The sequence below is a fragment of the Ictidomys tridecemlineatus genome, chromosome 6 (assembly GCF_052094955.1).
Source record: "Ictidomys tridecemlineatus isolate mIctTri1 chromosome 6, mIctTri1.hap1, whole genome shotgun sequence".
Classification (NCBI taxonomy): Eukaryota; Metazoa; Chordata; class Mammalia; order Rodentia; family Sciuridae; genus Ictidomys; species Ictidomys tridecemlineatus.
The window spans coordinates 67452937-67597115 of NC_135482.1; the positions used below are offsets into that span (position 1 = coordinate 67452937).

The window sequence follows — 144179 nt, forward strand, 5'->3', positions numbered from 1 at the left end:
CTCCTTTTGATTTTTACCAAACTTTCTCAAAACCTGATTTATCATGTAATAAGGGTAGGCCAAAAATGGAAGAATTTGTTCACCTCCTCTTGTTGGGGATGCAAATCAAGTCCAGATGGCGCCTGGCAGTTTGCCAGGAGGAGTGGTTTGTGAAGCAACGCCAGCGAGCCATTAAGATGATGAGGATTCCTTATTGGCTGACTCCTGTATCTAGATGATGTTAATTGAGTCAAGCTGTGTGTAATTAGTTAGGTATATATACCTCTGTTGTCCCGCAGAGAGGCGGTTCTGCTACCCTAGGAGCCTGCTACTTTGAGTTCTCACTCAGTTCCCGCTGAGTTCACTTGCAATAAAGTAGTTTCCGTTTCAACCTTCAAGTTGCTTGTCACCTCCTGGTTACTTTGCCCAGCCAGACTGTGGGCACCCTCTGACATAATCATGTATACATAACGAAAGGATCTTTAGATGAGATCATTCTGGACTGGGTGGGCCCTAAGTTCAAAGACTAGTGTCAATATACACAATAGAAAATGGGAAGACACAGAGACCAAAAAAAAGAAAAGACTATGTGAAGATGGAAGCAGGGATTGGAGAGATCCACACACCACAAGCCAAGGAATGTCAAGGATGGTCAGCAGCCTCCAGAAGCTGGGAGAGAGGCGTAGACTTTTTGGAGGATTCCTTGCCTCCAAAAAGAACCAACCACCAGGCACCTTGATTTCAGGCTTTTGGCTTTCAACTATGAAAGAAAATGTGTCATGTTTTAGTAAATCATACAGTTTTTAAGTACCTTGTTATAGCAGATTTGGAAAACCAATCCACAGAGATTCTTGAGGAGTGACTGAAATCATTGAGTTTGGGACTGTAAAGAGCAGGAGACTAGCCAGTGGCCCAGACCAGTGTCCAGTAGCCAATGGCCTAGAGGAACATGCAACTTGAAGGCTCAGTCGTCCAGTAGACCACTGCTATAGTGTGGATCTCAAATGTCTACCAAGTCCTACACGTTGAGGCTTGGTGCCCAGAGTGGTGCTCTCAGAAGAGAGTGTGGCCGTGAAGAGTTGGGTCTTAATGGGAGGGTCTTAGGTCACTAGGGATATGCTCTTGAAAGGAACTGTGGGACCACATGAGCTAAAATAAACTCTTTCTCTTTGTGAGTTAATTATCTAGGGTTATTTTATTTATTTATTTATTTTACAATAACAGAAAGCTGACTACCACTTAAGCAGCCACAGGTCAAAGAGGAAAGCGTTCCCCTTTCCCAAAAACGTTAGAAAGAGGGGATTCAAAGAAAGAGGAAAAAGCCAGTGCCTGCCTGTGTTCTATTAGACTCTCCCTTCAGATTGCTGCATGATGCTCCTCATATTCTCCTCCCTTCCTCTTTTCTTCTAATGACCTTCAGACCTCTATGCTTGGTGGATGCATATGTCTCACTTATACCTACATTCATCTTGCTCTGAAGATTATAAATAATTTGGGGTAAACAAGCTTAAATTTCTACTAAAGTCACACAGAATTTCTTGGGAATTGTCAGAGACCACAGTATCCAGAAAAGTACTATTTTTTTTTTTACTTAAAAAGAAAAATACAACTTTATTGAGATCAAATCATATACCATATAATTCACAATGTATATAATTTAAAGTATACAATTCTATGGTTTTTAGCATGTTCACAGAGCTGTGCAATGATGACCACACCAATTTAAGGACGTTTTCCTCACTTCATAAAGAACTGTTGTATTCATTAGCAATCATTCACTACTCCTCCAACCCCCATCAACAGCCTAAGGCAACCACCCATTTATTTTATGTCTATGTAGTTATTTATTTTATGTCTATGTAGTTATTTATTTTATATCTCTATGTAGTTACCTCTTGTGAACATTTCCAGTAAATAGAATCATACAGTGTGGTGGGGGGGGGCACTAACTTATTTTACTAAGCATAATGTTTTCAGTGTACATCCATGTCATAGCTCACATCAATATTTCATGCCTTTTATTGAAAAATATATTCCATTATAAGGACATATCAATTTATCCATTCATAAGATGATGAACACTTGTGTCTACTTAATAGTTATTATGAATAATGCTGCTATGAACATATCGTGGACATATATTTTCATAGGAATGGAATTTCTAGGTCATGTAGTAATTCTGCTTAACTTTTTGAAGAACTGCCAGGCTGTTTTCCAAAGGAGCTGCCCCAATTTTATGTCCCCTCCAAGAATCTACAAGGATTCCAATTTCTCCATGTCCTTTCCAACACTTGTTGATTAAACTTACCCTGTGTGGGAAGTCATACCTTATTCTGGTTTTCGTTTTAATTTCTCTAATGACCAATACTATTGAATATCCATTTATGTACTTATTGGACATTTGTATATCTTATTTTTGGAGAAATGTCTGATCAGATCCTTTGCAAAATTTTAAGTTGGGTTATTTATCTTTTTATTATTGAATTGGAAGAGTTCTTTCTGTATTTTGATGCCTAATAAGATAAGTCATTTACCAGAATTTTCTCCCATTTTATAAGCTATCTTTTCACTTTCTTAGCTGTGTCATTTAAAGCACAAAAGCTTTTATTTTTCATGAAATTCAATTTATCAGTGTTTTTCCTTTGATGGTTGTAATTTTGGTATCATCTATAAGAAAACAATATCTAATCTAAAGTCATGAAGATTTCCTTCTCTGTTTTTGTCTTAAAGGTTTTATAATTTTAGATCTAACATTTAAGTATTTGATCCATTTTGAATCAGCTTTTGTATATGGTATGTTGTAGGGATCCAGCCTCATCTTTTAACAGGTGAATATTCAGTTGCACCAGTATCACTTGTTGAGAAGGCTCTTCCAACTTAATTGTCTGCTCACTATTATTATTATTAGCATTACGTTGTATTATATTTTGGGGGAACAGCTTCTAAAGAATTCATTGGCACTGATTCCTCTATAAATGTTTGGTCTGGAGCTGGGCTGTCTAGACTTGGGCTTTTCTTTGTGGATGGTTTTATGATTGCTAATCAAATATATCACTTGTTATAAGTCTTATAAGATTTTCTATTTCTTCTTGAATCAATTTTAATAGTTTGTGTCATTCTAGGAACATACTCTTTTCATCTGGTTTAGCCAGCTTTTTTGCTGCTGCAACCAAGAGACCTGACAAAAATATTTTTATTTTAAAATTAAACTTTTAAAGAAGAAAAAGTTTATTTGGGTGCTCACAGTTTCAGAGGTCTCAGTCCATAGACAGCTGGCTCCATAGCTGGGCCTAAGGTGAGACAAAACATCATGGCAAAAGAGCTTGGTGGAGAAAAACAGCTCAGGACATTGCACCCAGAGAGAGAGAGAGAGAGAGAGAGAGAGAGAGAGAGAGAGAGAGAGAGAGAGAGAGAGAGAGAGACACAGAGAGAGAGAGAGAGAGAGAGAGAGAGAGAGAGAGAGACCCCTCACCATGGACAAAATATAAACCCAAAGGCACACCTCCAAGGACCCATTTCCTCCAGCCACACCCTACCTGCCTATAGTTACCACCTAGTTAATCCCTATTTAGGGTTTAATGCACTGATTGGGTTAAGGCTCTCTTAACCCAGTCATTTTAGCTCTAAACTTTCTTGCATTGTCTCACACATGAAGTTTTGAGGAACACCTCATATCTAAACCATAACATCATCTAAATTATCTAATCCATTGGCATTCAGTTTCCGTGTAGTATTTACTTATTTTAATAGTTTGTGTCATTCTTTGTGTTTTTCATTTCTTTAAGGCCTGTGGTAATATCCCCTTTTTTGTTCTTAATTTTAGTGTTATGAAATTTATGAATCAAAAAAAATTTGGATCTTCCTTTCTCTGCTCCTTCCTTTGGTCAGGCTAGATAAAACCCTGACAATTTTGTTGTCTTTTTTTTCCCAAAGAACCAACTTTTGTTCTTCATTTATTACTTTCCACACTAATCTTTATTATTCCCTTTCTTGTCTTTTTTTTTTTGTCCTTCATTTTCAGTGTCTTAAGCAAAAATTAGATTGAGTTGAGATATTCCTTTTTCTTTTAATATAAGCATTTACAGTCATAAATTTCTCCTTAACAACTAGCTTACACACTTCTCATAAGTTTTAGTATGTTGTACCTTCACTTTCACTCACTTAAAAATATCTTCCAAACACCCTTATATTTTTTTAAAGTGTATTATTTAATTTTCATATATTTGTAAATTTCTTAAAATTTTTTCATAAATGAAACTGAAAAACATATTTGATATGATTCCAATCCCTTTAAATTTATTGAAATGCTTTTTATGGCCTAACATATATTCAATTTGGAGATTTTTCCACATATACTTACAAGAATATGCTTTTGGCTCTTGCTAGGCACAGTGCTCTGCTAATATCTGTTAGGAGCACTGAAGTCTTCAACTATTATTGTTGCATCATCAATTTCTCCCTTTATTCAGCCAGTTAGTTTCCTGTATTTGGGGGCTCTATTGCCAGGTGCATATATATTAATGATTGGTATGTATTCCTGATGGATTGATCCTTTTACCATTGTAAAATGCCCCTCAAGCTCCAGAAACATTTCAAGCATTTCTGATATTGGTATAAGCCACTCCAGGTTTGATATGCTTACAGCTTGTATAATAGAACTATTTCCCCATTTGTATCTTTGAATCTAAAGTGTGTCTTCTATAGACCACATACAATTTAATCTGTATTTTAAATCCAATAGGATCTTTGCCATTTTATTGGCTTGCTTAATCCATTCACATTTTGCAATTTTTTTTAGATTATATATAATTTTTAAAAATTTAAATTATACATATGTATATATAATTTTAGCTGTTGATGGACATTTATTTTATTTATTTATTTATATGTGGTGCTAGAAATTGAACCCAGCACCTCACACATGCCAGGCAAGAGCTCTACCACTGAACCACAACTCCAGCCCTACCCTTTGCAATTTTGATAATAGTTGGAGATACATCTTCCCTTTAACTTTTTTCCTATATTTCTCATGTCTTCTGCTATTCTTTTTCTCCTTTTCTGCTTTCTTTTGCATTGAAAGAAAATTTTCTCACGTAAGATTTTAATTCCTTAAGGAGTGCTGCCCCCGACCTGTGCGGGCAGCTGAACATTGCTGGTGTGAATTTCCAGGGACACCAGATAAAACACAGATATACACTCTACCTTTACACAAGCTTCAGGAGGGCTTCTCTGCTCTTGGCCTCAGGCTCCCCAAATGGGAGAGCAAGAGAACATCACGAGAGGCTGGCAAGAGAGAGGGAGCACGTTTGGAAGTGGGCTTTTATTGGGGGGACGCTTGTTCTTAGAAAGTTCCATCCAAAAAAGGCCAGAAGGGTCAGGGTTACAAGGACAGGTGAGTGTGATTCAACCCAAGGGGTTTCACCTACATCTGAAGACACACCCTCAACTTTCTGAACCAGGACAACGCCTAAGTCACTACAAAATGTAATAATCCGTCAAAGCCTCTCGATGGAAGGCGGGAGTCATTCAGAGTGGCTCCCCACAAAGGAGTCGTAGGACTCTAGGACTCACCACACACATCCTAATTTATGAGACTTCAATTCAGTTTTATACTAGCTTAAGTAAGATACAAAAATAATCCTCTAAAGCTCTGTTCTTTCTTCTGGGCTTATTGTTATGTATATTGCATTCATATGTTTGAAAAATCCCAAAATATATTGTTATAATTGTTACTTATATTAATTTGTCCTTTTTAGAGAAAAAAGTGAAATCAAGAGTATTTTTATAGAGTATGTTCTACTAACCCTCTTATTTTCCATTTGTGGTTCTCTTCCTTCCTTCCTGTGAATTTGAGTTACCATGTGAAGTAATTTCCTTAGCTCACTACAGCTGTGCTCCTAACCACCACTTTACAGCTGATTTTGTTAAATATATTACATTTCTGTATGAGATAAGAATATAATAAATATTGTTTTATGCAGTTACGTCTAAATTCAGTTAAGATAAGAAAAAAGACTGAATATGTATTTATTTTGTCTTTCATAATTACATAATTACCCACAGTACTCTTTGATTTTCAATTATTCTTTTGAATCCAAAGAACTTAACATATTATTTATTGTAAATTGAGTTTTCCAGCAATAATCATTCAGTTTTTAATTTCCTGGGACTTTCTTTATTTCACCTTCATTTTTAAAAGATAGTTTTGCTGAATGTAACATCCCTGGTTGACATTTTTTTATCCTTTGAGAACTCTGAAAATGTCATCCCACTGTCTCCAGGGCATCCATTGTTTCAGGTAGGAAATAGGCTGTTTATCTTATAATTCCTCTCCTATCTATAAATCAGTTTTCTCTAGTGGCTTTCAAAAGTTTGTCTGTGTTTTTAGAATTTTCACTGTGATGTGTCTTGGCATGTCTCTCTTTGCATTTATTTTACTTAGAGTTTTTTGAGCTTGTTGGATATATTATTTAATATCTTTCCCTTAAATTACTGAAGTTTTCAGCCATGATTCCATCAAGTATTTTTATGGGCTCCTTTTTCTCTCTGTCTACCACTCCCAATACTTCTATGTCATATGTTTAGTAGTATTTCACCTTTCTCTAAGACTCTGTGTATTTTCTTTAATATTTTCCTCTGTTCTTCAAATTGCATAATTTTGATTAAATCATTTTCAACTTTGCTAATTTCTTATTTTACCAATTTAGAATCAACCGTTGGGTCCCTCCATTCAATTTTTCATTTCAGTTCTCTTACCTTTTGTCTTGAGAATTTCCATGTGGTTCTTGTGAATAATTTATGTTTCTCTATGGACAATCTCAATTTCGTGAGGCATTGCTATCACACCTTCATTTCTTTAAACATAGCCTCCTTTTGTCCTTTGAATGTGCCTATAACAGTTGTTTTGAGGTCTTTGTAAAATTCAATATCTGGGCTTGTCAGAGGCAGTTTCTATTATCTGCTTATTTCTACTGGATATGGCTTATGGTTTCCTTTATCTTTGCATATTTCATAACTATTTTATTAAGAACTGCATATTTTAAGTAGTAATTTTGGGTACTGTTCTCTCCTTTCCCTAGATTTTGTTTCTCTTGTATTCACTTGTTCATTTGTTGGGTGACTTTGATGGGATGTTTGTAATGGAGTCTTCTTCCCCTGCAATGTAAAAGCTCTGATGTTGTTCCTAAGAGCACAGTCTTGGGCATGAATACATTCACCCTGGGATTACAGTGATTTGGGCAGAGCTCTCTTTGTCTCTTTTCCTGATCTCTCTGTTAAGTTGTCTGCCTCTTCTGGTATCACACCCAGATGGTAGACTTCACTCATGTCTGGATGTCTGCTCTATTGTTTTGATAATGTCCTAGAGCATACACTACTCCACAGTATTATCCAATTAAATTGAAGCTCCTTTGCAAGGGCAATCTTTGAAGCCAAACTTTAAGGCTTGTTCTAATCCCTGGAAGCCTCTTTTCAATTGTCTTTTTCTCTGGTTTTCCTGGCAAACTTTCTGGCCCACAGTTTAACTTAATGCTTTTATGAAACTATCAACCTCCTCTTAATTGCTTAAACCTAAACTATTATTTTTCAGAATGTTTGCACTTAAATTTCCCCACTGCCTGTTTAAAATAAAATAAATTTCTCTTGGGAGAGCTTTGGAGCTGTTCTTGTGGACTCTCTCCCTAGGCAAAATCTCTTGTGTCTGCCCTAGAGCTGGATACAGAGATAGTTGTCCACTTCTCTGTGACACTTCTCTCTTTTATAATCAGAGTGCTAAGTGAGGGTGGCCCTGGTCTTCTCTGCTGGTGAACTTCTTCTCCAGAGTGAACTATCATGAAGGTATTCAGGCCCTGGTATTCTTCACTGTGGCACCTTCTGTATGCATCTGTCTTCTGTAAAGAGGCTGGATGGAGGAAGGGTCTCCAGACATCCTTATTGCACTCACCAGAAGTTTAGCCTTTGAAATCTGGTGCTTGAGGTCATAAGAAGTGCTGGCCGTTCACCCTTCTTGTGAGAAATCATATCCCTTGACTGGGATCCAATGGAAGAGAAAGCCCCATATTCTTAGTCTCATCCCCACCATGCAGCTCCCATCACAGTGAGCTTAGAGCTGGGGAGCAGGTCAAGCATGGTTCAAGCATCGCAGACTCTTTATTATGGTTTGCATATGAGGTGTCCCCCAAAAGTTCCTGTTAATGAATGAATATTCAGAGGTAAAATGATTGGATTATGAGAGATATAACCTGATTCATTCAAACTACTCCATTCAAACTAGGATGAGGCAGGTGAGACATGGCTGAAGGAGGTGGGTCCCTGGGAGCTGCCCTGGAGGGGTTGTTCTTCCCTGTGGCCTCTTCCCCTTCCCTCTCTGCTTCTTGACCCCACCATGAGCTGAATGCCTTTCTTCCACTGGTCTTTTCCCCCATGATGTTCTCCTTCAACTTGGGCCCAGAGCAATGGAGTCAGCTGTCTATGGGTTGAGATCTCTGAAACCAAAGGCACCAAATAGCGTCTCCTCATATAAATTACTCTTGTTGGATACATTGGTGATTGAAACAAACAAAAAAGCTGACTAGAACATTCTTATTACTCTTAATGAGATTTAGTAGATTTTCCTGAGTAAATGTTTCTTTATTCGTTGTATATGCTTTAAAGACGATTTTCAGAGTCTTAAAATTATCATTTTTATTTTTAATACCTTTAATAGGTACTGTTACTTCTCTGAAGAATAGATCTGCAGAGTTCCTCAAGCTTCCATTCCTAAAAATAAGTCCTTATCCATATTTTTTAAAACTTTTGTTAGGAAGGAATCTTCCATGTCATAAATTTAGCCATATTAAGAATTTTTTTATTATTGTTAAATCATCCTCATTGTGATAGATTCAATTTGTTTTCAAAGTTTTGACACTTTTATCATTAAGAGGTAGGGGCCAAGTTCATGCTCTGTGACTTCATGACCAGTAGAGTACGATGGAGGTGACCCAGTGTTTTATTTCAGGTCCTGATATAAGAGATCAGTGATTTCTAATTCCTGCCTCTTGCAAACAAGTTACCCTGTTGTGAGAAAGCTCAAGCCATTCCCTGGAGAAGCCCATGAGGAGGAAAATTGAAGACCTCAGACAATCACTCTGATAGTCAGCATTTTGTTAACTGTTAAAACTTTTCTTTTTTTTAATGAGACAATCAATTTAAAAAGAGGAAAGATTTATTTTGGTTCAAAGGTCTGGAGGTTTCAGTCCATGACTAGTTGTCTCATTGCTTTTGGGCTTGTGGCAAGGTAATATATCTTGGTAGGACATCTGGTGGAGGAAGCTGCTAACATGGTGGCTGGAAAGCAAAGAGAAAGTGTGTGAACACACATGGAAGAGACAGAGCCCACAATCCCCTCCAAGGGCACACCCCCAATGACCTTCAGGGGCACACCCCCAATAACCTAAGACCTCCCTTGGAAGCCCCACCTCTTAAAGTTCCCACTGTCTCCAGGAGTGCCGTGCGGATAACCAAGCTTTTAACACGTAGGCCTTTGGAGGACATTCCAGACCCAAACTCTAGAGATAGCCATAAACCGTCAACACCAATCTACCACCATGTGGGTGACCTCTTTCAGAAGGAAATTCTTACTATTAACACCAGGTAGAGCAGAGACAAGTTGTTCTCAATAATCAAATTTATATGTAAAACAAGTGACCATTTTTATTTTGAACCATGCTATGCAGCAATAGATAACTAGAGCATTCAAGAAAATCGTTAAATATTACGACATAGTTTTCCATCACACACGCTTCCTTAACTCTTGTCCTCTGGCTCTCCTTGGTATATCTGAATAGCAGTTGCAAAACAGAGGCTCAAAAGAGGTTAGTAAATAAAGAAAATTATTGGCACTGTAATAGTTTCCAACATATCCATTCTGTCACTTTATCATTGATAGCAGCAAAGTGGTTTGGTTGTGATTGACTTTACTCCAATATGCAGAGGAGAGGTGCTGAATGGCAATCAATAAGATATTCTGAATTCCTTTGGCTATATTGATTAAGTAATAGCAAAAAAAAAGAAGAAGAAGAAGAAAGAATTGGAGTTTGATTTCTTGTTTGGCAACTATTTTCAATTGCCTGACTAAGGGCTAAGCACTTTTATTCATATATTCTGGCCTCCTAAGTGTCCCCTTAGGTTAGACTTACCATTTTGTTTATTATTGTTGTTGTTGTTAGCCGTGCTGGGGATTGAATTCAGGACCTAGCACATGGTAGGTAAGTGCTCTATGACGGAGCTATATCCCCAACCCCAGTCTTACCTTTTTAGGCTTCAATTTATTCATCTGTAAAGGATAGGATAATGAGATTCGACTAAATTATTTCAGAGATCTCTTCCTGCTCTCATGTTTAGACTTTATTTTTAATATAAATACTGTCATCCCTCCAGCTTTGGTAATTCAATTACCCACTCATTAACTGAAATCAATTGGGTATTTACTAGTTATGTGCCGAAATTAAAAGGATAAATAGGACATGATCCCTTAACTTAATGAGTTCATAGTCATTAGTAAAAGAGATATGTAATATCACTTATTGCACTATATTAACTAACTCTAATATAGTGCAATAAGTGATATTAAATATGTGCATAACAAATTTAATAACTGTGGAGTATGGACCAGGAAAGCTTTCTAAGAAGAAATATAAAGAAATATACTTGCTCTGGGCCATGCAGAGGAATATAAAGTTTAGATAATAAATACATAGAAAGTTTAGAAGAAAGAGAACCTATTTTGGATATAGACAACATTAATTGCAAATGGGAGAAAGCACTCATAATTAATGATAACAATAAGATAACATCAATAACTAACGTTTTCTGAGTGTTATGATCTGAATATGTCCCCAAATTTCACACATTGGAACCTGGTCCCTAATGCAGCTGCATCAAGAGGCAGGATCTTGCTGGGTGCAGTGGTGTATAATTGTAGTCCTGGCGGTTCTGGAGGCTGAAACAGGAGGATCTTGAGTTCAAAGCCAGTCTCAGCAACGTCAAGGCACTAGACAACTCAGTGAGACCCTTTCTCTAAATAAAATACAAAATAGGCTGGGGATGCGTGGCTCAGTGGCAAAGTACTCCTAAATTCAAGCCCTGGTACTTCCCCCTCCCCCAAAAAAGAGGCAGGATCTTTGGAAAAGATTGGTGGATCCCTCATGAATGGACTAATCCATTTATGGATTAATAAGTCATTTCAGGAGTGACCCTGTCAGGCACACTTGCTCTAGCTCACCATGTGATACCCTTTGCTGTCATGACCCACATAGGAAACCTTCACTAGAGACTGAACAGATGTTCTTGGCTTGGAGACAACAGTGTGGTTTTAGATTTTCCAGCCTCCAGAATTAAATAAATCTTTTTTCTTTATAAAATACGCAGTTTGTGGTATTCAGCTATAGCAACAGAAAATGAATTAAGACACTATTTATCACATGCAAGTTACCATTCTATTCTAGTTTAGGTGTTTCCTTATTCTGTACTTAACAACCTTATGAGGGACACCATCATTATCCCAAGTTTACTAATGAAAGCCCCGAGACAGCTTGGTTATACAGCAAGCAATCAGTTTAGGCTACAGCTTAGGCAGATTGCTCCTGAGCCATTACACTACACAGCTTGTGTGAGGAAACTCCAGCAAGATACTATATTGGAGGACTCTTTTAAACTAGAAAGTAGAATATATTTGATCAAAAAAGAGTCAACAAAGGGAGCATAGGTGTTTGAAATATTAAAAATAATTAGGATGTGATAAATAAAATTAAAGAAATAATATCAAAGGCATTGCCTTTGGCAGAAAGATGAAGGGGTGAGTGCTCCTAGTGCAGCCTTCACTCTTTGTAAGACAGCCCACATTTCGTGTGCTGTGTTTGCAAATGTGAACAGCACATGCAGCGCCAGTCACAGTGCCCAGCACGTAACAGCTAGCTCGTAAGTTCTTGTTTCCAAAGGCTAGGCAGTTATAAAGAGAGAATGTACACAGAGATAAAACCACAGACATAAAGAGAGAATGCACACAGAGAGTAGTTGGGGAAGGACAAAATATTCTTCATACGAGATACCATTACTTTCATTTGTCAAGTGGCACTTATAAACTAGAGAAAAGTTGTTTTCCACAAAAGCATGATTTCAACTTTTCATCATTATAAACAAGCCTCTTTATTTTTGCTGGGATATTTGTTTTCTCACTTTAACAATCAATAATTGTAGTTACAAGGCTTGAGTGAGTATAGTTTTGGACTAAGAAACAAAAACTAGAAATATATATATATTTTAAATCTTACTAAGTATGTCCCCTGGAAACATTCTGCTTGGTGTTCTCTCGAAGAAGTAAGAAAAGAAGTATTACTTTCAATCTCATTCTTTAGAACTCTGGTCTAAAGAAGCACATGCTCTGGATTCTTTTTTTTTTTTTTTTTTTTTGCACCAGGGGTATTTATCCACTGAGCCATATCCCCACTACTTTTTTTTTTTTTTTTTCCTTTTTGAGACAGGGTCTCACTAAGTTGCTTTGGGCTTGCTAAATTGCTGAAGCTGGTTTTGAACTTGTGATCCTCCTCACTGGGCTAACAGGCATGTGCCAGCCACCGTGCCCAGCTGGATTCTTAAGCAAACTTGATCTCTTAGCAGGATTTTCGGGATGATGTGCCTGGCAGCCCTACTGTCATTGAGTCCTTGAGACTCAGATTGATGTTAGCTCTGCGGAAGTCCCTCTTCCCTTCTCACAGGAAGGGGAGTGTCTGTCATGCCTTTGGGTGCACACTTTACTCTTAGATGGCCTGTCAAGCTTACCCCCGGAACACCCACCTGTGTCTGCCAGCTGCACAGGTGATGAGCTCCTTCCTCATGCTTGTGCTGTGTCACCCAGCAGGGAGAAGTCAGATATCCCAGACATGTTCATTGAATGAATGAGACATATCAAATTTAAACTTTGCAAAAAGAGATATAGTAAAAGGATTCTTGTGGCATTCTTCAGACTGTTCCTGTTCCTCCTGTGTATATTAATGCCATCAATAGTATCTCCATGGAAGGGAAGTTTAAACAGCAGCTGGAAATTCCATCTCTACAACGTGGAAGCATCTTTCAGCAGGAGGGCTAGGTACACCATCTATCCTTGCTGGTGACCTAATGCTGGGTTCACAAAATCTGACTATTCCAATTACTCAAGAAAACAACAAAGAAAGCACACAACCACACAGAATTGCCTTTTCAATAATCCAGAGACGTCTCTTTGAACTTAAGGGTCCTTGGAAAGAGAGAGAGCCACCGGAATTCTTTATTCTTATATAGGGAACACACAAGAGGAGGTTCCATGGAATATGATATCCCCAAAAGGGCAAAGGGGGAGGGTTACAAAGAAATCGGTAAGTAGTTCAACCCCCATGGGTGATACTTACACCTGGAGCCATGCCTTGCCATCTGAGCTGGGACAATGCCCAAGTCACCACGAAATGTAGTGATTGGTCAGAGGCTTGTGTTTCAGGACTGGAAGGCGTGGTCATTCAGAGCGGTTCCCCACAGCCAGGCACTTAGGCAAATATGTTGTTGATGGATCAGTTCTCCAAAAGAGATGGGTAGAGAGGTAGAGAGGTAGGAGAAAATGCTACAAATCAGGAAATTATTGTACATTTTCTTTGCCAGGAGACTCTAAGTAGCTCCCTTTTTAAAAACTTATCCAGGCTATCTGTGTGTGTATGTGTGTGTGTGTGTGTGTGTGTGTGTATGTGTGTGTGTGTGTGTGTGTGTGTCTTTGCCAGTAGCCCTGAATCATGTCTTTTATGTTAACTTTAGAACACAAATGAGCTTATTATTTAGGGCAGGAGGATGGCACCTAGGGGAAAAGCAAAGTTGCCTGGAGATAACCCCTAAAGATCTGTCAGTGATCATCACAGAGAACTGAGAACTAGAGTCTCAGGTGTTCCAAGGCCAATGGAACCCCGAAACCAAACAGTGTGAGATCACGGAAACAAAGCAAGCTCCTCCAACTTCTCTCCTCTGTGCTACCCTCCCAGCACTGACAGGACTCCTAAATCTGGTGCCTTTGATGTTCTGGCCCAGACAGAGGAAGGGGAGGGTGACTTTGTATCCAAGAGTGGCTGGGCCTAGGCCCTCTGCTTCCTGAAGTGAAGTGCTTTGCCCTCCAGATTCTCCCAACACTCAGCAGACCCCAGACCCCACAGTGTACTAATCATATTGTAAGAGTTAAATCACTAGCTACTGTACTTATGTGTGAGCTGATAATGTGCAATGGTGGGAAGTCACATTCTTTGGAGGAGGAGGAAGAGAGGAAGAGGAGAAGGATGAAGAGGAGGGGGAGGGGAGAGGAAGGAGGAGGAGGAGGAGAAAGAAAAGATTGTTCTCCACAGTGCTAAATCCTAGCCCAGGCATGGCTTCAACCATTGAGAACTTACACTGGAGGCTTGGGCTTCGATCCTGCCAATGTAGAAACCACCAGGCTCCAGTCCCTTTCTCTTCCCTGCCCCCAGCTAATTTCCTGCCATTACCTTGCAGGAAGGCTTTTATGGCAAGAGGGAATGGGGCAGAGCAACGAGGATGGGTAGAGGAGGATGCAACTGCCCAAGGAACTAAAGAGCCCTTTCTCCCTACCACTGGGTCAGCCTATCCAGGGTGTGGCCCCCTTGGCTGGAAGCTTGGGCATCTCCTGACGACAAGCTCTGGGTGTGGGCAAGGATGTCTTGTTCTGAATTTTTCCAAGTAGCTCCATAGAAGCTATGGTGAAGTAGGTACCAGAGCATAGGGGGAGAATCAAGTTGGTGACTGGCTGATGGGCTGGTCATGTGCATGTGACATATTCCCTTTAGACATGCTCAGAAATAACTAGGGGAACTTTGAAAGAGGGGAAACAGACCTTAGTTACTGTGATGGAAAAATTTTTACATATGTATCTATCTGTACATATGTGTATATGTATGTATGTATGTGTGTGTGTGTGTATATATGTATATACATATATATTAAAAGCATGCTACATTTTACTGTATCAATATGACATCTTATTATCCCTTATTAAATTTAAGCTTACATATAGGTAAGACTTTATACAGGAGAACATATAGGGAAAATATTTATGAATAAAAGAATAGAGTAAAAATAGACCTTTTAGGGCACTGACATCTCATGTACCTGGCATATCAAAAGAGACAATAGATGAGTTGATCCTGTTGCCTCATTTTGCATTTAAAATTGTTATCGATTCCAATTTACATAACAAGTTGCTGATAAAATATCAATTTTTTAAATGTCAATTTTTATAAAGCATGTCCAGCATGAGATTGTTTTCACTAAAGTTCCTGTCTTTCTCTTAGCTATATGATCATGGTGTTATTTTATAATCATTTCCTTTAGGACTGAGGCTCTATGAGAAAATCTTACCATGAATGATGACACCAGAGTTCAAGTACATGACTTTCTTCTCCCAGCTGCTGAGATGCTGGCAGTTCCCCCTCTCTACAGGGACCTTCCCTCCAGACAATGCAAAGCTGCCTTCCTAGGCTTCAACCTCCTTTACTCAGAGCTGCCACGTTACTTTCCACCTGGAGAATCAGTTTTAACTCAGTCCAGAGGAACCTTACACTTGGGAAATCTACGTTGAGTCACTTGAGTACCCAGAGCTCACAGCAGATTTCTACATAGTTTCAACTATAACAGGGGCTCCTTTAAAATCAGAAAATTTAAAAGACCCAGCCATTGCCCTGACAAACTCCATTTTGTTCCTACGATCTTTTCTTTTAAGTTATTTCTCTGACCAAGTTTCCTATAGGCAGACATCTCGTGCTGAGAATGGAAGCTGAACAGAAACTGTTCCCCAAGTCCTGGTATAGGGAAGACACCCACACAACCTGCTGAGCCAGGTGTGCCACGGCTGGACCAGACTGCAGGTACATATGCACATCTCTTGGCTCCCTGCTTTTGCTCTTCCCCTCTGTGATTCTGGAGCTGTCATCAGTATGGAGAAGACAGATTTCTAGGCTAGCTCTTATCCCAGTTTTGGCCCAGCTGAGAATGAATTCATTTCCTGCTTCAACATTGGTTCACTCTTCGTTAATGAAACTCTTGATCTTCAAGTCAAGCCTCTGGTTGGGGTCCCCAGTAACACTTCTACCTAAATCTTGCATTGGACACCAGTGTCTTTGTGATCCTGTCCCCAGTTTCCAGTTCCATGATCAGAGAACTCTGACTGAAGTGTTCCTTTAGTATCTGACAGGGTCTCCTCTTTGTCTACTCTTCCCCCTAGAATGTCCCAACTCTTCCTAGAGGTCAAGGTCTTTAGGCTGCCTCTCCTGCTTGGTCCTCCTACTCCTCCACACTATGGCTAGTTGTCACCAGGTTTCTGTATTTAGTCTACTAGACTGCCCCCCACCCCCAATGCACCACTTAAATCCCTCTCCTCAGTGGGTTAGTCTAGTCTAGATAGCTAAACCTTAATGGGATCAAAAACCATTTAGGGAACCTGTTAAAAACTGGATTCTTGGGGCTCATCCCAGGGATTCTGATTCTATACGTCTAGGGTGAAACTAAGGAAATGTTCACATTCCCATTCAGGGTGTCTGTCACAAAACATTGATGTGGTCCCAGGTTTTATGTTATTTGGACCCATCCTGCTGAAGTTCATGGGCCTGGTCTCAGGAGTAAGCAGCATTCATATAGTAGGAATGGACCCTGAGACACAAAGAACCCAACACTGTTTGGGCCTGAGTTATTCCCTGAAATTGTTAGGGTCCTAGGATAGGATGAGAGCTGACCTTACAAACAGACATCTCCCTCCAAACCCAGAGTGGTTTCAGGCATTTCAAGAGTTTGAAGTGTGGTTTCCAAACCTAGTCACACATTAGAATGACACAAGGTATGTGACTGAAATATAGATTAAAGGGCCACCGCCCCAATTCTCAGTGAATTGACTTCTTCTGAATGGATTCTAGGACTGCCTGATTTACCCCATGCTTTTGATGAATCTGAGGCAATCCTGTGGTTGTTAGGTCTGCAATCAGGTACTCTAGGAACATGCACATTTCCTCCTGTCACCTAGAATTCCACAGTTAGAGGTTTATCACTTTGTCTTAAAGGTTATTCTGTTAAACATACTAACATTCGTGGGAAAGAGGGTCTCTTCAAATGTCAGAGAATATAAATAATTAACATGAAATTATAACCATGATGTTTTGGGGAAGGTATTTAGGTATATTCCCCTTAGAACCATGAGGCTGCTTAGTTCTGCCTTGCTTCACACTTACCCACTGACACTGCTACCTCTGTAGCAAGTGCTTTCGTGTAGAATACTTCTTTTTACATATTTGCACCCCTCCAATAGACTGCACAATCTTAAACAGGAAGCATCTAATTAGTCTCTGTATCTTAGACATTGTTCAACATGTGTGTTCAGTCAATTGTTGCTTAATCAACAGCAGAGAGCACCTTAGTCCACACACCCCAATGCTAGTGGGTTTATCAGTCCTTTTCCTCTGAGTAGATTTTGATATGGAGAAGGACATAAACCTGAGGACGTCAGGATGCCATCTCCTCTGGGATGAGAGAAAGCTGAAGACACATTAGACAGATGCCAAGTGGTCATCTCTTTTGCTGAGGTCAGCTCTCCCATGGCAGGATAGATTTTAGCTGCCATAACACAGCTCTGCAAGGTTTGCTTTATAGACAAGCAGGAGAGGTTCCTAAGGCTTGTTTGCCCCCCAAATATTTAGTTGTTGATATCTGAATAAAAAACATCTGTTAAAATGAGAAAATTTTCATTAACGAGGTGGCCAGCCATTCCACATCTGGAAGCAAAGTAGGGAGTTGATTTTATATTGGGGCAAAAGACTCTTTCTTTCCTGAAAGAAAGAGGAAATAGGACAATGGACAGTCATGCAGGGACCAGTTTAAGTAGGAGGACAATTAAATGAGAAGGCAGGACGGGGTACCAACAGTATATTCCTTCCCATGTACTCTTCTGTCTAACGCCAATCTAAGGAAGAGTGTGCTTTACACAGTAGGATGATTTTGAAGTGAGAGAAGTGGTCACAGAATATAGGTTTATAAACAAAGGAGTCAATCTGAAGAGGATGTTTGGAATTTTTATTCAGAGACCAAATGTCACGACCATCCTGACCTTACCTTTGAATAGGTAAGGTCCTTGCTTAGCATCTGGATGGCCATCTTAAGTGAAAACTGCCATTTTAAGGAAAAAAATTTCTCTTTCCAGCCCAAGGGCATTTCTGAGAAAGGCTCACCACTTCTTCATATCAACCCAACCCCTAACCACCCACATCAGGACCCGCCTGGCTCTGATTCCTGAGCCCTCCCCATAAATGTCCTGGAACCCAAGCCTGTTTTGCCTCTCTCCGCTATAGAGAGATGGCCTTTATTTGCCAACTCTGACAAGTCAACTCTCTGCCTGGTCTCCATCTTTCATTTCTCGCTTACCCATCTCTTGTTCCTCGCTTTCCCTTCAATAGGGATGGTCAAGTTTATCTGGTAAGATTTTCCCTTCATGCTGTGAATTCAACCAGTAACACGAAAATTGCTTGCATTAAAAGACACAAGCAGAACCTAGGCTAGAGGTGTGACTTTGTCCTTTACACATTAAATATTGCAGAATCTTGCAACATGTCTTTCCTAACAAACTACCCACTGCAATATGTCAACATAACTCTAAGAACAAATGTGGGATTGACTGTAAATCTCAGTCAAGTTGCTTTTTTTCTTGCTTGTTTGTTTAAGGCTTAAAGGAACCTCTCTAAATTTTAAGTACCAACAAGCAAAACCTCACTCTCATCCTCTAATTGTTTCCTCAGTGAAATCTGCCCTCAGGCTCAATCTTTCCTTCACTGCAGCTTTGTCATTTTATATTTATTTGTGCCATGACTTGGATTAAAATATTTTCTCCTACCAACTGTAAACTTCATGAGGACAAGGATTGTGTCTGTTCTTCTCTATTCTATCCCCAGTACCTAGCTGTTAGGAGGTACCCAATAAATACCTGTGATATTGGAGGACGAGTAAATGGGATTTTTCGAGGGAGGAAATGGGGTCACCAGATCCAAATAGTGGGAGTGCCCATGGGCAAGCACAGTACAGGAAGCCATGTCTCAAGGGAAGGCAGTGTCCCAGGGGCTCAGCCTCCTCCAAGAGATCTTCATATTCAAGCCTTCCTTTGCACAGTCTTATCAACCAGCATTTTAACCTTTAATTTTCTGGTTGGACAGGAATCAACAAATGGGACTTACTTAATCTGAAAAGTTTTTTCTCAGCAAGAGAAACAATAAGAGAGGTAAATAGGGAGCCTACATCATGGGAACAAATTTTTACTCCTCACACTTCAGATAGAGCCCTAATATCCAGAGTATACAAACAACTCAAAAAATTAGACAATAAGATAACAAATAACCCAATCAACAAATGGGCCAAGGACCTGAACAGACACTTTGCAGAGGAGGACATACAATCAATCAACAAGTACATGAAAAAATGCTCACCATCTCTAGCAGTCAGAGAAATGCAAATCAAAACCACCCTAAGATACCATCTCACTCCAGTAAGATTGGCAGCCATTATGAAGTCAAACAACAACAAGTGCTGGCGAGGATGTGGGGAAAAGGGTACACTTGTACATTGCTGGTGGGACTGCAAATTGGTGCGGCCAATTTGGAAAGCAGTATGGAGATTCCTGGGAAAGCTGGGAATGGAACCACTATTTGACCCAGCTATTGCCCTTCTCGGACTATTCCCTGAAGACCTTAAAAGAGCGCACTACAGGGATACTGCCACATCGATGTTCATAGCAGCACAATTCACAATAGCTAGACTGTGGAACCAACCCCGATGCCCCTCAATAGATGAATGGATAAAAAAAAATGTGGCATTTATACACAATGGAGTACTACACAGCACTAAGAAATGACAAAATCATGGAATTTGCAGGGAAATGGATGGCATTAGAGCAGATTATGCTAAGTGAAGCTAGCCAATCCCTAAAAAACAAATGTCAAATGTCTTCTTTGATATAATGAGAGCAACTAAGAACAGAGCAGGGAGGAAGAGCAGGAGGAAAAGATTAACATTAAACAGAGTCATGAGGTGGGAGGGAAAGGGAGAGAAAAGGGAAATTGCATGGAAATGGAAGGAGACCCTCATTGTTATACAAAATTACATATAAGAGGTTGTGAGGGGAATGGGAAAATAAACAAGGAGAGAAATGAATTACAGTAGATGGGGTAGAGAGAGAAGATGGGAGGGGAGGGGAGGGGGGATAGTACAGGATAGGAAAGGTAGCAGAATACAACAGTTACTATTATGGCATTATGTAAAAATGTGGATGTGTAACTGATGTGATTTTGCAATCTTTGTAATGTTTTGAATAACCAATAAAATTCTATATACAGTGAAAAAAAAATTTCTGGTTGGAATATTCTTCTGAGATGGGCCCCACTCTTCAAAACTTGGCACATGTACATAGTCCTGTGTTTATGGGCTGTTGAAAGCTAACCAGGCAGGATGGCTATTATGGTTCAGTATATGTATAAGGCTTAGTCCCCAATGCAGCCATGTTCAGAGATGGGGCTTTGGGAAAGTTATGAGATCACGAGGACTCCAATTCATCTATTTATCAGTGGGTTAATCCATTGATGGATCCATAATTCAGTGAACCATTGGGAGGTATGGAAACTATAGGAGATGGGATCTACTTGGAAAAAGGAAGTCACTGGGGGAGGGGAATATAACTGTAAAGGGGATTTCTTGTCCTTGACTCTTTTCTCACTCTCTCCACCATACCCTTCCCAGCCATTTTGAAATGAGCAAATTTGATTGGCCATGCCCTTTCACCATGATGTTCTGCTTCACCATAAGCCCAGAAAAAAAATGGAGCCAGCGCTAATGATGAACTGAAACCATGAGCCAAAATAAATCTTTCCTTCTTTGAGTTGCTTTTCTCAGGTATTTTGTTACAATGAAGAAAAGCTAAATAATACAATAACTATGAAAGACAAGAGCCAGGCCTGACCTCCCACTTTCCTGGCAACCTCATCAGAGAAGGGACTAAAAATGGGCATTGGTTTCCGGAGCGAAGTAGGAGACAGAATTTGCCTTGCTCAGTAGAAGTTGCATAGAGGGGCATAGAAGGTGACTCTGTAAGACTTTACTTCTCCAATATCTCATGCAGGTTAGGAAGATGCCCTCTTTCAGTCTGAAATAAGATAAGCACCCACCCCATACACAACATAAAACCACTTAAGCATTAACATGCTAACTAGGTCTTAAAAGATGAGAAAAAGTGAAGTAGAAGGCAGAGTCCCATAGCAAGGGCTTCCAGGAAGAAGGGACAATATGTTGAGAAGTGCTAAGGGACAGAAGACCATGGCATTGGGAAGCTAGAGGACAATGAGAGGTTTATAGTGCTGGCTATACGGAGGGGTAAAATTGGTGCCCTGAGTGTCAAGCTGGAAAAGGAAGTAGAGGCTTGGAGGACTTGACTGGTATATAGTATCACTTCCAGAGCAGTGAGATGAAAGCCAACCTCCTTAGTGCTGGGTGTCGAATCCTGACCACATGGGCACAGATTCCGCTCTCTGAGATTTATCCAGATGTTACATAGTCTCAGCTCCCCCTTGCACCTCCTGGATGGGACCTCACAATCTTCATCCTGAAATCCCAATCTTGGACACCCGAGTTGAACTTGTTAGAGTCCTGATCTAGTCTGGTATTTTTGTTTTTAGATCAGTATCTGTTGGTTTCATCATATGTGAAACTGAGACAGTGAGTGATCTATTCAAGTATTCTCAGCAAGAACTAGTCAGTAGCATATTTAGAAAACATAACACTAAAGAAACTCGACAGAAAGACAGTTCATGGATTTACTTCTTAGCAGAGAGATTAAATTCACATTTATATAAAAGAAAATCATTATATTGTCATTAGAAGATATATAAAGGTTCAGTAATTGTGATAAAATGAGATAATTACCTTTTAAGAGTTATATTTCAAATTATAATTTTATAGTTAAACATGCCATTTGGGATTGGCTTCGTTGTAAACAGAAAAACAATAATGGGTCTTAATAAAGAAAAGGCTCAGAAGAAAGGAGGTGAGCTGTGGGAGGAAATACACTGAATTTGGAGTCAAAAACCTTGTTCATGCTCCAGTTCTGTCATTCTTTGATTCTAAGTCCTTGCATAAGTCACTTAACATCTCTGAGCGTCATTTTCTTTTCTCTTTAAGGGGTGGGGACAATAGCAATACCTACAGGACAGGTTTATTTTAGTACAAAATGTCATAACACATGTGAAGATGCTTTGTAACTTAGAACCATTTTACTAATTGTGATAATCACTGATTGGAAAAATACTTTGTTAAAACTCCACTGCCGAACAAAACACCATTACAGAAACGTCCAATAAATCAGTGCTATCAAACTTGACAACGATAATCCACAAACCAAGGAAATCTATAGCATTGTCATGGTATTTGAATTGTATTTGAATAATAATCATGTTATATTTCTTTCCTAGGGTATTTTTTTGTATTACTCCCTATTAATGGCTGCTCTCTGTATTGTTGGACCTGAGAGATATTCCTCAAGAAGGGCCCATGATCACAGAGAAATACTGCAAGCTTCTTACCAATCCAGAAAGTCACAAAGATTTTCAGCGACTGAAACCTCTGGGAACTCACACAATAACTACAACATGATGTTTGCCAAATTTATGGGAGCATAGAACTCTATTTCCTAGTATTGACTTTAGTTCTAAAGAATATGTACTGTGAATTTTTTGTATAGGCTTTTCTCAAAACAATAGTGGCCACAACAAAACCAATAGCCACTCTGAGGACCAGTGTGCTAATAAAACTTTAGAGTAGAGAGCTGCAACCAATTCAGCTTTATCAAAATGATGAATAAATTCTAATTGCTATGTAAGCTCTTCTATTTGTTGCAAACATTTAATTTTCCTCTATCATTAGGTGAATTTGTAGTACTATTTGTAAATAACTTTTTCCAGAAAAGCTGGCTTTTTTGTTGTTGTTGTTGGTGGTGGTAGCACAGAAGATAAAGAAATATCAGCTGTCTCCTACCACTCAGACATTGCTCTGAGATGGTCTCCAACTCTACTGTTATGGAAAATAACCACAGAAGATGACAAACTTGATCATTGCTCAATACTTCATTGTTTTATAAATGAACATAAGACTCTTTTTACCTCAACCCACAACTTGATTAATATTACCAGCATATAAAGATGAATAACCCATCGTTCTTCATTAAACTAGGCAATGAACCAAGTTTTGATTTCTTTTGAACTAAAATAAATATGCCAAGAACTGATTATATAGTTCATTAAAAAGTTGAGTAGTTGCACAGGAAACTTGTTTCTGTCTTAGAATTGCTTTGATCTGTTCTTCACTTGGTATTTTCTCTGGAATAGCCTTTTGTTTTCTAAACCTGACTTTTGCTTTTACGATATATCAAGTTAGTCAAGGAGGAATACATATCTACCTTCACTTCTTGCTACTCCTCTCCTAATCTTGCCTATTTTTTTTGGACATTTTAGTGCCTTTATAAAATATACTTATATTTTTAAAATAAGAATCAGTGTTGCTGGCTGCAATGGAGCACACCTGTAATCCCAGAGATTTGGGAGGCTGTGACAGGACGATTGCAGGTTCAAGACCAGTCTCAGCATATTAGTGAGGCCCTAAGCAATTTAGCAAGAACCTATCTCAAAATTAAAAAAAAAACAAAAAAGGGGGGGGGTGGCTAAGGATTAACTCAATGGTAAAGTCCCCCTGGGTTCAATCCCCATTACAAAAAAGAAAAAAGAATCCATGTAGGACCATGATAGTTTAAAGACAGTTTGCTTTTAGCAAGCTTAAAAGGACTTTAAAATTATTCTGATATATGTAAACTTCTTGATATGATAAACTGAAAAGGCATATCATATATGGTCAGGGAAGCTAATCAATTTATAAAACTAAACATTTCTCCTATTTTTTTAAGGTTCCAAAATGGTACATGAAAGTAAGTATTGCCTCATCCTGCTATTGAATTTGTACTATTGGATGGTTTTAGTCTAATCTGATGTGTGTATGTGGTGTATATATGTCTATGCGTGTGTGCGTGTTAAGGTAGCGTTTTTGTACTTTTTCTTTTCACATCTTTATTAGTGCATTTTAGTTCTACATAACAGTGGGACTTATTGTTACATATTCATACATGCACACAATATAACAATATAATTTGACCAAAATCACTCCCTACCACTTCACCCTTCCTCCCCTTTCCCCATCTCTTCCTTCCTAATCTTCCCACCTTTCCTCTTCTAATCCCTCTTTGGTTTTCATGATTTCCACCCCAATCCCACCTTTCTTTTCCTTTTTCTTTTTCAGTTTCCACATAGGAAAATACATGGTCTTGACCTTCTGAGTTTGGCTTCTTTCCTTTAACATAAGGGTCTCAATATTCCTGATTACTATACATCATCCAGGTGTATTTCTGTTGTTACTGTGTTTTTTTTAAGTGTTAAAGGGCAGCTGGTGTTACAGGTATTGGAAACTATGAAATGAATGAGAAGGTACTAGGTGTTCATGATATGGATAAATGGTGAGACTCGCCATTCTGAATAAAGTTAAATTGGATGTGTGAGAATTCAGAAAGTAGTGCGTATTTCCTGTTGAGTTTTTGCTCAACTGTGGGTCAGGTCTCCATTGGTGATTTTCTTCCCCCTAAAGAATGACAACTGACTACTAAATAAACAGGTTTCTGAGCATATTTGTTACATAGGCCTTTCTTTGAAACAATAATTTTGCCAAACATCAGAATATGGTTTTACTTAGTTTTCTTTAGGATGATAGGTAGAAACTTTAACAAGCAGAATTGAAGTATTATTCATTATAGCCTAATTTCTTCTTCACACATATTGAGGATTATGCTTGATCTAGAATTCTGGGGGTGTGGAGAAGTTCCCACAAAAGACCCATGGGTGAGTACTAGCCAGTTGTCCCATTTTGCTCATGAATGAAGTGACTTTTACAGTGCATAACAGGTTTTTTTTTTTAATTTTGTATTCCTTCTCCATATTTTTTTTCTTTACGTAAAGTTCAAGTTTGCCCCCCAAACTGTGAAACTTTACTGTTTCACCTACCCTGAACCCTCTGAAGATCAACATGTATTCCTGCACATAGGAACATGCAATAAACGTATCTTTAACCAGTGAAGAAAATTAATTGTTAAAAATAAACTCACACTCAGTTCTTCTCTGTTATTAGGGACCCAGGAAAGAGGTAGCAGGGAGTGAGCTCCAGGGTTCTCTAGGGGGACAGCTGGACAACTCGGCCCCACCTGGGAGGATGCTTTTGTTTACATCTCAGGTTGCCGCCCGACGATTGGTGGCTGATCTGGAAGGGAGGGTCCGCAGGAAACGCGACACTGGGGATGCTGCCCCCTATCACATGATGGAAATTTCCACTCTTTAGAAAGGCGAAAAGAAAAGAAGGAAGGGTCTTTCAATCCACCCTTTTCCGATACTTCCCCTGGATTCCAATCGGAAGAGGGTAGAAAAAGAGGCGGGTGAGTGAAATTTTGCACATTTTCTGTTAAACTTGGAGCTTGTCGGTGTGTAAACTTGTGGTTGGGTACTAGCCTGGATGGGCTGGTGTGTTAGCACCGGGACACGCACACGTGTGCAGCCCTGTCTTTTAGCCGTCTGGGGCTTAAGTTAGGCGGTGTGGCTCTTCGCAAGTTGTGGATAGTTCCCAGTTCTTCTTACTTTCCAAACGACCACACTCTGGTGGGCTATTGCAGGCTAATGACTGGATTGACTTGAAATAAAGTCAACCCCGCACGCGGAAGGAAGGAGATTGCCTGGAAAGGCTCCTGCGGGACGGGACTCGCTTTCCAAAGGGAGGTGATTATGCCAAGGTAGCCTATGGGGCTGGGGTGGGGGTGGGGACGGGGCATCCCGTGCCTGCCTGGGCCGGGGATTCCCTTGGCACTGGGGTTTAGAGTCGGCTGTATGGGGAGCGCCTTCCACTGCTGTGGCCACGCAGCTGAGGGGTCCCACCGCGCTAGGGGAGCGGTTTCGCGTCCCCTCAGGGTATTGCCGGCTAGGTGTTACCCGAGTCGTTGGACCCGTGCCGGTGTCCTCAGGATGGGGACACCCGGTGCACGGTTTAAAATAGACCCGGCGTCCCTAACAGCTGGGGCGCCCCGATGGCCAGTGTGATTCTCCGGGTGGGGGGGGTCCTAGCCTGGGGAACGTCCCAGAGTCTCTCTTGCCATAGAGGAAGGCTAAGCGGTTCTGGGTCCGGGGACTCATTTTGGGATGGTAGGAGGGTTAGCCGCAGAGCAGCACCCCTGGATTTGGGAGCCTGTTGCGCGCTGGAGCCAAGGGGAGGGGCGAGGCAGAAATGCCGAGTCCCAGGCTGCTGGGCTCGAGGGGGCGTCCGGAGGATGAAGAGAAGAGGCGAGAAGTCCAAGGAGGAAGGGGGAGAAGTGGTAAGAGGCCAGATCGGCGGGAACAAGGGCAGAAAGGAAAGCAGAGCCAGGAGTAGCGAATGGAGGAAGGAGGGAAGGAATGGAATGAAGGAAGGGAGCTGGTCTCAGGAAGCCCCAGGAAAGGTGAGCAGGGAGCACCTCCAGCTCGGGGAGAGGCGGGAGGTGAGCGCGGCAAACAGACAGCTGTGCTCTGAGGGCAGCGCGCAAAAAGCGAGCCTTTGTCTACTGTTGGTACAGGTGGACGCTGCACCCTGGCCCCTTGGCCCAGGCGCGAGATGGGGGTTGAGGGAGGAGCGAATCTTCCTGCAACTCGTCCTCATCCATCTGGGAGAGGTGGACCGAAAGCCCCTTCTATATACGCGCCGGGGCCAACTCAGGAGATGCGCTCCTGGCTGTTGGGTTGAGTGGAGGAAGAGGGGTGAACTAAGTTGGAAACTTAGGCGAGGGAAACCTGGTCATGGTTATGTCAGGGTGTCTGCAGCGGACTTGAGAAACTAGACTGAGGCCTGGAGATCCCAAGCCCCAGTCCATGATAGACCCTTTAAGGGAGGACAGTTGGAGCTTGAAATCTAATTCTCAGAGCAAAAGGTCCATCACCCTACGTGTCTGGGGTGAGGTGGGGAGGGGAACTTAAATAGAAAATGAAGGGTAGAAGCCACCCTGGAATAGCCAGGGCCTGGCACTTCTCACAGCCAACCCCCTTCGCTGTGTCCCATCCCCCAAAAGGGCTGGATCAATTCCCCTGGTTATCCATGTGGAAGCTCAGCTTCTGGCCCAAAGAGGAAGTAGGAACCCACCAGGACTTAAATTTGGATCGCTTCCTTCCCCATTTGCCCAATTGCTGGTGTTTGTTTGTTTGTTGTAGAGCCATCCTTATTTGCTTTGGAGGACTGAAACACGATCATTTGAGTAGATTGCCTTATGTTGTAAAAAGAACATCTTACACCTGTGTCACAATTTCTAGGGCCTAGAAGCTATGTGGTTAGGTTTTGCTTCAATTGCCTTTTTGTGGACTTTCATTTTGGGGGGATTGTGGGGTGAGGAAATCAGCCTCTAATTGTTGTTGTTGTTGTTCCCACTTTTAAAAAGTAGTAAAATTGTTAAGACTTTCTCATGCAACACAAGAATTGTGGGGGTGGGAAGGGAGGAGAGAGAAAGAGAGACTCAAATTTTAACAAGTGAATCTACAGAAAATTTATCTTTTTGATAAAAATCTGTAAGGATAGAGACACTGAAGAGAATATGTAATCTTCCCAAACTGAAAGTACCATATGTGTTCAGAGACCGGAAACTTTTACTGGGATAATTTGTCACAAAACAATAAAAAGCTAGGAGACTTGGGTGAAGGGAAAAAGAATTTGCTTCTGAAGGCTGCTGCCATAGGAGAGCTGGAGAGCAGACTTTCCTAGATTAATGATGGTAATGGCTCACACATACATGGTAATTAGGTTTCTTCTTGTTACCACTTCCTTTGTATTACTATTTGACCAGCTTATGAGAGAGGGTCTATGATTGTACTGTTTTGCAGATAAGGAAATGGAGGTATAGAAATGCGAGAAACAAACGTTTCTGGAAATTTTATTTGGGCGTTAATTGTTCTTAAATGTAAAGGAATAAATCTCTTTGACTTTATACTTTATCATGGGCACAATTGGACAAGTAACTTCAGGGATCACCCTAGAAGCTGACTTCTTGGTATGTTACAGACTAATTCAATCCTATGGCAAAGGAGTCACTTCTTGGTATGTTACAGACTAATTCAATCCTATGGCAAAGGAGTCACTTCTTGGTATGTTTCAGACTAATTCAATCCTAGAGGCAAAGATGTGATCTTGGTGTTTAACAATAAATGACATTTGAGAAATGGATAGTATACCCACGTATCTAAACCTTTGTGGTTTTGTGTGAGCTAGTGGAACACTAAGGATAAGCACAATAAGCAGCCACTTGTGAACTTGGGTGTTTTCTTTTTTTTATGGCATTGTCTTTGCTCATTTCAGTAGTGTTTTTCAGGCATTTGTGTATCAATTCTTTTTTCCTCCTCATTCCATTTTTAAAAATGTAATCCCCCTTTATTTTTTGCTTTTTACATATCCAAAGTGATGATTTCTATTTTAAAAAGCACAAAGTTTTGATGTCTAATTGCATATTATTGATGTATATCAAAATATTAATACATTAAGATAATAATACAGCCTCTAAAAAGGTGCTTCCATCTACCCTATAGGAAGGACTGGGGTGGAAGAGGGGTGACACTCAAGAAAGGAGAGGAGGATCTTTCAAGAGCCAGGCTTTGTGCTATTAAACCCTTTGCACATGTGAATCTCATCTAATCTTCACATAGTACTTTCTGCTATAGGTATTTGTTATCTCCATGTTATAGAGCAGATGTTGCAAGCTCAGAGTAGTTAAGGAAGGGATCCAAGAGTCACACAACTAGGAAGTGACATTAGAACCAGTGTCATTAGAATCAAGTCTGCTCAAATCAAAGCTCCTGCTTATTACAGTAAAGGTGGCAGAAAAATATAGATAATTGAGAGGGAGAACAAAAACTTAATAAGAGGGTTAGAAATGTTGTTACACAACATAGGATTTGAGCAATGGGAGAAATGGAAAAAAATCCTTTTCATGTGACCTGCTAATCTTCCTCTGGTCTTCCTCCTGCTATTTATATAATGACCTAATTCCACTCATTCATTCCGAGAATAATCATTGAACATCATTATCTTCCAGGAAACATAGCCCTTACACCTAGCATGGTGCTGGGTTAACACTAGGTGCTCAAGAAATATTTGTTGAACTATGAAGTAGACTAGTAGAAGAAAGAATAAACAAGTAAACAGTTGCTCTACATAATGATAAAGACCAGGGAAAATTCAGATTTGAGCACTTTACCATAAAAATCTAGCTTTATAATTGGTCAGGGAATAATTCCAAAATTATTTGAATCATTGCCTCAGGCAGGTTTTGAGGCAGAAATAATAGACAAAGAATTGGAGAAAGTGGGAAGAGGACCCTCAATGAAGAGACCTCCCTGAACAAAGAAAGAATGTCAGAGACACTTTAGGAATTTAGGAGTTCAGTACTCAGGAGTAGAGAATGGGGTTGAGTATGGTCAGGGAGGCGGGCATTGTCTCTGCAAATGTCCCTTTGATCTGCCCTTCCCTTGGATTTTGCAAGTGACCTGTGCTAACAAAACAGAATATTTAAATACAGGGATAGCAATACATTTTATCATTTCATCATTTTATTATGGCCTCATAACAATGTGTAGATTTTTAGACTCCATATAATGTTAGAATTTTTAAACCTATGCTCAGATGGGAATATTAGGCTTTGTTGTCTACTATGTGGAAATGCCAAATTATTTTTCTTATTATTGAGGGTATATTCTACTCTAGTGTGGATACAGTCTATACAACCACAGAAAATATGTCCAAATAAAGTTATTCTGTTTTTTCTGGGGGACTACTGGGGGTGTTTTCATTCCTGATTTTAGTTTCTTAGTGGCTTTATATTTAATTTTAGTGTGTTATAGAAAAGTCAGGAAGTAAGACTGTAACAGTGAAGAACGTTACCCACCTATCTCCACAGTAGAGTGTTTATGCCAGTTAAGATTTTTGCCTTTTCATAACTTACTTTGAAAATTTAACTCCCAGTGTCTCTTCTTTTTTAAAGGATATTTTATATACCATTTTGCATTATAGGCCCAGAGGTCTGTGGGAGTCTTTACCACATCCACACTTATAAAACACCCTTGATCAGAATGTTATTAGGAAGGAAATTCTGAGAATAAATGATATCTACAGATTACTCAAAACATAATTTCAGTTAGTAGATTAAATACTCCACATATTTTAGCATTAAATCCTTGGGCAGATATCTTTATATTTCTGAGCTTCAGTTTATTCATCTGTAAAACCAGAATCATAATGGCATCAACCTCATGGGATTTTGAGGATTAAATGCATTATCACATGTAAATGTTTAGATGAAGTCCAGGGCATAAGAGGCACTCACTACACACTTATTGTTATTACTTCTGCCACCCAAAGCATTACTTGCAATGCTAACAACAGCTGTCTACATCAAATGTTTTTGATAACATGTTTTTCTCTGTCATAACTAAAATGAAGGAAATAAGAGAGGAAGTGAAAAAGGGACTAATTATAATACTCATGCAGGACTGTCCAGCTCAGAGAATGATGGCCTTCCCTGTATGACATGAGTGAAATGTTCCCTTAGTTCCTGTTGGTTATGTCATGCTGTGGCTCCTGACTGATCTAGGATGTATCTGTCATTAAAATGAACATCATCTTTAGTTCCCCTGTTTGTTTCATTTTTGTCTCTTTTGTTCACTGCTGTTACCCACTGCCTTCTCCAGTGTGTGGCACAGGCACACACACTTCCTTGTGGAAGGAAGGAAGGAACGAAGGAAAGAAGGAGGGAAGGAAGGCAGGGAAGGAGGGAGGAATGAAGGAACATCTGCCTCTTTCCCTTTTTAATGATAGTATTTTTCTTCCAATAAACACTCTTTTTAAAAAAAAAATTTAACAATTAAATGCCTGTGAACTGTTGACAGTGGAAATATTTTAAAATTAAATTATTTATTTAATGTGGATTATTGCTCACAATTAAGGATGCAGGCTTGGCAGTGGCAGTGCCCTAGTGCCCCAGATAGGAGTCCCAGTGCCATCCTAGGGCTGTTTCTGAGTTCAGAAACCTGAGGTCAGGTTATGAATTTGGTTGTATCATTGAAAGTCTCTGGGTTCAAATTTTGGCTCTCCCACTTTTTACCTGAGTGACCTTTGAGCAAGTTAGTTAACCTCACTGCTTCACTCCTCATCTGTAAAGTGGGAGAAATAACAGTTCTTACCTCACAGGGATTTTACAAGAAGTAAATGAGTTAATATTTGCAAAGTATTTGGAATTGTATGTGGCACTCTTATGAGTGATATTAGACTTGTTTGTTAAACAATTAACAGAAACCCTAGTTTCCCAATTAGACATAATAGTACCTACCTTATGAAATTATCACGATGACACTGCCTGGCACATTAAAAAAATCATATATTATTTCTACACATCTTATCGCAAATCTTTATTTCTATAATCTGCAGTAGTGATCTGGGGTCCTGATTTAGCCTTTCCATTTTTTGGTCCATGAAAGTCTGATTGATTCTATCTTACCTTTTGCGCCAACTCTCTTCACCCACCCAATGTTTATCATGTCATTTTGCCGTGCGTCATTCGCACCTTTTAATCTGCATACCCCTCAGGACAGGGACTTTGCTCTTTGTTTTGTAATAATTTTTATAACACTGGGTACACTCCGGGTACTATAATAATATTGAAGAAGAAAAGAAAAAAAAGAGAGAGAGAGATAGTTCACCTAAAGGCAACTTCGACCCAGAGCTGGCCCGATGCACCAATGTGTGCGGTGTCCATCGCTGGAGGCGCCCTGTGGCCTGTGGCTCGCTGGCTGCGTGGCAGGGCGGACTGTCGGGCATGCGCCGCGGGGGTGCGCGGGGAACTTGAGCTGGGAGGCGGCGCCCCGGGACACTGCGAGAGGCCGCTGGCTGGGGACACTGCACTCACACAGGTCAGCTTGCTTCTTTTGCTAGGATCAGGCGATTTAGACAGGGACTAGGCGAGTGAGTGAAGGAGTGAGGGAGGGAGGGAGGAAGGGAGATGAGAGTGGAAAGTGAATTGACAAAGGAGGGAAGAGGAAAGGATTCATTAAGGACGGGGGCTGCGGAGGCTCGTGGTTTTAAGAAACAAGCTATATGGGGTCCACATACTGTGGTCTTGTTTGAAGTTTTTTGCATATAGGAGGGTTGTAATACATGGGTTGTATGACCCATCATTTTAACAATCATTTCTTGTTAAAATGACTTAGTACTTAAAAGATTGAGCTTTGCCACCTCGCTTTGTGAATGTGGGAAAGCATTCAAATGGTTGAGAGGATTGGAAGGAAGAGCTGCTCTGTTATAGTCCCCCAAACATGTTTATTCCTCTTTTGAGGCAATTCTTTAGTAATAGCACACTTAAATAAAAAAAAAAAAGGAGGAAAAGTAAGCTTAACATCTCTTTAGCATATGTGGCTGTGTTATATATTCTGCTGTATTTAATTATTCTTTCTGTATAGAGGAGTCTATGCTGTTGGTTGACATATATATTTAAAATTTTATTTTGAAATCATTATAGATTCACAGAAGTTGCAGAGCTAGCACAGAGAGGCCCCCTATACTTTTTACCCAGTTTCCTCCAGTAGTTACATCGACATACTTTCAGTACAGTATCAAGATCAGGAAATTGTTATTGGTACAATGTGTGTGTATAGCTTCTGTGTCATTTTATTGCATGTGTAGATTTGTGCTGCTATCTCCATTCAAGACTCAGGACTTCCATCTCCATGAAGAGCTCCCTTGTACCACCCTTTTATTGCCACACCCACCTTCTCCTCCTGACCTTTGGCAACCATATGTTTCCTGTCTCTGTATTTTTATCATTTTTGAGAATGTCATGTAAATGGAATCATGGAATACTACTGTTTTATCTTAAAATAAGATTGCATTTTTTTCTCTCTGTTTAATGCTCTTAAAGATCCATTCAAATTGTTATGTAAACCAGTAGTTTTGTCTTTTTTCATTTTTGAGTAGTGTTCTAGGAGTATTTTTTGTTTTTTTAATCTATGGAGATACTTATTTGGCACTCAATGGGACTGAATTTCACCTGATGAGGTGGAAAGTGAGAGGACAAAATTTGAACAAGTTTTTCTTTTCAAAATGGCATTTGTGTGTTATAGTTTGAAAGAATGTGTAATATACCTTAATTTAAAACAGATCCCTGGCTATGCCCAGTGGCGCACATCCATAATATCAGTGACTGGGGAGGCTGAGGCAGGATGATTGCAAGTTTGAGTCCAGCCTTGGCAACTTAGCCAGACCCTCAGAAATTTAGTAAGACCCTGATTCAAAAGAAAAAAAAGGGGGCGGGGGAAAGTGGGTTGAGGAGGTAGTTCAGTGGTAAAATATTCCCGGATTTATATCCCAGGACCAAAAATTAAGAAATAAATAGAACTGATCACTGAAAGATTAAAAAGGAGAAAAGGAAAAGGACAGAGAAATGTATGTACTCAGACAATAAGGCATAACCCTGTACCTTGGAAGTTTTTCATATCCTTATGACAATCTGTTCTTTGATGGTTACCTTTAGTTAAACAACTCAGGTTTCCTGAAACTAACAAAAACAAAGCCTCTGCCTTAGGAAAATTCCTGTCAGCCTTTGCTCAGTCACATCACCTGACAACTGAGGAACAGGCATGACTGTAAATGACAAAGAGTAGCTCTTTGGGTTGACAGCAGTCACCAAGAACACAAAACAGCATCTGTAGCCCAAGGGCATCTATCAAGATCAGGATGTTCTTGGAGACTGTCAGATAACACTATTCTGGCCCTTTGCCCCACCCACCAGTGGGAGGGACATTTCTCAGTAGTCGATTTGTCTCGTTTTATTGGAAGCTGTTATCCTTCCCATGTGCACTAAAGCTTGAGCAACCTGAAAACTGGAAGCTGCCACTAGCTAGGGAAAGTCACTGCAGGATGGTGTGCAGACGCCATAGGCTCCACCCCTCCCTTCAGCCAGTGCTCACTGGAAAGCTCCCTCACCACACCCACCCCACCAGCAGAGGGGAGAAGAAAATACCCACTATGATTTGAAGAGTTTGCAAATAACCCTTTCTTTGAATTTTTAGAATCTCACATTCTGGACTTTCAGAGTCATGTTGTTAAGTCACAGAATAAAAACCTATTATCAGTCTGGAACCCTGACTAGTCTTGCATCTAACTCAGTGCGCTGTCTTAATTCTTCATTTTAATGATTTCTGTAACCAGAGGAATATTCCTTATCCTACACACCCTGCGAGAGAACAAAGGATAGGTGGAGAATGGTTCTAAAATCTAAACATGAAGAATTGTCACAGCTAAAGTAATTTATAACTCCTTTACAGGCAGTCTGCTTTTCTGAATCTTGCAAGATGCAATTGAATTCTTAGTCTTGTCTTTCTTTATGATTTATTTTGAGTAAACATTAGATACCTGTGTCACTTTGCGGTGACACTTCTGAGGCGTAACTGCTGTGTGGTCCAAAGTTCCCTCAGCATGGGCAGGGTAGTTAACTTAGTCCTGTAATCTTGAGGGAGAAACTACTTTGTTGCAAGTCAGGCGACTGAATAAAAGCCCACTGACTTTCGTTAACCTCTTTCATGTTTTGCTGTTTACTTATTTGACTAATGATTACAGCCATTAGGAAGGTGTGCTAGGAAATGTAAATATATTGATTATGTTTCCAACATTGTAGGCATTGATTTTTCTAAAGGATCATGGGAGGGTCGTTGTTTTCTTTTAAACCACTTCATTCAAAAAGAAGAAATAGAGTTTTCTGAAGTAAAATAGAAATGTCACATTTACTATATGGATGTAGACAAAGATCAAGTGTTAGTTGTATAATTACTTTCAAACTAGTTTGTAACATTCTAGCCATATACACACTTTGAAGAATGAAATATTTAACTATTTACGTTATTCTTTATTTCAAAATTTCTTGAAATTTAAACTTCTCAACCTGGCAGTCAAGGTCAACCTCAGCCAAATTCTATGTAAACATTTCATTTTAGCTCAAGTAGACGCCTTTTGTTTTGGTGTTACTTGGGTTAAACTTCTGATCCCATTTCTCCTTCCTGGGATTCTTTCTCTTCTGTCAGAAGTCACACATTCTTCCTACATGAAATCTGCTCACCCTTTTCTGTCTGCCTCAGCTATCATGCTGAGCTCTCCAGTTCAAGTCACAAAGATATAAAGTCTGCTTTATAAATAGTGTCTGCTATGGTTTAGATCTCAAGTGCCCCACAAAGACCCATATGCTAAAGGCTTGGTTACCCACCGGTGGCCCTTTGAGAGATGGTGGAACTTTTAGGAGGTGGAGCCTAGTGGTAGGAGTTAGGTAATTGGGGGCATACCTTCAAAGGGGATATTGGGATCCTGGCCCCTTCCTATGTCTTTCTTTACTTTCTGGCTGCCATGAGATGAAAGGCTTTGCTGCACCACATGCTTCTCACCATGATGTTCTGCTTTGCCACAGGCCCAATGTGACAGACCAACAGAGATTGGCAATTCATGCCTTGTGATATAGTTTTTCATGTTTCAAATTAAAAAAAAAATCTGCTTTGAGATACAAAGGATCAGGCTCAAGAAATATCTCACATCTAAGCCTAGTAGATAAATTAATGTTTCTAGAAGTTTCTTCATGTTGAGCATTCAAATTAGTCCTGTTCCTGGGTTCACACTGGGAGGTAGAAAGCAACGCCTCTATGCCATGAGTTCAGAAAGGCATTGGATGTTTTGGTGGAACAAGACCACAAAATGTCCTCTGGTATCTGTTTGTTTATTTACAGCAAAGGAGTGGTTTGCAATTATTGAAGCTCTGGGAGAGAAAGACCTTGGAAGTTTTTATTGAAAAAAGATGGTAAATTTAAATATAATCGTATTTATTATTGCCATTTAAAAGTGTTTAAAAATATTATTTTACTTTTTATATATAGAAAAATATTTTAGTCTTGGTCCCAACCCTGTATACTCTGTCTTCCTTATAAACTATTAAGTTATTCAACCTCAAATTCTCCTGTCACAGACTTTTCAGGAATTTTATTTTTCAACTGATGAGAGGTATTCTATACCAAGATCTCCCAATTCTTCTCAACTGTTATTTTGTACATAGTCACTTTTTAAAACATTTGATCAGAATTAAAATAAAAAGTCTATTGATGCCCCTTTGTAATTCTCTCAATAAGGCAAACACAAATAACACATGCATACACACACAAGCACGTGCACACACACACAGAGGAATATGCATATTTGCACAGGTATATTTCAGAATTTCTAGCTTTGTGAATGCTTTTGATTTATAAAAGATTAGAAAACCGGTTCCATAACTATTGTGAATACTTTAAAAAAAATGTCCCTTTATTCTCCACCAAATTTAAACTGAGAAAAACAAATGTAGGAAGCACACTTTTTTAAAGTCAAGAAATAGTCAAAAGGGAAAGTCAAGAAGTAGCTGAGTGTGGTGGGCCTCAGGTTGCCCAGGACTTGGTCCATTGAACACACCAGCTGGGATGAACAGGAAGCCCACCCGATTATAAAGCACAAACGCTTTCCCTACAATAAAATAGAATAAGGGTTTTGTACTTCAGAAACAAAGGATCTTGTTTATTTTTTTTCTTAAAAGTTCTTCAAGATTTACTTTTGACAAATAAATCTCAAACATACAGAAAATGTCAGGCAGAATAAAAATAAAATATTCTATTTACATATCATGCTCTTTTCTAAGGTGATAATCATTAACCCGAATCCTCACATTTTTCTGGTTGTGTGCTCTTTGCTGCCACCCTAATATTTTTAAACTCTAATTTCTTTTTGTTAAAAACAATAACAATAGCAAATACTTAGAAACATTCTAAGTAAAGGATTTAAAATATTCTTGTGGTCTCGTATTAAGATGTTACTGTGCATATTTCCACTTTGTAGAATATCCAATCTGTACCAGTATAACTAAAACATATTTGTAATTTCTTTCTTTCTTTCTTCTTTTTCTTTTTTTTAAAAATAGTCTCCTTATCTTGGAAACACATATGTATAAACTCTGTGTTGCACAGGTTGCTAGGGCAAGTCCGTATAGTCTATTAAATATCAGACCAGAGTAAATAGACCTTGCAGCAGACCAGAGTCTTCCAGAGTCGCACTGGAGGCCTGTAGACCATGTCTGCATTTACAGATCTATGGTGAATGGAGCCAGTTCACCATAGATCTGTCAACATTACAAATATCAAAAGTTTGGGAACCATTCTTTTGCCAGAAGGCTTAGGAATTAAAGTTGCCATTTAGTTTTTGGCCAGGGAAATGGAATAAAATTTTTGAATTGGAATTTAGTAATTTCATATTTTATCACTATCCTGAATCAAAAATAATCTATTGCTAGTAAATGTTCATAAAAATATTAAGTACCTAGGTTCTTTTATGTGGTCTACTTATTTAAAAGTACGTAGCCAGAAATAACAAATACTTATTTATGTTTTATGTATATCCCAGGTGTGTGTAGCTTTTTACCTGCATTATCTCATGTACCAGCTACTGACCCTCTGGGCATTTAGAATCCTTGAAAAGTCATTTTGCCCCCAAATCTACTTAACTGAGGAATGTTATCTGATGTGTATTTTGTAGTTAATTATTCTCAAATAATATTAGTGATCATAACATAGAATAAATAAATGTGATTATGTGAGGTAATGAAAATCCTTGAAAGAAAATCGTTTTTTAAACATGTTAGCTTTACTCTTGGTAAGCATTTTAGATTTAATTCATGTGGCACAAAGCCATAGTATTGCAGCTATTTCTGTACACTGAAGTGAATGAAATCCTTCATTTCTGTATTTCAAAGGATGAGTCAAACTGGATCTAATAAAGGATATGACACCATAATCTTTCAGACTTCAACTCAAATTCTAAGCAGTCTTATCCAGATTAACCTCATGTTAATGGAAAGTAGCATATATGTAAGACTTCCCTGTATTAAAGCTAAAAGATGCCCATCAATTATGTGTTTGGTCAAGAAGCTGCCTTAGAGAGAACCATTATTGATTCATGTAAGCCAACTTATCCATTCACCCATTCATATTGATTAAAAAGTTCTTACATTTGATGCAGCTGGCTGTGAATGACACCAAACCAGTGTGGCCAGCCAAATTTGGGAATGAGTACTGAAATGTTCAACAATTTCAAATCTTAAAGTATAAGCAAAATGTAGGTCACTTACTTTGGCATTTGGAAAATGTGCATTGGTACATCTTTGAGTCTTCTGATCTGTCAATCTCACCAAAAAGAACAATAACCCAAAGCAAGATCAAACCAACCCCCCCCCAAATCTACCCACACATTTGCATGTTTAAACACTGACTAAAGAACGGATTTAGGGGTAAATGGTACCATGGTGCTGTTCAGCTTCACAGGTTGGTTAATATTAAGCAAACACATATTGCAAACTGTGTCTTATGACAAGGTTGTTTTCTGAGATTCCATGAGTCAGGGTCAAAAATCTGTCCTTTTCTAGCTGGCAGCAGTGCTAATCGATAAGTTTAACAAGAGAAATAATGGTCTAATAAACAGTAATAATACACTTCCAAGCAAAAAGTGTTGAAACTAATTTAATTATCCAATCAATTTTGTGAATATCACATCACTCTTATAAAAAATATCAATAAAAATTTATAATGCTTAATTCCTAGTATCTCCTTTAATCCTCACAGTAATCTTGCATATGGTTTTTTTTATTAGATCCAGTTTTAAAAGAGAAAACTAGGTTCCAGAATATTCCCATTCTGATTTAATCTCCTTCTTCAACAGAGGTTTATGAAATAGGCACCACACGAGACATTGACATTAGAGGCAATTCTTTAGATATAATCTTCTCTATGTTCCAGACACTCTGCTGAATGCTGTATAAATATTAACTTAGTTAATCCTCATAAGAGCAGTGTGAGGTAAGCATTATTATTATTTCCTTTCTGTAGATATGGAAACTGAGGCAAACAGAAAAGTCAAACAAGAAAAGGCAAACAACTCATCCCAAAGTCAGAAAGTTAATAAGTGACTGAAATCGGATTTAAGTCTAAGCAGACAAGCTCCTGAATCTATACTGTTTGACTCATGTGTGGTAAATAAGACACAGTGTCTGCTTTTGAAGACTTGAAAGTCTAGAAGGACAGATATAAACAAATACATTTCAGTCTGGTCTGTTGGAGGCAGAAACAGGAAAAAGGAACAAAGGATTAACTCCACCTTTTTAAACTCTCAGCAGATTGGCAGCAGAGTGGAGGTCAGATATGAATCCTTGAATTTGGACTCCAGCGGCAATGTGCTCTGCATTTCATTGGGTGCCCCATATGTGATAATGAGTTTGAAATGACAGTGAGAAAACAATAATGCATTTAGAGGACCATTGTATGGGAGCCAGAGGATAAAAACTGAGCTTCTTTGAACAGGAAAAAAAAAAAAAAAAGTACTATACCTCCTAGTAGGTAAGAATAAAGACATAGATGTCTAGATCTCTCTTCATACATAGAACATAGTTATATGTAAATATTGCCAGAATTCTGTAATGTCAGCTTGACTCTGAAGCTCCCTAATTACTCTAAGGTTTATGGTCAGTTGGAATGAAATACAGCCAGAAATCAGGAAGCAGAAAGCAAGCCTCAAGGCATGAAGACACTGATAAGCCCTGTTTGGGAGCATCATAGATATATGTTGATTGAATAATTGGTTGATTAATGGCTGAAGACAGGAAAGGAAAATAAAAAAGGGCTAAAGACTATTCATTCCACTCTTCAACTTTTAGTGAAAATTTTAATGAGAATTAAATTGAAAAATTAAAATTGGAATTTCCTATGAACATAGAATTTTATGTCCAACAACTTTTCCTAGTGGATAACCCACTTTAATATTTCTTTGGCCACTGTGTAAGTAGAGTCACCATGTATTTACATTGCTAAGTTTGTGTAGTCCAAACAGTGGAGAAGGAATTTCATGAGAAGAAAGAAATTTGATCCTTTGGAAGTGCTGTTTTATTTATAGTATATTTTAGAACTATAGATTTTTCTCTTTTTTTTTTCATTAATAAAATAGGGCTTGGCACAAAGAAGGTCTGCAAAAAAATAAGTGTGTGACTTTCATTTCTACTTGCAAGGGTCCTATTGTCGCCCTAGGAATAATCTACAATTTGTATATGAGGAAATGGAGTTTACTGACTTCTTGATAGTACAGTTGGTAGTTGATGGAGTCAGAATTGACTCAGGTACCTTCTGAATTGAAGCCCCAATCCCATGCTGAGTACTGGCATTATAAAAGAACTTCTTCAGCCTTAGGGATCCTTACATGTCCAAAGACTTCTCCTGTTGGTTGGGAGGGGGTAGGTACAGTTTCAAGACAAAGGCAGTGCAACTTCTCTGTCTTCTCCAGGAAAAGCTAATACTAAAAGTCTTAAGCAAACTTCAAAGGAAATACCATCAACTTTTGAAAACACTTTTGAGAGAAAAAAACACAAGTTAAATTGCTTGAGTCACTATGATTATTTTCTGTGCATCTAAAAATCAGACCACCCATCCTAAAAAAAAGCACAGATCGGTCACCCACTTGTTACCCTGCCACACTAAACTGTTCCTTATAAAGAAGATTTGGAAAATAGAGATGCTTGCAAAGAAGGACTTGTGTGTTACCGGAAAATGGTTCATATAATTTGTTTAAGCATCAACCTCAGGTGAATTTTAAAATTAGAAAAAATATAAATATGTTAAAAAATTTAAATATGTTCTTACTTAAAAAATAATTTCCAAATATCTTGGAAGGAGTAGATAGTCAAGATATCTATTGTTAAATATTTAATTGCTATAAGACCTGTGATTAACTCCTTTTTAATATACAATATTTTGCTTTATGATTACTTCATGATGGTGTGAAAGTGATATATATTCAGTAGAAACCATACTTGGATTTTTATCTTTTCCCAGGCTACCAGTATGTGGTGTGATATTCTTAACAATGTCTAACTGTAGGCTAAACTGAGTGAGCACATTCCAAATAGGCAAGGCTAGCTTATAATGTTTGGTAGGTTAAGCATATTAAATGTATTTTCAGTTTATGGCGGGTTTATCAGGACATGATTTTATCGTAAGTCAGGGAGCATCTACCTCATGAACCTGAGTTTTTCTGTTCTTAGCTAATTTATAGTACAATAATCCTTGTGGTCCAAGCACAGTGCAGGGGACCAAGTTCACATAAGCCCTCTTTCCAAGGATGCACAGCAGGGAAAAATTGATGCGTGCTATGTAGATGATGTTTACTGTTTACAATAACCTTGATTATCACAATTTCTAACAAAGAATGTGTTCTTGACGTGTCTGAAGTCTTGAGCTCCATGAGGCACTGGTGAGCTAGATTTGTTTGTTCTTATTATGAACTCATTTTAGTCGAACAACAACAACAACAAAGACATGGTACCCAAAGCCTCCTGTGACCCCCCAGTGACCTCTCCATTTGAGTCTCCTCATCCCAGGAACACCTGGCAGCCAAGAGCCCCTCTCATCTCCTTACCTTGCTGGTGCTGTCCCCTCTGCTTGCAGTCTGCTCTCCATCCCATTCCTCCTGAGAACTCCTGTCTACTCTTTCAGCTTGAGCCCAGTGTCACCTCTTCAAACAAGTCTTCCTGTCCCATCAAACTGAGTTGGGAGCCGTCCTTCTCCTACCCCTTAGATCCCAAGTGCATTTCATGCACCATCTTGTGTCATCATGGCCTAGTTAAGCAACAGATTCATTTGAGAGACAGCAGGAAATTGATTCCCCCTCTCCACAGTGTCACTTGTGTTAGCTTCTAGCATAAAGTCAGGCATAGGTGTTCAATATTTTTTATTGAATGAAAAAATGAAGCTGTCTGCTTATGATACCATAATAGAAGTTGATTATTTCCCAGTATTATGAAAAAAAATTGATCTCCATTTTTCTCAATGGTATTTTGAGACCTCTTGCAGATTGGGAAGAAACAATCCATCTTTTTGGAACAAACTGGACACATATATATTTTTTTTTAATCTAGATGCTAAATAGCTCATAAGTGCCCATTCAGAATCAGAGAATTTTTAAGGGAGAGTTTGATTGTTTGCTTGTTAAGTACCCCAGATAGTTTCACTAAAAATAGAGGTTTAGCTGATGGCTGGGATTGATTAACAGTTGTTGAAAAAACTGAGAGAAGCTTTTTATTTTTGTAGGTTTTGTTCTAATTATCTTTGTTATTTTCTGAAAAACAAAAATATTCTATATTTTTTAAAGATCAGTCAACACATGTAGATGACAAAAAAATAAATATTATCTACCTTTCTTCATTCTGGAAACAACCACTATTAATATTTTGATATATGTTATTTCAAATATTTTTTCTTTGTATGTATTTTTATATATTGTATACATAGTTCTTAAAATAATTTAGGGATCATGTTATTATGAGATTTTGACTCTTACATTTTACAACTTATAATTTTCCTGTGTTCTTATTTTCCTGTGAACCCGTGATTTTCAGTGATTCCTTACTATTCCAAGAAGGCAGCTCTCTCCAAAGAAACTAAGGAATCCTTGCATATAAGCAGGAGCATTTGCATTACCCTTTTACAATTGACCCTGAACAGAAGGAGCTATTGCATTTAATATGACAGGACCCATCAATTAGAATAATTAGAATGTCTCTTGTTGCAACCTTGTAAATAAGTTCTTTCTTTAGAAAAGTATTGGATGCACACACTTTGAATCAATGTCTTTAATAAAGACTTTCATTCATTCAATATTTATACAGTACCTAGTATGAACCAGACAGTCTGTTATTAATCAAGGTAAACAAAATAGGTTGTTTAAAAACTAATATAAATTGGCTGTCTAGACAAAGTTTGAATCTATCCTCAAATCTAAATATACCATCTGCCTGAATGTCTCCCTTCTGCTGTTGTCCCACTGAGTAAGGTCAAGATATTTATTTTTTCTGAGTCAGCTTTGCTATATTTAAAGAAAGACTGGTGCTACCATTTTTATACCCAGCCCTCCAGGAATTATAATTCTCTACTAAAGCAACCCATAAAGAACAAAAAACTGATTTAATGGTGCCAGAGCTGGCACTGCCAATTCTTATAGCAAAGGACAATCCCATCGCTCAGTGAGTGTGCTGTGTAGGGCTGGGTTGCACCATGACCCCCACCAGCAGTAGAAGTGACCCCTGTATAGAAACCCAACTTCTCCTCTATTGAGGAGTCATGCATGATTCAGGAAATCCAAAGTCCTCTGAAAAGTGAATTAGGAAATCATTTTTTCTCTTTTCACTCAGATTCCTTTGAACAATGCGTTTTGGTGAGTGTGCATTTCTTATTTCAGCATTCTGAATAGGGTACTAAAAAGGCAAACTAGAGTATGTCTTTGGTCAGTAGGGATGCTGATTCTCTTACAGCATAGTTTGGTGTTACCATCATTTGGGATGGGACCTTCCTTTCAAAAGCCCTACTGAGTGCTCCCAGCCCAGCTCCTCCCTAACAGCCTATTGGGTTACAGCTTCAGGAACTGTTGAGAGTTCAAATTCAAGTCAGATGACACCAGGATTACAAAGTCCAAGCTCTGATGAAGCTTCAAAAATAAAAATTCTTCTGGTAGGAAATTTGGTTTTCAAAGGAATAGGATGGTGAGAATACAAAAGAGAGCATAGGAATTAATATATTGTGACCCAAGAAGAATGTGATTTTTAAAATCACCAATTGTCCTTAATTAGAAAGGCAGTCAACTCAGCCCAGTACTGTATTAATATTGCAATCATTATAAAGAATTGAAATTGACAAGGTGATTTAGCTGTTTAGGAAGTGTCACTGTAATAATCTGTGTGATTATACATCTCTTAGACATGCTATTTTCTCTACTAGGCATTTTAAAGGCTGGGAATCATTCTTTAAAGCAAGCTTTTAAGAACTCTTAATTTAACAGAATATCAATGTATTATTTAAATTGTAATTACCCATAAGTTTCACAGACCTTGTAATCCTTCTTCACCATAATATATCTGTTTAAGCAGAAGTCTGGAATAAACTTGTAATACTTTTCTCTACATCATTTATATGTGGGATTAAGAACTGATGTGGACGAGGCGGGTCTCTTTCAAAGAGGAAAGACAGAGACTGTCAATGTAATGGTCTATCCCCTAACTCGCCTTTTTTTTTTTTTAGTCAGCTGAAGTGAAGTGCATTTTTCTGTTTAGGTCTATGGCAAAGTCAATACATTTGTCAACTTGCACCAAACTTGTTTGCTGATTTTGCAACACCATAGTTGACTATTCAAACATTTCCCAAATGCTGCATTGTATAACTGTAGAGAGGTAGTTCAGGTTGGATTGAATAGAGGGTGATGCCATAGACTGAGCAGTTCCTTAGAGTTCATGGGCCATTGCATTTCCCTTTGTTTGGGCTAAAGAAGCTCTTCGGGGCCTCATATTTGGAAGGGTCTCAAATTGTGACTTTTTGAAGGTGTCATCAAATGTGGCTATTCATATAGTCATTTCAAATATACATGTGTGAAAATCTTGATGCAGTGATGCAGGTGAAAGCATCTCAAGCCCATTCCTGGCTTCTGCCTAAGCAGATATGTTATGGTGAAGAAGGGTAATAAGCTTTATATGTGACTGAGACTTAGATAACGTACAGAAATTCTAAATTTTAAATAGAAACATTTAAAATGTGCTACATGAAATCCCAGCGGCTCAGGAGGCTGAGGCAGGAGGATCACGAGTTCAAAGCCAGACTCAGCAATAGAGAGGAACTAAGCAACTCATTGAGACTCTGTCTCTAAATAAAATACAAAATACGGCTTGGGATGTGGCTCAGTGGCTGAGTGCCTCTGAGTTCAATCCCCGGTACAAGCACTACAGTTTAGGAACCCTATTTTAGATTTTAGAAACATTTAAATATATTTGGTGCTCAAAGGTCCAAACTTCTATGGACATTCAGAATTCCAGCTGAAGGGAGATTAGAAAATTATTTAATTTCTGCTTGTAATTAATTGTATATGTGTATATTATCTTTGGGGATAATATTCAACTTTATCTTCTTTTACTTATTTTTATTCTGTAGGTTGAGGTGAGTAGTTACGGAACTATGAAAAAGAAACCCATAATATAGTTCAGCTTTTACCACCTGCAAGAAGGTAGAGAGGATAATATACTAGTACAGAGTGCTTGACTCATCTTTGTGATAATATGGAACTCTGCTGTTTGAATAATTTAGAAAGATTTCTGTAACATTTCTCTATGGATTTTTACCTTTCTGTTTTTTTTAATGAGAACCAACATTTAAAAAGAGATAAGGCAAAGAATTTGGAGTGCCAAAGCCCTGACATCAGAAAAGATCACAAATTCTCTTCAGTTCTCTAAGCCTGGAAATGAGAAGGCACAGGGTAAATCCTATGTTAAAGAGAAATCATAAAAGTGTTTTTAACTGCAGTTCTGTTAGTCTTCCATTTTTTTTTTTTTTTAGGAAAGACTTAGTCCATCCAATAAACATTTACCTACAACACTGTAAAAACCAGTTGGATTCACGTAAGTGTGGTCCATATTTGAGAGCTGCAGGTTGGGGAGAGACGGGAGGTCTATGGACCTAATCTACTTTATTAGATTCTGAGTTCACAAACCTAAGGGCTGAAATGATAAAAGACAACTCTTCTGGGGGAGAACAAAGCATCATAAACACAGTATAATAAAGAGAAGATAAAAAGAAACAGAATCGAGAAAAAGGTAGATAACTTAAAGAGCAGGTGAAGTGAGAGCAAAGAAAGCAGTGGATACAGTTCAAAATCACTCAAAGTTAGGTCATTTGGTTTCTTAATCATTACTGGTTCTCTACCTCTTCTTCCAGTTTGGCTGTAAGCAGAGTCTATTTCCAAGTATTATTTTGTCCCATGACTAAAATTAACAATTTGGGTACAATCGAGATGAGAACAAGAGGTTATCTTTCCCTGTACCATTGCAAAATGCCAGGATGGTCTGACTAAGGTTTCTGTTTTGCTTTTAATTGTTGACTAATCTTGATCTAGCTGCAGGTCTCTCTCTGAGGACACTTTTGAAGGTAGAGATTTTAAACAGGAATGACCAGAGATTTTAAATATGGGTGAGAAAAAATATAATTCAATGCATAGGTATGAGCTAAATCGGCTTCTTCAGAGCCATCAGTTTTATACTCTCAATAGATAACATACTGGCATGTGCATTCTAGCACCTTCTCTGTACTGTTTGAAGATGATAGGCAGAAATCCACGGAAAAGCTGCTAAAATGGTTGTATTATCACCACATATTCTCTTTCTCTGTGTGAAGAAAAATGAAGATTTTATTGCAAGTTTTTTGTTTCTTATAAAATGATCATATAAAACTCATAGCATGTATTGAGAACTAGTGAAAATGACCAAAAGAAATAGTAATACAAGAAAAAGAGCCAAATTCCACTAACCTCGATTTAAACTCTATATCCATCTGCCTTTCCTTCAGCCATTGTTCTCAGATAGGCGAATGTCACCAAACCCAAACTGTCAGTCAGCCTCCTGGTGATCCTCCACCACCCACCTTCTCCCCTGCTTCCCTGCCCTGCTAGTTTCATTATTTTCTTCAGAAACTTTTCAAAAGATCTCCATCACTAAAAATTGGAGTTGTAGACATAATGCTCTTTTCAGTCAGGATCATTCCATTCTATTCTTCTATTTTGCTTCAGAAAGTTCCCCTCTACAGTCAGAATGACTTTCGCTGTTGTCAGAATTTGCTTTTAGAATTTCTGCCTTTTTCATGCACGAAGCTTTTCCTGTCTTCTCTGCTTACTGGAATCTCACATGAACTTTCAAGGCCCTGCTCAAGGCCCAGGAGCTCCCCGGAACCTTCTTGCATGGCCGACCCCAAGAAGGGACTTTTCATCTGCTAGAATCCTGGAGCACACTGCAGTCATCCTGGCATTAATTATGTCAGAGTCTGGGAAGCCAAGCATCTCTTCATGTGAACACATCGTATTCCTCAGCCCCAGCCCTGGAGTGCAGACCAAGTCTTGCACACCTGTTCATGGTGGCACTTACTTGAATTTCGTTTATGAACAAGTGGTGTCTGTCACCTTGTTGCCCAGAATTGCTTCATTATGCCCTATCACTCTGCTTCTCCTTTTGTTTATGTTTTTAAAAGGCTGTACATATTGTGATACTGGAACCAAATTGGAGCTTGACTGAATATGTTGCCTTTGCCATGTTTTAAAAAATTTAAAAGAGCATAAATCTATTACCACATTATGTACAATCATATTACAGTATGATTTTGAGAAATATTCAAGGCTTTGGGCTCAGTGAGAGAATGCTTGCCTACCATGCATGAATCCTTAGGTTCCATCCTTAGCACCATTAAAAAAACAAAAACAAAAAGAAAGAACTATTTAGGGCATTAAATTATGTTTAAGTTTGTACTTTCCTTACAAAAGAAAAGTTATTATGAGGTTTGTCAAGGCCAGACCAAACATTTCTTCATTAATTTTGGTCACATCTAAACATGTCAAATGATCTAGGGTAAAATGACACACGAGGATCTTAGTTATTTAGTTCATTTAATTTCTGTGAAATTAGTTTTTCTGTACATAGATTTGATTTTTAGGAAGTATTAGAAAATATTTTTGTGATAAGAATTTTGCTATGTAGAGCAGGTTCAAAAGGAATATAAGATCCTTTATAGAAATCTCTAAGTGTGCTTTTAATTTATAATCAAATATGCTATTTGCTACAATTATATAATAAATAATTATATATAAAGGTCAGAATAACAAGCAAAATTTTAAGGGAGGAAAAGCTTTTGAAGATTTATGCATTCATCACTTCTTTAATATGAAGATATAAAATAAAATTTACTTATTGGAGTACATCCACTCTTGTTTAGTTGACCCACTATTAAATGGGATTTTACCAGAATAGAAGTCTTTAATTTTCTAAAAATTATTGCTGGTCTTTGCTCCATCTCACATTCATGAAGTAATTTTGCAAACAGAGTAAAAACCTAAGTTGGAAAGATCACAACTGGATGATGGAAACAGTAATTTAAAATGGAATATTATTTAGATTTTACTGATATTAAAATTAGGAAGTCTTTACTATTGCTTTATTCCTGAAACCATAATAATTCTCATCTGAGTAAAGATAAAGCTACCAGATGACTCTAAAAATGGAGAATATGTTAAGAGACAAGTATAACACAATAAAATCAAGTATAACACACTAAGTTAATAGATCAAATAGGCCACATTTGAAAGGAAAAAGAGAAATGGGTAACTAGGCATTTTGTTTAATGTTTAATGTATTGCATCAACTTAAGAATTTCTTAATCAGAGAACAATGTCTAGGTTTTTTTAAATAGAAATAGGAATTGACACAACTGATGTAACCTAGCATTGCTTCTGATTGGTTATCAGATTGTGCACTCACTTCCTAAATATTTAAAAGGCAACAAACCCTTAATTTTGGATTGATTTCTAATCTGTTTTTCTCACCTAACTTTCAGAATAGTGTCTAGCTGACAAATTTTCATAACAGAATAAATTATTTGCTAACACATTTCAACCCTTCCTTATGTATATGGAGAGCTATGTGGGTTTTTTAAGCGGAGAAAAATGTCCATTTAGAACTCTTTCAAAACATCAAATAGCCTTTGCTTATTTTGAGGTTGGTAGCAGTGGCTGATAATGGCATATGCTTTTCAATCTCCCACACCTTGGATAGATAACTTGACATCATTTGGAAGTGTATGTCATTCTGTAAAATTTCCTCCAAACAGATCAACAATTCAAAAGAAAATAACTCCTCTACTAGGTAATGAATTTTTTTTTGCTTTTGTGATTATGTTATTTCATTAAATAATCAGACCCCATTACTGTGGTTACTGGTTTGACTTGTATTCATAACCCCCCCCCAAATCAGCATTTCTAGATTTATCAGCCAACCAATCTATAACATTTTGTTGAAGAATGACACCCAAGTAAAAATTTCAGTGAGTATTTTGCTGTATAAAAGCCAGAATTCTAAAAGCAAATAGAAATTGGTGTAACTGATGTTTAATCCAGTTGTACAACAGTAAACTGAGTTTGCTTCTTCTTTTTTTTTTTTTTTTTTAAGCTGACGCAAGTTGGGCAGAGGGAGGTATTGGAGAAAGGTGATGGTGTTGATTGGTTTGTCTCGTTCACTCCCACTGGTCTTTAAATCATTGTCTAGGTCTCCAAAGGTTCATCTCAGTCAACTCTGTTTCAGGGGTCTGCCATTCCAAACAATTCAGGAAAGACTGCACAGGACTGGATAAATAATTAAGGTACAGCTATTTTTACATATAAATGTTTGCAGTGTTAAATAATGCTTTCTTATTATGTTGCTTTTTTATTCATTACAAATTAAAATGTTTGAAAATACTACTTGGGTAACTTTTTTTTTTCATTTTAAAAAAGATCAATCAATGTCAAACATTGAAATTATTTGCCCAGATCCTGAATGCAGTTTTCTTTTGTAGATAATTTTAGATTTGAGCATAAAATCAGAAATGTGGATAATAAGAAAATGAAACATTATAAAGACAATAGGTTTAGTTTTAGTTATTTATGTCTTCTGGTTGCTCACTGAATGTAATAAAGTGTTGACATAATTTGTTTTAGGATCAAACACAAAGTTGTAGAAGTACAGTTTAATGTTACACCATTAAGGATTTTCCTGTATTTTGAATACAAAATAAAACAAAAACAACCTAAAAACATTGAATCAAAAGAAGGAACACCACATGAGTACAGCAGATGTAAATGACTAAAGATTTGGGCTAAAACATAATCGAAAGAAAAAGAGTTGTTCTTACCTTATCTTCTCAATTTGACCATTTTAAAAAGAATTTTTAGAACAAAGTTACTAGAAGAAACTAGGGAATTGTATAGAATATAAACATAGCTTTAGTTTTTGAAGGACTAGAATTCATTACCTAAAAATAGGATTGTTTGCTTCAAATTTATTAATCAGAAAGGGAAAATTCCCAGTGGATTTAAGTATAGTTGTGTCTTAAACATCTTACAGAGTATATGATGGTGATCTGTATTAAAAGCCCAGGCAATAGCAAAATTGAAAAATATTTGAACTGAAGGAATATATCATACTCATGGACATTGATTGGGCTACACAGAGGTTGTAATATTTGGACAAACTGAAGAAGTTTAGGTGTTGTTTTCTATAAAAGATTGCTGTTTATTTTACAGTTCAAGAACCTCCTGTTCATATTTATATTTACATCATGTTCTGGGATTTTCTTGATAGAATTTATACATAGAGTCCTAAGAAGTACATCGGCAATATTAGAAGTTCTGAAAAAAATGTACTTTTGATCACTCTCTGGAGTTTTCTTTAACCATGTTATACAATATGTTTTAAAGATTGTGAATCATAATGGCGTAGGGGAGCATGTGAGGAATGGAGGAACTTCAGATAGGGTAAAGGAGAGGGAGGGAAAAGGAGAGGGGATGGGGATAGGAAATATGGCGGAATGAAATGGACTTCATTCCCGTAGGTTCATGTATGAAGACACGAATGGTGTGACTCTACTTTGAGTACAGCCAGAAAAATGAAAAATTGTGCTCCATTTATGTACTAAGAATCGGAATGCATTCTGCTGTCATGTATAACAAATTAGAATAAATAAATTTTAAAAAAGATTATGGAAGCAATTATTTTTAATATGATTTACTTTAAATAAAGTAACAACAATTTTTTTCCAAAAGAAAAACAAGTACCTGTGGGGTGGCCTACTATCTATTATATAGAATATAAATATTTCAGAATTTACTGCATTCAGTTTATTAGCTGTTATGCATTTAAAATGTATAGCATGAAGAGTCACAGTGATAATGACATCGATGCTACATATCCTTGAATATTCTGCAAGCTAACTACTGTTTGGAAAAAATATGATCTCAAATTTATTTCAGAATTAGATGATTAGAAAAATTTATGTCTTCTAAGAACAGATCTGGAAAGCCTGTCTGGGGGAAAAAAATTCAAATATAATGCTTTAATTCTTATATTAGCCAGAAGGTAGTGTTTTAGCTCATGGAAGAGACCTCAGCATAGGGTTAGTTATTGTGCCTTTTCTAGATTTTTCCAGATGCTATTTCTAAGCTGCATCTCAGTAGGGGAAAGGAATGGAAATGCTAAAATATTAGCACCAGCAATAGGAAATAGTCAAGTAAAGAAGGCCCTATTGTTATTGGCAAGTTTCCTCTCTAAGACATTCCACCTCAGACTGAATGTCTTGTGGAAGCTAATTTCTGTGAGAAACTGTGCCGCAGACTAACAGGCTACCTTACTGTCGAAGTGTGACTAGAATGGAATTGCTGGGATATTAAAGGAACTTAACATAATGGCAATATTAGACTGGCTAAAAGTTAAAGCTGTAGTCCTCTATCTGAGGTATAAGTTAGATGTCACTTTAAATTAGTCCCTTGGATGTAAGATACTTGACTTTCCGAAGTTGCATGACCAGCTAGCCTCACTTGCTCAATGCTAAATTCCATGTGGGGCTGTCTGCTACCTAAACCAGATGTCAGAGTAGACTTGTGAGTTCTGGGTTGGTATGAGAGATCAGACCAATAGTGATGGTGGGAAGTCTATGCTGATTATGATAGCTCTCTTTCCACCTGGATTTACCAGCAAAATAAATGTTTGCAGTACCTACAAGAAGGTTATAACTTCTGCTTCTTGACTCAAGAATTAGTTTTGCTTACCTGATTTGGTATCTTTCTTTCAAGTTGAGCCACGCATGTAAAATTTGAGAAATTTACTGTTTTGAGAATCTTCCATCCTCAGTGTGTTAGGTAACCACTCACACAACAGAACATTAAAGTGTTGGAAGTAAGGAATCAGTTAGTTAGGGCATTTAGATATTTCCTTTTCTTTTGATATTGTTGTTGTTTTGATTTTTTAGGTAGTCCTAGGGATGGAACTCAGGGATTCACACCTGCTCAGCAAGTACTGTACCACTGGGCCACATCCCCAGCTCCTAGATTACTCTTCATAAATGTGATAAAAATGGACGTCTTCTATCCTGATAGTATTCTAAGTACTTTTGCTTCAAGCTTTGATTTTCTAACTCCACGAATGAGTCAATTGAATCGGCAGTGCTGTTGACCTCTGTATTGGAATAGCCAATCTTTTTCTGTAAGACCTCTTTGTATCACAGGGAAACTTAATGGGCAGGAAGGCTGAACTACAAAAACTTCTGTCAAATCAAATTTGATCTTTCTTTTAGAAATGCTTTGACTATCTTTGAGCAAAAAGCTGTTCTTTTTCCTGGTGAGCAGGAAAACAGTTCCATTTTATCTTGAACTATTAATCCCTACAACTGCAACAGGAGTGCATGCCTGTATCTATAATGGAGATCACTTCAAAGAATGTTGGTCTTAGTAGAATATGGCATCAGGCACCATGCTAGATGCTGGGGACAGGTAGAGTCTACAGTCCCAGCACTGTTCCACCCTTGTGAAGCTTCCTGCCTAGAGGGAAAGACAATTCTTTGTCAAATAATTACACACATAAAAATGTAGGTACAGAGAGTGAATGAGTACTCTGAGGGAAAGGAGAACACGCTACAGGAGCATATGATGAGGATCTAGCTTGGTTGTGGGGGTCAAGGAAGGATTCTCTGACCATACGGCCTTTAAAGATGTTTAGGTTGTCTTGGTGAACATCAGGAGACACCCGGTTAAGAATGTGTAGAAGTTCATACCATGCAGGGAGCCCCGCTGGGTTGAAAGGTCCTGAGGTTGTGATGGGGAAATGAAAGAAGCCCATTGGATTCAGAGAAGGAGAGACGCTGTGACTCTACCTGGGGCTAGATGGCTGTGCCTGAGTAAGAGGATGTAGAGCCTTACAGGATACCAGGACATTTGACTCAAAAATCCAAGAGAAAATCACCACAGGACTGTTAGGAAGTTATCTGGAATAATGGCAGCCGTGGAGGTAGAAGTGGTGGACTTTAAACATATGTTGGAAGAAAGACTGATCGGACTTGGTGATAGGTTGGAAATGAGTAGAGAGGTGACAGACAGCGGATGAGAGGTGTCAATGATGATGGCTAGATTTCTCCAATGGGTGAATGGGCGAATGGAGGCACCACGTACTCAGACAGGGAGCAGTGGAAGAATTTAAGCCTGTGGAAATTGTGTCTTTGAGTCCGTGGTGGCGTTTGTCCACATCATGCTTTTCTACTCTGCTCCTGCAGTGATTCCCTGTGTAGTTCAATGAGAATTTATCCAGAGGAAAAATAGCAAAGATGTTACTTATGTATATTATATAGTTTATTCCAAACTCTGTTTGCGCTCATAGGCCAAGCTCCTCAGGTGCAGGAATTGTCTTATTCATTTTCTGTAACTTTCATAATTTCTGGCTCATGTTTCATTCTCAATATTTATTGAACAAATGAATAAATAAGTACCATCTGTGAAACACTCCAAAATTGAAATATAATAATGTGAGTAATCATGCAACTAAATTTTAGCATTCACAATGCAGGCTAAATACTTCAAGGTACACCGTTGGTGCTGCAGGCAAAGGATTCAGAATATTTCATTTCTCATAATGTTCTAATGATTTTTAAAAATGTGCTTTGGGCTGCTATTCCCTTAAAATAGGCTAGTAATAGAATGTTCAGAGGCAAAAATATGAGCTATGAAAATGTTTTCTAACTTTTGTGAGAGTTCCCATGACAAGGACCAAAATTAGGACTATGGGCTGAGGTCTTAAGCTACTATTTCATGGGATGTATCACCGTCAAAAGAGAACCAGATGAATGTTTCATGTATGGTAAAAATAGCATAAAATCAGGTCTTAATTTTCTTATTTGTGAAGGAGGACCTATCTTGCTTGCGATGTTAATGAAAATTATGAGAACTATAAAGCCCTCTTTTAGAAGTGCCTGAGAAAAATTAAGCATATGAAATGCGTTGTCTGTTTGTGTGCAGATGCAATCATCTATAGGATTCTGAGGGGAAAAGAATGTGAATGTATTGAGGGGCTAGTAGATGCCAAACTTTGGCATACATTATCTCATTTAGATCCACACAGTGTTACTTTTGTGGGAAACAATAATACCCTCATTTTGCAGAAGATGAAAAGGGCAGAAGTTAAATAACATGGTCAGGATTTATACCCAGCTCTGTGTGTCACTATGGCCAGAATTCCTGTTCCCAGTACAAACTTTAATTCTCTTTAGGAGAGATAGCAATACAGAGATGGCAGAGTCTGGAGTCCACTGAGCCTGTGTCTCCATGACTCATCTGGAATAAGAACAAAATTAGCCACTGTGAACAGCATGTGCAAATAGCCTGACATGTTAGAGAACATAGTCCAGTGCATTCCTGAAACTCAAAGAATAGTGTATCTAGAACACTGAGAAGGGAAGTGTATAGCTCAGAGAGGTGGGTGGACTATGTGGAACCTTGCTGGATGTTGTTTGGATATGTGTCCCCCACAGACTCATATATTGAAGGCTTGGTCCCCAATGCAGCAATATTCAGAGGTGGGACTTTTGGGAAGTTATTGGATCATGAGTTCTCTGACCTCATTAGTGATTAATCTATTGATCACTGAATAGACTATTGGGAGGTAGCAGAGGCTGAGGGAAGTGGGACTTAATAGAAGGAATGGATCCTTAGGAGGGGTCATGCCCTTGGGAACATCATCTTGTCCTTGGTCCCTTCTCTGTTCCTCTATATCTCTTTCTCTGCCTCTCTTCCTCCCTCCCCCCACTTCCTGGATGCCATTAGCTGAACAACATGCCTCCTCCACACCCTTCCGCCATGGTGTTCTCCCTTGCCTTAAGCCCAACGCAAGGAAGCCATCCAACCATGGACTGAGACCTCTGTAACTATGAGCTAAACTAAATCCATCCTCCTTCTAAGTTGTGTATATCAGTTATTTTGTCACTGCAATGAAAAGCTAACACACTGGGCTTGTTGAGAGTTTGGGATTTTATTTAAAGATAAAGGGATGACATTAAAGGGTTTGAAGCAAAGAAATGTCATGATCTATGTTGTTGCTGTTTGAAGATCACTTTGGCTTTTGTGTGGAGGATGAATAGGACAGTTAGAGAGGCATCCAGGAGCTCAATTAGGAGGCTATTAAAGTACACACTAAGAAATGACGGTAGCTTAGCAAGAGTGATGGTGGAAGAAATGGAAAGGAGACGAACTCGAGAAATACTTCCATTAGCTGTAAAATCTATCAGACTTTCTTAAGGACTGGATGTTGGGGATAAGGAAGAAAAATTTCTAACAGAAGACTCTTGAACTCTGGCTTAAATAATTGAATAAAAAGTGCAGCAGTTTCTGAATAGGAAAGAAGGGAACTATCACAAGGTAGATTTTAGGCACATTGAATTTAAACTGTCTTGAGATATGCAGGTGTCAGCTCCGCCACTGGACTCAGGGCAGGCGCTTACATCAATAACTCTGTGGTCCTCAAAGACTCCTCAAGTTCCGTCTTCAGCCCAGGCTTTTCCTAAGTCCCTGAATATGAAGCTCTAAGAACAGGATCTCCAATGTCTAAGGGCAAAGGATGGATGTCCCAGGCCAAGGAGAGTCAATTTGTCCTTCTCCACCTTTTTATTCTGTTCAGGCCCTCAACCCCTTGGATGATGCCTGTCTACATTACTGCCGGCTGATATTCTTTACCAGGTCTACTGATTCGAAGGCCAATCTCTTCCATAAATACCCTCCCAGACACATTCAGAAATAATGTCTTACCAGCTTTCTGGCTGTCCTTTAGCTGAGCCAAGTTGACATATAAAATTAACCATCAGTGTGTGTTAAGTCTTAGAAGTCGATTGAAAGAAGAGGGCTTAGGATCTAGCCTTGAGGAAATCAAGCAATGAAACCTCAACCAAAATTATACTTCTTAAAAGAACAAGCCCATAAAAACTGTGAAAAATAATAGCAGTGTCATCAACAAACAGATTTTTTTTTTTTTAAGAATTCCTAGAAGCTGGAAATGATTTAGATAGTTTGAGAAATAGGAAAGGAACCAGGATAAGTGTGGTTTTTTTCTGAAGGGAGCTCGGTAGCAGCTCCAAGTTAAGTCAACAAATTCAAAGAGGCATAGATTAGAGGAAACCAGTGATAGGACTCAGCAAGGAACCTCACTTTGGATGTGATGGTCTGTTAGGGCTGCTGGGTTTGCCCATAAAATAAATCTCTGATTGTGTTTATAAAGAAAAGCTGTAAAGAAAAGACTATAGAATTAGCATTAGGGCCTCCATAAAAGACAAAGAGGTCTAACAAGCAGATATAGATACTCCACTCCCTGGATAATACATTTCATCCCCAGAGTAATCTCTCTTAGAGTGGCAGCTGTGCCCAGGAGTGAAGTTCTCACACACACACAAGCCACAAAGGAGCCACTTACAGAGACCTGCAAGGAAGCAGTGAAATGAGCTGATAAAATGTCTGAGAAACCCCAAGCGCTAGCTGTCTAAAGTAACCAGTCCACTCCTTCATTCATAACTATGAACAGACAACCAAGGATTATGAGAATTTTAGGTAAACCAGCAGCATGAAAGAGAAAAACAATAACGAGCAAACAGAGTTAACTGTCCCAGAAGAAACAAGGAACTTCTGAAAGCTTCCCATCAATATCCTTATAAAAGATTTGGGAAGGGGCCAGGGATGTGGCTCAGTAGTAAAGTGCTTGTCTCACATGCATGAAGCCCTGAGTTTGAACCCTAGTAACACACACACACACCAAAAAAAAAAAAAAAAAAAAGAAGAAGAAGAAGAAGAAAAGAAAAAAAATATTTGAGGAAATGTTGCATCCATAAAACTAAACAAAAGAACAAATTATGAATAAAAATTAGAAACATGATTAAGAAAAATAGTTGCTTGAATAGTTAAGTTGAAAAGTCAAATGGATATGGTTGAAGATAAGTTTGTTATTTTGGATGTGACATGGAGGAATTGTACTTGAATATAATCAAAACCCCTCTGACTCAGTTTATCAATCCCAGACTGGTAACTAAAAAAAGATAAGGACATTAGCATACTTCTTTCTACCCTCTTTCTACACTTCTAATTATTTTAGTTAATAAATATGTTTACAAGGATTCATTTATTATGTAGTCAAATACTCCACTTGGTTCTTTGGATGATTCTATTTATGCGATCATAATATAAATCTTGGTTATTGGTTTTCTGTGTTTAGAAGCAACCTACAGACAAATGATAACAGATAAAATTGCTTTACAGCAATCATGTGTTGTAATTCTCAACATTGTCCTATGGTGAGTAACAAAGCACCTGGGTCAGAGGGGTTTCAGTGAATTATTTAAATTTAGAACAGCTAACTTTAAATGAAGAAGTAAGAACAGAAACAGTTTGGGTGCTGTTGAGCAGTGAGGCTGGTAATGTGTGATAGGTGAGGGAAACCTTCATACTCATTTGATATGAGTTTCTATTTTTTTTTTCTTTTAACTATATGCAAGTCTTCATTCTCTCTGGTAGCTTTTAAGCATCTTCTTTTGACTTTTCATGTAATGAATCTAGACTGCCTGGTATTGGTGACGAATGAGTCCTCCTCCTTGAAATACCTGTGCTGTTTTGAATTCTGAGAGTTGCTTCCTCTGGATGATTCTTTACCACTTTATATTTGTTCCATCTCTTTTATTCTTTCCCCACAATATCTCTTAACATCTCCTTCAATATCTTTCTTTCTTTAGCTGCTGTGCTGTAATTTGAGTAATTTCCAGGGGTCTATTACTATTGCTTTTTAGTCTAATAATTTAAAAGTCTTAAATCGCTTTGCTAATTGTAGTTCCTCAAATGTGAATATTACTGTTTCTTGTGCCTATTGACAATCATATGAGAGAGTTTCCCTGTGTGGACATTTTGTGACTGGTAGTTTGGGGTTATGAGCTCATCCCAAGTGTGAGCTGCCTTCCAGGGGCTCAGTCTGGCGCTGCATTAAGGAGGCATTGCTACACGGTCGTTAAATGTTTGTGAGGGGATTTATGGATTTTTGTAAGTTCTAGAGCAACTTTTCTGTTAGTTTCTCTGCTTGGATTTCCTGATCAAACGTGAAATCACATTTCAGAACCACTCCTTTCAACAGTGATCATATTTCTCCCATCTAATGGTTCAAGAATGATTGAATGAATTAAATAGTAAACATTTCAGAAGACGTTGTATCAACAACATAAAATGGATACATGGCATTTTTTTAAAAAAAAAAAACACAAAGCCATTTTCACTTTGAGAAAATGAGGCCCAAAAATGTTAAATGACTTGTACTGAGATCCAGTGAGCAGAACCTAAACGCTGTCGTTTTCTGGGGTTGTTAAAATGCATTTTAATTTGATATGGATGGTGACTGATGCTGATTCAAAGGTAAACCTGTGCTTTCGTTTGTTACTATTCTTAACTTTGGCTTCAGGATACAGATGCCTAGAAAGTGGCTTCCTAACCTTGATCCTCTCCTGGATTGCATGTTCATCAATGTGTAGGTTGTTATAATTCTTTCACACTCGGTTAAATTCAGGCAGTAATTTTCTTTCTAATTATTGCTAATTATTGTTAGATCATATTGTTAGATCTTCCTTTGTCAACAGGAGATCATGCAGTCTGCTTACAAATACCTAAATCTTTGTGATGACTGCCGCCACATCTTACCATTTCTCTTTCTTCCTATGGTGACTAGCAAAGCACCTGTCACGTTCATTGTGCACAGGCACTTGTTAAGTGTCTACTGGCTCGGCAGCTTTTTGTAAGTTTTCTTCTTCTTCTTTTCTATATGAAGCCAAGGAAACTCTGGGGATATATTTATGTAAAGTTTTTAGGAGTTCACTTCTTTTCCATGTTTGACAGCAAGCACCTTCAAAGTAAGAGATTCATATTTATTATTCTAATTTAAAGAAAATGATAATGATTTATTTTGTGTTCTGTTTGCAGAACACAGCGTTCTGAACATCAACACAAAGTAGAAGAGCCTTAAACTGAAGGGTCAGTATATTGTTTACACTGAAGGAGGCGTGCGTGGACAGGAAAGCGCTGACAGGTCAAATGGATCCCATGGAGCTGAGCAATGTCAACATCGAGCCTGATGATGAGAGCAGCGGTGGAGAAAGTACTCAAGACAGCTACACAGGGATGGGCAGTTCAGAAAAGGCAGCAATAAGCAGGTATGGGGTTAAAAATCACCAGCTCCATGCAAAAGCAAGACTGGCTTCTGGATGTGGAAAACAAGGGTGTCATTGGGAAGAATTGGATTTATTACAAATTGGAGATCACGATGGCCTGGATGTCAACATACCAATTCCCTGATATAGTAATAAAATGTCAACCCTTTGTGTGACTTCATGTCCTTTTCTCCACTAATAATGTTGCCTGTAGTTTGATTATATTACCCGAGCACTGAACTTCATTTTAGAACTATTGTTTCTCAGAGTCTTCTTCCCTTGCTTGCCCTTGAGTGTTGCTTCATCCCCAGGGTTCGATAGCGACCCTTTTCTAAGGTGTCCTCTGAGCAAGCTCATTGTAACCATCATGGGGTCACCCACTCAGATGCCACATTCCCAGCCTGTTGTTTCACAACCAAGTTTCAGATCATTATATTTAATGGTCTACTGCTACACATTTCTACTGGATGACTAATGTGTCTGAAGTACTTCATTCCTAAAGTCAGACTTGTTTAATATCAAATTCCTGTCATTCTCTTCAAAACCTGTTCCTCCTCAAGTTATCCCCATCCTGCTGAAAATCACCATCAACCGTGGAATCCATCAACTCAGGATCTGTCGTAGACGCGTACCTTCTCCCAGACCACACATCCAATGGCCGTCTGTATACAGTCATTTTTACCTAATTAATACTTTCAAATCACCTTCTTCTCTCTATCCATTCCATTGTCATCTTTAGGCGCTCATCCTCTCTCACTCGTCTGTCAGAGCAGCCCTGCTTTGTCTGTCCATCTAACATTCTGTTCTCTTCTGTCTAGCCCTTCTTACTTCCACCAGAGTAATCTTCTGTAATTGCATATTGGGTTATATTCCATCCTTGGATAAAGCTCTCCCATGAATCCACCTTAGCTATTAGATACAACTGTACGCTGCTTGGCACGTGAGACCCTTGGTGACCTGCTCCTGACCGACCTTGCCTGTCCTGTTCTTGCCCTCCTCTTATGTACCCGCTTGTCTTCACTCATTCTGTTCCATCTGCTAGAATCCACCCACTTCCCTTTTCTTTCTTGGGATACCTCTCCTTCTTCAAGAATCAGCTCAGTGTCAGTTCTCCTGGGAAGCCTTCTCCAAATGCCTCTGCTCCCCCAGTGACCATCCCTCCTCTGTGCAACCTCCCCTGCAATTAGATAATAATCACATCATTTTCACAGGTTAATGACCTCTGCACTGTAGTTATTTAATAAGTAAGTTAATTTCCCCACAAAGCATTATATAACACAAGTTGTACATGATTAAAGATGCTCAGAAGGGAATCTTTTGACTAAATCTAAGCCTGAAGTAAAAAATATTATCCTCAAGGTCTTCTTCATTCACATCATCCTAGAAGGGCTTTCAGGAGGAGGCATTCCAAGTAGGTCGGTGCCAGGAATTTGAGGGTTGTTGAACTAGAGAGGCCATGGAGATATAAATCAGGGCAATTTGTAAATTGGGTAAGTTTTGTGGTAGATCCTGTGGGGTAGGGACTTGACTTTAGAAAAGATCTATCTTCTTTGAGCTTCATTTAAAAGTATAGACTAGAAAACCAACATCTACTTTACTAAGGATTAAATGAGTTCCTGGAATACAAATGGTATTCAATAAATGCTTGTGCATTTTCTTTCATGTTATGTCCCTTAGTAAATTGTTCAAAATCTGCAGGCTTCTTTTTATTCTGAAAGGAATAGACACAAACAAGAACTCAGCAGAGATTGCCTGAGCTGAAGGGGATATTGGAGCAATTCCATTTGGCCTTCAAAGCCCTAATGAAAAGAACCATAATGTTTTTGTTGTGTTTTATACAAGGACCACACACAATGACTTACCTTTAACTCCTGGCTCAAACACAGATCATCATTTTGCAATTTTATGATCACTTTTAAAACATAGGTTTTGTTTATGATTGGTTTGGATTGAACCTTTAAATGTAAAGTTTTGAGAGATTCAACATATTGCATTTATTTGGGATCATTTTACTGATGTTTTCAATACATTCTGGGTTTGGTACCAAAAACATTTGACACACTGGGGACATTTCTCATGTATTTTATATAATCTTGGCATGTTCTATGGCTATCACTCATCTCATGCCAAAAAAGGAATATGCGAAATGCCTTAAAAGCGATCTGTTTTCTTTTAAATTTTAAATTTTAAAAATTGCTCATGGACTAGAAATTCTAGTTTATTGAGCAAAGCAAAAAACAGAACATTGACTATTCCTGAGTTTAAATTCCACTTTTAAGTGACACTTGTTTTTATAGTCCTTGGTCCTATTTTATCATCTTATCTCAGTTTCCAGCTAGGAGCCCCCTATAGCAGTTCCTCATAAAGCAAGTATATGAACTACAGACTATTAAAGTAAATCCCAAAAAGATGGTGGAGGAAGTGTGGAAATGAAAGAAGGCAACAGGTTTGAAGGCATTGTGTTTGCTGAGAGAAACGTGGGGAGGGAGAACAGCAGGAAATGTTCTCAGTCTGTGCACTCAGAGCTCTCTACCCCTGGAGGCTCTGGGAATATAGCACATAACGCTTGGTGGGTTTTGTCTACTGTTTCTCTCTGCACCTTGTCTTGCTCTGTATCCTCAGAGAATGACTCTGTCATTTTCATCCTCACCAGATGATTTTCAGGATTGATTCTTAATTATGAAAGATAATTCATACTTCTCTCTAATAATAATTCTTTTCCACTTCATTTCTAAGGTTTATTTTAGTAAAGGGTGAAAGATTTATATATTCCGAAGAGAAAATAGAGCATTATAAGTGTTATTTTCATAAAATACACTCCAATTATTCTATCTTACTCTGTAATGCAAGAAATTCCCCTAAGAATTGCAATGTTATTCATAAAGCATTTTTTTAAGAATTGTGCATAGTTGAATATTTTATGTAAAACAACAAAAAAAATCCTGTGGTATTTTGGTGGGTAAAAATGCAACACTGGCAGCTGTTTCATTAGCCAAGCCTTTGGAAATGTGGCTGGCCCCCTGTCTATAGCCTCTAAGCTTCTGGCATGTAACTCCAAAAGCTTACCAGTACAGTAAGGAGGTGGCATTAGGAACAAAATGTGCAGCTTCCAGGCTGTGCCCAAGTAGACTATAATTGCAATGTTCTCTGCCTAGCAACATTTTGGAGTCCCATTTCCCTCCCAACTCCTCTATCAAGTCATTGAACTTTTTTTTTATTAACAATTTTCTTAGTTTAATTCTTTATATAATAGTAACTCAAGTACATTTTCAGAGTAATCAGCACACATACACAAACAACCAAATTAATACAGAGCTGCCATCTAACTACTCTACTACTCTGTAACAAGAAATGCATGTATATAGACACACACACACACACACACACACACACACACACACACACAGATACACATGCATATGAATCTATAGATATATATAAACAGAGCCAGCAAAGAGGAAATGCCAGCTCTAGGGCTCTGTCCAGGCTGTATGATGTCATGGAAGGCTATGAACTTGAGTCTGGCAGTGGAGGCAGGGCTCCTACCCTTTTCTGAGCCACAGTTATCTCATCTTTGGAGTAGGATCATGAAAGTTCCTCTCACAGGGATATTTTGGGCATCTAGGAGAAGAGGATCACAGTCCCTAGGCATTTAACAAATAGCTGTTAAAGTAATAAAATTATCTGATTATGGCATGGTGGTAGTTTAGAAAACTCAAAATCATGATCCTGTACCCTTTCTTTGGAAGGGATATAAGTAGGTACAAAATCAGTTCCAATTCGTCTCTTCCTTGCATAGTTAATATGGGAAAGAAGAAATGTGGCAGAAGCAATTTTTCAACTAAAAATAATATTTCCTTCCTTCATGACATCTTCTCTCCCTCCCCAAATCACTTCATAAATGGAGCTCGGTTGTTAGCCTGGAGGAAACACTGGTATGAAGGAGAGTAGGTTCTAGGTGTTTTGTCTCCTACATTGATTTTTGCTCTCCTATTTCAGTTACTTTGATCACCCAAAAGGTAAATATTACTTAGAGTGAGCATTCACATAGATTTTGTTACTTTCTTATTTTCCCTTTGTGTTTAGTCAATTTGCTAATGAAGATGCTGAAAGCCAGAAGTTCCTGACAAATGGGTTTTTTGGGGAAAAGAAGCTGGCAGATTACGATGATGAACATGTAAGTTGAATCCATGCTTTCAGGAAATAAACAGGTCTGAGGGTGTCTGATGTACCTAGGTCTCTGTGGGAAAACAATGTGACTGAAATTTTCCGAGCCTTGGTCAGCACATTCTCTGTTTATTCAGGCCCTTACTGGAATAAGGACTTGTTTTTCCTGTTCGCCATATGGCTGCATAAATCATTTATGAAATTTATTTGTTTTTTGGAGAAATCATTCTAACTCAAATGCAATCTGCTGTCATACATGTTTTCTCTTTTATATTACACCACCTGTACTTTTTTCTTTCTTTTTTTTTTTCTTTTACTGAGTTCTATGTTGAAATCAAGCATCACATTCCATTTTAAAAGTACATGCTTTTATTGAAGTTGAGTAATAAGATGATTTTATCTTAGTCTTTGATTTGGTACTGTAATCACCAGGAGAGGTAATGTGAAAATAAGAATGACCCAGGAAAAGATGGGTCCTTTGGCCAACGTTTGCTTATGGTACATTCCTTTCCTTCAAGCATCCTGGAACGACTTCCTTTGGAATGTCCTCATTCAACCTGAGCAACGCCATCATGGGCAGTGGAATCTTGGGCTTGTCCTATGCCATGGCCAACACAGGGATCATACTTTTCATGTAAGTATCTGGATTGGGTGATGAGGTCTGTCCACACCTGCTGCTCTTTCAGTTCACACTCTGAAATGTGATCTTGGTGAGCAGGAAGAATTTGAGAAAGTATTAGCCAATTTCTCTTGTTTTTGGATAAAACAGCAGCCTGTGAAATAACTAGAGCCGTCTAATCATCGTACTTGCTCCCCCAACTAAATGGTAGACACTGGCATTAGTGGAGACACTGGTGGAGCAGCCCTACCAGTCCAGAGAAACCATTTTACAAGGATCTCAGTGTTTAATAGATGCCTAAAGTAATTATTTAGTAGTCAAAAGCAAACCCGATTTTTTTCACATTCTTAGAGAAAGTAGCCCATTCAGTCCAGGCTTAGGAGTCCTGCATGCCTTGATGATATCTCATGCCCTGTTCCCTGTGCTCTTGGGCATCAGATACAGGGAGCACACTTGCCTTCTCTCTGTCCCATGAAAGTGCAATGTGCCTTCTCACCACTGGGCCTCTTCTGCATATGCTTTGGAACACTCTTTCCTTTCTTCTTCATCAAGTTAACTTTTCATATGTCATCTCAACTTCACCTTAGTGCAGCCTTCCCTCACTTAACCTAATCCATTATATACGCACCACAGCTTTAGTATTTTAGTGTGTCTGATTCACTTGATTAATGTCCATTTCCCTTGCTAGACTATAAGTTCCAGAGAGTTGAGTCCACCTCCCCAAGACCTGGCTCAGTGCTTGGCTCAGAGAATCTTTGCTAAGTGACAGAGCTTATTCCTAAACCTGTGAGCTAAGGGTAGTAGCCTCACTTAGCTGACCTGTAGAATGGATAAAACATCATGACAGACACAGGCATTTATGTGCAAGACGGACATTCTGGTATTTGTCAAGACACGGTTGACAGCAGTGGAATTCTTCACAAGAATAAAGTCTGAAGCATCAATGTGAACACAAATCCTGATCCCAAATGCAAGCTCGAGAGTTCACTGTCTAAGAATGCAACATTTATATTATAGATATATGCTATTTATGTTCTGAACATCACATGTGATTAGATAATCATACAGCTATTTGAGGGCTGAGGATCAGGACTATAAATATTTATCTTGTGTTAGTTCTTTAAATTATTTTATACATAATATTCTTTAGCTGAATGAATTTTTATATCAACTTAACTTTTATAAGCCATGGTTGAAACAAAGTTGCTCTTTTGTTATCTGATTCTTAATGCCTGGAAATGTATTCTACATTTGTATGCTTTTGCAATGTGTACTACCTCTAAGACAAAAAGACTGCCTTCTCCTTATTAATTATACATGCCATTAAAATTAATTAGGAAGTTAACACAGATCATTGATGAGTAGAAATAGGAAGCACTTCCCCCAATTCTAGAGCCATAGATCATTTTTACAGGAGGAGAATATTCTGGTTTTTGAAAGGGGCTCATTTTAAACCTATAAACATTTAGTAGATTAATTTAGCAAGAGAAAATAAGTCACTAAACACAAAGATCTGTTTTGTGTGTCCAGTTAGCTCAAAATAGATTTAGCTGTCTCTCTTTGTTCACAACAAGTGACACAGTATTTCATTGGTTTTACTGGTAGTATTTTCTGCCAAAGTAAGTACATGTTTAAAATACAGGAGTGATTATTTTTCCATTGAACAAAATCTGTGTAATCTGATTTACATAATTCTTTAGAAACAGGTTAAGTTAATTAAGCATATGGGAAAATAAATGAATAAGTCATTGATTAGACAGTTCTGGAAAATAAGAGCACAATAAAGCTTGAGTACTTACAAAATGTTTAATTCATGTTCTAAATGTGCATTTGCAGCATTGATATCATTGGGAATTACGAAAGGATTGAATTAATTGTTGGGAAAATGTTTAGTGTGTTCTCATCATGCAAAATAAACACTAAGATTTTTTTTTTTTAATTCAGGTAAAGGTTTGTAATGTCCCTTCATTTATTTTGTAGTTAATTCTTCTACACTCTTATTTTTGTACTGTGTTCCAAGATTTAGAGAAATATTGATCAGTATAAACTAAAAGAAGTAAAGAAACAATACACACATACTTTGGTTTCTGGATTCCTAGATTTTAGATTTCTTGAATAGCTCTTCAATTCTAAATGTTGTTGCAAATATGTTAAACCTATTCCTGCATGCTGAGTAAGCAAATGTAGTATTTGCTAATTTTGCTATATGTTTTGTTTCTAAGTTATAATGCAGATTCTGTAATTGCATAACCCTAAAAAATTTTAGGAATTTCAGCATGTAGGTTTAGACTTGTAAAATATAGACAATTCTAGATGTGTGACATATAAGGAAGAATGTGGCATTCTGAAAAGAATTTCTCAGTGTTCCCCAAGCACACATACTTTGGGAAAGCTATTGATTGAAAGTGATCAGTTATTTTAACATCTAACATTACAATATCTCATTTATTATAGAAATTTTATTTTTTATTCTCTGTTCCCTTTACAGAATCATGCTGCTTGCTGTGGCAATATTGTCACTCTATTCAGTTCACCTTTTATTAAAAACATCCAAGGAAGGAGGTATGCACACTTAAATTCGTATCTTAAGATAATAAAATATCTTTGTATTTTTTGATTCTCATAAAAGAGTATTTCAGTCTGTGTAGCTCCATAGTCAGAGATGATTTAGTCAGTTTCACATTTCCTTCTCTTCTAAGCCACAGTGACAAATCTCTCAAGGTTTTTAGTTATTTGGGCAAATTGCTCTGGTTCAAGCCCAATAGACAAGGAGAGACTTATCGTGGATGACAGAAATAACTCTTTTGACTGATACTTGCAGCTCAAGTGCCTGAAGCCATCACTTCCTATCTGGGCAACATTTTACTATCTTGTTTCTTGATTTTTGACATTGCTTCATTTGGGTTTATAACTTCTAGGTAATGTTTACTTACGTGTTTGGTACTCTGGTGCAGAAATACTTTAGTATTTCTTCTAACAAGGTTATTTTATCTTTCATTATAGGGTCATTAATTTATGAAAAATTAGGGGAAAAGGCATTTGGATGGCCAGGAAAAATTGGAGCTTTTATTTCCATTACAATGCAGAACATCGGAGGTAAGGGGGTATAGGTATAGCTTTCAATAAACCACATAAACTTTCCATAGAATATTCAATAGATAAGAAAACTCTTATGGCAATGAACAAGCACCTTAAAGATTAAAAAAGAAAAAAATAGCTGTTTAGATGGTTCTTAAATCTTCGAACTAAACTTTCTGGAATAGATTTGCTATTCATTTATAATTAAAAATAGCAATATCTAGGAATTTAATGGTGTATAAATATCCACCAACTGAATTTTTAAAAAAATTTTTTTAGTTGTAGGTGGACACAGATCTTTATTTTATTTATAGGTGCTGAGGATTGAACCCAGCGCCCCGCACATAAACTAGGCAAGCATTCTACCGTTAAGCCACAACCCCAGGCCACACCAATTGAATTTTTCAGTTTATATAGGCTAAAACCTTTCTTGATCTCAAATGCTATTATGATGTTATGACTTTTTAAGTGAAAGCACTAATACTTGTTACTGTCATTGGCAAAATAGTTAATATGCCATAATTATGGCTGAGTTCCTTTCATAGGGTAAGTGGGGGCGGGAATAGCCAAATGCTGTGGCCCTTGAGCACAGTTGGCATAGAGCCAGCCCATGGAAGAGGCTTTTTAGTTGTCCTAAGGCCAACACCCATCTTCACATCAGAAGCTCTATAACAACAGATTGCTTGGTCTACAGATTCTTATAATCCCAGCTGAATTAGAATTCCCATAGTAGAGCCTAAAAATAAATATTTCTATCAGTGTTCTGGATGATACCCAGCAGCTTCCATATGAGTTCTGTGATGTCTTTGACCCCCAGAAGGCATCATATTAGGTGTCCTGCTGGAGACATCTCTGATGTGGTCCCAACTGTATCCCCACATAATAGCTCTTATTTCCTTGCCTCCTACTCAGTCCCCCCACCTGCTGTTCTATTCCTGGGTTCTTTCTTCTATAAACACCAGCAACCATCCAGTTTTATAAGCCAGAAATCTTGTGTCAGCCTAAACTTTTCCATCTTTCCCTGACTCAGCATATGCCATCAAATATCACGTCCTGTCCACTTGATCTCTTACTTCTCGAGTCCCTCCTCTCCTTTCATCCTCATGACCATAGAGATCTGCAGTATCAGCTCATACTATTGCAATAGTCTTCTGGTCTTCCAGCCTTGAGTTTCCCCTCCTCCATGTCTGATTCATCCTCAAGATAAACTTTCTCAAAGTCAGATCGAGTCCCGTTTCTCCTATGCATAAAATTCCTCATTATTTTTAAGGTAAAATTAAACTCATTGGCCAGATATAAGGGTCTTCATTACGTTCCTCTGCTGACCTTTTTATGTCCATATCTATCCCCCCAATATCAATCCCGTACATTTGAGACAGGCATCAAACCATATCAAATTGTATTCAGTCTCTCAATAGTACTAGTGTTAATTCACCATGTTAAAAATTCCTCTATGAGGGTTTCTTTACACTCGCTGTTTCCTCTCCTTCAGTGTCTCTTGAAGACCTCCAACCCTGACTAGTCTTTTCTCCTCTCTCTCTTCCCCAGGTCCATAGCTTTTCTAGGCTGTTAGATTCCCCTAGACGCTCTTAGTCCTGTTTGTATATATTTGTACAAATGTTACTTTTTTAAAAAGGTATTTTTAAAACATTTGAGGGAAAAAAATGGTTTTGGATTCTATTGCTTTTGAGACTTTTTCTATCATTTTCTGTGACCTTGAGAAAAAAAATCACTTTATTCCTTTGAGTTTAATTTTTTCACCTATGAAAGTGAGTAATACTCTAACCTCATAAGGTCAATGTGAGGAGGAAATAACATAACATATGGCTAGTTCAGAACCTGCTTCCCTCCTCCCTCTTCTTAGCTTCAATAGCCACATCTCTAGAGCCCCTCTGATCACTTTAAATGGGTATTTTTATAATTACAAAATAAATCTATGCTAATTGTAACTAAAACATTATATAAATATATAAAATACCTAGAAAAGTTTGTGCAAGTCACCCTCAGAAATAACTGCTCCAGGTTTTCTTCTACTCCAAATTTAACTATTGATATTGTTAATACTGGATCATCTTATAAATACTGATTTGTGGCTTGCTGTTTTTATTTAATAGTGTGCCTTGGATGGATTTGCATGTTATTCTTCTTTGTGACTTTCAACTTTTGCATTATCAACATGTATCATATTTGGTTTACCAAATGCTTTTTGATGAATAGTTGAATCATTTCCAGTGTTTCACTATTACAAATAATACTGCAATCAATAAATCGGCACACAGACTTTGCAAGAAATCAACCCTTTTGATAAATGAACTCAGTGGAGTTACCTAGGATTTCTGAAATGTAGAAATTCCATTAATAACCTCTATCCAACTATACCTGCCCTTGAGAATGGACAGCTGTAATCAGATAAATAAAATCTAACCATATCTTAATGTGTTTTCTTTCTTATCTTTTTTCTTTTTGGTACTGGCGATTGAACCTACGACTTTGAACATGCTAAAGATGCACTCTACCACTAGCTTAGCTCCCAACCCCCAATTTGGTTTGTTTCTCTTCATAGCTTTATACGTTATTATAGTGTTGGGTAGAATTTGGCAGTAACACTAAGATTGTCTCATTCATTTTACTGGATTTGGGCCATAAACATCTAAGTCCCTGAATCCCACCAAAAAGACTGCTTTACATTTGGTTCACATATTTAGCCTTATCAAGATTTAAAGTATCAAGCATCTCATAGGATCACCTCATAGTTGATCTAATTTATTTGTTTTGACAACTAAAATAACCAGACATAAGCATATTTTGCCATGAACTCATCAAGCTGTGTGATGGCAGCAGCAGTCATTCAAAGTGTAGCCACTGTTATGCTTCTAAATATGGAATAAACTATGCAGTGGGCTGTGTCAAGCCACACACAAGAAGTGTGGCTTTAAGGGAGTGAGATGAAATTTCATAATACCACTGCAAAAAATGCTCTCACTTTTTTTTCTTTATATGATTGGTGTATATTTGGCTTAAGGAAAACCACTCATGTTTTTTGATTAAGCAACTCCATGTTTGCTATATTGAGTACCAAAAATTTAACTTTCACCATAGATGTTTTAACACTTAATTTCTGCTATATTGAGTACCAAAAATTTAACTTTCACCATAGATGTTTTAACACTTAGCAGAATAATGTTGACATTACCCAAACAGATCTGGATAATTCTGAATTTTCAAAGGCCAAACACATTAACAGTGGTGACATCACTGAAAGTCAGCAATTAATAGCTCTAAAATTGGATGGGACCTCACTGAGTCAGTTAATCAGAAATATCTCCTGTTTACGCTCCATAAGACTCAGCTTTAGCCAAGGTCTTTGTAAAGATTAACTAAATAGTGTGTACAGAAGATGCATCTGGTATTATAGAAATCATTTCACTTCGACAACAGAGCAGCACTGATCCAGAAGTTAAGAAACTTGTAATTGGAAGTGTTCTCCCCTTTATAAGCTGTGTGATCTTGGATATGTCATTGAACTTCTCAAAATCTTTATCCTCAGCTGCAGAATAGGATAACAACATGTACCTCATCATCTCACAGGACTTTTTGGATGATCAAATGAAGTAATTTGCAGAACTAAACAATGCCAGGAAATTTTTATCACCATTATTACTTTCATTTAAAGTTAAGGAAGTCTTTTAAAACTGTAGTTCAATTTACAACTCAGATATCTGTTTTAAATAAATGTCTATTATCGAAAACTCATGAAGAGGATGTAGCATACCTTCAAAGCTTCTATGTAAAATTTGTTAGTTTTATTTTAAATTTTGACTTTGTACCTTGTATCAAATAACAATTTAGTAATGTATTTCACTGAATGGATAGATCTGGTAAAGGGATGTTGCATAAATCTCTACAGTTTTCACAAACTATGTTATATATATGAGAAACATGTTTATTATGTATATAACATGTTATATATAGATAGATAGATGTGTTATATATATATATATATATATATATATATATATATATATATATATTCATTTTCCCAGATTTTCAAAACAATGCATCATCATTCATATATTACTTACCAAGATTCTGATGGATTTTTACCACTTTGTGTGATCTCTTATTTGGACAAAGGGAGACAAGAATATGGAGTAGAAAAGGAAACTCCCAAAAAACTTACTTGGCAAATAAGGGGAGAAACTGTCATCTTTTATATTTTTTTTCTTGGTGCTAGTCATATATAATAGTGGGGTTCTAGTCATATATAATAGTGGGGCTCATTTTGGCATATTCATAAATGCATATTAGATGATTTGCTCCATTTCAATCCCTACTACTTCCCCTTCCTCCTCCAATCACCTTTCTCTATTCTGTTACTTCCTTTTATCTATTTAGTGTTTTTAATTGGTACATTATAGTACCAAAAACTTAACATTCACCATAGATGTTTTAACTCTTAGCAGAATAATCATAAAAGTGGGATTCATGTGTGAACATAGCATAATTTGTTCAGTTTCATTCCACAGTTTCCTTTCCTATCCCTCCTCCATACCCTTTGATCCTCTTCCTCTGTTCCACTGTTCTTCCTTTTCATGAGGTCCCTCTTTTCTTTAATTTCCTTATTTCTCTTTAGCTTCTGCATTTGAGAAAAAAACAATTTGATCCTTGACTTTCTGAGCCTGGTTTATTTCACTGAGCATGGTGTTCTCCAGTTCCATTCATTTACCAGCAAGTGTCAACAATTTCATTCTTCTTTATGGCTGAGTAAAATTCTGTCGTGTATATATACCATTATTTTCTTTATCAGTTTGTCTGTTGATGGGCACATGGGCTGGTTCCATAACTTGGCTATTCTAATATTCTTTTATCAATCCAGGAAGACTCTATATCTAATCACCAGTGGTCTGAGACTGCGTGTCCCTCAGGGAGATCACAGAGTATAAGACAGGTCTTCACCTGGGGAAGGCCAGAGTGATGTAGAGTCTTTTCATCTCTGCCCTACACTTCTGCCCTTAGTCTTTTGGCCCATGGCTTATGTTGTCAGACCCTGACACTAAACCTGGATCACTCAATACCATAGTAATTTATAAGTAATGAGGGCAAAAGGTTGAAGTTGAAGCTTCCCTGAAAACTTGGAGCTGAATCTAACACAGAATTGACATTGACCCCCTGAGCAACGATCCACATGTGAGAGCTACAGGGCCAAGAGTCTATTTTAAAAAAGAATTTGGAAGCACTGCAGAATCCATGGTGGCTTCTCTTTCTGTTTGGAGGATTAGATGATCATCTTGCCAAGAAGAATGGATGTTCCAAATGTCATGACTCCTTAAAACTTGCATGTGATTATAGTGCCATGCACACCACTAAGCTGTCACATTTTTCATTTTAGCAATGTCAAGCTACCTCTTTATCATTAAATATGAACTACCTGAAGTAATCAGAGCATTCATGGGACTTGAAGAAAATACTGGGTATGTCTTATGTTCTCTTTATAACATCAAGTGACTCATTCTACTTCATCTTTTCTGATCCTAATATCCTCATCTCTTTTTCTGTCCCAGGGAATGGTACCTCAATGGCAACTACCTCGTCATACTTGTGTCTGTGGGAATTATTCTTCCACTTTCTCTCCTTAAAAATTTAGGTAAAATCATTTTCTAATTGAAACTATTTTTACTTTTATTTTATATTCTAATAGGTAAGCTGTTTGCGGATGCCATATTCACCTTCAAAATATTTCTGCTAACTCCTAGGTTACCTTGGTTATACTAGTGGATTTTCTCTGACCTGCATGGTGTTTTTTCTCAGTGTGGTAAGTGACTTGTGGTCCCAATCCTTGTAGCTTGGGAATCAAGAAATGGTGTGTGTGACTAAATTGATGTCTCCATTTTTTGTCAAGCACTTCACTAGTTAGAAATAGTTCTTGCATCATGAGCAATTTTATTGTATTTTAATTTGGAAAAGGAAAAGAGTAGTCACAAGTTTAAAAATAGTTGCGTTATAGTTAGAATGTCAAGGCCACTGCTAATGGTATGCTGTAGGCACACTGGATGAATATTTAGATAAGAGTATATGATATTAATCCAATGTTTAGAAAAAGGGAGAAAAAAGTGAGGAGGCCCATAGGAGACATGAATAGGTGATACCATATCTGCACGAACCAGCTATTTTCTTTTCCACAATTCTACCCAGAGAGGGCAACCACAGCAGGATTAAAAATGAAGTTCTACCCCATCTTAAAAGGAGAAATTTCTTGAATTATCATGGATGCAAAATGTATAAAGCATTTCCCCAAAGAAACAAAGGAGGAAGGAATTGTTGACGACCCATGTTGTTATTAGTTTGAAGAAATAAAAGGTATGAAATGTAGCAAGGAAATGATCATCTTTGTCATGAAAGGGCATGAAAAACATAGAATGGGCTCATGGAAAATAAGGTCCTGCGGACTCGAGGGGGCAGTGCTGCCAACCACAGTTCCTGCCCTTTCCTTAGGAGAGAGACTAGAGGGAGTCCCCATCCATAGTCCATTAATCTAAACGGAATCCACAGTTGACTCCCCTCACCTCCGCCCAATGAGCCACACATAGGGATATTTATTTCACTGTTTTTCCTTAAAAGCTTGAATCTGTGTTTCTTTCTTTCTTTCTTTTTTTAATAACTGGGTTTAGGTGATTTATAAGAAATTCCAAATACCTTGCCCACTGCCTGTTTTGGATCATAATGTTGGAAATCTGACATTCAACAACACACTTCCAATGCATGTGATCATGTTACCCAATAACTCTGATGATACTGGCGTGAACTTCATGATGGATTACACCCATCACAATCCTGCAGGGCTGGAGGAGAATCAGGCCAAGGGCTCTCTTCATGGCAGTGGAGTGGAATACAAAGCCCACGGTGATGACCAGTGTCAACCCAAATACTTTGTATTCAACTCCCGGGTAAGTGAGAGACCCAGGTTCTAATGAGCCCAGTAATGCAGGTTCTGAGTTTTTATTTCATGAACTGAGATGGTCTGGAATTGCCATCTGTGTTGAAATGCTAAACATGTGGTGTTGTCTTTGTTTTACAGACGGCCTATGCAATTCCTATCCTAGCATTTGCTTTTGTATGCCACCCTGAGGTCCTTCCCATCTACAGTGAACTTAAAGAGTAAGGCAGCCATCATTTTAGCTCTTAATTTACTATGAAAATGTGCTCATATGTTCAATGGTGCTCTACCTGGAATCATGGTTTGTAGCTCTCTCGTGGGAGTCAGTGCTATAGCATTCATAAGTCACATGCTTCAACCAGCAAGTATGAGTCAGTCTATGCACTTCATTACCTTATCTGCTTCCTTGTCTCCTCTCCCTCAACCATAATGGTTCAGGGGAAGGGTTCAGGGCTGGTAGAAAAGGAGCCAATAGGTTTAATGATTTGGTCAGGTGTAGGGTATTTAAATAGGAATTTTGGTGGGAAGTAGTGATATCAACAGATTGGAAATGACAATATGGATGAAGACCAAAACTTACGATTATAGTAGCCTTAATAAGCCATAGATATCACTTATAGTCGGTTCTTAACCTTTGTCTAAAGAGATGAGCCATTATATGGCCTACATTGTCTTTTTCTGTCTTGAAAATCTTATTTCTTTCAGTCGATGACCTATGATTCATTCATAGTCTTTTCCCTTTGAGGTTGTTGGCACCTACATGGGGACCAAGTGGGTATGAGTCCACTTTAGCAGCTTTCCTCTTTACCTTTTAGTTAGGTTATCACTCAGTGAGTCTCAACATTTTTATCCCCAGACAATAGCGTTACTTTTCCCCATAATTCTGATTGACCTCATAACAAATTTTTGGAACACCTTCAATTATTTTGATATCTTTGATTTACTATGAAAACCACATATAGCACATACCTCAGAAGCCTAGCAAGTGACTCTAGGTAGGTGCATCCCTCTGGAGTGGTCTCTAGAAGTGGTTCACATAACAGTATCAAGCTTTGTCATAGTCTGAGCTCTTGGCAGTAGCAAGAGGTGGTTCTTTTCCTCATTAAACTCATCTCATCATGAAAGGCAAAAGCTTTCTACATTAGGATCCAGTTTGATTCTTATGTTAATTACATTTTTAATTATTTAGTAGATAAGTTTACTTATTGATAGACCCTCTTCTAGGGAAATCGTTGTTTCTAAAACTAAAGAAACAATGTTTAAGAAAAAAAGAAAAAAGGAAACAAATCATCCTTAGCTCTTTGATAAATTTATATCAGCTGTAACACCAGAAATGTGGTTTCATAATGAGCAACAGACATAATTATTTTTTCTTTTAATTTTAAATAGTGATGTTTCACACGTTTAAGAAATGAAATTCAATGTTCTTTTTATCTTTAGTCGGTCCCGGAGGAAAATGCAAACAGTGTCAAATATTTCCATCACAGGGATGCTGGTCATGTACCTGCTTGCTGCCCTCTTTGGCTACCTAACCTTTTATGGTAGGTCACTCTGTCAAAGTCATTTGTTTGTGCACGTCCTGGTTAGACTGAAAATCCACCTGGGTAGGTGTAATGCTTTTAATTACCTCTATAAGCAGCCTGATGAATAGATGATGCACATTCAATTAACTCAATTTTACCTTTTTCATCTGATCTAAGGAAATGAGCCCTGGACCAGTCTGGCTAACAGGTTATAACAATTTGTGAATTTTTGTGTTTTTTATTTTTTATTTTATTTTATTTTTTTAAAGAGAGAGAGAGAAGAGGGAGAGACGGAGAGAATTTTTTTTTAATATTTATTTTTCAGTTTTTGGTGGACACAGCATCTTCATTGTATTTTATGTGGTGTTGAGGATCAAACCCAGCACCCCTCGCATGCCAGGCGAGCGCATTACCACTTGAGCCACATCCCCAGCCCGTGTTTTTTATTTTTAATATGCACATATTAAATCATTTTCCTTCAGATATAAGTTGTATTTCTTTGCTAGACTTCCTGGTCCATCTCAGGCTAGAAGCAATGAGAAAGAATCCATTGCATGTGATAAGGCTCTTTTGATGGAATACCTACCTAACTGCCAGGCAAATGGCATAAAAATTATAAATTCTTAAGTTTGAACCTGCTTCTTATTTATTCACTACATAAAATCTGGGAGATTGTAACACTAAGAATTATTTCTGGTTTATGTCATTCTCTTCTGTTATAGTGAGGGGTTTCCTAAGAAAGAAAGGCTATAGCAGAATTTTCTTCAATATGGCAATGTTCTTAAAAAATAGCATTATGCATTATACATTTTCTCTTTAGCATCTTAATAATACACAAAAGGAGTAGAATTTTTATATGCCTTCGATGAAGCCCAATAGAAAAATTACATGGAAGCAAATAGACCTAGAGCTATATTCACACTAGTCATGCTAGTCAATATCATCTTGGGTCTAACTTTCCTGACTGAGTTGGTAAATTGAATTCATTGCATGACAAGTTGGGGAGGAGAGGACTCAGGAGTAGGCCACTATTTGCTTAGCTTTGTTTTCTATTTGACTATTAATCAAGCACTCACTTTAGATTGGGCATTAACTTATTGTTGCTTATGGGTTAATGAAAGTCAGGGCCAAGGGCTGAGGCTGTAGTAGCTCAGTGGTAAAGTACTTGCCTAGCATGTATGAAGCTCTGGGTTCAATCCTCAGCACCACATAAAAAAAAAACAAATAAAAACAGATACTGTGCGTTCGTCTATAACTAAATAAATGTTTAAAACAAAAGAAAAGAAAGAAAGTCAGGGCCAATACCATTGAAATCATTTTTATCCCTTTGTATCTGATTTTGAGAGGGGTAATGGGAAAATCAAACTACAGTTGCTTCCATAAATATCTCCATTTGTGTCTGGGATGCTGAGTGAATATTTTCAAGAATGAGCATCATCTTAATCTTAGAGCAATATTCATGGGAAACCCTATAAAAATCATACTAATTCTTTCTTACATGTTGCTCTAATGAGTTTCTTAAGACAAATACAAACTTTAAAAAGTCCAAGAGTATATGTGCCAGTGTCATGATGGAGTTGTAACTGTTGAAACTGAAAAAGTGTTAGAAGTCAGTAGTCCCAGAATTTCCAGAATGTACTTGGAGAAGCTATGTCAGGGGTGGCTGGACAGAAGGGATGTGTGGATAATATGGGATGGACAGTTTGGTGAAGTCTGGACCTTTTATCTCTTTCCACAAGAGTACCTCAGCATGGTTTGTGATGCTTCTCTATTGCAGACATTGATTTATTATGATGCAAAACAAGTTAAGAAACACCTGATCATTTTTCTTTTAGCTTCTGCAACTTTTTTGAGCTTCAAGACTCCTTTGTTCATTTGACCAAAAGCCTCATGGCTTTATAAGGTTAAAGATAAGATACAAATGTGGGCATCTGGATTTCCAGACCTGAGTCTTTTTTCCCTATCCCACATTCCCTGCATAAAATGTGTCCTTGAGTAACCAGTGGCAACTTGGTAACACTAGGCAAACTCATTCTCTTCTTGTAGGAGAAGTTGAAGATGAATTACTTCATGCCTACAGCAAAGTGTATACATTTGACACCCCTCTTCTCATGGTACGCCTAGCAGTCCTGGTGGCAGTAACACTAACTGTGCCCATTGTCCTGTTTCCAGTAAGTACATAAAGCTCCAGTGAAAGAACCCTGTTTAATCCATAGATCAGTACTATGTTCTGACTTGATGAAGATTTAATTATCATGTGAGTTTGCAATTGCAATGCCCGAGGACATTATGCTTTTTACAGCATTTTGGAGTCACTTGGAGTTGATCATTTAAAAAGATGTATACACAGCCAACATTTTTCAGCAGTGATTTTTAGGTCTGGGAAAAAGAATCATGAAATTTACTTTTAAATTCAAAAAGCAGAACTTAAGCTGCTATCTTGTGGATTAGTAAAACTGAGGAGGAGTTCCGATGACTTCTAAAACTTGAAAGCAAAGACCACTTTAAGTGTCAGATCACATTGCATTTTCACAACAGTTTTAAAGGCATTTCATTTTTTTCTAGTTTCTTGTGCTGCAATAACATCCAAAAATTGTTTTAATTAATCCAGTGATTTGAAGGCCAATGAGAAGGAGATTCATGTTAAGAAAATTAATTACTAGAACAGAAATTCTTAAAAAATAGTTCTGTTATCCATCATGTATCTTTTCCCCCTCCTCCTCCACCAAGACTGACACATGCGTCTGGCAGGACTTGGCCTGGGAGCATCCCTCCTGAGCATTTGCCATTGCCATCAGTCTGTTGTGGGATGACGGAGGAGAGCTGACCGGGGGGCTGGGGCTGGGTGAGTTAAAACCACCACATATGGATAAACACAGGTCTTCACCCGCCTGCCAGCTCTTCTCCTTTCATAATCACTGAATTTGCTCATTCATTTTAGGGGCAAAAAAATAAGTGACACAGTAGCTAGGATTATTATGTACAGAATGTTTCATAGAGGGCCTGGTGTAGGAGGACTACTTATATAATGACACTGTGGTCACTTTAAATGCAGCTTGTGTGCTGAAATATATTTTGGCACATTCCTTTTTCATGAGCACATGAAATCAGATCCTTATTACTATGGTGGCTAATAATTTACTCTTAAATAATGTCTTGCCTGTAATGCATCTGAAAGTAATTCAAATGACACACACATAGAGCTTTAGCCTAAAATCAGCTCCAGCTTGCATACAAAGCAAAAGACAGCTGTAAACCAGAAGGTGTGCTACAGGATAAAATTTCCAAGCAAGCAGTTTCAATGAGAAAAGAATATTTGGATTTCTTCTTTTTTGGGGGTCAAGATACCACTGGATTTCGGAGGAGGCACTCACAGCCTTGTTGAATCAAAGCATTTGATGAAGGAACTCTGTTATATGCTTCTGTGTTTCTTTATTCATAAGCCTTAAACAGTGTTTTCATGCTGGGTCGTCAAGAGATTGATGGATGTGGCCATGATCATGTAGCTAGGATGTGAAGCTTATTGCATAATACCACCAATGGCTACTACTATTGGAATGGGAAGTCAAGTCAGCCTATTTATTTATGTATTGGTACCTGGGATTGAACACAGGGGCACTTAACTACTGAGCCACATCCCCAACCCCTTTTTATATTTTATTTTGAGACAAGGTCTTACTAAGTTACTTAGGGCTTTGCCAAGTTGCTGAGGTTGGTTTTGAATTTGTAATCCTTCTGCTTCAGTCTCTCCATCTGCTGGGATTACAGGCATGTGCCAGTGTGCCTGGCTAGCCTTTCATTTATTGGTGAGCATTTCACCTCACCATCAAAAAGCCTCATCTCCCCATGTGAGAGAGAAAGCACTGGAATACATCTGATCATGAGGAACAGTAATAGTTTGTAAACATTAAAAGCCATTGAAATCAAAATTGGTCATGAGGACCAAAATTGAGAAGAGTAACTAATCACTATCTTTCATTATGCATTTTCACTCAACATTAGCATTTAGGCACCATTTTGCACAGTGTTATGATAAAATGATCTGCATAAGTACCCTCTTCCCCACTGGCTTACAAGTCCCTGGAGACTGGGTATGTGAATGGTGACTGGCATAAAGGATGGGCCCTGTAACATTTGCAAAGGAACAATGGCTTTTAAAATTTACCTTGCATTTTCTTGAAATGTATAAACTGCTTTTTCTAGTAAAAGCATAGGCTGTTTCCCTTGCCGATGTACCATGAATTCAATTTGGGTGAGGATATGAGTTAAGTGAATCAAATCTCTGTGAATGTGATGGATTCATCCATATCTGTGATGGTGACAGATAAGTGGGTGAAACCTCTTTGTCCCAATCAAATCCCACAAGACTAAGTTCAGAGACTTTTTCGTGGTGATAGAAGTGTTGTCTTTGGTTATTTGCTTTCTTATAATTTAGGACCAAAATTTTCAGTGTGTCAAATGCTGAGCCCCAGCATAGTTCTCCTGCCAGGATTCTTTGCATTAAGAAATCCTTGACCACTAAGAATTTTACTTGCTCTGATGTTCCCATGTTCAGACAATAAAACAAATAAACCTAGTCTGGATTAAAATGTATCAGTGTTAGCTATGATTTTGTGTTCCCCTTCTTTCAACAAATGATAACTGGGGGCTCTCTTTCTTGGGAGCTCAAGAAGATAGAATAGGGTTTGTTCACTTGTTTTCCTTTTAGTACACTATTATCTTCTTTTCCCCAATTGGATTAGTATTTTTCCTTATTTGTAGAAGGCACATAGTTATTTCATGTCAAATGCATACATGCAAAAATGAAGTGAATTAGGTCAGCTTTTTCCCTAGCAGCCCCACATTTATTTCCTGAGTAGTGGGGAAGGGGCCTCTGACAGGCCTGTTTTCAGCTTGTGCTTCCCTTTATGTAGTTAAGTTCACATATCACCATAGTTTATTGTAAACACACAGACTCGAATTCCACCTGCTGTACTTTATTTTAAAGAAGTGATCACATCTCAAATTCTTTAGCTACTTCTATTTCATCTTCTTATAGTAAAATCATTCTTCTTCTCACTTGCGTTGCCTTCAAATCCCCTGTTTTGAAGCCTGCACAGATACGGGCATAGAAATATGGCACATGTTGCCATGAACTGCAGTAGTGTAGGTATTTGCAAAACTCTTGCCCTAAGCAATCCTGCAAAGTGAAAGAGTCTAAACCATGCAAGAATTTAATTGATTGATTGATTAGCGTTCTCTTTCTACAGTGCCTCTGGGTTTCTGACCTTCACATTGGGTCCACTCCTCAGAACACACCACCTCCTAACTGGCTGTACTTGGCTGGCTCTCAATAACTGTTTTTTCTAAAGCTGCACGGAACCTTTCTGGAATCACGCTGGGTCAGAGGCCCTGGGTGTTGCTGGGGACTTTCTCCACCTGCAGCATCTGACCCACATTTCCAGATTCTTATCAGTTTATGTCAAAAGAGAAAAGGGCACATGGAAACATAGAAGAGCAGACAAGCCTTTGTGGGTAATAAGAGTTGTCTCTGTCTCAACACTAGTGAACAGAGGCACTGAGGACCTGTGGTCCCAGACTCAAAAAGGGCTGCGTGTTAACATAGGATGAATGTGCCCTTCCTGTTCCCTTCCATCACCACCACCACCAGCCTCCCTCACTCTTCACTCTGTTGCCCTCTTCAGGAATCTGTTGGCAACTCCATATTCCTTTGGTTTTGTTCAGGATTTTCTTAATCCTTACTCAGTAAAACAAAGCTTTCACCCTTTACTCCAACCATCCTACCTATTATTTCCTGTAAATCTTCTGTCCTTTATCATCTGATATTTTCTCTAAAACTGCACACAACATACCATCCTGAAACAAAACCTAACTCGTTTTGGAAGCCACTAGACTTTAGGATGCTGCATTTATACTCAGAGGCCCTATACCTATATAGGATTGCTTTAACTCGCTTACTGAATTGAATGCACCATTGTAACAAAGACTACAAAGCACATAAGTGTGACATCTGCCTGAAAACAGAACCTGTCTTTGATTTGTTTGTAAGTTTAGCACTGTCAGTCGAGTCCTTAAGCACACTGTATGTATCACAGAAAACTTATTTTAAGCCTGCTAATTAGATCACTCTGGACAATACTGATGAAACACTAATTGTAAGACATAATGTAGAACTTACAGCCTGCTGGGGGAAATGACATCAACCATTTTCCTTTCCTTAGTGTGCTTTTCAAAATGAGTTTCATAATTTTCACTGATCCAGTTTTTAAAAAATTCCTTGCAAAGTCATCCCTAAGCCATTTTCAGGGATTATCTGGTTTGCCATTCTAGAAATGAAATTCCCTTTTCAACCTAAACAGATGGCTTCAATTTTTTGATGGAGAGGTATGAATGGAATGTCGTGTGAGAATCTGTGAGCAATGCATTTTTTGGTTGTTCATGCATGTTGCAAAATGTATCTCACATTTTTTCTTTTAAATGAGTTCCCATCTCAACACCCTAAAAAGACTTCAGAACTAAAATTATTTAATGAAAACCAGTTCAGGCATTTCTAAAAAAAGTGGAGTCTTAGCTTAACTGAAGTACTCATGTATTAAAACGCCAGTAGAGTAATTCCACTAAGTCAAAGAAGTGTCTTCTAACAGATTCCAAAGATAAGCAGGCTTCAGCTTTGCTAAGCTGTACAAACATAATGCACTCCCTCCCTCTGCCCACAGGGATCTCTCTATCCACTCACACCACAGTAACTTGAGCGGCTGCTGCCAACGGAGCCTCTCTTGACTCTCTGCCCACTTGTTTCAGCTGCTGAAATAAAGCTGAAATCTGTCAAGGACTCTGAAGGGAAAAAAGAGACTCCTACTGTATTTATTTCAATTTATTTCAGCATTTACTGTGTGCCTGCTACATGCCAGACACTAAACGAGAAACTCTGAGGAATGTTGAAATTATTAAATTCTTTCTATTCCTTGCCTTTTGTGGGCTTATCCTATACTAGTGGGGGAGGTAAGAGGAGATAAAAAGAAAGGAACAAGCACAAAAAGTACATTGTTTTAAATATCAGAAGGAAAACAATGCTAACTAGAAAGGAAAATTAAGAAAAGCCCAGGTTTGTAGAAATTCCTTTTACACTCAGGTGTAAATCAATTCAGTGCATGCCATTAGTGTTTAACCAGTCTGATGAGATGCCCATCTACAAGGCTTTTACTGTCTCTGAATTGTATATCTTATCTGTTCTTTTATCTAAGATAATTCTTAACCACAATTCTGAAAAACAAGAAAGTGAGCATACAACCACAGAAAAATAACATTATCCTCAGACATCAAAAATCAGCATGAAATGGGCACAACATGAGTGTACTTAGTGCCATTGAACTGTATACTAAAAAAATGATTGAGATGGTAAATTTTATGTTATGCATATTTTAAACACAATTAAAATATTGGGAAAAAGCATCAGGATATTTTCTGGGAAACAAGGGAAAAAGAAATAAAATGCTTTAGACGGATGAGAATGCTGAAAATAATAGAAAAGGTCAAAAACAAAGAAATGATCTTGCCATTGAACATTGTGCTTGCAGATTCGTACATCAGTGACCACATTGTTATTTCCCAAAAGACCCTTCAGCTGGATAAGACACTTCCTGATTGCAGCCATGATTATTATACTTAATAATGTTCTGGTCATCCTTGTGCCGACTATAAAATACATCTTTGGATTCATAGGTAAGTTTCAGTAAGACTTTTAGTCAGCCCAAATTTATACCTTCTTACATGGTGATCAGGAAGCCAGTGCTGGGTGGTCAAAATCCCTAGTCCATCTCAGGCTCCCAGCAGCCCTACTAGATTCCAGTAGCTGTGCCAGTCACCTAACCTCCCTAGTGACACTGGGAGCTACTTTTAGAGGTCACTTAGCCCAGCTGCCTTTTCTAAGGAAACTAAGCCTCAAAGAAAGCAAGTCATACACCTTGGGATGGACCCAGGATTTGGAGGTGGCTCCTATCTCTGTCATCAAGAAAAGAGGAAGACAGATTTTATCAACAGAAACTCTCTCAAACCTATAAGTATCAGCCAAGCATTAAGGAGCTCTTTGGAGGGGTAGGAGGTTGATTTTTTTTATAGTATACTATTTCTATTACCTACATGATCTATTAATTAGTATAGTTAATTTTTTGTCTGATGATTAAGGATTTGCTCAAATTTTAAATGTTAAACTTTATAAAGAATCAGGCATAGGCAACTTGAAAAGTAAGAGGTGGTTAGGAAGGGAATGTGATGAGCTGTCTCCTTAGTATGTACTTGCATTACTAAGCCTTTGTAAATTCATATTATTTTGGCCTTTTATTGCTTATGATACATTACATGTACTTGTGCAGTTATGCTGTTAGGTACACTTTAATTTTCTTTATAGACATACCTTCCATGAATAAGCAACCAAAATGAACTTATGTGATTTAAGCACGTGCTTTTAGAAGAACAGGAATAAGTTTATATTTGGTTTATTTATATTGGTGCTTTTCAGGGAAGATCTGCCTTGTGAGACCGTAACCTGCCCTGCATTTCCCTCCTCAGGGTCTTCTGCTGCCACTATGTTGATTTTCATCCTTCCAGCTGCGTTTTATCTTAGACTTGTCAAGAAAGAATCTCTTAGGTCACCCCAAAAGGTCGGGGTAAGTAAGGGCTTGCAATTTATCCCATTATAAGTTACTCTTAACTACATAGAGTAAACCAGAGAATATGATTGGTATGGAAAAATGAAACAAGGAACAAGGACCCAAAACCAAAGATGGGCTGGAACTTTCTGGTAGGAGGAAAGAGGAATGAGTTCTGGCACTTGAATGATCTAGGATATCGCTCTTCAAATAGCAAATATTTTGTGCTGAGTCCTCTCACATCAAATGCTCATGGAATTTTCCCTACAGGAACATGTGCTTTATGTGCACACCAGTTTCCAGTGCCAAGCTGCAGCTGCACTGTCCACATGAAATTGTCAGGAAGGAAGTTGGCGACCCACCAATGTTATGGAGCAGTGCAAATGTTTCCAACATGTTAGTTAGGTTTGCAAGGGCCAAGAGTTGCCTTGATTTTTTTTTTTCTCCTTCTATAGTTCCCTGCTGTTCCCTGGTTTGAACTGAGATCCCAAACAGAACTCTTTGTTTTTCAGTTAACTTATTTACATACAAAATATGATCTTATTAAACTAGGAAGCGCATATTTCTTTTCCATATAGTACTACAGAAACATATACTAGAAATATTAAACATGCTCAGTGACTGCTTAAGAAAGTCTTCTATTAAGGTTTGAAAAGAATGGTTCTTACTGAATTACTCTGAATTTTTGCCTTGAATTTTTTCACCTCTTGGGATTGTTCAGAGAGTTCAGCACAGTTTGATATCAAAAGCTCTTTCCACCATCTTACCCATGAATTTTCTCTATATAATCCATCTTGCCTAGACACTTTGATAGCAGTATTATCTGGGCAAGTGATTTGCCCTAATGGTGACCCATGTTTAGTTTGATTAGATGTAAAATTAATACCTAGACCTTTTCTAGTTTTAAAAAAAAAAAAGCTTCTGTTTTCCCATACATAGAATTAGATTGATTTAAGGCTTCTTCTAATGTTAAAATTTGAAACAGTGTATATACATATGTATGTGTAAGTAGTCATAAATACAAAGATATATACACACTAACATATGTTAGTCTGTCATTTTTATTTGCATGCTTTATAAAATTAGAATTGTATCATATGTACTATTTCTTTATGACCAGCTCTTATTCACCTAAAAGATTCTGTAAGTCCTTAAATTTTTTGTCACTTTTTTAAAAATTTTTTTATTAGAGCTTTATAGTTATTTATAGTAATTGGGTTCATTCCAAAAAACTCATACATGCATGGAATTCAATTTCAGTTCATAATGCCCCTCTTTTCCCTTCCTCCCTTCCCCCATTCCCCTTCTTCTACTGTAGTGTACTCCTTACACTTGTCTATTTAGTTATATTTGGTTGATTCTTTTTATTTATGCATAAAGGTGAAATTCCCTATGGCATATTTGCATAGGCACATAACATGATTTTTTAAGAATTCATTCTTCATTGCCTTCCTTTAACCATCCCTTCACTCTGCCTCTTGATCTCCTTTTTCTACATTATCTTTATTATATCCTATCCTTCCCTCCCCCTTTCCTTTTTTTTTTTGAACTCTGGCTTCTGCATTTAAGAGAAAACATTCAGTATTTAAGTTTCTGAGTTTGGCTTATTTCACTTAACAGGATAATGGCAAATGCCTTAATTTCATTCTTTTTTATTTTTTAATGATCATAAGATATTCCATCCTTTGGATGTACCAAATCAATTAGCCATTACTCTGTTGTTGAAATTTTAGGTTAAATCACTACACTGTATTCCCCTTCTTTTCCCAACTAGGGTTCAAAATAGATTTGTTGGACATCTAAGTTATTAAGAATATTACAATTTAGAATGCAAATAGGATTGCCACCTTATGTCAATAACTTATAAAAACAAACAGCTAAATATGGTTTTCCTGTTCCCTAACAAATTCTGTCTGAATTACAGGCTTTAATTTTTCTTGTGATTGGAATTATCTTCATGATTGGAAGCATGGCACTCATTATACTTGACTGGATCTACGATCCTCCAAATTCCAAGCATCACTAACCTAGGAGAAAATGCTCTTTTTCTGTCGGAAGTGGTTGCAAGTTATGCCCAAATCAAGACATTTGAGTTATCTTGATTGGAATGTTACTCATAGGAAATAAAAGGAAGATTCCCAAGACATTTGCTATTAATATCACTAGACACCTACGAGAAAGAAAATCATGGTTTCTGTTGAGAATGGTTGTTAATGTATTTAAAATCCATGGTGCACATTGCTACCCAGGTTTGACTAGAGCATTGTGAGATGATGAAGGTGTGTTTTTGCTGCTATACAAGCAGAATAAGTGTGGCTGCATTTAATGGTCATCAGATAAACACCTTTTCCTTTGAGCTGGCTCCCCACCCTCCACCTTCCCAAAGTAACAGATAGTTGTATTCTCAGAGCATTGAATTTAAAATGCCCTGGTGGCAAACTGTCAACACTTAATGCCTTTCCACATCTTGCACCAAATTCTTTGGGGCTTTTGGCTAACAGAGAGAAGCAAAAGACACCTCTTGTGAGCTTTTCCCTGTGAGGTAGATGAACTGTCAGACTCTAGCCAACAGCACTTGGTGTCCCCACTAAAGGGATAGTTTGCCCATCCCATTTGTGACATTGAATTAGTGACTTCTTCATTCAATGGATTGTTAGGTAAACATTAAAACACTTTATTAAACATAGAGAGGGGCTTTATTTAAATTTAAGCAACAACAAAAAAATAATGCTTACAGCTCAGCTGCTTGCTGTGGAAGCATCTGCTTTGAAGTTGTTCTTAGTCGTCTTGTCATACTTTTGTCCTTGAACAATGCTCTCCCTCTCGTCTTCCATTCTCATTTAGAATGTTTAGAATACCACAGGTCATGTGGAGATACACTACCCAGTATTGTCTGATACATTTTTATTTGATAAACATTCAGTGCAGGAAACTGTAATTTGCTATATGTTTATGTATATAATCTTATTCTATAGTCATCAGAATGTTAATGTATGCTACATTTGATTCTGATTTTTTACATGTGTAGTTTTCTTTCTTCACAGTCAAAACATTTATATTATTGGGGTGGGAGCAGGGAATTAAGTTGGTGGGCTCAGAAATCCATTTGTATGCATCTGTCTATTGGAGATATTCTAAATTTGAAACCTAAGTTATACATAGTTCAGTAATGCTCTTCTTTGATGTTTACAATAATAATCATCTATGAGAAAACAGGCTCCTTATTTGTAATTATCAATGCTAAGGTTGTTCTTTTAATTTAGCACATCTAAATAGGATTTGGTTCATTTTAGCTTGCGGAGGTGTTTGCTGACATTCGTGTGCCATTTAATACAATGTTGAGTGATTGTCCGTAGAAATAAAAGTGCTTACACTACAGAGAAATGCAAACTATCATTCTTGCTCATTTCCAAAACATACTTGTGTAGAATGGATTTAAAAGTTACTACTCACTGCCTAGAACTTCTAGAGTTCATTTCTTTGTCAAATCAGTAGCAAGAACATTTGTTGTATATTTTATATGTTAGTAAAGCCAAGTATGAAATATAAGTATCATACAAGTATGATATAATAGATAATATCTCAATAGTGCTTTGGGAGTGTACCAAAGAAAAGAAATATTTGTTTTATGTATTATTTTCTAGAGACATAATACTATAAAATGGTGCACTTTGCTATGAAAATTGAGTATTACTAGAAACTATCATAACTTTTAAGTCACTGTTACTTGGAAAAAATTTGCCAAATAGCATCTTTAAGATATATTTCCATCTTCATTTCTCTAAAGAATATATCAAAACAAAGTTGAAAATGTGTCTTCTGAATGTTAAAAACTGTTTAATCTGAATTTATTTAAATGTAAATATTAAAGATTAATCCAAAAATATTGAAAAACTGTAAAATCTGTATATATTTTGAATCCTTTTCATTTAAAGTACTAACTTGAGAATATCAATTGTATACGTATATAAATATTCAAGAGCAGTCCTACAGTGCCAAATAATAAAGCACCATTTTTTTCCTCGTGGCCATTTTCAGGATTAGAATTCACATATTCTGCAGGGCAGACATACAGATGGTACCTTGTGCTGGTTAATTTAACCCCATTTGTAAACAGATGAAATTTTTATTTTCTTATTTCATTTATAAGATGGTTCAATGTATTGGGAGGCTTTTTTATTACAGGAAGTGTATATTGGTATATAATAAATGAACTTTGCAAATGACCATGTTGTGATTTTCTTTCTCTTTTTAAAAAAGGTCATGAGTTGCATATACATGAAACAAAATTTTAAATCTAATTATTGCCCCTCTTCTATTAGTATAGGATGCATTTTCATTGTGCACCATCACAAAAGCATGATTTCTCTATTCCCTGTACACACAAACTCCCGGATTGATTTACCTCACACAAACACACACATTCCTGTATTATAAAATATTTGTATAAAAGAATACAAATAATTTATTTTCTTACAGTTCTGGAGGTCAGAAATTCCAAAACCAAGGTGTTGGTGGAACGGCCTTCCTTCTGGGATCTCAAAGAGAAAATCTAATTCCTTGCCTTTTCCAGCTTCAGGGAGTCACTTAAATTCCTTGGCTCTTAGCATCTTCCTCCGTCTTCAAAGTTCACAGTACAGCATCTTCAAGTTCAAATCTCTGTCTCACTCTCTTCCATCACATTTCCTTCTCTGTCTGGCCTCCCTCCTTCTCTTTTAAGGGTTCTTGTCATTACATGGGGCTCACTCAGATAATATATAGTAGTAGTCCCTTGTAAAGATCCTTACTCACATCTCTAGAGCCCCCTCACTATCTAACGTTACATACTTGTAGGGTCCAAAGATTAAAATATGAACATCCTTGGGAGACCATCATTCTGTCTGCCACGTGCCCACATACTCCCCACACATCACAAGCACACCCTGCATGCCCTCTACCACTCACACAGGTGTACAGTCACATGTACACGTACCACTTGCACATGTATATTATCCCAGAGGCAGTGGAACAAAGGATGTTAAGGAGAAGATGCATTGTAGAAAGACTATCCTAACTGCTGACTTGGAAATGGAATGGGAAGGTGCTAAGATAGAAAAGAAAGACCATTGAAAACAGGAGGGCTTTCGTCAGTCATCGAGCACATTAAGAGTAAATGTTCTCCTTGATCCCTTCATTCTGTGTTAAACTGAAGATGTGGTTTTTGTTCAGGAGTTTTCCAGAGACAGAGATTTCTCTAGAATGTTTTATATTTGATGCATCTTTCTTTAAAATTTAGAGAGGAGGGAAGGGAAAGAAATACTAGAGACTGAATAGAGTAAATTATATTCCATGAATGTATCACATGTCAAAATGAACCCACTATTAGTACAACTATAATGCACCAATAAAAACCTTTTAAAATTTTATTAAAAAATGATTAAACTGAAGGAAGGGGTATAAACCTGTATAATAATGCATGAGATTCCAAACAGTATTTTTGACATTTTAGAAATACGGAGGCAACTTATCTAATGAGTTTTAACAAGTGGCACTTTTGACATACTTGTCATTAATTGTCTCCATTTGTGTATCAGACTTGTAGAATGGACATCAGTAGTTTGAAAGAATACCCTAGTGATAATAATGGTGCTTTTATTAAACACTTCTGCATTCCCAAGAATCTGCAACAGAAAGGATATATATTCTGTGGAAAATTACAAACATTTTGGGAATATCTTAACCTGTTTATGTTTTTTACATATGCACAAAAGTTCAATTTGATTAAAATCTATATCTAAAGTTCTAAAAGATCTCCTTCAGTAAAATAAAACTTCTGAACATAAAAATCACTGTGAGGGACTGGGGATATAGCTCAGTTGGTAGAGTGCTTGTTCGCAAGCACAAGGCCCTGGGTTCAGTTCCCAGCCCCCCTGACCCCCCCCCCAAAAAAAAGCATTGTGAGCCGGGCGCAGTGGCACATACCTGTAATCCCAGCAGCTTGGGAGGCTGAGGCAGGAGGATTGCAAGTTCAAAGCCAGCCTCAGCAACTTAGCAAGACCCTGTCTTTAAATAAAATATAAAAAAAGGGCTGGGGATGGGACTCAGTAGTGAACACACCTGCATTCAATCCCCAGTACCAAAGAAACTAACAAATAAATAAATAGCACTGTGGGCTGTGTGGGAGGCATTCAGAGAAGCCGCTGCAGGCTTGAGGCTCCTCCAATGGGAAGAAAGTAAAAGGATTTGCTGCAGACCTCCTCTGATGGATTTACTAAAGGAATTTCTTTAAACAGAAAGTAAAAGATAAAGAACAAACATTGGAGGGTCTGGAAAGAAGAAGAAACAGAGGAAAGACTGGAAAGACGAGTGACTGTAATAGACTATGCTATTCTCCATGAACTTTATAAATACCTTTTTTATTTAAAAAATTATAACATCATCTGACACTCAAGAAAAGTTGTTTCTGTTTTTTTAATGGAGAAGTTAAAAGACCTAATTAGAATTAATGTGTTCATACTGCACTCAAAGTGGTTAATAATGTAATACTCAGAATAACCACTATAACAACTCTACAAAAGAGATATATTCAACAATCCTATAATAAATTAAGAGGAATTTACCAAAAAATATGTTTAAGTAATCCAATGGAATCTAATAAAAGAAAAATGGAGAAACAAGAACCAAAGAAAATAATTAATAAAACAGCAGACTCACGCATGAGCATATCAAGAGTTACTTTATTGGCAAGTATGATTTAAATATACCAATCAAAAGAGATTGGAAGAGTGAGTAAAAACCATGATCTAACTGTGTGCTCTTTATAAGAATCTCACTTCAAATTAAATGGCATAGATAGGCAGAAAGCAAAATAATAGAAAAAATATATACATATAGAAACTAATAATAGAAAATTGACTATAGTAATATCTGACAAAGCAGACTTCAGAGAATAGAAAGTTACTAGAGCCAAGAGGTGTCCATTTGTCCACATCATGTTTGTAATGACAAAATTGCCAGGCACATGGCACATGCCTGTAATCCCTGTGACTCGAGAGGCTGAGGCAGGAGGGTTACAAGTTTGAGGCCAGCCTCAGCAACTTAGCAAAGTTCTGTGTTAAACACACTCACACACACACACACACACACACACACACACACACACAACTGGATATGTAGCTCAATGGTAAAGCACCACTGGGTTCAATTCCCAGTACCAAGAAAACAAACAATGACAAAATCATCAGTCCAATGAGAAGATATAACAATCCTAAGTGTGCATGCACCAAATAATAAAGCTTTGAACTACATGAGATATAAAATGATACAGCTAGAAAGATTAAAATAAAACCATAAGTTTTTATTTGGGGACTTCAACATCCTCCTCTCCAAAACTGATAGAACTACTAGAAAGAAAATCAGCAAGATTATAGAAGCTATGAACAACAGAATCAACCAACAGTTTCTAATTGATATATTTAAAACAGTCCATTGTCAACAGCAGAAAATATTGGATTTTGAAGTTCACATGAAACATTTACCAAGACAGACCATATTCTGGGGTAGTGAGGGGGGACCTCAACAAATTTAAAAGAGTTGAAATCATACAGAATGTGTTTTCTGACCATAATGGAACTAATTAGAAATCAACAATAAAAAGGCAATAGGAAGATCTCTAAACGTGAAGATTAAACATCATAGTCCTATGTAATTCAAAGAAGTATCAAAGGAAATTTTAAAATACATAGAACTGAATGAAAATTTTAAAACATGTCAAATATGTGAGATGGATGTAATGCAGGGCTGAGAGGGAAGTTTAGAGGCCAAATGCTACATTAGAAATAAGGTCAGAGTGAATAGTCTAGGTCCTGTATCAAGAAACTAGAAAAGAAGAGCAAAATAAACCCAAAGCAAGCAGAAGAAAGAAAACTCATAAGAGGCAGACATCTATGTGGCTGAAAATAGGAAAACGATAGAGAAAAATCAATGAAATGAAAGCTAGTTCTTCAAAACAATCAACAATATTGGTAACCCTCTAAGAGGAAAGACAAAAAGAAAATGGAAATCACAATGTCTCTTTTTAATGGCAGCAACTTTCTCTTTTTGTAGTATATTAAATAATGATGCATCTTAAAATTTAAAAAAATCTTTAATAAAATATGATTCTTAATTTTCAAAAATTTTATTAACATTCTGTGGTTAAAAGTGTACGGGTTCCACTTCTTCCAGAGGTCTTTTAATGTGTGCGTGTGAATGGTCATGCACATGGTACAGTCACCATCACAAGGGTAGTAGTGTGTGTGTGTGGTGGAGATGATGTGATAGAGGAGACCAGGCCAGACAAAAGAAAAGTTTACGGAGGGTGACCAAATAAAACATGAACTCATTTAAATCTGGATTTTTTTTTTCCCAAAGCATTCTGATTTTGGTCTAATTGATTGGCTTAATAGACTCATATTATGTGAGCTTAGGAGAGCAATCTATTACATTAATTCGACTAAAGGGAAATGGAAGCCCTAGGAATAAAGGTCTCACATAGAAAACTGGTCTCACACAGCAACTAGCATTCCTGGTTTCTGTAAGTTCAAAGTGGAGCTCAGACAGCGTGGAGTTCTAGAAATAAGGCTCCTAGACAACTCTCTTAACTCTAGTTTGACATTAAGTACAAGTGTCACCATGTTGGAGGTTTTCCACCAGCCCTGGGAGTGCAGGGAGAAGGACAGAAACCGGATACTCCCCTGTGGGGTGTGACTCAGACACCCTGGCACAGGGTCATGAAGCATTGTATCAGGGTCATTTGTGAAGAAACTGCTTGAGATTGATTATTTTATGGTTAGATTCCTGATACTGCCATCTCTAAGGAAAACTTGACTGTTCTCCATGAAGCAATAGGCATGTTTCCTCTACTTTTGCCAGCATTTTCATTTAAAATTTTGGAAAATCTCCAAGTTTTACTGACTAAGAGGTTGTCTAACCCTGGTCTGCAGCCCAAACTTGTTCCCAAATGGATAATCAGCATTTCTTTTAGCCTTGCTAACTCAGCAATTTAAAGGAGAGAGAGAGAGAGAAAGAGAGAGAGAGAGAGAGAGAAAAGAGTTGCCGTTTTCCATTTCTCTCTCTTCCGAGAGTTACAAATCTTGGTTAACCATTGATAGACTGCTGAAAGGTATAGATGCTGATAAGATGATGTACTTCTTCATCTTTCTGTCCAGAAAAATGAAAAAAAAAAAAAGAAATTGGATTGTTTCATGAAATAAGTATTTACCTGTGAAAAGTGCTCATCACATGGCCCATTTTCTACTTCGTAATGTCATGAAATGAAGCACTATTTAGTAAAACTTCAGGTGAGTATTTCAGTTGCTTGTTGGGAATCAGGGAATGACTAAATCATTTTACTTCTGACTCTAGCTGTACTTACAGGAAAGTAGAAAAGTCCTGTTCCAAGGCTTTGGGGGCCTGAGTGTCATCACCACTCACTGCTCAGTGATGCTGGGCTCAAAGCCCTGCCCTTTGCCACTGCAGATCGTGATTCTCCTCCCCCCACACACAGGTACAGATATTTCTCTATTTGCATCATAGAGTGCACACATCTTTAGTTTAATAGAAATTGCCAAATTGTTCTCCAAAATAACAGCATCAATTGGTTCTTTCACTAGCTGTATGTAACTTTTTTAGTCTTTTTTTCAAATATTTATTTTTTAGTTATATGGAGACACAATGTCTTTATTTTACTTTATTTGGTGCTGAGGATTGAACCCAGTGCTTCACACGTGCTAGGTGAGCACTTTACCTGTGAGCCACAATCCCAGCCCTTATTTACTCTTTGATATCGTCATTATTTAATATTTGCCTTGATGACAGGTAAATACAGTATCTCATTGTCTTAATTTTAATAAACCTGATTGCATATTTACCAATACATTTATAACCACTAATAGGCATTGGAAAGTTGTTTATTATATTCTTTGACCATTTTTTCAGTTAGGACTTTTTTTTTTTTGCTCTTTTTTCACATTAATCTGCATTATCAGTCTATTATAGATGCTGCTAATGTGTCTTTTTAATAAACTGAATGAAGTTTTCTAATCTCAGATCTCTCAGGATAAACAGAGTTTAGTCAGGGAATAATCAGGGGTGTATTTATTAACAAAGCAAACATTCAAAGTGATGAAAAACAGGACAGAAAAGCATGTAAGCAAGACCCTTCTGACATAAAATGCATTGCTTTTGAACAGATCATCCTTTTTTTAAATTAACTGTATTTAAGGAAACTTCACTTGCACAAATAAAGTTAAAGAAAAATTGAATCAAATGTTCTATTTTTGTTTTTATGATCTTTCATCAAAAGACAACATGTGTACTTCCTAACTTCTATATTTAATCCATTTGGAATGCAGAGCCTGGTGTGACACCAAGACAAGGGGAACGTACACCTGGAACAGCAATGCTGTGTCCCCCAAAGGCCTTGTGTTTAAAGCTCCGTCACCAGCCTCCAGCACCACTGAGGAGTAGGTGGACCTTCAGGAGGCAGAACCTAGTGGGGAGAAGTTAGGTGACTAGGATGTGCCCTTGAGCAAGATATGGGGACCCCTTGCTCTCTCTAGCAGCTTCCCCTTCCCTGCACTCCCATCACACACCCAAAAGCAATTGAGCCAACAAACCATGGATTGAAATCCCCCAAAACTGGGAGCTCGAATACATCTTTCCTCTTTTAAAGTTGATTATCAGAGATATTTTACAGTAATAGAAAAAGGACTAACAAAGAAGAATGAAGATTTATTTATCTGACAACATGTAGATTTATTTATCTGACAAAATTTTGTTTTGGCAATACCAGACACTACATTATACTACAGAGCTATAGTAGCAAAAAAGTCATGGTATTGGCACCAAAACAAATATGTAGCTCAATGATACAGAAGGAAGACACAGAAACAAACCCACATAAAATACAGTTCTCTCATACTAGACAAAGGCACCAAAACCATACCTTGGAGAAAGACAGCTTCTTCCACAAATGGTGCTGGGAAAACTGGAAATCCATATGTACCAAATTAAATTAAACACCCATCTCTCACCATGCCTGAAAATTAACTCAAAGTGGATCAAAGATAGGCACTAGAACCGAGACCTTGTGCCTAATGAAAAAAAAAAAAAAAGTAGTCCCAAATCTTCACTATGACAGCTGAGGACCTGACTTCCTTCATAAGACTCTTAAAATGTAAGAAGTAAAATCAAGAATCAATACATGGGATGGATTCAAATTAAAAAGCTTCTTCTTGTCATAGAAAAAAATCAATAATGTGAAAAGAGAGCCTACAGCATGGAAGAAAATATTTACAACCTGCACCTCAGAGCATTTATCTCCAGGAAATATAAAAAACTCAAAAAAAAAACTAACAATAACGACAACAAAACCAAATAACAAATCAACAAATGGGCGAAGGAACTAAACAGACATTTCACAGAAGAAGAAATACAATCAATCCACAAATATATGAAAAAATATGTTCAATTTCTCCAGCAATTAGAGAAATGCAAATCAAAACTACTCTAAGATTATATTCCACTCCAGAATGCCAATTATCAAGAATACAAGCAACAATAAGTGTTGGCAAGGAAGTGGATAAAAATATACATTCACACATTGCAAGTAAGACTGCAAATTGATGCAACCACTCTGGAAAGCAGTATGAGGATTCCTCAGGAAACTCGGAATGGAACCACCAATTGATCTGGTTATCACCCTCTTCAGTTTATACCCAAAGGATGGATGGATGGATATATATATATATACACACACACACACATATAAGCAATCTACAATGATGCAGCCACATCAATGTTTATAGCAGCTCAATTCACAATAACAAAACTATGAAACCAACCCAGGTATCCTTCAACAGATGCATGGATAAGGAAAATGTGGTATAGGTACACAATGGAATTTTACTCAGCCTTGAAGAATGAAATTATGGCATTGGCAGGTATATGGGTGGAGCTGGAGAATATCATGGTGAGCAAAATAAGCCAATCCCAAAGAAACAAAGTCCACAATTTTTTTAATATGGGGATGCAAATTCACAATGGCAGGTGGGGCTAAGAAAGAATAGAGGGGAATGAAGGGAGGAGAAGGGATACAGGGTAGGAATTACGGTAGAATGAATTGAACATTTTTACCCTATATGCATATATGATTGTACAACCTGTGTAATCCTACATCAAGTACAACCAGAAGAATGAGAAGTTATATTCCATTTATGTACCATGTGTAAAAATACTTTCTACTATGATGCATAACTAATTAAAACAAATTTTTTTAAAAATGACTGAGATGAGTCTTTGATTTTCTATCCCCCACTCCTCCTTCCACACTTCTGGCTCTCATGTGGTTCTTCTGTTGCCACGGTAGCCAACATTCTCAGAACACAGACTTCTGACAGTTATACCTCTTAGTTACTTAGCTCAGGATCTGAAGGACTTCAGTTATCCTGTGTATGCCTCAGGAATTGGAAGCATCTCCTTCCACAGGAATCGCAGGAGACTAACATGACAGAGTCTCCAAAGTGTATGTGGGGGTGGGGGGAGATTGGGGGGGAGACAGAGAGACAGACAGAAAGCCATTTAGTGTTTATTCTCTCCCCCAAGCACTTGCTAGAGAAACATGGGAAACGTTGGACTAAAGATGCCATCAGATGAGGGGAGGATGGGCATTTAAATAGCTGTATTCTTTCTAGAAAGTAATTTAGTATCAATCATAACTTTAATATAGTTCTAATCCTAATCTAGTAATTCAACCTATAGGACTATGAGAAGAAAGGTAGAAATTTGTGGATAAGGGGGTTTACTATCATTAATAAGACCACTGTTAGTGGTCTTAATAATCTAAGCATCATTGATCACCTAAATTAATGGTCATTAAGAGGTGATCCTCAAAAAGAGTTCATGAGAGAGTGGTTAAAATTACAGAGAGCCATATGTGTGTTTCCTGCAGGCTGTGCCATAAAATTGAGTAATTTCACATTCTTTGAGTGACATGCACATATATATGGATGAGTGCATACAAGTTCAAATGTACATATAGGTATGTATATGTAAAGAAGGAGAAGATTCTAAAGAAATCCACAAAACTCTTTTCCTGCTGTTATCATCCCAGATGGTGGGATGGGGTATTTAACTTTCATCTTCCTACTTTCCTGTATTTTTCAAATTTTATACAACTATCTTTTATGATTGGCACTTCTTCCAACTGCAGAAAGAGGACAAAGCAGGAGAGGTATCAGGTGGAGGTGCTCAGTGCAGAGGGTTATTATACAATAGAAAAAGTTTTTAAAGAGAAAGAACTGCCTCTTCTGCTCTTGACTAGAGAGTGCAAACATAGGATGCTCTTCTGCCCGAGTGGGATAGTTCTGAATGGGAAATGGATTAGATTTATCTGCTGAACTACACGACCCTCTTCTCAACTTCACCTGTTAATGCTTTTCTGTTGAAGTTTCCAGTGCTGAGGGAAACTGGGCGCCTGAGCCCTTGGACTCCATGGGAGACTCATCGTTGGGCAGCAGCCCTGACGTGGAGCAGTGTGTTTTGGAATCCTCATCCAACCAGAGCCTCTCTGTGGGCTATTTCCCCCATGAGGACGGCATTGACTGTGAAGACATCATACCTTGTGAAGAGCTGACTTCTGAGGGTCCCTCCTGCCACGTGCTGCCTCCTGTCCAAGGGGCATGGGGAAGCGAAAGTGAAATTAAACCTGTGGAGAGACAAAATCCAATTCAGGAGAACCCAGAGAAGCCAGGCGAAGAAGCCATCCTCGAGGTCTTGGATGCCTATCTGGAGTGGCACCAGGAAGACTCGGGAGCTAATGGGACTCCCAAGGAAGACTCCCAGAGGATGGACGAGTGCCCACAGGAGAGCATAAACCAGACCCTCTGGGACGTGGATGAGCTCATGAAAGATCTGGAGGCATTTATGGAGAGTCAGAAGGTTGACCAAGACCATGGCTCTGAGCTGTTCGATTCTCCTCCAGAGGAGGATCTCCAGCCGTGCACCAGTGCCTCCTCCGATATGGATCAGGTCAGTGACCAAGAATCTGAAGCTTGTGAGGACTTGCCCAAATGTGACCCACCAGAAAACGGAGACATGGACCAGTTCCCAGAAATGCCTCCTGAGCTTGAGGATGACGAAATTGTTGAGGTGAGCACAAAGCAGCCTCAGTGCAGAGCAAGGGGTGGGTCAGGGAGGGGGATGCCAGGTGGGACAGCTCAGGGTCATTCTACCTGCTGTGAAGCAGGTAGACCTGAGTCTCTCAGCAGATGAGCAATGGGGGAAGGAGAACAGCAAGGAAAGGAGCCAGGGAAGAGGTGTAGGGAAAGTGCCAAGGAGCACGGAGAGAAAGAGAGGGGAGGAACAAAGAGAAGGACTAACGATAATACAAATGTGTGTGTGCGAGTGTGCATGTGTGCGTGTGTGCGTGTGTGTGTGTGTGTGTGTGTGTGCTTAATGATTCACGTGTACAGAAACTTTGCGTTTACACTTGGCTATTTCTGTTAAAACAATAAATCAGTATCCATAAAGGAGTAAATATTGACTCCACTGCTTCTGACGTGGCTTATCCATCCCTCACCCTCTCTGTCTTGGCAGATGGAAAGCCAGGAGATCTGCACTGCAGAGACCTCAGTCTCCTCAGAGCCGTCCAAGGAGGAGGACCGGCCTTCAGAGGAAGAAAACACGTGCTGTCTGAACTTGAGCTTAGGCTTCAAGTGGCTCAGGAAGCGAGTGGTCTCTGCCCTGACAGGGAGAAATCGCCCTCCGAGGGCCAACAACAGCTCCATTCTGCTGTCAATAAGGAGAAGACATTTATTTGGAGGCAATAAAGTCCATCCTCAAGAATCCCTTTAGTTAGGACCCCCTGTCTACCCAGAATTCTAACCATTTTCATTGTTCCTTCTGTACAGTTACCATGGTTTTATGTTTCCCAATAAACACAACAAATGTTCTTGTTATCCATCCATGTCTTTCTCTTCTTCCATCATAACATCTGGGCCCAGGTTGAAAGTACATATGTTGCCTGGAAGACTGAAATTCATTCTCAGGACATTTTAGATAGTATTATGCTTCCTAAATACAAAGGATGGTTTTCTCTCTCTCTCCCTGTACCCCTTCTACTCTTTTTCCTCTCACTTGATCTATGATTTTTATCATTAACTCATACCTGCACTGTCAGAGGCAGCAAGACACCTGGGACCCCCACATGGCAGGATGGTACTGGTGGAACTTCTGGTCTTGAGCAAGTGGCAGTGGGCAGTGAGCCACTGGGAAGTTCACTTCAGTCAGTAGTGTTTAGACTCTCAGAAAGCAGTTCTGATGACCCTGGGGAATCAGACTGGTTCTGGCATGTTATTCTAAAATGTTCTGACATGTTGATGGGTTCTAGCAAGTTGGCTGGCATAAGAGGCCCATGGAGGAAGATGCTAAGGGCTGGGGATGCTGCTGAACCTCCCTACGCCTGGCTTTCTTCATTCATGAGATATAGTGAATTATACCGCAGACCTCAGAGGGTTTGGAGGAGAATGAATGTGATAAAGTAAGTACTCAGTAAATACTGTGACTGATGCTGGTGGTGGTCACGTTCCTGAGAATCTCCCAGGAAGACTTGATTCAAGGTGTATCCAAGAGGGAGATTTGGAATCAACTCTCACAGAGCTATTTCCTACCCTGAAGTCATGTGACCACAACTTCAGATTTTCAGCAGAACTTGACTGAATAAGTCTTCTCTCAACTCACTGCACTGGGCTCTCTGAAATTCCTTTCTAAATATCATTAAAATCGTCCCTATAGGGCCAACTTCTTTGAGGAAGCCTGGACTCAGCCTTCTTGCTGACTCTTCGTGGGTTGTCAGTTCACCTCCCATGGCCACCATCATCTTCCTCACTCACCCACAGGTTCCTGCACAGGTCCTCCTCCTCTGGCTTGTACTAATACCCTGTGTGACCTTCAGTGTTCATATTGTGAAAAATCTCTGGGTATTTACTGTGAAAGGCCTTCCTTTCCTCAATTCCACCCTCTTTTACTCCCTCCTCCCTTCCACGATCATTGAGCACATAGAAACCTCACTAGCTGCAAATACCAGAAAAGATTATCTAGATTTGGGGGGCTCAAAGGGCTCCTTCTTCAAGAGTTCAAGCCATGTAAACTGTATGACCGTAATGAGTTGTGGCTGAAAAGCGGTCTCTAGCATGTTTATGAAGAAGTGCCTAGGAGGGATGATTTTTAAAATCTTCATCTAAAGTATCATAGAAGTCCATTTACACTGGTATTTTCCCCTATATACAAAGTTTACCACTTTAACCGTTTTTATGTATCGAGTGTGTTCCTACCTCCATATGCTTTAACCACGAAGTAAAGCAATATATTAATAAGAAAGCGTGTGAAAGCATGCACCAAGTAAATGTGAAGTGAGAAAAGTGCTCATGAGGGATGTGGGACACAAAGGGAACAGCAAAGAGGGGAACACCCTAAGTTTTATTTATAATGTACTTTTTTATTTTATAATATAATTTTTAAAAAATATTGAATCAGATATGACAAAATGTTAATGCCTGTCACTAAGTTGTCATGCATGAGTGTTTGTTATATCATTTCCCATACTTTAATGTATTTTTTCTTTTACCTTTCGTCTTACTCTCAGCTTACACTTCCAGAGAAAGCAAGCCTGCTGGCTGGCATGAATATATTCCTCAGCCCACTGCTCCAATGTTGACATCTTATACAACTAGCACAATGAGCACACCAGGATGTTAACTTTGGTGCAATACCTTTAACTAAGTCAAAGGCAGTACTGGAATTGCCCCCACTTATTGCACTAATATCCGTTTCCTATTCTCCGATCTCATTAGGAACACAAGTTGCACTTCACTGTACTGTCCCCTTAGTTACCTGCAGTGTGTGACAGGACCTCTTGTCTTCTCTTACCTTTTATAATCTGACAATGATCAGATTTTTTTGTCAAATGTCCCATACTTGTAGTTGTCTGTCATTTTACCATAATTAAAATAAGATGATACCCATTAGGGGCTTTTCTAGATGGCAGAGAATTGAAGAGATTGCTTTCCTGGTAGCTTCATGGCATGAAACCAAGAAAACAGACAAGTAGCTTCTCCACCAGGTGGGTGAACGAAAAAAAAAAAATGAGGTGTGACTTTGCTGGAATTTAAAAGTAGACATTCGATGCAGACCAGGGCCACAGGAGGGTGGATATAATACAATAAGGAAAAAATCTACAGCAGCATAGCTGATCTGCAGCTGGGCCAGAAGTAGGACCATTGTAACTCTCCATCATGTACAATCAGAAAAATGAGAAGTTACACTCCATCTATGTTGATGTGTCAAAATCCATTCTACTGTCATATAGAACTAATTAAGCACAAATAATAAAATTTTTAAAAATTTTTGCTTTCGGCATGTTAGGTGACTACAGATTTTTTTGATAGCAGGACAAACCAACTTCTTGCTACTAATTTCAACATGATGAATACCTATGTTTTTAGCTTTTCACAGTACATTCATATATACAACATAAATCTTCAAAAAAGTTTATCACTTTATTAAATATACATAGAATGACACTAAAATTTTTCCAATCATGCTTGGATTCCTTGAAAAATCTTGTTTTCACATGCTCTGCCCATCAGACTTATATTGGTGAATGCCTCCTCCCACAGGCCTCTGTACCATCACAGACCACTGTGGGCCTTTCACCTAGATGTGCATTCATCTAACCTTTGGGCATCATGTGGCACCCACTGGCCCCCTCAGAAGCTCTGAAGTCTCACCTTCCCAGTAATCCATCCTGCTATGAAGACCTCCCAGCAGAATAAGTTTAGGGGCTGACTGGTTAGATTCTAAATTCTGCTATGGCTGAATTCAAATCAATTGTTTCCCTCTTCCTGGCATAATTCACCTACAAAGCTTCCCACTGAGATTTAAAGCTCTAGGTTTTTTAGATTTTTGGTTACATAAAACACATAACATATTATTCATCTTACACTTTTCTAACTGCACAGCTGGTAGTGTTAAGTATATTCATACTGTTGTGTAACACGGCTCCACAACTTATTCATCTTGCAAAACTAAAACTCTATACACAAGGAGCCACGACTCATCCTTTCCCCCATCTCTATCCCCCAGTGACCATCATTCTATTTTTTGATTCTGTGGATTTGATGACTTTAGTTACTTTATCTAAGAGGAATTTGTCTTTGTGACTGGATTTATTTCACTTGGCATATTATCCTCAAGGTTCATCCACATGGTACCATGTGACAGGATTTCTTTGCTTTGCAAGGCTAGATAATATTCCATGTATAGGTACCATATTTTCTTTATCCATTCATCCATCAATGACATTTAGCTTGCTTCCACTTTTTGGTGGAATTAGCATGGGCATTAAAATATCTTTTTGAGACCCTGTTTTCAATACTTCAGAATACATAACTAGAATTGGGATTACTGGATCCATCCAGTAATTCTATTTTTAGTTTTTTGAGTTATCTTCATTCTATTTTCCATACTGGTATACCATTTTACATCCCCACCAACTAGAATGTTTCTTATCTATTCATATTTTTACATATCCTAGATAATAGTTGTTTCTCTGTTATATATTACAAATATTTTCTTCAAATTGGTCCCTTGTTTTTTAGCTTTCTTGATGATGTCTTTTTTCATATAATAGCTTTGTGTTTTGACATAGTCTAAGACACCATTTTTCTATTTTAATTTTTCTTCTAATTTAAAATTATTGGGCTTAAATTTTGATACAGATCTGAAAATATTTAGGTATTTTCATCTATTTATTTTTCAGTATGGCAAGAGGAAACTTTTTGTCCTTATCGGTAATTGGTTGTCTTCTCTGGATTGGAAATTCCATTTCTGTCATACAAAATCTCATGTAAAATAGACACTTCCACTGCAGTGGCCTTGGTTTCTGTCTTCTGAGCAGAAATAAAAAGTTGGTCTCACATGATGATCAGGAATACAGTGCCGTTTTACTAGTATGCTAGCCATTCTAGTTTATTAGTTTACTAAACTTATCAATCTATTCATTTTGACACTTTTCTTATTTGTTATCACCTCTGATGGACTGAATATATTAAGTGGGAAAAGTCCATCATGGTCTCAATTCCAACCCAGAAGGGATTTTAAAATAAGTGGAAACACAGAGCCTTGCTTGGAAGACATTCCCATGTACCTGACAAATACAAAACACACAGGTGGTAATAAAGAACACCAGGGTAATACCAATGGTAATAAAGAATACCAAGGACAACAACATGTGGTATACACAAGCACAGAAGTGCTGTGGCATCCACTGTGAACCAGAGGTGGCTTCCTGAAAAAATAATGAATCTTGAGTGATGCTTAGTATGTAGAGAAAACTATCACTTGGTTGGAAAGTAAGAGTCTGGGAGGTGGGTAAGGAGAGACATAAATAGAGGGGACATTTACATCTATCCATGTAGAGGTGATAACAGATAGTAAAAGTGTCAAAATGAATAGATTAATAAGTTTAGTAAACTAATAAACTAGAATAGTTAGCATACTAGTAAAAGGGCACTGTATTCCTGCTCATCCTGTGAGACCAATATCAAATAATGAAATTAAAACAACAATTAAAGGCTGGGGTTCTGGCTCAGCGGTAGATCGCTTGCCTAGCATGTGTGAGGCCCTGGGTTCGATCCTCAGCACCACATAAAAATAAATAAATAAAATAAATGTATTGTGTCCAACTACAACTAAAAAAATAAATTAAAAAACAGCAATTAAAAGCCTATCAACAAAGAAAAGCCCAGGACCAGTCTGATTCTCAAATAAGTTCTATTAGATCTTTAAAGAAGAGTTAACATTAATATTTCTCAAATTATTTTATTGAAATGGAAAGGGAAGGAACACTGCCAAATACAATCTATGAAGTCTGTATCACCCTGATCCTAAAACTAGACAAAGACACATCTAGGAAAGAAAGCTACAGATCAATCTCTCTGATGAATGTAGATGCAAAATCTTTGATAAAATATTAGCAAACTACATTCAAAAACATATTAAGAAGAAAACATACCATGATCAAGTGGCCTCATCCCAAGGATGCAAGGTGGTCCAACATATGCAAATCAATAAATGTAATTCACCACATAAATAGAATTATGAACAAGAACCATATGAACATCTCAATAGACACAGAAAAGGCCTGTGATAAAATAACACCCATTCATGCTGAAAATTCTAGAGAAACTAGGGATAGAAGTAACTTACTCAACATTATAACAACTAGACATGACAAATCCAAAGCCAACTATCATACTGAATGGGAAAAAAAAATGAAAGGTTTTTTTTCCTAAAATTAGGCACAAGTCAAGAATGTCCACTCTCACCACTTCTATTCAACATAGTTCTTGAAACTCTAGCCAGAGCAATCAGACAGAGAAAGAAAATAAAGAAAAAGAAGTCAAACGATCACTGTTTGCTGATGACATGACAGTATATCTAGAAGCCCCCAAACTTCACCCTAAGAAAACTAGAACTGATAAATGAATTTAGAAAAATAGCAGGATTCAAGATCAACACTCATAAGTCAATGGCTTTTCTATACTCTAACAGCAAGTCATCTGAGAAAGAAATAGGAAAACTATCCCCTTTATGATATTCTCAAAAATAATAATAATAAAATATCTGGGAATCCAACCAAAGAAGTGAAAGATCTCTACAATGAGAGAACTATAGAATACTGAAGAACAAAATTGAAGAAGACATCAGAAGATGAAAGACCCCCCCATGTTCTTGGATAGGCAGAATTAACATTATCAAAATGGCAATTCTACCTTAAGTAATATACAGATTCAATGCAATCTCTATTAAAATGCCAATGACATTCTTCACAGAACTAGTGAAAATAGTCTTTAAATTCATTTGGAAGAATAAGAAACCCAGAATAGTCAAAGCAATCATGAATAAGAAAAGTGATACAGAAGGCATCACAATACCTAATCTCAAATTATACTACAGAGCTATAGTAGAAAAACCAGCATGGTATTGGCACCAAAGTCAGTATGAAAACCAATGGAATAGAATAGAGGACACAGAAACAAATACAGATATCTGATACTTGACAAAAGTGCCAAAAATATATGTTAAAAAAGATAGACTTTTCAGATAAATGATGATCAGAAAACTGGATAGCTGCATATAGAAGAATAAAATGAGACCGCTTTCATCGTGCACAAAAATCAAATCAAAATGGATCAAAGACTTAGGAATTAGACCCAAAACCTTGTAACATAGGGTCAACACTTCATCAGATAGGTGTCAACACCAACTTCCTTAACAAGGTTCCTAAAGCTCAATAAATAAAACCAGGATTCAAAAGGGGGCTGCCATCAAATTAAAAATCCTTCTACACAGCCAATTATTAATAGGGTAAATAGAGAGCCTAAGAAATGGAAAAAATGTTTTCTAGCTACTCCTCTGACAGGGGATTAATATCTAGAATTAAAAATCTAAAATATATGAAGAACTCAAAGCCAAAAAAAAACCCCAATAAATAAGTGGGGAAAATAACTAAATGGAAATTTATCAAAGGAAGAAACACAAATGGTCAACAAATATATTTAAAAAGTTCAACATCTCTAGAAAGTCATGGAAATGCAAATCAAGACTGTACTAAGATTTCATCTCACTCCATTCAGAATAGCAAATATCATGAATACAAATAACAATAAATGATGGTAAGAATGTGGGGGAAAAGATACACATACACATTGTTAGTGAGACTGCAAATGAGTACATCTACTTTGGAAAGCAGTGTAGAGATTTCTCAAAAAACTAGGACTGAAACCACCATCTGACCCAGCCAACTCACTCCTTGGTATTTATCCAAAAGAACTCAAATAAGCATACTGTAGTGATACAGCCACATCAATGTTTATAGCAACACAATTCATTATAGCCAAATTTTGGAATCGTTCCAGATGCACATGTGGTAGGTATACACAATGGAGTTTTACTCCACCATAAAGAATGAAATAATTATTTCCTGGTAATAGATGGAAATGGAGAAAAATCATGCTAAGTGAAATAAGCCAGACTCAGAAAATCAAGGGTTGAATGTTTTCTCTCAAATCTGGAAGATAGAGCAAAATTAGGAAAAGAAGGCAGTGAGGGAAGGGATCAAATATCATCAAGATATAAGAAAGATCAGTGGAGTAGAAGTAGGAGAATGAGAGAGGGAAGGAGGAAGGGAAAGAGAAATAAAATGAATCTAACAGAATCATGTCATATACACATAACAATGTACCAATGGGAATTTCTCCTTTACAAATGTAAAAAGTACCAATCAAAAATAAATAATAAAGGAGTGAAAGGGAGATAAGTCGAGTAGAAAAGGGGGAGGGAGGAAGGGAGGAAAAGAAAGGAATGGAGATTGAAATCAAATCCTTGTATTATAATTCTTTCAGAAGGAACCCAAATAGTATATGTAATTATAATACTCTAATAAAAAAATTTAAGAATCTAAAAAAAGGGAGGGGTATGATCTAAGACTGATAAACCAAGAAGGGAAACTAGCAAGACCTGTCTGTTCATAGTCTTCTTGGTGTTGAGTCACATTTTTCTTTCTCCCGGGGACAGTGAGGACCTCTTCAGGAATAAGGGTTCCATGACCTACTACCACACAAGGTGGGTCAGAATTTTCTAACAGTGTCATTGCTGGTATAATTTTTCCAAGGGCTTCTTGCATGGAGCCATCAATTGGCTTGGTATTGTGGCATTTTTGTATCCTCCCCTTCTGCTTGTAGCAGATTATTTATGGTGTTTGTGTAAAAACCACTATGGTCGTTATTTAAATTAAACAAAAGGGGGAAATGTTAGAGTCCGTAAACAAGTCTGGATGGCAAAATTCCAGAGGGAGTGGTTTGTGAAGTAACACCAGCGAGCCATTAAGTGTGGAGATTCCTTATTGGTTGACTGATGTATCTAGTTTATGCTAATTAAGATAAGCTGTGTGGAATGTATAAATACCCCTCCTGTCCTACAATAAACGGCTTCCACTCCTGCTGTATCAATCTACACAAGTTGTTCATCACCCCCCCACCCCCCACCCCACAGTTATTTTGCTGCAGCTGGACTGCGGCAGCCAACTCTTATAAGAAAGGCAGCAACAGTGGGGAGGAAATTAGAGTAATATCTTTAGACTTCATGGCTGGAGTTGGGGAAAAGGTCTCTATGGCCTTGGGTAAAAAAAAAAGGAAAGCAGAAGATAGAGAGCAGGAGAAGTCCAGACACAGAATGCTTCTTGGGGGCATCATTTTCTATGCACTGATACTAAGAAAGAAAAAAAAAGTGATGCTAATAGCCTTGTCTTGTTTAGCTTTAGGGGAAGACTGCAGGGAGGGTACTCAGGGAGGTACAGGCTGCTGAGAAGGGATGCCTCCTACCCCATCGCACCCTGAACATCATCACTGAAGATCCAATGAAGATCCTGATTCAGTGAGCAGAATGCATAATTTGTCAGGGCTACAGAAACTGTACTGAATGAGAGTCAATGCTACATTTCCTCCTTTTTTTTTCCTGGTTCTTATTTGTTTATACATAATTTGGCCATTCATTGACCCTCCAAATCTGGAAAGGTTTGAGAATGAATGGGGTTATTGACTGGATGAATGAAGAGGTAATGCATAAACCAAGAGTGTCTTAGACAATGGGGATGATGGGTTATCTTCTCTGTAAGGCAGTCATCTGCCACTCTCACTGACCACACTGGACAGAGTCCTGTCAGCTCTGAGAGAATGGATGAATCCTTGCTTGGCCATAAATCATTATAGTTTTTCCCCATTACTGAAGAATTCACTTTACAATAAATGCTCTTGGAGGTAACAGACGGTTTACAGACAGCAGAGTCTGTTGATTCAGGACACAAGCTCTGCCAATGGTAGTTTCTATTGATGTGCCTCCTCCTTCACCATCCTGTTTTCTTCTGAAGTGGTTAGACCTAACAAAGGTGTCAAGCTTGAGGTCTACTGCAACCCTTGTCAAAAAATGATCACTTCCTCTTCCCATTCAAAAGCTGAAAGGCAGAGTTGTAAAATGTACCTTTGGAGGGCTGCAGAGATAGAATTGCTGTCTCAGAGCCTGGGAGGTCTGCACAGTGCCCATTCCCTTGGGCCAGTCATAGCAGAGGAGAATCTGAGGAAGCATGTAGTCCAAAAGACCTCAAAACAGATTAATCAACCCAGCCATTTTTGAAGAACAAGAAAAAGAAAGCAGCTCTGAGCTCTGAAGACCCAGGTAGGGTCTTCACATCAGACTCAGGGGTTCCCACTGGGAATCCTAGGCCTGCACATTTGCAAGCCTGAAATGGCAGCTTTCTGTACAGCTCTCCAGTGCTGACTCCCCAGGGCTCGGGCCCCAGAGCTGGCTCCACTTCATCCCCTCTGACTCCTAGGTGTTATTCTCTGCCAATGTGACTCTTCTCTCTTGCTGTCTTCGAGCTCTTTTTACAAACTTACATCTAGGTTGTGCTTAAAATTGTTCAAAATATAAATGTGTATGTGATAAATAGTTGTGTAGCTCTCTTTCAATCATACCTGGATTTTTCTGGAAAAGCAGTAGCTAATCTTGTTAAGCAGAACGACAGGTAAGTGTGAAAGTAGGTGTAAGATGCAAAAGGAAGCCTCTAAAACAGCAGGGCTATTTTTATTTGTAATGTTTAAGTTTGATTACAAGTGATTAGACCAAATGCTCAGCACCAATTGCTCTTCCCTGTAATATATTAGCTACAGCAATAATGAGATTTAGGATCTTCATCCTAATACTAAAATCAACTCCAGTGTTTTTCACTGAAGAACAAGATTTAGTATAAAATAGGTCCTTCTTGGATTCCATCCAAAGTGGGGAAGTATGTCCATTTAAAAAATACTAAATAAAGGTGAATATGCAAATTGTGTTTATTGTGTGCTTGGAACTATTTTAAGTGCTTTAAAAATATTAATTCATTATAGTGAAGTCAAAAGGGCTTTACTATAGAAAGATAATACCACAAAATATCTCTAATAATGTACAAATTTTACTTGTAAGGCAGGAAAAACAGACTCAATCAAAAACAATAACAGGCCGGGTGCAGGGGCGCATGCCTGTAATCACATCGGCATAGAAGGCTGAGGCAGGAGGATTGAGAGTTCAAAGCCAACCTCAGCAGTGACAAGGCACTAAAGAATTCAGTGAGACTGTGAGGCCCTGTCTCTAAATAAAATTTAAAATAGGGCTGGGGATATGGTTTAGTGGTTGAGTGATCCTGAGTTCAATCCCCGGTACCAAAAGGAAAAAAAAAAAAAAAAACAATTCACTTGAGTTGAACTTACCTGAGTATATTACCACTTACCACATTGAACTTTCCCACCCTATCTTACCCACACTATGCTAAGTATACTGTGTGTATTTTAACCCTCTGTGTAAAAGGTTTTGCAAATCTCTATTTCCTTACAGATTTTGCTGATGCTACTGGTTCCCAAATATACCTGTATTTCAGAAATAGAGGATAAACTGAAAGGCTACATTTCCCTGATTCTTTATAATTCAGCTAGTCACAAAGCTTAGCTGAACAGACATATCTGCATGAGATCTGGGAAAGTTCAAGGGTACTGAGTGAGGCCAAAGTTCCACTTCTTTCACTTCTGGTATACCATGCCATGGAGGTGTTTGTATACCAGCTTAGGACCGTGTCTGGCTCTATGGGTGTTGAGAGGCAGGGAGCCACCATCCTCCTGGTCCATATCATGGCAGAAGTTGGCGGTGGGAGGGTTCTAAAACCAGCAGAGGTGATGGCACTACTATTTCCAACGGTTCCTGGATGTAGAAGAGGCACAGCTCACTTAGTGGGCCAGTTCTGCAGTACCATTTTGGTAGTCCTTCTTGGAAGCTCAGCCTAGAGCCTGCTTCTTCAGCCTTCACAATTTTATTTTATTTATTTATTTATTTATTTATTTTAAAGAGAGAGTGAGAGAGGGGAGAGAGAGAGAGAGAGAGAGAGAGAGAGAGAGAGAGAGAGAGAGAGAGAGAGAGAGAGAGAGAGAATTTTTAATATGTATTTTTTAGTTCTCGGGGGACACAACATCTTTGTTGGTATGTGGTGCTGAGGATCGAACCCGGGCCGCACGCATGCCAGGCATGGCGGGCTACCGCTTGAGCCACATCCCCAGCCCGCTTCACAATTTTATTAGCACCTAATTATCTCTACCATTTAATCTCTTCCTGCTTTAGTTTAAATGACTCTTGTTATTTGCTGTTGAACTCTGGTCATGGCAACTTGACTCACCCAGGATGGTTATCTGAACAGGTTGGGTTAGGGGCTAGTGAAGATCCAGTTGCCATTCAAGAATGGAAAGTTTCTAATTCATATCTTGCAGTGTCAAAATAGTTCCTTAAACTAATACCTATATGCATATGGAGAAAGTGCCTGTTGAAGAAGTTATTTTAGTTATTTATTTAGTTTATTTAGTTATTTATCACACTACAGTATGAGAAGCACAAGAAGCATGAAAGTTGGGGCTGGGGCTGGGGCTCTGCAGTAACGCACTTTCCTGGCATGTTTGAGGCACTGGGTTCGATTCTCAGCACCACATATAAATAAATAAAATAAAGGTCTATCAACAACTAAAAAAAATATTTAAAAAAAAGAAATATGAAAGCTATGCTGAGGGTCACAGGCGTCTATCTGCACTTCAGAACTTAAAAGAAAAAAAAAATTCAAGGCTCAGTGTTGTGAACTTTTGGAGCAACACATGCCAGAGAACCAATGAGTATCTTGGCTTACTTTGTAAGAATCTTTTCTCTCAAGACTGATATGGCTAAGCCTGATTCCAAGATGGTGGCTCCCTGCGAAGTTGAACGCAGCAGCCTCCAGTAAAAGTGATCGCGGGGATGGGGGTTTTGGATCCTGGCTGGGTGGACCATTGGAGGCGCTGGGAGTGGACCAAGCTGTTTAGGGTCCCTACATCTTTGATGTCCTTCGGGGGGAGGAAGAGGAAGAAGAGATGTTGGACGCTCAGCAGGGTATCCTGTCTGCTTTTCTGGAAGAAGATTTCCTCCTTAATATCTGCAAGGAAGTTGTGGAAAGATAGTCTGAAACTCAGTAAGTTGTCACCAAAGTGAAAAAAGAAGCACGGATTGTGGTGAAGCCCAGGATGGTGTCACAAGAGGAAAAGGCCACAGGTGAAGAGGATGAAGCAGATGAGAGGATGATTCCGGTGCCACCATGATGAACACCGGTTCTCAGAAATCTCTGTTTCGAAACACCAGTGTAGAAGATGTCCTCCATGCTCGGAAACTGGAGAGAGCTTCACTTCGGGATGAGTCCCAAAGGAAGAAGGAACAGGACAAGCTGCAGCGGGAAAGAGACAAACTAGCCAAGCAGGAGAGCAAAGAAAAGGACACAGAGAGGGGAGCGAAAGGCGATGACCTGGGCTGTGGGGTTCTTCCCCTGCTTCAAGAACTTGACAAATCGGAAAACTGGTTGTGCATATGTGTATTTAGGAGAAATGAGAGAACAATGCATAGTGACTTCCCAAGGCATTTCCCCTTCTGTTTACATAGTCAAAAGGAAAATCACAGCCGCTTCTCATTACAAAGTGTGTCATGTTTTGGTGATGTGGGTGATCAGATGATTATAGCTGATGTCTGTGCCAAAGAGCTGCAATTGGGGCAATCTTTATATTTTAATACTGAAGTCCTGTGCTCCTTTTGGCACCTTTTATATAAAATACCTTCTCTCACCTTGGATAAAGTTTTCCTTGGATGAATAGCAGGATTCAGAAAGCTAACAGTTACACTTTTCATTTGGGAGAAGAAACATGACCATTCCTCTGAGATTGAAAAGTGCAAGTAAAAATTGCTTCAGAGGAAATATTCATTCTTAAATGTAGTATAGTTTATGGCTGATGTATAAAGCGAATAAGGAAGCCAGGTAGGGTGGTGCACACCTTTAATACCAGCCCTCTAAGGAGACTGAGGCAGAAGGATCACAAATTTGAGGCTAGCTTGGGCAACATATCAAGACCAGTCCCTCCCCAAAAAACCTACCTGGATGCAGATTTTGTGTTACATGACAGCAAACGAGGAAAGTGTGAAGAAATTACTTGGAGTGGTTCCAAGATCTGAGATCTTTTTTAAAGAAAGTTTCAACTGATAAGACAAAATAGTATCTTTTTAGTTAAAGATAGTTACATATTTTCCTCAATTTAGGCTGTGACATTAAGAAGAATGTGTCAATATTGAGTGCAAAATATCATTGTTAAACTACATTCATTTTTTTATCATCATGAATTTTCTTGAGTGCCAGTAGAAATTTTAATCCAAATTTTCCCTAAAACATGAGTATTAAGACCTGGTATTTCTGATTTAGAAAAACTGGAGGAATTGCCCTTTTAAAGAAAAGACACACAGTGAAATCTGGATAACACAAAAAAATAGTTAAAGAGTCTACACAGCAGGTGTTAACACGTTTATTGAATGAATGAGTGGGAAAACTGCCTGAGAGAGTCAAAGTGAGCAGGAACTCTCTGTTTCTACCTTTTTCACAAGTCACATTCAATTATAAATAAGGCTCTTCTTTACTTGACTTCAGGCCATAGAAGACTGTCAAGAAGCCTAATGAGAGCATTTTCTCTTATAAAACAAAGTAGATATTTTATACCATGAGTCAGCAATTTACCAACAGCGGGGAAAATTTGGCTATCTTTTTTTGTATGGTACAAACTAAAAATGTTTTTTACATTTTTAAGAGGTTATATAGAGCCTGAAATATTTACTATCTAGTCCTTTGGAGAAAGTTTGCTGACCTTTTTTTTTTATATCATTAACTATGAGATTAACAAAGATTTTTGTCTTTGTGCAGAAGGTTGAAAATAAAAAAGCATGGTTAAGGAAAAGGAAATTAGGTCACCTATTCATAAAATCCATGACATTGCAAAAATAACCACATTTTTAAAAGTTAGGAAGGAAGGAAGGAAGGAAGGAAGGAAGGAAGGAAGGAAGGAAGGGAGGGAGGGAGGGAGGGAGGGAGGGAGGGGAAGAGAAGGAAGGGAAGGAAGGGAAGGAAGGAAGGGAGGGAAGGGAGGAAGGGAGGGGCAGGCTAAGAATCAGATGCTGAGTGCCCTCACACGGGTTCAGAAATTCAGTCTTAACAATGTTCTTATGTGGATGCAATGACTGAGACAAAGAGCAGAATCATGAGAATTAGAATAGTGACATTTGAGAGCAAAAAGATGAGTCTGAGCTGGGCGTGGTGGCACACGCTTGCAATCCCAGCAGCTTGGGAGGCTGAAGCAGGAGGATCATGAGTTTAAAGCCGGCCTCAGCAATGGCAAGGCCCTAAGCTATTCAGTGAGACCCTGTCTCTAAATAAAATATAAAATAGTACTCAGTGGTTGAGTGTCCCTGATCTCAATCCCCAATACCCCCCCCAAAAAAAAGATGATCCCAAGTTTTCCAGACTCTACTGATCATTCTTCAGTTGCAACCTTATCATTCCTTGACTGAAGTGTTCTTTCTTTACCAGAAGGAAGAACCATTTTCTTCATGTTCCACCTATACTATCTATCATTGTTTCAGACTTTTAATAGAGCAATGCATCCCAGCATTCACCAGGACACCAATCAGAAAGTCAAATCTAGGAGGAAATACATGAATGCATGTGTGTGTGTGTGTGTGTGTGTGTGTGTTGTGTACTTTGCTAATCATTTATTGCCATAAAACATACCACCCCTCACCCCAAGACTTAGTGACTTAAAGCAAAAATTTTATCTAGCTTATGAGTCTGTGTTTATCAGTCTGGGCTGAGAACAGCTGGGTAATACTTCTGGTCTGTGCCTGATCAGCTCTTCATGGCTGGGTTCACACACATCTCTTGGGTGACAGTGAACTCTTTGTATGATCTTTCATTCTTCAACATGCTAACTTGGGTTTGCTCATGTGGAGTGGAATGGTTCCTAGTATCAGAGTGGAAACTACAACATTCCATGAAGCCTAGATTAATAATTTGTATAACATCATTTTCTCTACACACTGTCCATCAAAGCTGGTCAGAAATCTGCTCATTCTCAATCAAGTGGGGAAACAGAATTTACTTCCTGATGAGAAAGGGCAAATAATTTGTAGCCATTCTTTCAATCTACCATATATAATGACAAACAACAATAATAATATCTAGCCTGGTGAAAACATGAGGAAATGGATTGGTGGTACAGTGTAGACAGAGGCAGGAGGAATATAATTTATGTCAGTGGAATCTAATGATATAGTTGCACTCAGAGATTTGAGATTTAATATGCTAGCTAAAGTGCTAGAAGTGATTCTATTGTTTGCTGGTTGATTGCATTAAAGTCTAAGTAACTTTATTTTACGATGCAAAAATTAATTTGTGTAGCATAGATGAAGAGGAAAAGGATTGATAACCAGATCAATAACCCCATACCACCTGATTAAGTTTATGATACTCCACTGTCACTCTCAAAGATCTGTGTCACTCACACAAATGAGTTAAGTGGGATGCAGTATTGCTTTATATTTACCGTTTGGAGATTCCACTCGGCTCATCTTATCACCAGACTAAGAGAATATTTATGGAATGTACTTATGACACTACTTCAGGGACCTTTCTGAAGGAGCTGTGGGTCAGTGAGCTGACTCATGCCTGAAAATTACCAGAGAGTCTGTGACTCTGCCGAAGTGATTCAAATCAGACCTCTGTTTTAAAGCTTAGTCTTCTTTTTGCTACACAATGCTGTCTTTCCAACTGAGGACAGTTTTGAGAGGGAAAGGAGGCACTAAAACTAGTGAAAAGTTATACTTCTTTTTGCAATAATAAGTTGGTTCGTTGGTAAAAATATGTACATGTTATTCAACAACTGTCTTTAAGAAGAAAGTTCTTTCTAAAAAATAAACATATATTTGTATATTAAAACAATAGTCCAATGAAATTCATTTATCTTGATTACCCAAATATTAAAAAATAATGTAAGTAGATTGTTGGTGAACAACCATCTAACAAAGAAAAACAAGCAAGTCAGGATTAAATTTTTTAAAATCTTTCTTTTGGAAACACTGCAGAACTTTCTAGGAGCTCAAATCTTGAAGATCCAGATACCTGTGAGAAGATAAGGGCACTGAGGAGAGCCCCAGAACCCCTTGGAAGCACTTGTTTTGCATAAGCAGTGTGAGCAGCAGCAATAGATAACAGATAAACAGAGTGTTCAGAAGCCTCACAGCTGGAGAGACAAAAGGGACAGTTAAGGTCCCACAATGAAGGAGGAGCCTGTTAGAAAACCCTGAGGAGATAAATCCAGCAGGAAGAGTGATTCAAAAATAAACAAGTTCCCTCAAATGTTGAAACCCACTTTTGAATCAGATCTATGTTAGATGGTATTGAGATAATCGAGTCTACTGCCTGCCAGGAAGACATTCAATTCTCTGCTAGAAGATAACATTATCCCAAATCTCTATGATTTTTCATATATGTTGTTCAACATTTGAGTTAAAAATCATTAATATAACAACAACAAAAAAAAAACAAGAAAAAAAAGTAATAATAATACAAACATACCTGTAGGTGATCCAGATATTAGTTATCAGATTGGGCTTTAGCAAAAGGAAGATTTTTTACCAGATAATTGAAAATGCATGTAAAGAAAATTATAGAATTATAAATAAAATAACTTAAACTTTAAAACCACATAGTTAATTCGAGGACATCATAACAATGGATCAGATCAGTGAACTGTAAGTAACATCGATTAGTAGAAAAAACCATAAACCAAAGTATGGTAATGCAGGTCAGCTGCCTTAGCAAGGGACTGAGAGTAGCATGCAGGAAATTTTGTGGGGAACCCTACTGGGATTATCACTAGGAGGGAATTAAAGAAAGTAAAATAGGCAGAGGAAAAATTAGGAAAAAGCAATACAGGACACTCTCAAACTGGGATAGCCCTTCAGAATTTTACCAAGGGGCAATGGGGCCTTTTATGCTTCTGGATCAATCATTTGATGCAAGTTGTTTCCAGGCAAAGGGCATGATCTTGAGGGAAGTGGGCTCTCTTCAGCTGAGTTCAATTCCTGGAAGATTGGACTATGAGCGCTGTCAGTCCCAACATGACCAGCAGCTGGAAAAAAATCAGCCTTCAGGCCCTGACTGGGAGATACATGATGGTGAAGCACAGCAACCACAACCCAAAGAGAGGGAGAGAAAAGGTGTAAACAAGACAGCAAATGAGAGGAAGGGAAGCTGTGTGGGGGAGGGGGAGAGAAATGGGATACAATGTCAGGGTCTAACACATGAATGATCAGAACTCAGAAAAGGAATGGGGCAGAAGCAATATTTGAAAATTTTCTGAAACTGACCAAAGAAATCAAAACGTTTATTTTAAAGTCCTATGAATTCTGGTATCCGAGTAGAAATTGGGAAACATTTCTAACTAAACGTTAATGAAAATATGGAAATACAGGGAATGCTGCTATAGCTATTTACATAAACATTTACATTGTTGAGTGCATGTATCAAATAAGTTAAAGGCTTAAAATCAATGATCTAAATATCCATATCAAAGAGTTAGAAAAGGGACAGCAAATTACACAGAAAGGAAATTGGAGAGGGGAAGGATAAGCAGAAAAATTTACTGAAATAAAACTCTGAATTGCAGAGATAGTCTACAAATTCAAAAGGTAGCTCTTTGAAAAGAGTAATGAAAAGAATAAATCCCTAAGGAGACTGTTCAAGAGAAAAGAAAAAAAAATTACATCAAGAATGGAAAATGGAACATCATTACAGATCCTACACATATTAAAGAAATAATAAGAAGCAATTATGGGCTGGGGATGTGGCTCAAGCGGTAGCGCGCTCGCCTGGCATGCGTGTGGCCCGGGTTCGATCCTCCAGCACCACATACAAACAAAGATGTTGTGTCCGCCAATAACTAATAAATAAATAAATATTTTAAAAAAAAATAAGAAGCAATTATATATAACCTTACATCAATGCTCTTTAGGACTTAGATGAACTAGAACGATTCTTTGAAAAGTACAACTACCAAAAGTGACACCAAAAACCTAAGTAATTTTATATGTATTGAAGAAGTTGAATCTGTAATTTTGTAAACAACCCACAAAGAAAATTCCAGGCTCAGATGGCTTCATTGTTGAATTCTTCCAAACTTTTTTAAAAAACCACAACAGCAATCTTATATAAAAATTTTTCTGAGACTAGAAAAGGGAAAGAGTACTTACTTAATTATTTTATGAGGCCTCATAACCTGAACATTAAACCTAGACATGAACATAAAAAGAAAGGATAATTATGGATCAGTCTTCTCAAGAACACAGATGCAAAAATCCTAAACAGATCTTAAGAAATGAAACTCTAAAATTAAAAAGAAAAAAAAAGAAAAGACCAAGTTGACTCTATTCTAAGAACCTGAAGTTCATTTTTCACTCAAAACACAATCACTGTATCACACTACATTAATAGGATAGAGGAAAAAAAAGTGTATGATTGAACTGAAAGACGCAGAAATGTCCTTCATAAAATACAACACACTTTCATGATAGACTTTAAGTGTATTAGAACTGAAAAGCAAACTTATTTTCTGATCAAGATTAATAAAAATGTACAATACATACCATATTTGATCATAGGAATTTTCAAATGAGATATTTATGGTACATATATCTAACAAATGACTCATTCAGAATATATAAAGAACTCCTAGAAAAAACTGAAAGAATAATTCAATTTTTAAAAGGAACAAAAGACTCCAACAGGGACTTCATTTAAAAGGGACATCCAAATCGCCAATAAAAGTGGAAAAAAAAGAGTTCATATTCATGATTCCTTGAGGAAATGCAAATTAAATTTACAATATGTTGTCAATACTCACCCACCAGAAAGAAGGGTTAAAGCAGGTGGAGAAGAAGGAAGAAGAGGAAGGGGGAGAAGAGGAAGGAAAAGAAGGAGAAGAGAGGAGGATGGTGGGAGAAGAAGAAGAGAAGGAGGAAGAGAAAGGCAAATGTCATTGAGGAGGTACTTGTCAGCAGAGCTGGAACTCTGTTGATTCTGTAGGTGGGCATATAAATTGGCACTACTGCTTTGGAAAATTGGTAGCATCTCCTTAAAATGAATATAAGTATACCATAGAATCCAGCAATGCCATTCATACAAACATAACCAACAGAAAAGTGCACATATGTTCATCAAAAGCTTTGTATAAGAACATAATCATTTCTAGCACTATTCATAAAAGCCAAAAACTAAAACATAGCAAATGTCCATCAACAGTAGAATTGATAAAAATCTGTGGTGGAGGAACATAAACTATGAAAATAAACAAACTGCCCAAAAACCATAGATGAATCTTGCAAACATAATGTTGAACATGAGAATCCAGACCCAAGAATGCGTCAATAGAATTCAAGAACAAGCAAGACCCACTTACAATGCAGAAACCAGGGCAGGGGTTACTCTCAGTGGGGACAGTAGGAACAGGAGTGTGTGTTTGTGTGTGGGGGGGGGGGCTAATTCTTTTTCGGATTGCTGGTTTCAGTTTATAAAAAATTCAATAAAATGTTAATTAAGGTTTGTGCTCTTTTCTCTATTTATGCTATTTGTAAATCAAAAGTAAATGTTTCCTTGTAAAAATACAGTAAGAATTATTATTTTTTACATATATTCAAGTACTTGCATTTTCTATCTTAAATATCATGCCTAGCTATCTTCTGGAGAGTTTATCTTTTTAAAATAATAATTTAAAAATTAATGCCTATAATTTTCTTCAGACTTGCATATTACGGGCTACAACTTGAATTTTTTGCTACTTTGAAATGATCCTGCTCTGTAGATTTTGTCTATTTGAAAAAATATCTCTCTTGGGCTGGGGTTGTGGCTCAGTGGTAGAGCACTTGCCTCTCATATGTGGGGCACCAGGTTCAATCCTCAGCACCACATAAATAAATAAAATAAAGGTATTGTGCCCAGCTACAACTAAAAATTAAAAAGAATTTTTAAAAAAAGAAAAAGTATCTCTCTGTAGTCATCGAAGTATCTGGTAATCTCAGAGCAAATGCCACTAAATTGAGAATATGTTTAATTCAATAATGTTATGTTGAAGTTTGTGAATACTAGAACCCAAATGTTGTGTTAGATTACATCTTTTTGCATACGTTCAGGATCTACTTATTTAAAAAATATTTTTACAGAACTGAACTTATCAATTAAGTATGTGATTCTTTCAAGTGTTTTATCAAAAAGTATGATCAGTCGACTCTAGATAAATAGAGACCTCCTAGGTTCAGTCATGGAGGAGGGTCCCTCGCTCCTCTTCCCTGATGTGGTGTCTCTGTTTGGGGACTTAGGTGCCACGGTGGCCTGAGGAGACATTGGTCCACACTGGCATTCACTGCAATGGCCATGTTCCATCCAGTTGTTGGCTTCATTCCTTCAAGTTATCGGTGTCTTCTAAGAGGTCACATCCTCGGTGATTTTTAGTCAAACTATAAGAGGTCTTCCTTTGATGTCATTCCTCACATCCCTTAGGACTGTCCGTGTGTTCTTAGTGATGCTGTGTGTTTTTCTTAGGAGTATGGAAAAATCCTACCCTCCTTCTAACTCCCTTCTATGGTAAGAGGGGTTGTGGGAAACCTGATAGCTGACTCAGACCCCTCCAGCTACTCTCTGAGCAGCTCTCTCTCATTCTATTGCTCACTTTAAGTGAGCACATATAATTTTGATATATTGGAAGTATGTTTGCCTGATTTGAGGTCAATGGCCAGACAGTCCCTTGTTCTCTGTTACAATCAAGTTGAATTATTTTTCCAGTTATGGAGGTGCAACTTCTCTTGTGAATGATAGTTTCCAATTAAAATATTTTCCCTTAGCATGCAATTTCAATGTCTTAAGTTAGTTAATAAATGAGATTGATTTGACAGCATGAAACAACCTCTTGCCACCAAGTTATATAATGGAGTATTCTAATGATTTCAGGCTAATGTGAAAAGAACAGTTGAGTATTTAGCATATAAATCAGGCATTTATGCAAAATGAGGGCCAAATGGTATCACTGTATACCTTATGAACAAAACGTTTCTCATATTTGAGTAAAGAAAAGGGATGGGAAATTTGAGTTTGTCCCTCAGCACAAAAGTGCTCAGGTACGATACAAACAAAAGACCCAACCACACCACAATCACATTTCAACTTGCAGCTTAGTGAGGAAAACCAGTTATCCATTATGTTGAAATAATATAGCTAATTTTGAATATTTTTGGTTCTTCCATTTTAATAACATAAAATAACTTTGCTACATTTGTACTGAAAATATGGTCCATATGGACTTTATAACTAGTTTTTCTTTCCCCTTTTCAAAAAAGTAAGAAACTTTAAAATAAAAACAATCTGAGTTCTTATCAATACTCTCCAGTGCACGCACACACACACACACACACACACACACACACACACACACACATGCACTCACTCTGTATGAGTTCAGGTCTAATGTTCTCACCTGTGAACTTCCAGACACTAAAAAAAAAAAAATATCACTTGTACACAAACTCTCCCAGAGACGAGAATAAGAATAATAAAGCTTACCAATTCATTTTCTGAGGCTAATATAACTATGCCACAAAGACTTCAAGAATATTACAATAAAGGAAAACTGCAAATCAAATTATCATGAACAAAGATGCAAAAATCCCAAAGAAAATATTAGCAAATTGAGTATATGGAGTCTTCATTGTTTGAGTTTGTGAATAATTTAGATACAGAAGAACTAGACATTTATATTAAAATAGCACTGTGCTGCATTTATAAATTGTTAACATTAGTACATGTAATGATGAGAAACTTGTTTTAAAAGTAAACAGCAGGAGCTGGGGCTGTAGCTCAGTGGCAGAGCGCTTGCCTAGCATGTGTGAGGCCCTGGGTTTGATCCTCAGCACCACATAAAAATAAATAAGTAAAGGTCCATTGAAAACTAAAAAAAAAAAAAATCAGCAGCCCCGGTGGTATCATTCGTTAGTACATAGTGCTTATAAAAGTAAATAGCAGCATTTTCCTAGGAAAAATGACTTTTTTTTCTCTTTTATTTGACAAAATATCTTGAAAGGACATAATTCTGAAAAGTGAAGAAATGAAATAAAGAAAAAGCTAATACCTGTGAACAATAAGAAAAGAAAATAGAAAAAATAGAATTCCTTTAGCAGCCCAAAGAGAGGATACAAAGAGTTCAGGGTGTAAATGAAGGGAGATTTAAAAAAAAAAAAAAAAAAAAAAAAGGTTGATGCTGGAGAGAGTGACCATGGGAATGGCCGATGGATCTTCAAAAACAGGTGTCTGATGTTCCATATGAAGTTCCAGCACTGTAGTATAAGCTGCTTGTGTATCACTGCATGTGAGCTCAGGGTACAATTCTCCTAAATACCTTGTGAAAATCTAGGTCAGAAGCCTGAACTCAGCACTGACCAATACAAGACGGAAAGGGGAATAGTCACGAGTGGTGAGAAGTGAAGATCCTCCTGAGCGGAGAAAATGTGTGCGAGAGCCTGCTGCAATGTACCGATCTTGGGAAGAACACTGTAGATGGGCCGTTCAGCCACTCCGTTTTAATATCAGGAACAAGATGGCTCTGACGTGAGGATGATACTTGGGTTAAATGTACACGGGAATAAAATCAACGTTAATTGAGTTCTTAATACGTACCAGACAATTTTTTTCAAGTGTTTTACATGTATTAATCTATTTGATTCTTAACAACAAACATATATCTAAAAAAAACCCACATTATTTCCATTTTATAGATCATGCACAGCCAGGTCAGGTAACTTGTCCAAGACAGCACGACTCTTATGTGGCAGAGTTGGGATTTGAACCTAGGGAGTTGATTGACTAAAGCTCATGTTCTTTCCTATCAGGCCAAACTCTCAAAAATGTTATGTCTTCATTTTTTTTCTTTTGGAGAATTAGGTTTTTGTTAGCACACAAACAACATAACAATAAAGCCTTTCTTTCTGTTGGCTTCAAAAATCCTAATTTACATCTCAACAAACATCACCTTAGGTCAGAGCCTTGTGTCTTGCACAGACTGTCTCCTGCTTAGACTCTCTGCCTTCAATCCTAGCTCTCAAATCTTTCTCACACTGACTGTTTTAAATATGTACTAGTTATAGTAGCTATTACATAACTAGTTTAAAACTCAAATTGTGTGGGTCAGTTTCTGGCCTGACTATCTCAGAAAAGACTTTGGTAGTCAGCATATGTCAGACCAAGTAAGCATCAGTGCCCCCCTCCACTGGTACTCTGGCTCACAGCTGGGGGACTGTCCTGACTTCTTTGCCTCACAAATGCCCTCCCATCTATCAACACTTTCCCTGTGCCTCCCCCAGGACTTCTCAAATTTCTTCTTGCTCTATTATCCCTGGTAACACTGAGGCAGGGTAGTTAGAAAACTTTTGCAGTAGATATTCTCTTGGTCTCCCCATATCCAGTTTTGCCCCCTGAAAATTGACCCCTTAGGCATACAGCCTTCTTAATCCAAATCCAGTTTCTTCCAAGCCATGCCGGCCTAGTTGTCTTATACCCATCTTTATGTAGAAAATAAAATGTAATCTTTTCTTTCTCCAGTATTTTATTGGTGAGTGAACCAGGAGTTTATGTATTTTAAAGCTACTCCTGTTTTGAGCCTAACAGTATCAGGGTAAGATAAAGAGGGAAATTTTTAAGTCTGAGTGACTGGATTATTTGTGTGGCTCTCAGAGCTTGACTTCAGGAGAGAGGAAATAACAGCAGGAATTGAACAGGAAAATGTTCTATTTGATTCCTTTTCCAGGACTCAGGATCCAGCAATGGTCGAATAGACCTAGTATCTTAAACTCCTAACCTTGTTGCTTACACAGCAAACCCAGGCACATTAACTGACACATTTAAGGAAAGCATGGAATATGATAAAAGAAAGTTACCAAACAAGTCATTTCCTTTGCATAAGCCATGTAATTTGCATTGTGGTATTTTAATGCATTCTGGCACCTTTGGGTGAGGATGTCTTTTTGCTCCTGAGCTGGTTCTCACATGCCTGTGCAGTCAAAGCTGAGCTACATGCTCACTATTGGAGTTAACAACACATATTTGGGGGACATGTCATGTCTGTAAGCAGGAGCTTCCTCTTTTGGTGGATGGAGGCACGTATCTGCTTGTTTCAGTTCATTCTTCCTTCCCCAAAGAATTAGCAGGTCAAGGAAACTGACAGCTCATTTTTTAGGAACTTGGAAGAAATGTCAGAGTTGGCAAGCGGGAGCCTGTCTCCTCCACAAAAGCTGCCTCCTTGATCCTTGATTAAATTTCACTTAATTACACAAATACTTACTAATTGACAAAGGAAAGGGCAGGGCACCCCAGAGAAGAGAGGAACATGACACAATTTCTGCTATCAGAAGCCTCATGATACAGCTATTACAAAAAACTATCATATTATAAAGTGCTGTAAAGTGTCCTGAGAGATGCACAAAGTGCTATGTGGGAGGGCCCAGGAAGAGAGAGGTCACACCTAGTGCCCAAGCACCTCTGAGAAACAAGTGCTGTAGTCAGCACAGCTCCACCTTCCCCTGGAGGAACGGGCAACTCCTCTTATCTGGAAGATGGGAAAATCTATCTGCTGTCATACATCAGTTAGATTGAGGATTACATAAAGTATTTTATGTGACTTTTCTTAGCACAGTACCCAAAAGGCAGTAGCAACTCAGCAAATGTCAGGTTTTTTTTTTTTTTTTCTTTGATGGTATCTTTGAGATGGACTCTCCCCAGTCCAGATAGGAAGTTTACAAATAGAGACGGGACATAGAGATGGGCATTTTAAGATTATGAAAGGACAGAGGGGTGGGGAAAATGGATTTTTTTCAGGAAAGAGTTAATACTCCAGTTTTACTACAGGGAAGTAAGGAGATGAGCAGGAAAGATGAAATGGCTTCATCATGAAGCGGCTGGAGTACTTGGAATGGTGGCGTGTTCAGTAGACAAGCCTGAGCTTTGCAGTCAGATGGCTTAAGTCCAAACCCTGGTTCTGCCATACCTAGCCACTGTGTAACCCAGAACCAGCTGCTAATTCTCTGTGCCTCGGTTTCTTCATTTATTGAACAGGGTGATAGTGACTTTGCCAAGTTCCTGTTCTGCAGATTCAAAGGGTTAAAGTTTGTAAAGCAGGTAGAACTGTGGCTGACACATAGCAAATACTTAACAAATACTAACCAGTTCTTATGAACAGGGTGAAATATTTATCATGAAGTGTCATGGCCTGAAGCTATGCTCCAAATGAGTACATTCAGAGGAAATTGAGCCAGCCTTCACAGGTGGAGCAAAATCTGAAATTCAAAATGCTGAAAAAATCCAAAACTTTTTGAGGACTGATGTGATACCCTAAATGGAAAATTCCACACCGTGAAACTCTTGTTTCCTGCACAAAATTATTCAAAGATATTTTATAAAATTACCCTCAGCTAATATTTATAAAGTGTCTATAAAACCCACATGAGCTTCCTATTTAGACTTGGATCCCATTCCCCAAGATATCTCATTATGTATAGACAAATATTCTGAAATTCAATTATATCCCAAATGTGAAATACTTCTGGTTTCAAGCATTTCAGATAATTCCAAGACTTATAGCTACTTTACCTGTACTAATGAAAATGGGCCTTTCTGAAAACTGGCCACGCCTCTCTCTTTACCTGGTTGATCTATATGGTGGTTTCTTTAGCAAGATATGAAGAACGTGTGTGAGCTGTTCCCTTAGACCTCCTATTGTTTGGATGATAGTTGTAGGTCCCCTCAACTCCGTAGGGTCTTTAGGGGCATCACAGTTAAGTTCTGCTGTCCATGGCTGCCTTGCAACACCAACAGCAGCCCTTGCTTCCTTGTCCTTGATGGTGAGTAGAGGAGCAGCTGTATCATGCTGGACAGAAAGATGACCAAGTGGCAGAGACGAGCTTCAGTCACAATGGTTCAGGTTTTCTGCAACTACAAGTCTCACCTTCATAAAGCAACAGTTGGTGCCTCTGGGCTCAGGGATCCGAGATCTGTATAAACAAGCCCCAGCCACAGCCCTGCTTGGCTGCAGTCCAGAGCCCGGCGAGTCAAAGAGTGACAGAATCCTCCCAAAGAGGGAGCTTTCCCTGAAGGCCTGGGAGGATCCCAAGTCTTCTCTCTGCAGACCTTATCTTGAGCAGGCAGGTATATTTACAGAGTAACATTGTGTCTTTCGGGTTAAGAACATGTGGCACATCTTGAGTAAGAGACAGATGGTTGGAATTAAATTAAATCAATTTGCTTTCTGGAAACCTATTAAGAGAAAAATTCAATCGGAATGGTTTAGAGATGTGAAAATATACCTAATGCTCAAACCAGGGCCTAAGCCTTCAGCCAAGGGAAGAAATTATGGGAAGAATCGTGTGAGTGTGTGGGGGTATACATATATATGTATAATAGCTCTGTAGTGAGATCAATAAGGGTGAGTTTTACAACTTCAGAGGAGGCGTAAAGTAAAAGATTTACCAGAGAAACATGTAATCCAAGCATCAGAAAAAGGAGATTTGGAGACCACCCTGCTCAAAACCCCTGAGGCTCAAGCACTGTGCACTAGGCCCAAGGAATGTTGCTTGAGACACAGAGACATATTGGAGGGGAGGGACCTTGATCTCCTGCTCTTCAACCTTCTCATGATATTGAAAGTGGGCTTATCCGTGGGAGCAGAATACATTTTCACACTCAGATGCTGAGCAGCCTGAATTTAATGGCTTACCGATGAGGGGAGTGCTGAGAAATGATAGCTGCCCAGGACCTGAAAACGTCAGTGGCCCATGGAAATTCACATCCCCTCCTGCGATGGGAAAAAAGCCACTACTCCAGAGGTCACCATTTCTTTGGCAAATTGGGCTCAGGTGCAGTCCCTGCCAGAGGGAACAAGGGGTTTGGGTCCCAGGCAGTTTGTTAATCCACAGAGGACTCCTAGATCATTCCTTAAACCTTATTCTTGAAGCCTGAACACTGGAGGATCCCAAGTTCTGATCTTGAAAGTGTCTGGGGTGTGCTCTCATTCCAACCACCACGGGAAGGGTAGATTGCAAAGAAGTGGATGGCTGCCCCAGGAGCATTTGGAGATTCACATTGACTGTGACCCTTTCACCGTGGAGGTTCAAGATGGCGAAGAGTACAGAAATCATATCCTCTGAAAATAGTTAATACTGTAGAATGTTTAGCTTGGATATTATACATACAGGCTCAAGTTTAATGATCATCCCAAAGAAAAATGGACTCACTCTGTAATGCCAGAGAGCAGATCTGATCATAATGAACAAATTTTACCTTAGTATAACAGCAAATGAAGACACAGTTAAAGTTTCCCATGAAAGGATGAAGTGCCATCTTTCAAACAAGGGATTTACCCATCACTGGGAGTACTGAAGTAGAGACTCAAGGCCATCTGCCAATTGCCATTCAGGCAGAATTTGTGTATAGGGAGATGAAGTAAATAGAAGATTTATCCTTAGTTCATCAAGGTTGTTTTTTAGTTCTTTCAATGGCCCAAACTCTTAAATTGCTTTCATTTTTCTTTGTGGAAACCAGAGAGTTAAAAGAATTTTGGTTTTGTTCTTAGGTCCCACAAAGGCCCTTGAGGATCACACAGCCTAACCTCACCTTGTTTTGTACATAGAGACTGGTGGACCAGTTTTCAGGTGCTTGCAAGGTCACATGGTTAGCAAATGTAGAACAGCAACATAAGCCCATGACATAGAGAGCCATGACAGTCTCCTTCCATTTATTATTTATTCAACACAAACACTAGATTGACATCCCTAAAGCACAGTTCTGATTAAGTCATCGCTGCATTTAAACAACTGCAAAAGCTCCCTGTGCTCTTTAAAACTACATACACTTGGAATTCTTTATTACAATGTTTAAGACTCAGTCTCTTTGATTTTATATCCAACTGCAACCTCGCAATACCCTAAGTTCTTTTTTTTTCCCATTGGTTGTTCACAACATTACAAAGCTCTTGACATATCATATTTCATACATTAGATTGAAGTGGGTTATGAACTCCCAATTTCACCCCAAATGCAGATTGCAGAATCACGTCGGTTACACATCCACAATTTTACATAATGCCCTATTAGTAATTGTTGTATTCTGCTACCTTTCCTATCCCCTACCCTAAGTTCTTTATACACTAAGATGTTTTTTGATTAAGCTAAATGTGTACTCAATTAAATTGGCTTGAAGAATAATTTTATTTCTTAAACTATTTCTTGCCACATTTCTCTTTCATAGGTTTTGCTGATCATCTAGTTATTGGCCAGCATGTGAGAAACCTCAGAATTTTAAAAAATGTGCAGTTTTTCTGGAAAATTAGGACAAGATGCCATGGAATGAACAAGTTTTAACCAAATCTGCACTAAGACGCTTCCTACGATGCACTATAAATACGAAGGGGGACTAAACCTAGTTGTTATGGTTTGTATTTGGAATGTTCTCCAAAGGCTTTTGTGTTGAAGCCTGGTCCCCAAAAAAACAATGTTCAGAGGTGGGGCTTTTGGTACATGATTAGATCATGAGGACTGTAACCTTATCAGTGAATTAATCCATTATTGAACTCAGCTGAATGGACAATTTCGAGGTGGTGGAAGTTATAGGAAGTGACACCTAGTTGAAGGGAGTAGGTCCTTGTGTGTGTCATTGGGGACTAACTCTTGTCTTGGGCCTTTTCTCTCTCCTCTCTTTCTCTCTCCCCCCCTCTTCCTGGCTGCCATGAGATGAACAGCTGTGCTCAACTACATGCTCTCCCCATGATGTTCTGTCTCACGACAGGCCTACAAACAACAGAGCCAAGTCACTGTAGACTGAAACCATGACCCAAAAGAAATCTTTTCTCATTTAAGTTGTTCTTCTCAGTTGTTTTGTTACAGTGACGGAAAGCTGACTAACACACTACTAATAGCACATTTCCAAGAATTTCATAATATTTTTCCCTTCACCACAGAAATAAATCAAAGCTTTTAGCATGTGCCTTCCAGACACCAGATTCTCAGAAATCATTCTGCAGTTATGTGAGAGTATTTACCTTCCAAAAACAACACCAGCATCTTTAGCATTTTAAGAAGAAAGGTCAAGTGCCCTGAATGCATTTAACAGATTCCTCCAGAAACACTGAAGACATCTATAATTTTGTACTTTAAAAGAAGTGACAAAATAAAATGTGCTGAATCACAAATTAATCTGAATTCCTGACAATAACTTTGACTCTTAACCACTGTTACAAGCCAACATTTCTGTTATGATTGACAATCTATACTTTCCAATTTCCATGTGAAATAAGCCAGGATTCTCCTCTGTTGAGCACACACAAAAACCAGAATGACCTAAAATGGATCTGTTTGCTTGCCAGTTAGTTTTTACTTCCTAACAACTTACTACCCAGAACTTAGTGGTTTAAGACAACATCTATGGAATTGTTAGAGTGTGGACAGTCACCCAACACCTGAAACAAACACCCCCCAAAGGTGAATTTATTACTGGCATGGCAGGGATATAGTCATGCTTACCAAGCCCAGTATCTACAAGCAGAGCAGAGTGCTGATATTATAGAAGGTGTGGGGAAATCACACAGTTCAAAAATTGGTGGGTTCTTAGGGTCACAAGTGAGTTCAATTATGGTGAGAATTTTGTTGCTTTGTTGGCACACTCAGAGGTATGCTTACTCAGGTGAATTTGTTCCTCATTGACTGACTTACAGAAATGAAGATCTAATATTGCTTGATTAGCCTTCAAAAAGCATGTTCAATGAGGCAAGTTGTTGCTTATTAAATGGGTTTAAAAATGGTATGATGGCTAAATGGTACTATGGCTACAGAGAATGAGTCTTTTTCTAAAAGCACAGGAATAGGCAGCCTTAAAGATGGTTCCCTCAGATCCCTGCATCCTGCTGCCATGTCCTTGTGTAATTCCCTCCCCTTGAATGTGGGCTGGATTTAGTGTCTCCCTTCTAACAAATACCTTTCATAGAAGTGAGGAGCTGTCACTTCCAAGATTAGTTTATTTAAACAAACAAACAAAAAAATGTGGCTCTTGGCTTATGAAATTCTTTCACTTGGTCTTGTGTGGCTCTCTCACACTGGGGGAAGCAAACTGCATGTTGTAAGCAGCTGGGTGGACAGGCCCATGTGGCAAGTAAGTGTTATCGCCACTCAACAGCCAATGAGGTTTGCCAACAGCTATGTGAGTGAGATTTGAAGTGGATCCTTCCTTGGTAGAGTGTTGAGATAACTAAAGCTTCAGCCAACACCTTTACCTTGGCCTTGTGAGAGACTTTGAGCCAGAGACATACAGATAAGCTATATATAACTATTTGGATAAGAAACAGTAAAAGTGAGCCCTTATAAAAGGGAAGCTATGACTATAAAGAGAGTGTTTGAAAATATAAGCACATAAACACACAATCATGGAATCATGATGCTAAATTTAGCCTGAATATCAAGTAACCCCATCTTTCAACAGGATTTTTCCTGGTTAGTAATAAACAACTCTTCCATTAATAAATTTTGGGAATTGTCATTGTAGTAGCCCTCACTTCAGGAATGTATGCCAAGTTTTCTGCATTTAAGTTTAAATATCATGTCTCACCTTCACATTGAGGATCTAAGACCACAGAAAAGATTCTAGTGAGTCACCCTTTAAGATATCCATTCATCTAACCCTGAGGTCTTTACGTTCTCTTCCTAATTGACCAGATGACTTCAGTGATCCTATAATCGGACAAGGAACTCACATGGATCTAGATGCATAGGCATCATTGTAAATCATAATATTCGTCATATCTGTTTTCTCAAGTTATCAAATTTAAAGTCAAATTTTTTAATCTCCTGTTTTGTTTTCTGAATTCTTGTCCAATCAACCACTCATACTAGTTTTTAATAAGACCTTCCCATTGGACCATTCTGGCTTCCATTCTAACACTGTGGCTTTTCTATAAATTTTGTGCTCATATTTGCAGAGTCAATGGTTTCCATGTGTTTTATTTCAAAAATTATTAATGATCTTGAAATTCACCATAAGAAAAAAGCAAAATATGTAGTATTAGATACAATTCTCCAAACTTGTAAAGGCATATACTTGCCCTCATGTTTTTATGTTAAAGGCTGTTTTAAATTAAGAGTCTTACATAATTTACCACAAAACTGGATTATTAAACATAGTTATGTATTAAGTGATTGTTATAATGGCTCCTTCAAACCCTTTCTAAAGAAATATCCATCAATTATTAAATAACATAAAAGAATGTTACTTATAGGTAAAAATGGAGGTTATAATTTCTTCTATAAAAAGCTGAGCAACAAGTTCTTTTTCAAAGTTGAATTCAATTTTGTGTCTATGAGGACAAATATCAGACTAAACTGCTTCTGAGAACATCTTTTCCAAAAATATAGCTGATTGTAAGTGTGAATGAAGGTCCTTTATACATTGTCAGTTAGTATTTGTTTTGTCTGTGGATGTAAAGTCTTAAGGTAGGAAGGAAGAGACACACTATACTTGGTTCCTGAGGCCGGACGCGGCATCTGGAGGTCCCCACCGAGGTCCGGAAAGCAGGGGCAAGCGGATGAGGCTCACCTTCTAAGGGAGAAGGGGGAGGATTGGTATAAAGATAATTTAAAGAGACAGGGTACCAACCATGGGTAACTCAACAGTGAAATTTCGTCTGGCCAACGAAATTAAAGAACTGTTAAGCAAATAAGGAACAGGAATAAAAACCAAGACAGCAACCGAATTCGTTGAAGCTATAGCCCAGGCTTGTCCTTGGTTTCTGACAGGAGGCTTTCTCAATAACAGTGATTGGGATTTGGTAAAGCAGGATATCCAAAAGTTGTTGAGGGACCAGGGTCCGGATAGAGTCCCGATTGCTACTTTCTCTCTATGGAGATTGGTAAAGGATGCTCTTTTAACTGATAAAGTGAAGATTAAGGAGCAGCTTGCTGAATGCGAACAGGCCCTTAATCAGATCCAGGAAGAGCAAATGGCAGAGTCCTTACCCCTTTCCCATTATTCTTTCACATCTCCTTCTTTATTCTGAGATCCACCCTAGCCGCTCTCAACCCCGCCTTCTCATCTTCCCCTTCCCTACCAGGCCCACAGAAAAGTCTTAACTGACCTTCTCCAGAATATTCACCATGGCTGATTTTAGGACTTTCAGCAAAAGAATCTCTACAAAAAAGTTCAATGTAGATAAACTTCCTATTTTCATGTTGCCCTGTTTTACTTGGCCATTGTCTGAAAAAATCAGCACTCCAGGCGCTGGACACTCCCTTACTAGTTTTTCACAAAAATATGTAAACAAGGCCTCTGGCCTTGAGCTGGGCTTCCCAGTGCTGACTACATTTCTAAGATAAGGGAGTTATTAACTGGGCTCCATGGTAACAGCTGGCAGGAGGAGGAACTGGAGGGTCGATTAAGGAAGTCAAGATTTAAAGCACCTACGGCCCAGATCGCTGTTGCGCTCCCTCCTTATAACCCCGATTGGGATGAGGACAACCCCAGAAAGGGGGGGGGGGTGTTCAGTGGCAGTCTAAGACGGACCAAACTTTTCCAGTAATTGAAAACCTGGATGCCGATGGACAGCCGGCCAGAGTGCATGTTTCTTTAGCCTTTAAGGATATTAAACAACTAAAGGAGGCAGTTACTAATTAAGGACCCCATGCCCCCTTTACATTGACTCTCTTCAAGTCTTTCTCTGCCAATCAGCTGACACCTAGTGACTGGCAACAGCTTTGCAGGGCTGTGTTGTCCGGAGGGGATTTTTTGTTGTGGAAAAGTGAAAACCAAGAGAGGTGTCGCGAGCTAGCCTGAGTCAATCAGGACGTCGGCTTCCCACGGCATAACCTTGATATGTTAACAGGCTCGGGACAATATGCTACCATAAATCAGCAAATTAATTATGATACTGGGGTCTATGCTAAGATAGCTGCAGCAGCCGTTCAGGCTTGGAAGGCTCTACCTATTTCAAATGCTGAAACAAAAATTTCAAAAATTGCTCAAGGACCCTCTGAGCCTTATTCTGACTTCATAGCCTGATTGATGCAGATAGCAGGAAAAATATCCCCTAATTTGGAACAAGCCATGCCGGTCATTAAGCAACTGGCTTTTGAAAATGCAAATTCCTATTGCCAAAATGCTATTAAATCTACCAGAGCAAAGAGTGTTGATGACATGATTCGAGCTTGTAAGGATATTGATGGAGCTCATATTACTGGACAGGTTCTGGCCGCTGCCCTCAAAACGGGAACAGGGGCCTGCCCCGGGCCCCGGAAGCCAAGGTGTACGGGGCAATCCAGGGACGGAATGGTGCCCTGGGGAGTGGGCGACTTTGTCACCTCCCACAGACCAACCCCTTTCTATCTGTAGACTCCCCAAGGGAACGCCAGGAAGTGCAGGATGTACAGCTGCAACCGCAGGTCGCAGAGACAGAACAAGCTGCTACCGCAGTAAGATCTTGGCCAGGCGGGGAAAAATGCAGACAAAATCAAACAAAATGCAATCAGCTAGGAAAACTTGGGGAACTTTTGCCCCGAGAATGGGCAGCAGACTCCATGTTGTTTACATCACCATGGTAACCATGGGGTGCCTGGCCGGAAGAGCGGCTTCCTGGTCCCACCTCCCACACTTTTGCGGGCTTCCGATTGGTTCTTCCACAGTCACTCAGACAGGACTTCTAATCCCACCTTCCAGCCACTAACCTGTACTACTGTGTTTCAGATTTCTACCGGAGCTGCTCAGAATCCTATATTTTTTTTAAAAAATGCCTACCTGTAAATGCTAATGAAAGATATCTTTTTCAGACAAAATTTAATTCCATAGGTTTCTATGTTACAGTCCTAAATTTAAGCTAGTTCTAAGTTAAATAACCTGACTTTTTCTTTATAGTTGTGTTACTAAATAATGTTCTATTGATGAGAGATATCAAATATGCTTCTTTATATTTTACTTTTAATTTTGAAGTTTATCAGGATGCATTTGCTCGCCACAGGAACAAGCCGGCAAAGTTCCTGTGATGACCAAAAAAAATCCTTATTCTCATTGCTAACTATAAAAATACAAATGTATACTCAAGGATCTTATTTCAGTTACATCAAGTGACGTCACATAGAAGAGTGCACTCCTAGTTAAAAATAAATTAAAATGGATCCAAATATTTTAAGGCCATGTGGTTACATAAAGTTAATACAATTATAAGTTATGTTCTCATTCTTAATATATATATATATTTTAGATATTTAGATAACCTATATTTGTTAATCTATAAATTAATTAGCACATGCTTAATTGATTAGTTAATATATATTTGCCTAATTGTTTTTCTTCAACAGAAAACCCATAATTTATGTTTTATATTTACATTTATCAGATACTCTGCCTTTTCAGTTATAGATATTTGAGATAAACGTGTTTACTATAAATTTGTTTTTAAGTGAAAATACAATCAAGTAGTTTCTAATTCTCAAGGTTATGTTTAAACTCATAAGATGATAAATTATTATAATTATTTCTACAAAATATCTAAGGGTTTTAACTATATTTTCATTGATATTTCTTATCAAAGTATAATAATTTGTTTATAGATTCTAAGGTTTTCAGAAATTGTTCCAAAGTATAGAAAAAAAAATTTTTAAATGAAAAAGATGCTTCAACAAAGAAAAAGCACACATGGATCCTAAAAAGAAGAAAGAAATCATCTTTGGGTAAAACAAGGTCTTTATATTCATTTTCCTAAGTAAAAAAGACTTTTATATTGTTATCTAAACAGATGATGTAAAAAGTTAGAACAATTAAAAAAGAGATTTATATGTACTAAACTGACTATAATTAATTTAAGGGTATTTCAGGTTATTTTCCTAATTTAATTATACTAATGTGAGCTAAAATTTTGTCCATATTTTGACATGATAAACACCTATTAAAATGTAAGTTTATTTCTTTAAAGAAAGATCCTTATTGCCTAATAATTCTTACTGTTTAAAATAAAGATTAATTTTGGTGAATAAATTCACATTGTTGATTAAACATTAAGTATATTGAACTACTAACTTAAACCCCTGTATGGCCTTTTGAGAGGAGACCCCTCACCCACCTCCCCGGGAAAACCTACTCCAGAAGCCCTGAAGGCACTTAGATTGATAGAGACAGCCTTACAAGAGATGCAGGTAATGCAGGTGGACTACTCCCAGTCCTTGTTATTCATTGTTCGGCCGTCAAAACTCACCCCGACTGGAGTCTTTTGGCAGACTGGTCCTATTTATTGGGTTCATTTACCTGCATCCCCCTCCCGAGTCTTGATACCTTTCCATGATCTGGTAATACAATTAGTTTGGAAAGCAAAATATCTAGGAGATGCCTTGTTTGGGAAAACCTTTGATGTTTTCATATTACCATATAATCAAGACATTCTTTCTAAATTAAGACAGGAACATGATCTCTGGTGTCTCTTCTTCTGTAGTTTCATGAGACAGGTTGACAATCACTACTCTAAAAGCAGGCTCCTTGAAAGTCTAAAAACATGTCCAATAATTTTCCAAAGATCCTAAAACAGGACCCTATTCCAGGTGCACAAACCGTCTTCACTGACGGGGCCAAAAATGGATTTGCTGTCGTCTCGGGTGGAACGCAGGTCATCTGCAAAAGGGTGGCTGACTGATCAGCCCAAAAGGTGGAAGTTGCAGCCTTGATATTGGCCTTAAAGACCTACAATTCAGTGCCCCTTAATGTTTTCACAGACAGTCTCTATATCGCCGGGCTCGCCTCCGCGAATGAGACGGCACCTTATATTGGAAAACAATCCACTATCATGGACCAACTACGGACAGTACAGTTTCTTATATGGGCTAGGGCAGATCCCCTCTTCATAGGTCACATTAGAAGTCATTCCGGGCTTCCAGGTCCTCTGGCGGCGGGCAACGCCATGGCAGTCGCTGCCACACATGCCACTAACCATGTATATACAATAACTGAGTATGATAAGGCCCTACAACTTCATAATCAATTTCACCTAAACGCACAAACTTTGCGCTTCCGCTCAGGATGTTCCCGGGATCAAGCTTTAAAAATTGTCTCCCTATGCCCTACTTGTGCACCTTTTATCCATTCCTCTTCTCTGGGAGTCAACCCAAGGGGCCTTCTGCCAAATGACATCTGGCAAACTGATGTAACTCATATTCCTAGTTTTGGAAAATTGTCCTTTGTACATGTCAGTATAGACACATTTTCTGGGTTTATCTCTGCTACTTTACATTCAGGAGAAAAGGCTAAAGATGTGATACAGCACTATGTAAAAACCTTTTCCTTTATGGGAACCCCTCGATGCATAAAAACAGATAATGGCCCAGCTTATACTAGTCAAACCTTCCAAAAATTTTGCTCACAGTGGGATATTATACACAAAACAGGAATCTCATATAACCCCCAAGGACAGGCCATTGTAGAACGGGCCCATCAACATCTTAAAACCTATTTGCAAAAAACAAAAGAGGGGGAGATACACCAAAGTTGTCAGGGACCACATGCACTGTTAAATATATCTCTGTTCACTTTAAATGTTTTGCTCACAGACGCTGAAGGCCCTACAGCGGCGCGGCGTCACTTCTCCTCTCCCACCATGCAAAAGGCACAGATAAGGCGGAAGGCTTTATCTACAGGAAAGTGGCAACCCCCTGCTCCACTCTTGGCTAGAGTGAGAGGAGCTGTATGTGTCTTCCCTCCAGGGACGGAAAAACCCATTTGGGTCCCGGAACGCTGCACGAGACCGGTGGACATAGACTCGGGAAGGAGCGACGACCCTGGGACTTCAGGTTCAGCCATTTTCATTTCTCCAAAGGAGTGACAGAATGAGTTTTGCGGGATGGATCTTCCTTATAACAGTCCTGTCATACAGGCCTGCAGACGGAGGGCTAGATCCCCCACCAGGTAATATCTATCAACATCTTTTTGGGACCCCCTGCGAGTGCAGGGGAGGGATTTGGAATCAGGCTCCCAGTAGCTGGATTCAGACGGCCGATTGTGTAACCAGGGTAGCCTACCTCCGGGCTGAAGTTCATCAACAAATTGAGGGATTTCACCACCCTAAGTGGGTATGCATGAACAAACCAAAGACTAACCCCCCTGGTCCCGAAAAAACCCTCAGTAACTGCTCCACAACTTGCACTTATACTTCAGCAGTTCATGTCTCTTGCTATGAGACGGCCTCGATTTGTGTACACAAGGGACAACAGTATTTTGAGGCCAGATTGACCGAGACCCGGTCGGGGGAGGGGGTGGGAGTGACTTTTCACTTCACTCCGTTTCTTTTTGGCCAAGGGGGAGTTGAATCTAAACTCCGGTTGGCTGGGTGCCAGGGTGAGGTTGGTAAGTCCTCCTGTTGGCCTACTGCAGCCCCTACAGGGATCTCTGACGGGGGGGGGGGGGGGGGGGGGGAGGGGTGGACCCTATTGATTCTGTTAAACATCTTCAAGTTATCAAGCTCTTGAAACCACAGGTCCCTGACCTCATATACCACCCCTTGGTGCTGCCTAAGTCTCAGCTCCCAGATCTGGATGCCAATACGTGGGATATCTTAAAAACCACCCTTTTCTTACTTAACAACTCTGATCCCACGCTTGCTAGTGACTGCTGGCTCTGCATAACAACAGGGGTGGTCATGCCCGTGGCGGTTCTTATCAATGCCACCATATCTGATGATGAGACCTGCCAGCCCGGGCTGCCTTTCAAGGTCCAACCTATGGGCACTTTTACAGAATGTCTCCCGGGTATGATGCAAAACAATACCTACGATGTGGATGTTGGAGTGACTTCCTTTGGAAACTGGTCAATCTCAATAACCAAGAACTATTCCTCACCCACTCCAGCCCTTTGTCCCCCTAATGGCACTGTTTTTATGTGTGGGGAAAATTCTGCCTTCCCCCGACTCCCTGCAAATTGGACAGGTGTCTGTGTTCTCACCCTGCTCCTCCCTGATATAACTATTGTCCCTGGGGATGAGCCCTTACCCATCCCCAGCCTAGACACTCTAGTAAAAAGGCACAGGCGAGCTATACAGGCTTTACCACTACTCGCCACACTAGGGATAACAGCTGCTGTGGGCACAGGCACAGCTGGACTGGGTACAGCGATACATTCTTATTGCCATCTGTGCAGACCTTATCTGGCACTATTGGGGACCTACAAGACCAAATTGACTCTTTGGCAGAAGTAGTCCTTCAGAATAGGCGAGGCCTAGATCTGCTGACCACCAATCAGGGAGGGATTTGCTTGGCTTTGGGAGAAAGGTGCTGCTTCTATGCCAATAAATCGGGCATAGTTCGCACTAAAATCAAAGAGCTTCAAGAAGACCTAGAGAAAAGGAGAAAAGAATTATTTGAGAACCCTCTTTGGACTGGGATGAATGGGTTCCTGCCCTACCTTCTTCCCCTCCTGGGGCCCTTACTGAGTCTTCTTTTGATTGCAACCTTGGGACCTTGTGTTGCAAATAGTATAACTCAATTCATTAAGGACCAGATTAACATTTTAACCTCCAAGCCAATACAGGTTCACTACCAACGCCTGAAGATGGATGACTCCGCCCATGAAGTGTACTTACGACCCATCCGGAGATGAGATGTAACTGGGCAGGAGCCAATACCCGAGCCCTCCTATGTATGCCTGCTTTTGCCCAGGTCCCTAATTACCCTGCTGACTTGGTGCGGTCATCCCAGACCCAGAGTTCAGAAAGCTCCCTGGTCATAGCTATCCCACTGGCAAAGATGATGACTGGGATCCGCAGTTGTGTCCTGCTGGCCATGACATCCTAACTGAAAAGTGTCCGTTTACATAGGACAAGAGCTGATCTTGTAGTACCCAGTGATGGGCAACTTCCACGCTTGCACTGCAACCTAAGCCAGGGGAATGGGGCCTCCCCAGAGACGGGTAAGCAGTGCAGGGGCGGTGGATGACCTAAGACAGGGGCTACTTGATTCCCTTTGACATGCAAAAAACAAAAGAGGGGGACTTGCTGGTAGCAGGCCTTCCTTGGCCCCTGGGGCTCAGCCCCGAATTTCTTGTTCTGCATGTCAAAGTGGCCAGCTCACAGGGTCGGGACGCAGGCTTGCAGTTTCATGTTTATCTGCCACAGACATATGTGCCTTTTTGGGAACATCTTGGCCTTCTCAGAGCTTTCTGATAAGGGACGGTCACGGTAACCCAAGAGTAGCAGGTGTTATTCCTCCCCTGTTTTGGCTAAATTTCCACTGCAGTTATAGAAAGTATTTAAGGGAACAAACTTGGATAATAAACGGCACACATGCCTCCTCCTGGATGAAGAACCTTGGTGTCCTGTGATTTTTTTTTTTTTTTAACCTCGACGTCCCTCACCAGACTCGGTTCCTGAGGCCGGACGCGGCACACTGTTACTTCGGAAATTCAGATGAAAAATGTTTCTTCTGTATCTATATTATAGAGGATCTATTAAAGAATGTCCATATTATAAAATCAATAATATAAGCACATAGATTTAAAGTTCACCATAAACAAATGATATTGAATTCCACATAATAGTTATCTTTTGTATATGGTATATTATTTATCTTACATGTTTATAGTGCATTATGTTTTCATGTGCTTTATAATGCTATAAAAATCGGGGAGCCAGATTCTGGTAGAGTCCTATAAGAACAGAATTTTCTGGTTGTTTCTTGTTCATGAATGTAAAATATACTTCAAATATATTACTAAAACTGTAAGCTAATATTTCTATGGAAATTTAGAATTTTTGTAATTCTAATTTCTTGATTTTTTTTCCATATAATAGTCACACAATGTTTTGGCAAAAAAACCCCCATTTTATAGAGAGGAATGTGATTCTCATAAGGTTATGTCTTGCCCAGTGTCACTCAGCCAGTAATTGGTATAATCAGAACCACACTTAGGTCTTATGGTTCCAATTCATGTCTTTCCATTTCATCACATACCATTACATTATCTTTACCCACAACCTCCCATAACCATTCTATTCCCTGTGTACAAAAGGCACCAAATCAATCCTATGAGAACAACACATGAGAAACACAATCTCTTAAAAGTGCTCGCTGTCCCTCAGCAATTAAAGAACCCAGTGGGCCTTCGGAGTCTAATAACTTGTTCATTAGTTATATCACCAGGCATTTTGAAGGTATGCAAAGTCACAAACACTTACAAAATACATGATACCAAGCCCAGAAAATAATCAGGAAGTTTCTTTGGTGTGGGAGAAATTCTACATACTTCTCTCTCGGTATAAACACACATATACATTTGTCGTTTATATTCTCTTGAATATTCTTAACAAGTCTTCATGTTGTTGAAGGTTTATAATGAATTCTGTAGAGAGAGACATTTATGTAGTGTATTATGGTTTATAGAGCATTTTTAAATGCATGATTTATTTGATCATCTCACCAAAGTTGTGAGGTAAGCAGGATTATAGACATAAAACTGAAGCTCAGAGAAATTAGGAGATTCTCTCAAGTGTAGACAATCCTCAGGTGCAGGAGGTAGCTCAACTCAGAACATTAAAGTTGGAAGGGGTTTCCTGAGATAACAAGTAGGGCAACATCTCCTAGCATGTTCTGTGCCATGCTGGTCTTGTGAGATGCTCTATAAAAATTGTCAGTGCTTAAATAAATTTAAGAAACACTGCATATTGTTAAACAATAAACTCTATTGGAAAATGCTGACAAAGAGTAGCATTGTGTAAACAAGTTATCTTATTTTCAAAAATATAAAACACATACTTAAGATCATAAGATTACATATATCAGAATCATAAATGGAACCCAAATCTCCAAATCTCAGTGCAATGCTCTTTCTAATGCCTCATACAGCTCTCCATATTCAAACGCTTACCTATTCTAGATAAAATAATTTTGTCAGATTTTATATTCAAACCAGAGGCATGATTTGAATAAAAATCTTATAAAAAAAGAAAAAAGACTATCCTTAGTTCTTAATTTACCTTTGTGCTACCAAAGTCATCTTGATAATGATAATAGCTACCATTCCTGAAGACCAAAATTATAAATAATTTTTAAAGCTCTTAACAGACTTGCAAGTTAAATGCTTTTACAGATGAAAACATTGAGGCTTGGAAAAATAATTTAAGGAAGATCACTCATTTATTAAAAAGGAGAACTATGATTGAAATTTTAATCTATCTGCTGGCCAAGTCTTAAAAAAAAAAATCCTGAGGGTACTGTTTCTTTTGAAAGAGATCCTTGAGTTTTGACCATCCTTCATCTTGAATCATGACTACTGCAGTGAATTTTAAAGAGCAAGAAAGTCATATAGACAGAAACAAAACAATAAAACCTAAACAAAGACTTAGTAAACTGGCCATAAACACAGAGTGTTAAAGGAAAGAAAAAGTAGGTTAGATATAATTGCAATGGAGACCATATGCATTCTCTTTTTAAAACCTCTAATTCTGTAATAAGTATTTTTAAAATAGGACCAAAATCCAGAAGCACTCTTTAACTTTTTTTACTACTAAAAACCAAACGAGCAACCATTAGTGAGTCTTGTCAGATCAGAATTTCAGGTCAAATGGAGACTTAGAAAACTAGGGCACTTACTAGGACTTAATCCATCTTCAACATCCCAACAATTGGTCCAGCCTCTGCCTGAACACCATGGAGGGCATCTTAGTAGCCCTGAAGGGAAACCATCTTCTTATTGTACAACACCAACTGTAGGAAGTTACCTGACCAGATTGCATGCCTCTCAAAAGCAGGACCCTTTTCTGTCTTGTTGAAAGTACATCTCTAATGATAAGCAAAACGGAGTCCATTTCTGAGTATTTTTTTTTAATGATTGAATGAAACAGACATGAAATTTCCTTCTTAAAATGTTTATCTTGTTATTCTAAAATCTGTTCTCTGGGCAAAAGTTAAATGATTTTTCCAGAGGGCACCCAATGAGCAGGGCTCTCAGGAAACAAAATAAAATGTAGAATCATTTTTTAAAAATTGAAATGTCACTTAAATACCATTAATTTTTACCCATTTAAAATGTACAATTTAGTGTCTTTTAGTATATATACAAAGTTGTGCAATCATCCCACTTTCTAATTCTAGAACATTTTTTTTTATCTGTCCCCAAAGAAATACTGTATTCCTATTCCTACTTTTACCCCAGCGATCACTGGTAACTATTTTCTGCTCTGGATGTTCCCTATTCTGTACATTCTATATGAATGGAATCATGTGATGTGTGGTCTTTTTTTCCTGGGTTCTTCACTCAGCATAAAGTCGTCAAGATTTTTGCATGTTGTTACACATATCAATGCCTCCTTCCATTGAAGGCTGAATGATTTATGGTGTGGACATACCGCAATTGCTTATCCATTTATTGGTTAGTGGGCATTTGGATTGTCTTCACTCTTTGGTATTATGCAAGGTACTGCTATGAACTTTCTTGTACAATATTTGTGTGAATATGTTTTTAATGTTCTTCAGAATATACCTAGGATTAGCATTGCAAAGCTATACGGTAACTATGTTTGACATTCTGAGGAGCTGTCCAACTATTTAGCAAAGTAATGGCATCATTTTGCAATACCACCACCAATGCATGAGGAGGGTTCCAATTTCTTCTCATCAATATTTGTTGCTTTCCTATGGGGGGGATTACAGACATCTTAATGGATGTGAAATGGTATCTAACAGGGTTTTTAATGTGCATTTTCCTGATGATTAATGGTATTCAGCATCTTTTCATTTATTTGTTGGCCATTTGTATACCTTTTTGGAGAAAATGTCTATTTAGATCCTTTGTCTATTTTTTCAAAATTGGGTTGTCTTTTTATTATTGAGTTATTAAAACTCTTTATGTTTTGTGGATACTTGTCCCTTGTCAGATATATAATTTTTAAATATTCTATTCTATGACTTTTTACTTTCTTGATGGTCTCATTTGAAACATGAATATTTTTATTTTGATGAAATTTAATTTATCATTTTTTTCTCAAAAACTCTGTAAGAAGCTTGCCTAATCAAAGGCATTAAAATTCACTCATATTTTCTTTTAAAAGTTTTATAGTTTGTGTCTCACATTTTTCTATGATTCATTTTGAGTTTTTGCATATGGCATGAATAGGGTTCAACTTCACTCTTTTACATGTGGCTATCTATATGTTCCATCAATAATTGTTGAAAATCCTGTCCTTCCCCCCATTGAATTGTCTTTATCCTTACATTTTTGTAAAAAAAAAATCAATGGACTGAATATTAGAATTTATTTCTGAGCTCTTAATTCTACTATATTATTCTGAATATGGAATATTGTAGCCTTTTTAAAGTGCCACACTGTTTTGAGTACTGTAGCTCTTTAATTAGTCTTAAAATTGGAAATTTACAATACTTTTGTTCTTTTTCAACATGGTTTAGAATAGTCTTGGTCCTTTTAATTTCCACATGAATTTTTAAAAGTTTGTCTATTTTATATATATAAAAAAGACATCTAGGGTATTATGTCAAATAACAAAGCTTCCACACAGCAAAAGAAACAATTGACAGAGTAAGAGATAACTTTTGACAACTATTCATCTGAAGAGAATTAATATCAAAAATATATTTTTAAAAATTACCAACAAAATAACAAGTAATCCAATTGTAAAACGGGCAAATAATCTTAATATACACTTCTCAAAAGAAGAAATACAAATGATCAATATGGTGAAATGTAGTGCCATCAGAATTAAGTATTTAGTTTAATGCTATATATTATTTGCATTGATTGTTGTTACTATTTGTCTTCCCCCAAACTGTAAGGTACCAGAAATCTTCAGAGACACTAAAAGTTCATAGGATAGAAACTCTGCCACCTCAGACTCATACTGATAAATGGGAAGACGTACAAATGAAAATTTGCAAAACTTTGTTCTTTTTCAAGATGGTTTTGAATAGCCCTGATCCTTTTAATTTCCACATAAATTTTTAAATGTTTGTCAATTTTTATTAAAAAAGACATCTAGCATATTATATCAAATAACAAATCTTCCACATAACAAAGAAAACAATTGACAGATTAAGAGATAACTTTTGACAGCTATTGAGTTGTCTTTTTATTGTTGAATTATTAGAACTCTTTATGTTTTATGGATACTTGTTCCTTGTCAGATATATAATGATATTTGACAAAATAATATGAAAAAGCAAGGGAACAAGCCATCTCAAAGAAATCAAAATACCTCAGTAACAGACCAATGACAGCATAGTGGAGGAAATATCAAAGGAAAAATTTAGAACGTTCATAGTTAAACTAATCTGAAAGGCAAAAGACAATGTAAAGAGTGAAATTAGAGAAACTACAGAAAATGAAAGATCATATTAATAAAGAGATAGAACCAAATGAAAATCCTCAAAATAAAATAAATAATAAACCAAATTAAAAATTCAGTGGAAAGCATCACCAGCAGACTAGAGACCATTTGGAAGACAGAGATTCAGACATGAAGACAAAATATAGAATCTGGAAGATAAAGTTTACCATGGAGAAAAGATGATAAGAAACCATGAAAAGAACTTCCAAGAAATACGGGATAACTTGAAAAGACCAAACTGAAGATTTATCAGGATAGATGCAGGCTCAGTGGTAATGCACAGTCTTTTCAATGAAATAGCATCTGAAAATTTCCCAGGCCTTAAGAATTAAATGGAAAATTAAATATAAGAGGCATA

General features: G+C 38.1%; 1 protein-coding gene and 1 long non-coding RNA gene across 6 annotated transcripts; one reads left to right on the top strand and one right to left on the bottom strand.

The window, feature by feature from the left end:
* The first annotated feature begins 25438 nt into the window (after window positions 1-25438).
* Window positions 25439-88573, top strand: Slc38a4 (solute carrier family 38 member 4). 5 transcript variants are annotated; one of them, XM_040280771.2, is made up of 17 exons: window positions 25481-25576; window positions 49442-49499; window positions 59152-59381; window positions 63465-63555; window positions 64064-64179; window positions 66653-66726; window positions 67168-67260; window positions 72632-72713; window positions 72804-72886; window positions 72996-73054; window positions 73911-74186; window positions 74318-74397; window positions 75617-75717; window positions 77746-77870; window positions 83277-83421; window positions 84268-84365; window positions 86272-88573. In XM_040280771.2, the coding sequence occupies exons 3-17, from the start codon at window positions 59263-59265 to the stop codon at window positions 86371-86373; spliced, it is 1644 nt and encodes a 547-aa protein (XP_040136705.1). In that variant the 5' UTR covers window positions 25481-25576; window positions 49442-49499; window positions 59152-59262; the 3' UTR covers window positions 86374-88573. The 5 variants fall into 5 exon arrangements, with proteins under 5 accessions (XP_013213983.1, XP_040136705.1, XP_040136707.1 ...); XM_078014837.1 differs by lacking the exon at window positions 25481-25576 and adding an exon at window positions 32087-32105; XM_013358529.3 differs by lacking the exon at window positions 49442-49499 and having other exon boundaries at window positions 25439-25576.
* A 38637-nt stretch (window positions 88574-127210) lies between these two features.
* On the bottom strand, window positions 127211-131733 carry LOC144364858 (uncharacterized). Its single transcript, XR_013422958.1, has 2 exons — window positions 131600-131733; window positions 127211-131064 (listed from the first exon to the last, which is right to left on the bottom strand). It is a non-coding gene; the product is annotated as an uncharacterized LOC144364858 (long non-coding RNA).
* Window positions 131734-144179: the final 12446 nt, after the last annotated feature.

Excerpts from the sequence above, each read along its gene's own strand:
- Slc38a4 (XM_013358529.3), top strand. The coding sequence starts at position 59,263 with ATGGATCCCATGGAGCTGAGCAATGTCAACATCGAGCCTGATGATGAG. Across the intron at positions 59,382-63,464 it reads GAAAAGGCAGCAATAAGCAG|TCAATTTGCTAATGAAGATG; the intron begins GTATGGGGTTAA and ends CTTTGTGTTTAG. Across the intron at positions 84,366-86,271 it reads GGTCACCCCAAAAGGTCGGG|GCTTTAATTTTTCTTGTGAT; the intron begins GTAAGTAAGGGC and ends TCTGAATTACAG.